The sequence below is a fragment of the Eptesicus fuscus genome, chromosome 9 (genome assembly GCF_027574615.1).
Source record: "Eptesicus fuscus isolate TK198812 chromosome 9, DD_ASM_mEF_20220401, whole genome shotgun sequence".
In the NCBI taxonomy this organism is placed as follows: Eukaryota; Metazoa; Chordata; class Mammalia; order Chiroptera; family Vespertilionidae; genus Eptesicus; species Eptesicus fuscus.
Window position 1 is genome coordinate 2,587,318 of NC_072481.1, and position 134,747 is coordinate 2,722,064.

General features: G+C 64.3%; 8 protein-coding genes across 14 annotated transcripts in view; 3 read left to right on the forward strand and 5 right to left on the reverse strand.

Moving 5' to 3' along the window:
* Positions 1-3,512: 3,512 nt before the first annotated feature.
* Positions 3,513-55,519, reverse strand: CHD5 (chromodomain helicase DNA binding protein 5). Of its 3 annotated transcripts, none has more exons than XM_054721628.1 (42): positions 55,384-55,519; positions 45,738-45,862; positions 40,177-40,356; positions 37,895-38,013; positions 37,196-37,434; positions 35,625-35,749; positions 33,554-33,677; positions 32,815-32,981; positions 32,443-32,655; positions 31,223-31,429; positions 30,844-31,055; positions 29,879-30,010; positions 29,680-29,788; positions 28,569-28,760; positions 28,254-28,454; positions 26,630-26,767; positions 26,432-26,553; positions 25,060-25,233; positions 24,553-24,694; positions 23,451-23,582; positions 22,776-22,893; positions 21,667-21,791; positions 19,673-19,904; positions 19,425-19,535; positions 18,966-19,138; positions 18,188-18,362; positions 17,639-17,731; positions 17,363-17,451; positions 13,865-13,998; positions 13,433-13,577; positions 12,940-13,099; positions 11,120-11,199; positions 10,795-10,927; positions 9,832-9,918; positions 9,132-9,269; positions 8,760-8,883; positions 6,222-6,354; positions 5,670-5,865; positions 4,837-5,000; positions 4,610-4,724; positions 4,476-4,528; positions 3,513-3,815 (listed from the first exon to the last, which is right to left on the reverse strand). In XM_054721628.1, the coding sequence occupies exons 1-41, from the start codon at positions 55,460-55,462 to the stop codon at positions 4,521-4,523; spliced, it is 5,865 nt and encodes a 1,954-aa protein (XP_054577603.1). In that variant the 5' UTR covers positions 55,463-55,519; the 3' UTR covers positions 3,513-3,815; positions 4,476-4,520. The 3 variants fall into 3 exon arrangements, with proteins under 3 accessions (XP_054577603.1, XP_054577602.1, XP_054577604.1); XM_054721627.1 differs by having other exon boundaries at positions 45,738-45,865; XM_054721629.1 differs by lacking the exon at positions 55,384-55,519 and adding an exon at positions 52,502-52,554 and having other exon boundaries at positions 45,738-45,865.
* Positions 55,520-61,376: 5,857 nt separating this feature from the next.
* Positions 61,377-69,038, reverse strand: RPL22 (ribosomal protein L22). The gene is made up of 4 exons (XM_054721630.1): positions 68,957-69,038; positions 66,876-66,980; positions 64,021-64,145; positions 61,377-61,577 (listed from the first exon to the last, which is right to left on the reverse strand). The coding sequence occupies exons 1-4, from the start codon at positions 68,966-68,968 to the stop codon at positions 61,433-61,435; spliced, it is 387 nt and encodes a 128-aa protein (XP_054577605.1). The 5' UTR covers positions 68,969-69,038; the 3' UTR covers positions 61,377-61,432.
* LOC103295289 (60S ribosomal protein L37a-like) lies at positions 63,314-63,634 on the forward strand (the record flags this gene model as incomplete). Its single annotated transcript, XM_008151725.3, has 1 exon — positions 63,314-63,634. A coding segment is annotated over one exon (321 nt), but the record flags the coding sequence as incomplete, so codon positions are not given.
* Positions 69,039-72,758: 3,720 nt separating the features above from the next.
* On the forward strand, positions 72,759-84,163 carry RNF207 (ring finger protein 207). The gene is made up of 17 exons (XM_054721631.1): positions 72,759-73,132; positions 73,980-74,112; positions 75,667-75,811; positions 75,908-75,989; positions 76,064-76,139; positions 76,227-76,352; positions 76,785-76,831; positions 77,075-77,147; positions 77,232-77,300; positions 79,803-79,871; positions 79,952-80,052; positions 80,541-80,724; positions 80,893-81,078; positions 81,344-81,395; positions 81,722-81,839; positions 82,722-82,802; positions 83,626-84,163. The coding sequence occupies exons 1-17, from the start codon at positions 72,942-72,944 to the stop codon at positions 83,795-83,797; spliced, it is 1,905 nt and encodes a 634-aa protein (XP_054577606.1). The 5' UTR covers positions 72,759-72,941; the 3' UTR covers positions 83,798-84,163.
* A 3,957-nt stretch (positions 84,164-88,120) lies between these two features.
* Positions 88,121-92,814, reverse strand: ICMT (isoprenylcysteine carboxyl methyltransferase). Its single transcript, XM_054720687.1, has 5 exons — positions 92,539-92,814; positions 91,736-91,824; positions 90,404-90,573; positions 89,216-89,433; positions 88,121-88,726 (listed from the first exon to the last, which is right to left on the reverse strand). The coding sequence occupies exons 1-5, from the start codon at positions 92,731-92,733 to the stop codon at positions 88,544-88,546; spliced, it is 855 nt and encodes a 284-aa protein (XP_054576662.1). The 5' UTR covers positions 92,734-92,814; the 3' UTR covers positions 88,121-88,543.
* A 5,187-nt stretch (positions 92,815-98,001) lies between these two features.
* HES3 (hes family bHLH transcription factor 3) lies at positions 98,002-101,036 on the forward strand. The gene is made up of 4 exons (XM_054721254.1): positions 98,002-98,037; positions 99,980-100,075; positions 100,168-100,249; positions 100,595-101,036. The coding sequence occupies exons 2-4, from the start codon at positions 99,995-99,997 to the stop codon at positions 100,969-100,971; spliced, it is 540 nt and encodes a 179-aa protein (XP_054577229.1). The 5' UTR covers positions 98,002-98,037; positions 99,980-99,994; the 3' UTR covers positions 100,972-101,036.
* Positions 101,037-104,264: 3,228 nt separating this feature from the next.
* On the reverse strand, positions 104,265-112,771 carry GPR153 (G protein-coupled receptor 153). The gene is made up of 6 exons (XM_054721253.1): positions 112,609-112,771; positions 108,329-108,796; positions 107,816-108,233; positions 106,065-106,257; positions 105,328-105,509; positions 104,265-104,972 (listed from the first exon to the last, which is right to left on the reverse strand). The coding sequence occupies exons 2-6, from the start codon at positions 108,682-108,684 to the stop codon at positions 104,331-104,333; spliced, it is 1,791 nt and encodes a 596-aa protein (XP_054577228.1). The 5' UTR covers positions 108,685-108,796; positions 112,609-112,771; the 3' UTR covers positions 104,265-104,330.
* A 2,558-nt stretch (positions 112,772-115,329) lies between these two features.
* Positions 115,330-134,747, reverse strand: part of ACOT7 (acyl-CoA thioesterase 7) — a 60,347-nt gene continuing 40,929 nt past the window's right edge. For all 5 annotated transcript variants that reach the window (XM_054721118.1, XM_054721119.1, XM_054721120.1 and 2 more), the window contains 3 exons: positions 131,851-131,967; positions 127,293-127,477; positions 115,330-115,706 (listed from right to left, as the gene is read on the reverse strand). In XM_054721118.1, coding sequence (XP_054577093.1) covers positions 115,608-115,706; positions 127,293-127,477; positions 131,851-131,967 — 401 coding nt within the window. In that variant the 3' untranslated portion in view covers positions 115,330-115,607. The remainder of the gene's footprint in view (positions 115,707-127,292; positions 127,478-131,850; positions 131,968-134,747) is intronic.

Genomic DNA, 134,747 nt, shown 5'->3' on the forward strand with positions numbered 1-134,747 from the left:
CCCCGCCCCTGGGAGTGCCCTGCGAGGGACCCGGGCCCAGGACAGGCCGGGTGGGTTTTGCTGGTGGATGCCGCGCGGAGCCCCGCCTTCTCAGCCCCTCTGGTCCGGCAGCGGGGGGCTCGCTGTCTGCTGGTCTGTAAATACCGCGCTCCTTCTCCCCGGTTTTTTTAACGACTGTGGCTCCCCGGCTAACGCGCTCCCCCCGCAGGCGACACCGCCATCCACCGCGCTTCCCAGTGACACGTATTTATGGAATGACCAATAAAACTCCAGCCGTGCTCCGCGTCCCGCCTGCTGTCCCCTCCTTTCCGGGCTTGGGGGGCTAGGGCTGGGCAGTGGGAGGGGGAGGGGCCGCCATTCAGCACGGGTCCCGAAGCCTGTGGCCAAGCGCGGGCTGGGAGAACCGGGCCTGGAGGAGAGGCAGAGATTGGGGACCAAGACCCCCCATCTCTCCCGAGTGATTCAGGAATGGGGGTGCCCCCACCACCATTACATGCTCTCTGGTTGCTGGGGGGCTCTGTGCCCTCTGAGGACACAGGTTGGGTCCAGGGAGTCAGTGTTTCTCTGGTGCAATGGGGGCTGTGTTTAGGGGTGCAGGTGGGAGGGCTAGGCACCACCCATGCACACCCTTCTTGGGGTGCCCCTCTCTCCCAGCCCTTCAGCCCTGTGGGGCCAGGTCTTCTCAGGCAACACCCCATCCCCCCACACCCTCTGCTCCCCATGCTCCCCAGCCCCCACCCCTCCGAGGTCGTGAGAATGGAGGGAAAACAGACTCTTCCTTTCCCAAAGGGTTTATTAAAACGCAGAAAACCAAGACACACGGAGTACAAGGCGAAGGGGCGGTCGGCGGCGGTCTCTGTCCAGCGTCCCTCCTGTCCTCCCAGGGCGGGACAGGTCACCACTTACGGGGGCTCCGCTCCCAAAGCTCCAGCCCCCACCCAGCTGGGACCCCCCACCCAGCTGGGACCCCCCCCCCGGGACCCTCCCTGCTGGGACCCAGGGCCGGCGGGCAAGGGGCCTGGCCCCTCAGCTGGGCCGGGGACCACCGGGTGGGAGTCCCCCTCATCTCCAGGCTGGGGCTCAGGCTCCCACCTCGAGGCCAGGGGTTGAGGACACACACACACCTGACGGGCCCTTTCCGGGTTATTGTACTTAAAAAAATACTTTGTTTAAAAAAAATCTGGAAACTAAGAAAAAAATCTAAAACACGACGCCAATGACTTTGGGCTGATAAACCACAACCTGTAAACTTCCGGGGAGTGCACACGGGCTGGGCGGCTCCCTCGAGGGGGACGGTGGTGGGCACGGGGCAGCCGCAGGGACGGGGGAGACCCCAGGCAGTGGCCAGGCCAAAACCACGCTCCCCGGGCCCCTGACCCTCCCTCACCACGAGCCTCAGACCCACAAGAGCCCTGGTCCCCGGACCCTGGGAACAAGGGCAGAGGTGTCACCAGTCTCAGCTTCCAGCCGGGGCCGGGGACCCCCGGTGGGGGTGGCGCCCGGCCACCTGTGGGCATCAGCACGACCTTGGTCACAATTGGCAGAAAACAAAGGAGCTTCTGAAGGTGGCAGGCAGGTCGGGCCTCCTGACGGGGTCCCCCCAACACCGTTGGTCCAACCCTAACCCCCCTCCTCGGCTGGGAGTCCGGCGGGAGATGCTTGCGGGGACCGTGGCCCAAAGGTGACCCGACAGAAGCCTACTCAGCACGGGTTCAAATAATAACAAAACCGCAGCCTGGCACCTGGGGTTCCACCGGCCCACGACGACCCCGTTCTGCCAGCAGCAAAACCAAAGCCGCCCCAAGATGCCAACGCAGCAGGCTTCCGCCCCACGGCGCTGGGCGGGAGATAACTGATAACCAAGAGAAAACAGCCTCACGATCCTTTTGCTCTCCCAAAGCCGTCAGCAGAAACTCCCCCCCCCCAACCCCAGTGCCCGCGGCCCTCGTCCTGCGCCCCCGGGCACCGGGCGTGGGGGCCACAGCCTTTCCCAGCCAGCAGTGCCGGGGGCCGGGCCGACGGTGGGCACCTGGCTCTGGCCCGGTGAGAAGGACCCAGGGGCGCTGGGAAGGGCGTGGAGACAGGGGGCAGAGGGAGGCTCCCCGGGGCGGAAGGGCGGAAGGAAGGGGCCACAGGCCTGGGGCGATGGACGCAGACCCTCTCCCGCGGCCAGGTGCCTCGCGGCCTGACGCCCGGACGGTCCACGTGGCCGGGGGAGCTGGCACTGTGCCCCCGAGGCCGCCCGCAGGAAGGGGACAGCTCAGGGCCTGGGTGGAGGGGCCGTGGCAGTCACCTCGCTGTGGTCTGAGTCAGGGGCCCCTGCGGGGAGCACTAACCGGGTAGACCCATGCAGGTGAGTGAGCCCCAGTGAGCTGGGACGCCCCCCCCCCCGCCCCCGTCCCCAGAGCGGGCCGGCCGCGGCTGTGTGCGTGTCCTGGAACCTGCAGGTGCTTCCAGACCCTCCCCACCCCCCCACCCCGATGCCAGGCTGGCCCTGCCCTGGAGGGTCTGCTCAGGATGGAGAGTGGGGCTGCCATGATGGAAGGGGCTCGGGGGCTCAGCCCGCCAGGGTTCGGAGGGAGCCTGGAGCCCTGTGAGGGCCGGCCGGTCACCCAGCCCTCCCCAAGGTGAGCCTCCAGATCCTGGCCCCAGTCCTGGCCCCGGGAGCTGAGCCCAAGCCCCTCGGGGCATCCCACCCCAGGCCCAGCCTGCCTGCCTCTCCAACGGGATTCTCCCCCAGAGCGTCTCCCCAGGAAGCCCCAGGCTGGGAAACCCCTCCAGGCTGAGCGTCAGACTGACAGGCCCAGGCTTGGCCCACCCCCTGCCCACACCCGGGCCGGTACAGGTGCCACCGGCTGGTGGAGGGGCAGGACCATGTTCCTGGCAGGAATGAGCCTCTGGGGGCACATCTCGGGCACCTAGTCCTCTCCACAGACAAAACCAGGGACAAGTCCATGCTCTGGGGGCTGTTTCCCTGGTTCCTTTGCATCTGCAGACCATGAGCTGCGGGGGGGCGGGGGGGGGGGGGCCTCGAGGTGGTGTGACGGCCTCCCAGGGCAGGGCCCAGGGCTCCCGGGCCACCTTCAGAGCTGCTGTGACCTCCCTGTAAAAGCTACCACACCTGTCCACGGCACACCTGGCAGGGCAGCGGCCACGGGCTCCGAGGGTGCTGACAGAGCCTGGACGGACCCCTCTGGCAGCCCCACCCCGCAGGAGGCCGCTCCTCCCCGGTGGGCCCCAGCCCTGGCAGGAGGGGAGAGTCCAGGCCCGCCCGAACCCGGCAGCAGCCGGTCTCCAGCGTGGGGCCAGGCCGCTGCCTCCGTCCTGACCCGCCTGGCACCGGGGGCCGCACGGGGGCGGGGGCGGAAGGCAGTGCAGACGGGACGGCGGGTGGGGCACACGGGAGCTCCGGGCAGACGCTGCAGGGCCGGGGCAGCGGCAGGGTTCCGGGAGCTTCCGTCCGTCCGTCCGTCTGGAGCCCGTTGACTGACAGACAGACAGACGTATGCTGGTTAGTCTCCTCCCTACGCCACTCAGCCTTTATCAAGACAAACCTGTTCAAGTCTTCAATAGGAAAGTGCAAACGATGTACAAATGAACGAGCCTGCGCTAAGACGGCGCCGGCAGGCGGCCGGGCGCGGCGTGTGGGTGACGCGTGTGGAACGCTCAGTGTGATGAGGTGGCACTTCTGGGCCCCGCCCCACGCGATGGCATCCCTCGGGCTCCCTCCTGCCCCCGGTGGCGGTGGCGACGCGGCCCATAAAGGCAGGAGCTCTCCTCTCCTGTGGGGGCGGGCAGGCGGCCCGGCAGGCTGGCTGCAAGAGGCAGGTCACAGGTTACAGAGGTCGGGGGTCGGGTCTGCATTGGGCACAGCACCCCACACTCTGTCACTGCCCCCCCCACTGCCCATCACAAGCAGCTGTAATCAGAGGGGGTCAGCAGCCCCCGAGGCAACCAGGCTGACCCCCCAACACTCCTACCCCCACCCTAAAGCCACGTTCTTCCAGGACAGACGGGCTTGGGGGCAGGTGAACTGGATAAGCTCCCTCTCCTGCCCCCCAGCCACCCTCCTAGCCCGGGGCAGGGAGCAGGGCGAGATGAGAGGGGAGTCCGGGCGGCGCCCTCAGCCGGGCAGTGGAGAGGAGGCGGCGGGTTCCGGCCGCGGTGGCCCCTGACGCCCGCAGGGACACACACGTGCACACAGGATCAGTCCCCTTTGTGCCCTGCCTTCCCAGCCTCCAGGGAAGTGTCCGGAAGCCTGGGCAGACACACTGGCCCGGAGACGGACCCCAGGGCAGAGGGGGCCGGGGCAGGGGGCTCCGGGCACGTGGGCGAGACCCCGGGAGCCCCAGAGGCCACGAGGACCGCATGGCTCCGGGTGAGAATCAGCACACGGACAGGGCTGATTCCGGCCAGGCCTGAGCTGCCGGCTGAGCTGGGGACGGACAGGGACGGGGAGCCGGGAGCGGCCTTACCTCAGCTGGGAACGAGCGTTGCCAGAGAGGGAAGTCGCGGGCCGGCTAGATATCTGTCGGGAAGAGAAAGCCTCGGCTCGCCCAGGCGGCCCCGCGGGCACCGTGCACGCAGCCCGGGGCAGACGGGCACCTACCGGTCACGTAAGGCCCCAGGGGCATCTGGTTGTAGTTGACGATCCCTCCCGGTCCAGGGCCCCGGAAGTTGGGCCCGAAGCTGCTGTTGTACATCTGGGAGGAGCCGAACGCGCCCTGGAGGCAAGGACTCGGGCTCAGCGATCCCCGTCCTGCACGCTGACCCCAGCCCACGCCCGGCGCACGCTGGGGGCGCCCCGCGTGCATGAGGGGCTCGCCCGGACCCGACCTGCTGGGTGGTGGGGTCGCCGGCTCGGTTGGTCAGGCGGCTCAGGATGCTGCGCTCCGACATCTGCAGGCGGGCGGCCACCGGGGGGATGCGGGACAGCATGGAGGGCAGGCGGGTCACGTCCGCCTTCATGTCACTCAGCAGCTCCTCCAGCTGGTTCAAGACTGGGGGGGAGGGGGGAGGCGCGGGCTGGGGCGCTGGGCCGTGCTCACTCACAGGCTGTCACTGCGCTCCCAGGGCAGCGGGCACCAGGGGGCGCTCCTCGCCCAGCCCTCCCAGGCCTGCAAAGCAGGGTCACGCCACCAGGGAGGAGACAGGGGTTCCCCAAAGAGCATCTCTCAGGGGCCCCCGGCTGTAGAGAGGGAGGCCAGAAACTCTGAGCCAACACGGGGTTCCCCGCAGGCCCTCAGCCCGCCTCCTGGCTCCCAGGGGACAGGGTGGGGGGCCCCCAGACAGAGGCCTCCCTCCCACACAGAGCAGGCCAGGGAGCCCCGCCGCCCACGAGTCTGGAGCTTCCTGAAGATCTGGAGAAGGGGGGTCAAAGGTCTGAACCCGGGAACTCTTGGGCCATGACCTGAGTGTCAATGGCCCCATCTTTAAAATGGGGTGCTAACCCTCACCACCCAGGATGTGACGAGGACCACAGCACGTATTTCAGGCACATCGGCAGGGCTTGAGGGACTGGGCGATGGACTCCCCCATCCTGGCCAAGAGGCTCCGCCCTCCAGGCTGACGCTCTGTCCGGGCCCCAGGTCCCCATCAGCGCCCGCATCGCTGGCCGCCAGGCCCCGGGCAGGAGGAAGGAGGGCTCGGCCTGGGGGAGCGGCCCTCACCCTTGTGCAGGACCGCGTTGGCAGGCTTGTTCCCGGCGAGGGACTCCTTGGACAGGTGCTGGTGGCTCTCGGCAAGGCACTCCACCTCGGCCAGGCGGGCGTTCAGGGCCATGGCGGGGTGGTTGGGGTCCTGGGTCATGTTGAGGTACGCGGCCCTCCGGAGCTGCTCCTCGATGACCAGCGCCTGCTCCAGCAGCTGGGGGGGGCGGGGAGAGGGGGGCACTGAGCGTGGGCCTGGCCCCTTCTCCCCCGCACCACCCCCGCCCGGACTCAGCAGAAAGGAGGGAGGAAGGACACCCTCGCACTCAGCAGTCCACCCTCACCTTACCACGGTCACCGCGGAGCCCTCACCAAGCGGCACCCATCACCCAGAGCCGGGCCACGCGCCCAGGGGCCTGACCCAGGGCAAGGACCCAGCACCCTGTGAGTTGACGACTAAATGACTCCCCTCTGTGGACGGCCTGGTCCACATCGGATATGTGGGGGAGGGGGTTGCTGCTTGCTAACCCCTTAACCTGCCCTCTTGCAGCCCCGCCCCCCATGACCTCTGACCTTGAACCTGCGGGCCAGGAACTTGTTCTTCATCTCCAGGTAGTTGCCCTTGTGGATCTCAGACTTGAAGGGCTCGTTGAGGATCATGTACCTCGGGTCGTTCTGGATGTCCTGCCAGCGGGCGTAGCCGTGCCTGTGGCACCGTTAAGGACAAACCTGGCCACGGCACGGGGCAGGGTGGGGGTGGGGGCGGGGTCGGAGTCCTGACCGCATTCTCGGGCAAGTCATGACCTGGGCTGCAGGATGAGCGTGGTGACGACGACGACAGGACAGTCAGCGGACGCGGACAGGTGCCCGCCGGGCACAGACACGAAGGCTCTGAGGGCTGCATCCCGACTACCCGGGTGGGGGCGGGGGAGACACGTTCAAGTTCTCACCCAGCACCCGTGACTGCCCTCATTTGGAAACAGGGTCTTTGCAGATGAACTCAAGTTAAGAAGGGGTTCATACTGCCTGGCCGGCATGGCTCAGTGGTTGAATGTCAATCTATGACCCAGGAGGTCACGGTTCGATTCCCGGTCAGGGCACATGCAACCCGGCACATGTCCAGGTTGCAGTTTCGATCCCCAGTAGGGGGCGTGCAGGAGGAAGCTAATCAATAATTCTCATCATGGATGTTTCTCTCTCTCTCTCTCCTCTCCCTTCCTCTCTGAAATCAATAAAAATATTTTTTAAAAAAGAAGGGGTCATACTGGGTTAGGGGGAGCACGTGTCCTTATAGAAGGAGATTTGCACACAGACACAGACACCAGGGAAGATTGGGGGGTGTAGTTTCAAACTGGGGGTGGGGGCCAGGGATGGTGGCTGCCCCCGAACTGGGGAGGAGCAGGAGGCGCCGCCCCTGAGGTGTCCTGCGGGAACAGGGGACAGTGATTGTGCCCAAGGTCCCAGCTGTGAGGGGCAGAGTCAGGATCTGAACTCGGCAGCCTGGCTCCGACACCTCAGCCTCCATGGCAGGGATCAGTAGGCGATGGCCTACAGCCTCGTTTTATAAATAAAGTTTTATTGGAACATGGCCACGCTCGCTGGTGACGTGCTGTCTGTGGCTACTTCCGCTACCAGGGTAGAGTCCGTGATGTTCTCTCTCCACTCCCTGCAGGGCCCGGCGGCGGCTCCTGTCCACACACCCTCCTCTCGCCACAGCTGCCAGCCCCGCGCGAGGCTGTCACGCAGGCCAGCTGTGCTGGGGGCTCTTCTGGCCTCCGGGAGGTCTGTGCTCAAATGTCACCTTCTCCAATCACCCAATGGAAATGCAACCCCACCCCAAAAGCCCCCTGTGCCCCTCCCTGCTCTGTCAGGTTCCATGGCCCCCACTTCACTAGCTCCTGGTGTTCACCATCTCCCCTCAGTACGATGCCAGGTCCAGGTAGGCGGGGGTTGGGGGCTGCATCCTCCGTGCCTGGCACATGGTCGGTGAGCGACAGAGATGGGACTAAGAGTGAAGCAGCCTTCAGGGGTCATTACTGGGAGGAGGTGAGGGCTGTGACCATAGGAATTAGGACCATTTGCTATGGAGTCAGATGGATGGGCTGTGACTTCTTAGCTGTGGATCTCTGGGAAAGTCACTTGGCCTCTCTGAGCATCCGTTTCCTCCTCTGTATAAGGAGGATCATGTAGGGCCCCTCATGGAAAGTTGCTGTGAGGATGGAGTGAGTATTGAGGGTAAAGGGATGAGCTGCTGCTATTAGGGTCACCATCATCATCACCATCATCACCATCACCACCATCATCATCATCATCACCACCATCACCATCACACCATCACCACCATCATCATCATCATCACCACCACCGCCATCACCATCACCATCACCATCACCATCACCATCATCATCATCACCACCATCATCATCATCACCATCATCATCACCATCATCACCACCATTACCATCATCATCATCACCATCATCACCACCACCACCACCACCACCATCACCATCACCATCACCATCACCATCATCACCATCACCATCACCATCATCACCATCACCACCATCATCATCATCACCATCATCATCACCATCATCACCATCATCATCATCATCACCATCACCACCACCGCCATCACCACCACCATCACCATCACCACCACCATCACCATCACCATCACCATCACCATCATCACCATCACCACCATCATCATCACCACCATCATCATCACCATCATCACCATCATCATCATCACCATCATCATCACACCATCATCACCACCATTACCATCATCATCATCACCACCATCACCATCATCATCACCATCATCATCATCACCATCACCATCATCATCATCACCACCATCAACATCATCATCATCATCACCACCATCATCACCATCACCATCATCACCATCACCACCATCATCATCATCATCACCATCATCATCACCACCATCATCACCATCACCATCATCACCATCACCACTATCATCATTAGGAAAGGGGCCCTGGCTCCTAACTCCTCACCCCACACACCTCGTGTCCCTCCCCGAGGTCCACAGCAGAGTAGGCCAGAGTCCTGGGCAGCCTGGCTTGGCAAGGATACGTCACGATGCCTGCCAGCAGCCAGTAGTCATGGCGTCGGTGCCAGATGTCATAGACGTTCCCCGAGGACACGGCAGCCGAGGACACAGCGGCGCGCTCTTCGTTCTGCCACAGTGTGTGGAGCTCTAGGAAGCCAGTGAAGGGGGACAGAATGGGCACCCCCGTCCCTCACAGAGGTGGACCCAGGAAAGCCTCTCCTCGCTGCCTACCATCTTCCCAACCCAAGAGGCTCAGTGTTCCTAGGAAATGCACTCTCATCAGCCATTCACACTTTAGTATAAAATACCCATCTTCCCAGACTCCCAGGACCCACGCAGTCAGGAAGACTGGGACACCGACCACCCCAGCTCTGCCCACCACCCCACCCTAATACCTGTGAAGCCTCCATCTGCAATGTTGAACATGAACTTGAACTTCCCGTTCTTATCTTCCTTCTTCCCCTCTTCATCCTCCTCTTTGTCGCCATTTTGCTGGGTTTCCATGGGCTCCTTCTCCTCGACTTTGGTGTCATCTATGGGAGGACAGACCACACTCATTTATCCCAGAAGGCACTGCCCAGGGGCTTCTCTGCTGAGTGCTGGGACCCAAAGGCTAGGGGGACCCATCTCCCGTCCTCCAGGGGCTCAGACGGGTTTTACACACACAAGCACGCGGGGCTGGCTCCCGCCCAGGCGCCCCTTCCCCACCAAGTCAGGACCACCTGGGAACGGGGTAGGGCATGTGAGAAGTGCAGCTTATGTTCAAGGAAGGCAGCGCGGCCTTAGGACACCTGTTCTGGAACATTCCAGCACCCAGAGGTACACAGGCTTCTGGCTGAGCCCCAAATGCTCCAGGCCAAACTCATGGCCAGCTCTCCTTCCTCCTGATGGTGCTGGGGCCACAGGAGGGGTCAGGAGAGAGCGGGGGACCTGTCCCCTGTGGGGCGGGCAGGTCAGTTCCCACCCATCAACCCCCACCAGCGCCTAGAGCCACGGGGATGGTGCCCAGGAGGCTGTGAAGTCCCAACAGGGTCCAGACTGCGCCCTCGAGAGACCACAGGACACAGGACAGCACACGTGTGCAGGAGCCCGCACCTGGCCTCAAATCGCTGCCGTCCCCTCTGCTGTGAATCAGGCTCAGCTCCAGCTTGTCCAGAACTTTCTCTTTCTCGGGAAGCACTTCTGCAAGACAAACGGTGCTCACGGGTGAGGGGCCGGAAGGGGCAGCTCCACGTTAACCGTGCACAGAGCCCTGTGCCTCCAGGAAAACTCCTCCGGGGGGAGAGGGGGTGGGGCGTGGACACCCCCCATCAGCATATCTCTTCCCTCGCACCCCATCCCAGCAGCACCCCCCCAAACATCTAAAGGCACTGGAAATCCTCCTACCACAACCACAACCACAGCGCTCCAAGCTCTGATCAAAGCAGACCAACAATGAGGAAGGATATTAACACGTTGAAAACATGGCAAGCCTATTGAACTAGAGCCTCACACCCCGCGATCACACATCTGTAGAACAGGTGTTCCTTCCAAGCACACGTGAGCGCTGACCAAATCTGGCCCCCTCAGGGCAGAAAGCAGGTTTCCACGATATCAGACAGAAGCAACGCCATGCAGACGCAGGTTTTCACGCCGCCATGCAAACTGAGTTTGAAATCATCACGAACCCCAAACTCTGAGAAGTGCCAGCCCGGAGGAGAGACTGAGTCCTGGCTCCCCCTGGGGTCCAGGTGCTGGGACAGAGAGAGCACAGCCCACCTCGTGGCCAGGGGGAGGGGGAGGGAAGCCAGCAGCCGCCCTCTCTCACCGGGCGGGGGAGGCGGGAGATGGCGCTAGGGGGTGCCTGGCTGGGGGGGTGCCTGGCTGGGGGGGTGCCTGGCTGGGGGGGTGCTAGCTAGGGGGGTGCCTGGCTGGGGGGGTGCTGGCTGGGGGGGGGGGTGCGTGGCTGGGTGGGTGCTGGCTGGATGGGTGCCTGGTTGGGTGGGTGCTGGCTGGGGGTGGGGGTGCTTGGCTGGGGGGTGCTGGCTGGGGGGGTGCCTGGGGAAGCCCACACCTCACCTTTTGACAGCTGCTCCGGGGAGGGCTGGGCCTTCTCCGCCTCCTCCGGCCGCTCCTCCCTGGCCCTCTCCTTGCCGTCTGAGCTCTCCTGCCTGTCCTCCCCCTCCGCTCTGTCCAGGGCCGTGGGCAGGGCCTAGGGAGGCAGGGGAGGCTCGGCAGGAGGGCAAGGCAAGGAACGGGCTCCGGGCTTGGACCCACTCTCTTGGCTCCCGGCCTGCTCCTCCAAACCCAGAGGCCCAAAGGGGAGCCCCGAGGAGTTCTGGGCCTGAGCGGCCCCCGGACCCGCCCCGCCCCTGCCCGGGCCCAGACACCGCGTCGCCCACACCTGGACTTCCGGAGGCTTCTTCGGCTTCTGCACCCCCAGCTCCTTCTCATCCAGGTAGCCCAGCGGGGCTTCCACTTTGTCTGCAAGATGAAGGGGGAAGGGGTGAGACAGGTGGGCTCGGGCGGGGGCAGGGCGGCCAGACCAGAGGCAGGGCCTGGCCGTCAGGAGGCGCCCCCTGGACCAGGTGCGTCCAGGAGGACAGGACCCCGGGTGGCCAAGAGCCCAGGCCAGGCCTGCAGCGCAGGGACCCTCCAAGGACCTTGGGCCCCGTGAGGCCAAAGCCCGGCTGAGGCAGGCTGTAATCCCGGGGTTGGGGGGGCGCCCACCTAGAAGCAGGGAAGGGAGGGTGTGGAGGCCGGGACTGGGAGCCAGCGTCCGAGGCGGCCCGACTCGCAGGCTGGCCACTGGCCGTGGGCCTCCTCCACGCCATCTTCCCAACACGCCGCCGAGTGGCGGGGACTCGTGGGAAGTGGCACGTCCGCCAGCCCACAGCTCAGGCGAGTGAGCGACTTGCCTAAGGGCACCCAGAGCCAGGACCACACCCAGGAGTGGCCGCCTCCAGGGGCACACGGCGCCCAGAAGCAGGGTGTCCTCCGGGCACCCACCCTCTCGGAGCCTCGCCTGCCACCTGGGGCGACACCTGAGGGCTGCCCGGCCGGAGAGTCCAAGTGAGAGAAGGCGTTTTGCCCAAATGAATCCCGGACCACCAGAAAGGCAGGCAGAGAGAAAGGACCCTCGGAGACGAAGACCTTTGCCCAAGAGTCCACATCAAAGCCCCCGCACCGAGACGCTGTCTCCGGGCAGGGCAAGGCCACACCACTTCCCACCACCAGCCGGGAACGGCGGCACCAACGCTGGCGAGACGGCAGGGACTGGCCCTCAAACGCTGCTGGCGAGACGGCCTTGAGCAGTGGGCAGTTCCTCAAAGGTTCCCCCAGGCCCCGCGCTCCCAGGCCCCGCTGCACCCGCGGGAAATGGACCCCCGCCCACGGAAGACTGAGCACAGGGTCACGGGCGCCATTCACGGCAGCCAGAGAGCACAGCCCAAACCCACCGGCAGGCGAAGGGAACGTGATTCGGCCACAAGGACTGCCCGGCCGGCGGGGCTCAGGGGCTGAGCATCCACCTATGAACCAGGAGGTCAGGGTTCCATTCCCGGTCAGGGCACAGGCCCGGGTAGTGGGCTCCATCCCCAGTAGTGGGGCGTGCAGGAGGCAGCCGGTCCATGATTCTCCCTCATCGTGGACGTTTCTCTCTCTCTCTCTCTCTCTCTCCCTTCCTCTCTGAAATCAATTAAAATATATAAATATATATATTTTTTTTTTAAAAAGGAATGAGGTACGGACACGCCCCCACATGGATGGGCCTTGGAAACCTGAGGGCAGCCAGGCTTACAGGCCACAAATGCACGATTCACATACAAGGAACGTCCGGAACAGACAAAGCCACGGGCACAGAGAGTAGAGTAGTGGCTGCCGGGGCTGGGACACTGGGGAGGAATGGGGGGGACTGCCCATGGGCACGTGCTGTTCCGGGGTGACAAGATGTTCAAGAATCGGATAGAGGTGACGGCGCGCGTCCCTGAGAAGATACGGGAAACCACCGCCTAGCGCGCTTTTGAGGAATCAATGTTGTGACGTGAGTCACACCTCCACGCCGCCGCCGTTAACAAGGAAACTCTCGGGGGAGCAATTCTCCTGCAGACAGAAGCTTCAGGGGAGGGCGGCGCCCTTTGTGGGTGAGCGGAGGACTCGGGGTCTCGCGGGGCCCTGCCCCCTCCCGGGACCCAGGTGCCCGCCCCCACTCGCCCGGGCTCAGACCTGGCAGGCCCAGCGGGGCGGGCAGCAGGTGAGCGGGGCTGGCCGGCACGGGCGTGTTGGGATCCGAGGAGACGGCCTCGCCCAGCTTCTTGCCCTCGGAGCCCTCGGGGACCAGGTCGGGGGTGCTGTACCTCCCGTTGACGAGCTCAAACTCCTGGACCTGGGTCGGGGGGAGCGGGGCGGAGGGGGGCGGTGGTCACAGCTCAGACGTAAGGGCTGCGGAGCTGCCAGTGCGACTGGGGGTGCCCCAGGCTCAGGGAAGATGCCACCTCTGCCCAAGGTTGGCCAAGCCCCAGGCCAACCCCAATCTCCCTGGTTCTCTGCCCTTTGACCTGCCATCCTGGCCTCCAGCACCCCCAAACCACCCCCCAGAGCGGCATTCTGGGCCTGGCTCAGACCCTGGGCAGCGGTGTGAGCCAGGCACGTGCCCTCTGCCCACGGAGCATGCCAGGGCCAGGGGCAGCCCAGAAGGGCCTGAGGCTGACTCACCCACCTTCTTCCTCACCAGCGACATGACGCCGATGCGCGTGAGCACGTGCTGCCTCGAGAGGCCCTCGCGGGGCACGCCGTCCGCGAAGGTCTCGGCGCCGTCAGCCCCCGGCTCACACAGGTGCCGCATGAAGAGGGACACATAGGCTCTGGGGTGGGGGGGACTAGGGCTCAGGGAGTGGGGGGCCAGCAAGGACCCTCTGCGAGGGCCAGCAGGACCCCCGGGGAGCCCGCCTGGCCGGAATCATCGTCCCTCCCCCACCTCCCAACCAGGCCCCGGCCCAGGGCCAGGGAAGGGCAAGGGGGTCCCTGCAGGGGAACCTCCAGGCCGGCCCCCCACAGGCCAGAGGGCAGTGAATCCCGGCCAGAGCCTGGCGGGAGCAGAACCTGCGGGTGTGCTGGCTGCCGGCGGGCGCCTGGGCCCTCAGCCCTTTACCTAAACTCCTTCTCGCTCTTGCCCCGCAGGTCCCGCACCAGCCAGTGCGAGTTGAAGGCGTCCTGGGGCGGCATGCCCCAGCGCATGATGGCGTTCAGGAAGGCCTTCCGCTGGCGGGCGTTGAAGCCCAGCACCTGCAGGGCGGGAGCGGAGAACGCGGGATGGGGGCAGGGAGGCGGCAGGGAGAGGGGCAGGGAAGGGGGACGGGGGAGAGGGGGAGAAGCGAGATGGGGAGAGGGGCAGGGGGAGGGGAGGGAAAAGAGGAGGGGAGCGGGAGGAAACAGAGAGGGCAGGCCTAGACCCAGGGTCCATCCCAGCCCCACCTCCACTTGCTGGGACCCTGCACAGACCCTCAGACCCCCCACCTCCCGCCTGGACTCCACACCCCTGGGGGGGGGGCGCGGGCAGCAGGGGTGAGCTCTTTGTTCCAAGAGGGGACAAGATAAATGGGGTGAGGGGAGCTGGGCATGGGGGAGCTGGGCATGGGGGGAGCTGGGCATGGGGAGCTGGGCATGGGGAGCTGGGCATGGGGAGCTGGGCATGGGGGGGAGCTGGGCATGGGGGGGAGCTGGGCATGGGGGAGCTGGGCATGGGGGGAGCTGGGCATGGGGGGAACTGGGCATGGGGGGAACTGGGCATGGGGGAGCTGGGCATGAGGGGGAGCAGGGCATGGGGGAGCTGGGCATGGGGAGCTGGGCATGGGGGGGAGCTGGGCATGGGGGGGAGCTGGGCATGGGGGAGCTGGGCATGGGGGAGCTGGACATGGGGGGAACTGGGCATGGGGGAGCTGGGCATGGGGGAACTGGGCATGGGGGAGCTGGGCATGAGGGGGAGCTGGGCATGGGGGAGCTGGGCATGGGGGAGCTGGGCATGGGGGAACTGGGCATGGGGGGAACTGGGCATGGGGGAGCTGGGCATGAGGGGGAGCTGGGCATGAGGGGGAGCTGGGCATGGGGGAGCTGGGCATGGGGGAACTGGGCATGGGGGAGCTGGGCATGGGGAGCTGGGCATGGGGGGAGCTGGGCATGGGGGGGAGCTGGGCATGGGGGAGCTGGGCATGGGGGAACTGGGCATGGGGGAGCTGGGCATGGGGAGCTGGGCATGGGGGGAGCTGGGCATGGGGGGGAGCTGGGCAGGGGGAGCTGGGCATGGGGGAGCTGGGCATGGGGGGAGCTGGGCATGGGGGAGCTGGGCATGGGGGAGCTGGGCATGGGGAGCTGGGCATGGGGGGGAGCTGGGCATGGGGGGGAGCTGGGCATGGGGGAGCTGGGCATGGGGGAACTGGGCATGGGGGAGCTGGGCATGGGGAGCTGGGCATGGGGGGGAGCTGGGCATGGGGGGAGCTGGGCATGGGGGGAACTGGGCATGGGGGAGCTGGGCATGAGGGGGAGCTGGGCATGGGGGAGCTGGGCATGGGGGAGCTGGGCATGGGGGAGCTGGGCATGGGGGGGAGCTGGGCATGGGGGGGAGCTGGGCATGGGGGAGCTGGGCATGGGGGAGCTGGGCATGGGGGGAACTGGGCATGGGGGAGCTGGGCATGGGGGAACTGGGCATGGGGGAGCTGGGCATGGGGGAGCTGGGCATGGGGGAGCTGGGCATGAGGGGGAGCTGGGCATGGGGGAGCTGGGCATGGGGGAGCTGGGCATGGAGGGAGCTGGGCATGGGGGGAGCTGGGCATGGGGGGGCTGGGCATGAGGGGGAGCTGGGCATGGGGGGAGCTGGGCATGGGGAGCTGGGCATGGGGAGCTGGGCATGGGGGAACTGGGCATGGGGAGCTGGGCATGGAGGGAGCTGGGCATGGAGGAGCTGGGCATGGGGGAGCTGGGCATGGAGGGAGCTGGGCATGGGGGGAGCTGGGCATGGAGGAGCTGGGCATGGGGGGAGCTGGGCATGGGGGGAGCTGGGCATGGAGGGAGCTGGGCATGGGGGAGCTGGGCATGGAGGAGCTGGGCATGGGGGGAGCTGGGCATGGGGGGAGCTGGGCATGGGGGAGCTGGGCATGGGGGAGCTGGGCATGGGGAGCTGGGCATGGAGGGAGCTGGGCATGGAGGAGCTGGGCATGGGGGAGCTGGGCATGGAGGGAGCTGGGCATGGGGGGAGCTGGGCATGGAGGAGCTGGGCATGGGGGGAGCTGGGCATGGGGGGAGCTGGGCATGGAGGGAGCTGGGCATGGGGGAGCTGGGCATGGAGGGAGCTGGGCATGGAGGAGCTGGGCATGGGGGGAGCTGGGCATGGGGGAGCTGGGCATGGAGGGAGCTGGGCATGGGGGAGCTGGGCATGGAGGGAGCTGGGCATGGGGGGAGCTGGGCATGGAGGGAGCTGGGCATGGGGGAGCTGGGCATGGGGAGCTGGGCATGGGGGGGAACTGGGCATGGGGGAGCTGGGCATGGGGGGAACTGGGCATGGGGGGAACTGGGCATGGGGGAGCTGGGCATGGGGGAGCTGGGCATGGGGGGAGCTGGGCATGAGGGGGAACTGGGCATGGGGGGGAGCTGGGCATGGGGGGAGCTGGGCATGGGGGAGCTGGGCATGGAGGGAGCTGGGCATGGGGGAGCTGGGCATGGAGGGAGCTGGGCATGGGGGGAGCTGGGCATGGAGGGAGCTGGGCATGGGGGAGCTGGGCATGGGGAGCTGGGCATGGGGGGAACTGGGCATGGGGGAGCTGGGCATGGGGGGAACTGGGCATGGGGGGAACTGGGCATGGGGGAGCTGGGCATGGGGGAGCTGGGCATGGGGGGAGCAGGGCATGAGGGGGAACTGGGCATGGGGGGAGCTGGGCATGGGGGAGCTGGGCATGGGGGAGCTGGGCATGGGGAGCTGGGCATGGGGGGAACTGGGCATGGGGGGAGCTGAGCATGGGGGGAACTGGGCATGGGGGAGCTGGGCATGGGGGGAGCTGGGCATGAGGGGGAACTGGGCATGGGGGAGCTGGGCATGGGGGAGCTGGGCATGGGGGGAACTGGGCATGGGGGAGCTGGGCATGGGGGAGCTGGGCATGGGTGGAGCTGGGCATGGGGGAGATGGGCATGGGGGGGAGCTGGGCATGGGGGAGCTGGGCATGGGGGAGCTGGGCATGGGGAGCTGGGCATGGGGGGAACTGGGCATGGGGGGAGCTGAGCATGGGGGGAACTGGGCATGGGGGAGCTGGGCATGGGGGGAGCTGGGCATGAGGGGGAACTGGGCATGGGGGGAGCTGGGCATGGGGGGAGCTGGGCATGGGGGAGCTGGGCATGGGGGAGCTGGGCATGGGGGAGCTGGGCATGGGGGAGCTGGGCATGGGGGAGCTGGGCATGGGGGGGAGCTGGGCATGGGGGGAGCTGGGCATGGGGGAGCTGGGCATGGGGGAGCTGGGCATGGGGGAGCAGGGCATGGGGGGGAGCTGGGCATGGGGGGAGCTGGGCATGGGGGGAGCTGGGCATGGGGGGAGCTGGGCATGGGGGAGCTGGGCATGGGGGAGCTGGGCATGGGGGAGCTGGGCATGGGGGAGCTGGGCCCCACCTCAATGTTGCCTCCCACGCGGGCGAGGAGAGGCGGCAGGGGCTTGTCCCGGTCACTCTTCAGCTGCCTCCGGGACTGTCGCCGGCCACCTGGGGAGCAGCCCCCCCACACCTGTCAGCGGGCCCAGAGCAATGGGACACCACCCTCTCCGCCAACTCGCCCAGAACGGGGACCCCTCGGGACGACCCCCGAAGCTGCTGTCGAGCCTGTCCCGACGCCCCAGAGCGCCCCAGGCTGGCCGCCAGCTCCCACCGCAGCCCCAGCCCCAAGACTCACTCTGCCCTTCCGGCCTTTCCTCAAAGTCCTCGTCCTCGTCCTCGGAGCCGATGGAGTACTCAGACTGGTTGTCCGAGAGCTCGTCCTGCCACTCTGGGGCCGGCAGGGGGCACAGGGTGAGCGGGGCCAGCAGCCCCCAGGCCCCCCCCTCTGGGCCCTAAACCCCAGCCCAGTGAGTGGCCAGGAAAACCGCTTCCTGGGAGCTCGCTTCCTCCTATCAACACCAACACTGTTTCCCAGGGTCAGCCCACCCTCCACCCCATTTCACAGATGGGGAAGCTGAGGCTCGCCCAGGTCACACCGCGGGCAGAGAAGTCACTGGATCACCACACACCTGTTCCCCCAAACACCCAGCAGCCCACACTTGCCCCCAATCCCCCTTCTCCAGGGAGCCCTCCCCACAGCCTCCCACTCAGGCGGCTCCCACACAGCGCCCGCTCCCCGGCCCCGGGGGCTCCTGCCACGGGAGCCCTCTCTGACCTGCCCCCGAGGCCCTCTGCCCCCGAGGCCCTCTGCCCCCGGGCACGACGACCCTCCGCCCACACGCACCCTGGTCCTCCTGGGACGTGTCGTTGTAGTTGACCTGCTTGCGGACGCGCTTGCCCTTGCCCAGGTTGCGGGCCAGGTCCTCCTGCTGCTGCTCGTAGTGGTGCCGCAGCAGCTTCTCCCAGTAGTCGGGGTCCACGTTCTCCTCCTGCTTGATGATCTCCCGCTCCACCTCCTCCTGAGACAGGGGGCGTGAGGCGGCCGCAGACACAGCCGGAGGGGGGGGGGGGGGGCAGGGTCGGGGAGGGCGGGGCCGCAGACACAGCCGGAGGGGGGTGGATGGGGTCAGGGAGGGCGGAGCCGCAGACACAGCTGCGGGGGGGGGGGGGCCGGGAGGGGCCCCCACCACACCTCTCGTTTGGGCTCAGGAATGAGTTGAAAAGCCTGCCTCCTCCAGGAAGCCTTCCCTGATCAGCCCAGCTTCCTGCCCCGTCAGTCACCGCCCTCCCTCCGTCCATCCATCCACTCACTCCCCGAGGGCTTCCGGGCCTTGTGCCGAGTGGAATGAGCCCCAGCCTGCCCTCAAGGGGCTCCCAGCTTCTAAGGGAAAGTGGCTGTGGAGGACGATCAGCACCACAGTCTGGGTGGAGGGTGCTGGGGCCGAGGAGGGGAGACCCGGGAGCTGGCCTTTGGGGTAACAGGGGTTTGCTGGGAGGACAGGTGTGGCCCGGGGGGGGGCCGGATGCTGGCCCTGAGGGGGAGCGGGAGGGGGTGTGGAGGAGGCAGGGCGGCGGGCAGGCTGGGAAGGCCGTGGACAGCGGACCCGGGGCCTCGGACCTACCGCGCCGTCCTCCTCGCGCACCACGTACTGCGCCACCTTGAAGGAGCTCAGGTACTCGTTCATGTTCTGCAGCTCCGTGTCGTCCGTGGCGTCCTGGTTGCGGTCCAGCAGCTTGGAGATGGCCGCGTCGTCGTAGTGGATCACACTGCTGTCCTCCACGTCCTTGTTGTCACCTGCGGGAGGCAGGGAGCGGCGTCGGGGGACAGACGGGGTGCCCAGGTCCCGCCGCAGGGCCCCCGAGTCCCGGTCATGGCTCTTCCCAGCCCCCGCGGGGGCTGCAGCGGAAAATGGGGACCAGAGAGCGAACCCCCCGGCCACGGCCCCACTGCCCGCCACTGGCAGTCGCGGGCACGCGAGGGGGGACAGGGACCCGGCAAACGCCACGGGGAGGCCGGGTGCCGGGAAGGCCTTCTGCAGGCGCAGGAGCAGCTGGGGCGGGCGGGGCGGGCGGGGGGCTACCTGGCGGGGTGCTGCCATGCTTCTTCTTGGCGCCGGCGGCCAGGGCGCCCCCCTTGGAGGACTGGACGTCGGGGATGGGGGTGACGGGCCTCTGGCCCTGAGACATCATGCCTGTGGGCAGAGGCGGCGGGCTGCAGGCCTGGGGACAGTGCCCAGAGACCCCGCCCGGGCCCTCGGCTGGCCAGGAGACAGGAGGGGGGGGCAGGGGAGAGAGGCTGGGGCTGGCACCCCCAGGGCCCGGCACCCACCCTCCACGTCGTCCTTGAAGAGCTCCTCGGTGCCGAACTTGAGGATGTCGTCCAGCTCCTGCTTGGTCATGGAGCCCGACTTGGAGCCCAGGCCGGGCCGCACCACCAGGTGCGTGAGCATCATCTTGCGCTTGGCCACCTGCGTGATGCGCTCCTCCACCGAGGCCCGCGTCACGAAGCGGTAGATCATCACCTTCCTGTTCTGCCCGATGCGGTGGGCGCGGCTGAAGGCCTGGGGGCGACCTGCCGCTCAGTGCCCGGGCTCCCCCGAGGGCTGGGGCCGCGGCCGGGCGCCACGAGGGGCGGGGCATGCCGGCGTGCACCCTGCGCGGGGCGGGCCGGGGGGCTTTGCGTGGAGACGTGCATGCGCCAGGGTCGCTGTGCGCACTCCCCGTGTCTAGCCTCGCCGGTCCCGGGGCCCGTGCGGGTGAACTGGCGTGAGTGTGGGTGTGCAGGGGTGCGTGTGAGGGGCGGCGTGGCCAGTGTGCTGGACGCAAAGGAGCCACAAGGGGCTGATGGGGCTCAGGGGAGGTGGGGGCTGCGCCCCCCCGGGAGGGAGCCAGTGGGGACTGCTGGAGACGCACGGCCACCCCGTGAGGGCAGCGAGGCCGGAACTGCCCAGCGATCTGAGCCGAGGCTCTGTGCACCCGCCCGGCACCAGGTGACCCAGGGTAACTGCCTCTTCCTGGTGACTGCGTAGGTGCCCACACCTGTGCGTGAGACACAAGCCTGTGTGTGTGCCCCTAGAGCAGTGATGGCGAACCTATGACACGCGTGTCAGCACTGACACACGTAGCCATTTCTGATGACACGCGGCCGCTAAGGCGGCCGCATGCCGACGATGAAACATTTGCGAAATAATGTTTTTTCCTCAAAGTGACACACTACCAGAGTTATGCTCAGTTTTTTGGTGAAGTTTGACACACTGAGCTCAAAAGGTTGCCCATCACTGCCCTAGAGCACAGTGTCCTGTGTGTGTGTGTGTGTGTGTGCGCGCGCGCGCGTGCGCATGTGTGTGTGCATGTGTGTGCATGTGTGTGCGTGCCCCTAGAGCATAGTGTCCAGTGTATGTGTGTGCGTGTGTGTGTGCGTGTGCGTGCACGCGTGTGTGCGTGCACGCGTGTGTGCGTGTGCATGTGTGTGCGTGCCCCTAGAACAGTGGTCGGCAAACTCATTAGCCAACAGAGCCAAATATCAACAGGACAACGATTGAAATTTCTTTTGAGAGCCAAATTTTTTAAACTTAAACATCTTCTAATGCCACTTCTTCAACATAGACTCGCCCGGGCCGTGGTGTTTTGTGGAAGAGCCACACGCAAGGGGCCAAAGAGCCGCATGTGGCTCGGAGCCTCGGTTTGCCGACCACGGCCCTGGAGCATAGTGTTCAGTGTGCGTGAGTCCCTCTGCCCCACATGGAGGGACCAGGGCTCCTACCTCCCAACCTCCCCGTTCTTTCCCACCTGCTTCACTTGCCCCTTTCCATCTCTTCGTCCCCCCAGCCTCCAGCAGGCCTTCCCGCGCCCCCCGCCCCCTCCGTGCTCCTGTCCCTCCCAAACTGGCCCCTTTGGGTCTCAGGACTGACTGCCCCTCCTGCCTCCTCTGTGGCCTTGGTCCTGGGGTGATGACAGACTGCTGTGTGTCCTTGGGCATGCCCCTGCCCTCTCTGGGCCTGTTTCTTCCTGTGCACAGTGAGGAGCTGGGGGGTGGGCAGAGCCTCCACTCCCCTCTCCAGGCCCCTCTTGGGGCTGAGATTCCCGGGGCCTGCCCAGGGGGAAGGGAGGGCCTGAGACATGGAGGGGGAGGAAGGGAGGGCCTGAGACATGGAGGGGGAGGGAGGGAGGGCCTGAGACACGGAGGGGAGGGAAGGGAGGGCCTGAGACATGGAGGCGGAGGGAGGGAGGGCCTGAGACACGGAGGGGGGGGAGGGAGGGCCTGAGACACGGAGGGGGAGGGAGGCCCACAAAACCAGGCGGTCCGGCGTCAGGGCCACCGACCTGGATGTCATTGTGCGGGTTCCAGTCCGAGTCGTAGATGATGACCGTGTCCGCGGTGGCCAGGTTGATGCCCAGGCCGCCCGCCCGGGTGGAGAGGAGGAAGCAGAACTGCTGGGCGCCCGGGGCTGAGGAGAGGCGGGTGCCGGGCCGGTGAGTGCGGGTGGGGACAGGGTGGGGACAGAGCAGCCCCCCTGAGCCCCCTGAGCTGAGCCCTCGCCGACAGGAGGGGCCAGACGAGGAGGGCGTCGGCTTTCTTGCCCAGACGAGCGAAGACCAAGCGCAGGCAGTGCCCGGACGAGGCCGGAGAGCTCGGCGCCTGGGCCCCGGGGCTCCCAGCCCATGACGGGTGAGGGCCCCGGAGCCGCTCAGGGTCACGGCCCCAGAGCCTGGGCTGCCCGTTCTGACAGGCGCTCAGGCCCATCAGGACCTGCGTTCGTGCCCAGGACTGACCGAGCGCCCACAGGAGCGGCAAACAGGTCCCCGAACTGCCCGATGCCTCCCCACCCCACCGCCTCGGGGGCCAGGGCCACGTCTACATGTTCTGTGTTCGCCCCCGTCTGACATGATGGGCGCGGGTGTGGCTGCTTGGGGTGTTGGGGCAGCGGGGCCCAGCCCTGCTCTGAGCAAACAGCCACGGGCCCAGGGCTACCCGCCGCAGACCTGCCACTGGACGGCCCGGCTCAGCGGGCACGTCCCACGCCACGACCCTCACTCCGAGCGCGCTCCGGCCCCCGCCCTCCCCGCTCCTCCCCGGGCCGGGGGCCCCGCCCTCGGTCCCCTGGGGAGCAGCCCATGGGCAGCACGCGCTCGGCCTGCCCTGCTCGGCTGGTCACGACGGGCGGCCTAGTGCGGTGGTAGCGCCCAGGGCGGGCAGCCCCGGGCACCGGCTCCACCTCGTAACCAAGGTGCTACTTCCCCCTCCGCCTTCCCCCTGTCTGCTCAGTGCTGAGCAGGGGTTACCGACCGGGCACCCCCACACCTGGCAGGCCCCAGGAGCGCCCATGGCTGAACTCCTTTTAGCATGAAACTAAGGGGCGGCGGTGAGGACTCCTGTTAAGGAGTGGTCTGCTTCCCGGGTCCCCACCAAGAACCCCGCGGGAGGCGGGTACCGTTGAATCTGTCGATCGCCTCCTGCCGGAGGCCCCCGGTGATGCCACCATCGATGCGCTCGTACTTGTAGCCCTCGTACTCCAAGAAGTCCTCCAGGAGGTCCAGCATCTTGGTCATCTGCGGGGACAGGTTTGGGACAAACCCGATTGTCTGAGGACAGGGACCCCCCGCCCCCCAATGCCTAGCACAGAGCCGGAGGTATGACAGGTGCCACGGAGGACGAAGCCCTGAGTGCGGAGACGCACAAGCCCGAGGCTCGCAGCCCTGCCTCCGCGCCCACAGTGCCTCCACAGGTGGAACTGCAGGATGGAGGGGGGGGGGGGGGGGGGGGGCCTGGAGCACCACTGCCTGGGGCTCCTCCCGACCCCCCCACCCCCACCCCCGGGGCCCGTGTTCCTGAGAAGCCAGGCGGCAGGGATGAGGGCGGGGCTATGGCACCAGCCTGGACAGGAAGGCCGGCCCGCCAGGGGGGCAGGCGGTCTTGACCGCCAGTGTGCCCCGCGCCTTGAGCTTGGCCCCAGCCGGCTCTCCCCGCTGCCTGCGGCATGCAGGGCACCGAGGAGCCACCGGCTCACAGCCCCACGGGAGCAGCAGCGGCCCTGACCCTGGCGGGCTGCCAGCGGGCCGCGCCCTGGGGAGGCGGGGGGGGGCCAGGCAGACACCCGGGCGCTCACCTGGGAGAAGATGAGCACGCGATGCCCTTCGTCCCGCAGCTTCCGGAGCATCTTCTGCAGCAGCATGAGCTTCCCCGAAGACCTGACCAGGGAGCTGCCGTCGTAGGAGCCATTGGGCAGGACGGGGGCCTCCTGCGGACACAGCGGAAGGTGGGCACGGGGCGCCCCCTCCTCTCTGGCTCTGCACCGAAGGGCCGAGCCCAAGCCGGGGTCAGGCGGGGCTCAGCAGGAGCGGATGCGCCTGGGTCACCTGGGCCCGGCCCGCCCCGCGGCCCAGGCCGGGCTCAGACCTGCCCCGCCCTCCGTCTCCCTCCAGGACCAGCAGGAGCGGGCCTGGGCTCCGGGTCACCGTAGGGCGGGTCCCAGCAAGGCCAGCCCTGAGCCCCAGCGGGCAGAACGTCAGCCAGAGGCCTCTGCCCTGACGGAGTGGTGAGAGCAGCCTGGGGCCGCCCACAGCTCGCCTGCCACCCTAACTCTGCGCTGGCCTTTCCTCGGGGGCGGGGTCACCTGGGGGGGGGGGGTAAAGTAGAACCAGAACAGCAGCAGCAGCGGGGACAAAGGCTACTGTTTCTGAGAACGGACGTGCCAGGCTCTCCGTGAGGGCACTTTGTGGGCACCGTCTCGTCTGGCCCTCACCCTCCGGGGAGATGCTATTGTCCCATTTTACAGAGGAAGAACTGAGGCTCCGAGAGGACCGGTCACTTGTGAGACCACAGGGCTGGACCAGGGTCCCGTGTCTCCCGCAGGGTTGCACATCAGAGTCAGCGGGGGCCCCTCCCCGGCCTTCCCGCCTCCCTTGGTGACTGAGTGCGGCCAGGTCAGCCCTCAGAACCGTGGCCTGGGGGACCTTGGGGGAACCCAATGCTCCCCATGACTTTATGGGTCACAGGAGGGACTGAGGGAAGGAGAGGGCCTGCCCAGGCAGTAGACGGAGGCAGGTTTTCAGAAACTCCTGGCACAATGAGGACCCGCATCACCGCCAGGTCCTCAAGGTCAAGAAGCACCACAGCAGCCACGGGCACCTACCACCAGCCACAGGGCTCCTCCCACCAGCCATGGGCACCTACCACGGGCACCTACCACGGCAGCCACGGGCACCTACCACGGCAGCCACGGGGAAGAGGTAGGGGTGGTTGCAGCACTTCTTCAGGTCCATCATGATGTTGAGCAGCGACACCTGGTTCCCGCCCCCCTTGGAGTTCAGCGCCTCGAAGTTCCGCGTGAGGATGAACTTGTAGTACTTCCTGCGGCAGAGCAGGGGCACGGAGGAGGCGGGCTGACCCCGGCCACACAGCCTCCCAGAGGGCTCTCTGCAGGGGGCCGGGGGCCAGGGGCCATGCACCCACTTACAGAGGCAGGGGGAGCCCTGAGAGGTGAAGCCACAGGCCTAGAGTCACCCAGCAAGCTGCTGGGGGACACAGAGAACTCAGGCAGCCCCAGACCCCGGGGGCTGAAATCGGAGGAGCACCTCAGGGCGGAAGCGTGCGGGAGGTGAGCCCAGGCCTCGGAGCCCTCCCAGCCGCCCGGGAAGCGGCCCAGGAAGGCCAGGGGGGCCCAGGAAGCGGGGCGGGGCCCCAGGGCAGGCCCCCGCAGGCCGGGCCCCACTCACTTCTGCATCTGACTCAGCTCCACGCGGACGATCAGCTCGGTCTTGGCCGGCATGTTCTTGAACACGTCAGCCTTGAGCCGCCTCAGCATGTGCGGCCCCAGCAGGTCGTGCAGCTTCTTGATCTGGTCTTCTTTGGAGATGTCCGCAAACTCCTCCAAGAAGCCCTCCAGGTTGCTGCAGGAAGGAGCTGGGGTGAGAGCCAGAAGCCGGGACCGGAGCAGGCCAACGCCCCTCTGCAGAGGGGGTGGGGAGTGGGGGAGGGAGTGGGCCAGCCAGGCCCTGCCGCCTGCCAGGGGGTCACAGGGTGGCCGGCTGGCTGGTGGGCCGGGGGAGCCGGGGAGCCCTGGCCCTGCCCAAAGGCCCTTTCAGTGTCCGCCTATGCCTGTGTCACCCGCACATGACAGCTCTCACCACACAGGATACCTTCCTCCACCCTGAACCCCAGTCTGGGCAAGAAAATGGGGGCCAGGTGAAGACAAGGAGGCAGGGAAGGAGGTTCCACTGACCGCACTCAGCCTTCATCCTCCTCTCCATCACCACCCGGCCTCCTCCCTCCCATCTGCCACCTGTGTGGTCACTTCCGGTCTTTGTGGAGGGAAAGCAATGAGCCTGGGGTGTGGGGGCAGGGACAGGACCCCTAGAGGACTCGGGGGCATCTGGGGAGGATTCGAGGAAAAACAGGACTTTTCCCAAGTGCTCGGCTCGTGGCCCCTCCATGCAGGTCATTGGAGGTGGGCACCGCTAACGCTCCCATCCTATATAATAAAAGCCTAACATGCTAAGTGTCCAGTCAACCAGTCAGCTGTTCAACCAATCAAAGCGTAATATGCTAATGATATGCTAAGGCCACTCAACCGCTTGCTATGACGTGTGCTGACCACCAGTGGGCAGACTGTCAACAGCCAGCCAGTCCCTATGATGTGCACTGACCACCATGGGGCAGACACTCCGACTGGTAGGTTAGCTTGTCACTGGGGTCTGGCCGATGGGGACTGAGCAAGACGGTCTAGACACTCTCTGGAGCCCTCCTGCAGTCCCTCTCCAGCCCTGATCATGCACCGGTGGGATCCCTCAGCCTGGCCTGTGGCCTCTTGTAATCCAGGACCTCTCGGGGGATGTCAGAGAGCCAGTTTCGGCCCGATCCCACAGGCCAGGCCTAGGGACCCCACTGGTGCATGAATTTGTGCACCAGGCCTCTCGTTTTAGTGATAAGAGAGCCTAGCCCAGTGAGTGGCCTGGAGCAGGACACGGATACTTCTTCCCACTGCCCCGCTGGCCCCACCCGCTGCCCCGCCCACCCCACCCGCTTCACCCACCCCACCTGCTGCCCCGCCCACCCCGCCTGCTGCCCCACCCACCCCGCCCCGCTCACTTGAACCGCTCTGGAGTCAGGAAGTTGAGCAGGTGGAACAGCTCCTCCAGGTTGTTCTGAAGGGGGGTCCCCGTCAGCAGCAGCTTGTAATCAATCTTGTAGCTGTTCAGGACCCTGAAGAACTGAGGGGAGAGGCGGGTCAGGGCGCGGCGGCCGCCTGGCCAGCGCGGCCGGGGGTGGGGGGGCCGGCGCCGCTACCTTGGACTGGTTGTTCTTGAGCCGGTGGGCCTCGTCCACCACGAGGCAGGCCCACTCGATGGAGCCCAGGATGGCCTGGTCGATGGTGATGAGCTCGTAGGAGGTGAGCAGCACGTGGAACTTGATCTGCACCTCTCTCTGGAGGGAGAGCGGCGTTTGGGGGGGAGACAGAGGTGAGGAGGAGGAGCCGGAGCCCCCAGGGCGGCCCCGGGACCGAGGGAAGACCCCGGCCACCAGGCCGAGGCCCAGAGCACCGACCGCTCCGAGACGGCGGTGCTGAGAAAGGAGCCAGCTCACTCACCCCTCAGAACCGCCGCGTGGGCGGCCTGGTCCTCACGGACCCTCGTCTCGCCCCCACAAGCCATTCAGCCCCGTTGTCACTGTCCCCGTTTACAGCTCTGCGGGCCCAGGATGGACGTTTCCCGTGGCCAACGAAAGGCAGAGCCAGGACAGTGAAGGGGACCCGGCACGCGGGGCTTAATGCAGTGCAGCTGCCGACTTAAAACTCTTACAATTTTATTGCTGAGTTTGTTTCCTAAGACAAGGCCAGTGGGACGATGGAGCCAAGCTCACGCGAGACAGGTCTCAGCCCCCTGCTCCCTTCCCCGCCCAGCCCCCCGCACTGCAGCTGAGGGGTTCCTGCCGCGGGCCAGACACTGGCCGGAGTGCTTCTCGGAGTGCGGTCCGGGCACCACGCGCGTCTGCATCGCTGGGACCCGGTCAGAAACGCAGCTCAGGCCCCCCCAGAGCGGCTGGACCACCCTGGTGACCCCTGCCTGCCCCGTGCTGGCTCACTCGGCCGGCCCTCCACCGCTCTCTGCCCGTCACCTCCAGTTCACTGAGACGACGCCCAGGCACGGGTGGCTTGCCAGAGGTCACACAGGGGTGAGTCGTGTCACCCCAAAATTCACCCAGAACCTCAGCAGGGGGCCTTTTTTGGGAGCTCGGGCCTTTGCAGGTGTAATTAGTTAAGATGAGGTCAAGCCCACAACCCGGCCCGGGTTGGTCAGTGACTGAGCATCGACCTATGAACCAGGAGGTCACAGTTCGATTCCCACTCAAGGCACATGCCGGGGTTGTGGGCTCCATCCCCAGTAGTGGGGCGTGCAGGAGGCAGCCGATCCACAATGTTTCTCATCAGTTTTTCTACCTCTCTATTCCTCTCCCTTCCCCGCTTTAAAAAGCAATGAAAACATTTTTAAAAAAGACTTGGTCACCGCCTTAAAAAAAAATAAAAGGATGAGGAGGGTGGGCCCTAAGGCCAATGAATGGTGCCTCTATGAGACACAGACACAAAGGGGATGGCACGTGACAGGGCAGGGACCGCATCGAGGCGTCTGCCAGCCAGAGCCCGCCTGCAGCCGAAGCTGGAGGAGGCGGGAGGGTCCGCCCCAGAGGGTCTCCCACGGGGAGGGCGTGTCCAGCCGGCACTGCCCTGACTCCGGCCTCGGGGACTGGGGAGACCAAGTTCCTGCTCCGTGGCCCGCCTCAGGACACGGTGCAGCAGTAACTGCCTCGAGAGAAGCCTCCGTGTGCGGAGACCCCGAGGGGAGGGACCCCGACGGACCGCAGAGCCCTGGGGCCTCAAGGCAGACAGTGGCCTCCCGGGGACGAGGGCGCTCACCTTCATGCGGAACACCTTCTTCCCACTCCGAATGGCGTTGTCCTCGAAGGAGAACTCGTTCTCCCGGATCACGGAGCGGCTCTCCTTGTCTCCCGTGTAGGTGACCACGTAGAAGTCGGGGGCCCACATCTCGAACTCGCGTTCCCAGTTGATGATGGTGGACAGGGGCGCGCTGACCAGGTACGGCCCCTTGGAGTGCCCCTGGCGAGAGACGAGCGCGGTGAGGCTGCCTGCCCACAGCGGGCGCTGCCCCCCCACTCCCCCCGCCCCCGCCGCCCATGGCCTCCCACCCGCCCCCCACGGCCCCCGCCCCACCTCCTTGTACAGGGAGTAGAGGAAGACGATGGTCTGCACCGTCTTGCCCAGGCCCATCTCGTCGGCCAGGATGGTGTCGGTGCCCTGGGCCCAGGAGAAGCGCAGCCAGTTGAGGCCCTCCAGCTGGTAGGGGTGCAGCGTGCCCCCCGTGGAATCGATGTACCACGGCTGCTTGTCGAACTTGACCGTGGGCTGCGGGGGAGTTCAGACACCCTGAATCCCGGGCCCCCAGAGCCCACCCCCCATGGGCACACAGCTCCCACGCCTCTCACTGCTGCTACCTCCGTCACCCCTCAGGCCTCAGCCGAAACGCCGCCTCCTCCGGAGCCCTCTCCCCCCGCTGTCCCACCGCGGCAGCCCCGCACCTCCCGACGGCTAGATTCTCCGACACTGAGCGCTCAGGACTGCTCCTCCCTGCCCCACGCGGGCCTGGGACACAGCGGGCGTTCAGGCAGCACCCGCTCGGTGCCCGCCTAGACTCTTCATGGCCAGACGCCACCCTCCTGCTCCCTTCACCCTGCAGCTCAAGGCCTCCCCCCATGGGGTCCTCCCGATGTGCCAGGCCCAGTCACCTTCCCTGGCACCCCACAGGCCCAGGTGTACAACCCAGTGGCCCCTGGGGGATGGGCAGGGCCCTGTCCCCCCAGGGCTAGGTGCTGGCAGACACCCCAGAGAGGTTTGCCAAACGAACACAAGACCGCCATCCGCTTCCTGGTGAGCGCAATTCCCCCCGGGGGGTCAGGGGGTTCCCTCCCCCCGCCCCCCGTGAACAGGTGAGACTGGTGTGTAATTGGCTGTGATGCCCCTGAAGCAGACACGCTTTCTTATTTGAACGCGTGGAATTAGCTCATCTAAAGTAATGAACCTCCATGAGCCATTTGACCCCCCGTTTGTGCACAGGGAACCCACATTTCAACTTGCACAGGAAGCCAAGGCCCAGTCCCCTGCACAGCTGCCCCTCTGCACGAGGTGGGGGCCCCAGACACAGGGTGTGAGCCCTCCCCCCAGGGGATGCCTGGCATGAGTGGCCTGAACTGCAGGCCGTGGCATTCCCCTACTGCGTGGGCGAGGCCCTGGTGCCCCCCCCCCCCCCGCTGCCGTCCCCGCTCACATCCACGATGGGCGTGTCCGGCGGCCTCTCCTGCTTGTCGTCCTTCAGCTTCTTGCCCTTCTTGACCAGCCTCTTGGGCAGCCGGGCGTCCTCCCCCAGCATCAGCTCCCTGGGAAGAGGGCGGGGCAGGTGAGCACGGCTCAGGCGGCAGGAGGGGGAGCCCGGGGCGGGGCGGGGGGCGGGGGCGGGGGCGGCCCACCTGTGGCCCCAGTAGGCTTGCTTCAAGCTGTCGTAGCAGGGGATGTCGATGTCATCGATCTCCCAGGTGCACTGGTCGTAGGACAGGTCCTTCCACTTGATCAGGTAGTGCACGTCCCCCTTCTTGTCGAAGCTGCAACACAGCGGCCGGACATGGAGGGCGGGCACCCAGGACGCCCCTTCCCCAGCCACAAGGCCAGTGGGAGGGAGGGAGGGAGCGGCAGAGGCCGCCATAGCAGAGGAGCAAAGAGCCAGCGTCCTTTGTCCTTTCCTCCGTCTGGTGCAGCTGGGAGTCGCAACGTCGTGGGGTGTGGACACAGAAACCTGAGGCTCCACATGCGACCTTCCCCCCACTGACCAGACGGCCCTTCCCCCCACTGACCAGAGACCACCCTTCCCCCCACTGACCAGAGACCACCCTTCCCCCCACTGACCAGACCACCCTTCCCCCCACTGACCAGACCACCCTTCCCCCCACTGACCAGAGGTGGCTCTTTTCTAACTGGAAGTGGATGACCTGGAGCCATGCCCACAGGACTCCATTCCTACAGGTGCAGCGCCCTCTTCTGGAGGCCCCGGGACACAGGGGCCGAAGGATCAAGCCAGCAGCTGGGTGCCCCCCCACCACCACCACCACCGCACTTCTGCGGGGTGCCCGTCACAGGCGGCTGTCAGTGTCACGGTGCCCTCTGTGTGTGACTGGAGCTGTCCTCCCCCGCAGTGTGACAACCCCTCCCCCGGCCAGTCAGGTCCCCGACGGCGGGGCCTCGGCCTCTTCCTCCTGCCCCCCCACACACACACACACATCGGGGCCCTGCGCGGGCCGCCCCCCCCACCCCGCACACATCGGGGCCCTGCGCGGGGCTGCCCCCCCCACACACACACACATCTGGGCCCTGCACAGGGCCGCCCACCCCACCCCGCACACATCGGGGCCCTGCGCGGGCCGCCCCCGCCCGCACACACCTGTGGTTCAGGATGCGGTGGATCATCATCCACTCGGGCTTGATGCCGTAGCGGTAGAAGCGCTCCTCCATCTTGGCGTGGAGCGGGTCCTTGCTCTTCCTCTTCTCGCTCTTGCCATCCTCGTCGCCAGAGCCGTAGTCGAAGGGCGGGGGCTCGTCCATGTCGTTCTTTCTTTGGTAGTTGCGGTACATCACCGTGTGGTACAGCTCCAGCTGCTCCCCGACGGGCAGAGGTTACCAGGGAGATGGGCTGTGGCCCCCGTGGCCCCCTGACCCAGCCCCCCAGCCCTCAGCCCGGGTCGCAGGCAGGACAAGCCTCCCCTTCACCCCGCCCCCCCAGCAGGGGAAGCTGAGCCTTCGCCCTCGGCCCGGTGGCTCACCTGCAGCTCCTTCACCCAGGAGCAGTGCCAGTACGAGAGGCCGGCCCACTTGACGAAGAACTCCCGCTCCGGGATGCCCTCCAGAGGCTTGGGTGGGGGGACGCTGGGCTCCATGTCGGGCCCGGGCAGTCCCCCCATGAAGGGGGTGGGGGGCTCCGTCCATCTCCAGTGCAGGATCCGCTGAACTTTGCCCTTCAGGGGCGGACACTGTGGAGAGAGCAAGGTCGCCCAGGTCAGGGCTTGGCTGCAGGGCCCTGCCCGGAGGATCCTGTGACAGCAGGCAGGGGAGCTGCACTGCTCCCCGAGTCAGAAAGCACCCCCGTGACCCCACAGCACGGACCTGCCCTCAGGAGCTGTGTGCTGTGCACAGATGGGCATGTGGGTCTGCATGCATCCCACACACAGACAGACAGGAGCCCAGGTGCACACGGGAGGGCTGGCCACAGCACCGCCCAGGACCCAGGGGTGGCCCGGGGGCCAGCTCAGAGCAGCGGGCATTTGGTGACTGCGGGGCACCAGTGGGGGGTGTCCGCAGAAACAGGGGGGTGTGCGCCAGCCCCGGGGGCCTCCTACCCTCTCACCACCCCAGCTCTGGGACAGAGCCAGGCCCTGCGTGGGTCTGATGGACAGTTCTGTGGCCGCGTGGCCTTAGGCAAGTCACTTTACCTTCCTGAGCCCCGTCTGCTCAGCTAGAAATGGGGATACGCCCAGCGGCTGGCTCACTGGGTGAAAGCAAAGGCCCAGTACTTGGAGACGCAGTGAGCCTTAAAGGGATGCCCAATACACTGCCTGCGGCGGGAGGGTGGGATTGTCACCGCCACCTGTCTCTTTAACGGCCGTTTTCAGGCTCCGGTGAGAGAACTGCAGCTGAGTCTTAAGGGGTCTGAGCAGCAGACCCGCTAGGCGAGGCGGTGGGCAGGCTCCGGGCGCTGGGGATCTGCGGTGGGCGGGGCTCGGGCTTAAGCTAGAGGCCTTGGGGGCGGGGCGAGAAGGGCGTGGCCTTGGTGGGTGGGGCTTGGAACGCCGTGGGTGTGGCCTCAGCGGGTGGAGTGGTACTGCTGGGGGCGTGGCTTGGCCTTATGGGCGTGGCTTTTTGTGGGGGCGTGGCCTGCGCCGGCCTCTAAGCGCTGGGTCTTGCGGGCGAAGGCAAGGCCGGGCGCGGTGGGCGGGGCCTGGCCGGCGGGGCGGGGCGTTCGCGCGCGGCGGGCGGTAACACTCACAGTACAGCGCGGGCAGAGCCATTCACCGTTTGGGATCTCGGGCAGCGGCGGGTTGAGGCAGTGCAGGTGGTAGGAGGAGGGGCAGGCGTCGCAGCAGAGCAGCTCGCCGCCGTCCTTGCACACGCGGCAGAACTCCATGTGGTCGTCCTCCTCCTCGCCGCCCTCCTCCTCGTCGTCGTCGTCCTTCGGCTCCCACTGGATCCCCTCCTTCTCCTGGAGGGACAAGGCCCGGTGGAGGCGCCCTGGGCCCAGACCCCCTCCACCTGCGTGGGACCCCCCCACACTCGGCACCCCCCCCCCCCGCCCACGTTCTGTCCCCAGATGACCAGCGCGGGGTCTGGGAGCCAGGGCGGGCCGCAGCGCGGGGCTTACACAGTGCGGGCAGCTCCACTTGCCCTCGGGGGCCTTCTCCAGCTCCGGGTCCAGGCAGACCAGGTGGTAGGCCCGCGGGCAGGTGTCGCACAGGATGATCTCGCCGCCCTGCTGGCACACCTCGCAGTAGTCCTGGTGGTCCGTCTCGTAGCCGTCACCGTCGTCGACTGGGGAGGGCGGAGGTGGCCATGCGGGCGGCGTCCCCTGCCCAAGGCCCGCCCAGTCTCCACCCGGGTCCTTAATAGATGTTGGATGAGTGGATGGTGGGTGGACAGACAGGGTGAATGAATGTTGGGGTAATGGTTGAGGAAATAAAGGGGTAAAGAGATGGAGAGAAGACGGATAGAGGAAAGGAAGGAAGGAAGGGTGGGAGGAGGGAGGAGGGAGGAGGGAGGGAGGGAGGGAGGGATGACAGGTAGGACAGGCAGGGGAGGGGGGAGGGGACAGGTGGGAGAGGAGTGGATGACTGAATGGGTGGGTGATGGGTGATGGATGGGCACTTCTCCGGTGCCCTCTCTGCTCGTGCAAATGCCTGGCCCTCCTCCTGCCACCTGCCCTGCCTCACGGGGACAGGGCCCCTCTCCGACCGTGGGCCCCAGGGCGGCTGAGGGAGCACAGGGAGCTGCCTAGCTGAGGCCGGAGGAGCCTGGGCACGTGGACACCTCCCCTGCTTCCCCGAGGGACCTCTGCACCCCCACATCCCCAGGGCGGCCAGGGAGCCTGCGGCGGGAAAGCCTACTCCTCTTCTTCTTGCGCCGCCTCTTGCTCTTCTTGCCCAGCGCTGCGGAGCACTCGGAGCGCACGGAGGAGCTGTGGATGCTGGCGCTGTCCAGGTCCGACTCCTCCCGCTCATCCTCCTCGCTCTGCAGGGGCGGGAGGACCCTGTGAGCCCCGAACCCGCCCTGGGGGCTCATCCCGAGGGCTCCCTGGCCTGGGCAGAGGGGCCGGGGGCACAGGGCTCTGCGGTTCATCTAGTCTCCGCCCCCAGCCGGAACCCCCTCCGGAAGCCATGCTCTGAGCCCCCAGAGAAGCCCCATGTCCCACCTCAGGGCCGCCCCCAGGCCATGCCCTCCCCCCTGCCAACTCCTCCAGGTCCGTCCCTCAAGGACACCTCCCCAGATCTCCCCTAACGGGACCTGTTGCACGGCCTGTGTGCCAGTCTGGCCTGCGCCATCTGCCTGTCGCTGGCTGTCTCCCAGTGTGATGCCCAAAGCCCTGCCAGACGGAGCCTCTGGAGCCGGGCCACGCGGCTCAGCAGACACCGCACGTCAGCCCGTGCTCAACCAGCGTCTGCTGAGCCGGGCGGCCGCCCAGCTCCACGCGGGGCCACGCCCGCCGCTCACGCTCCCTCCGGAGCAGCTAAACCCAAGCCCGGTCCGTTGCCTCTCCCCAGGGACGGAGCAATGGCTTCCATGTCCGCGCCTCTGCGGGCTGGGGCGAGGCGAGGGGAGCAGGTGCCCGGTGCGGGAGGGGGTGAAGGGGGGCCAGGGCGCCCCCTACAGAGAGGTGACCAAGTGCTCCGGTGGCTCCCTCGGGGTCAGTCTGACCTGGTGCGGAGCTGGCCCTGGAGGACCCGGGGCCCCGCCTGGCCCTGCCCCCATGCCGCCCTCCCGGGGCCCCGCCTGGCCCTGCCCCCATGCCGCCCTCCCGGGGCCCCGCCTGGCCCTGCCCCCATGCCGCCCTCCCGGGGCCCCGCCTGGCCCTGCCCCCATGCCGCCCTCCCGGGGCCCAGCCTCGCAGACCTGGGCACCAGGCCCCATCAGGACGCCCAGGGGGCAGCTGACCCTCCCACCTGCTGCCCAGATGGGGTGGCAGCTGAGGGCAGCGAGCGCCAGGACTGAGCCCCAGTTCAGCAGGGGGGCCCCATGCCCAGTCCAAGCTGCAGGCCTTGGGAAGGATCTAGTCTGAGCCCTCACCAGTCAGGTTGGGAAACTGAGGCCCAGCAGGCCTGTGGGTAGAATGGGAGAGCGGGAAAGAGGAGGACCTGCCCCCCAGGCCGCTTCAGGAGAATGAACCCACAGCCCAGCCCTGCTTTCCACAGCACCCCAACCTTGGCACACCCACGCCAACGCACCTCAGGGCTGCTCACATGCACACACCCACAGACACTCCTGAGCAACGTGGGCTTGCGGTCTCACACCCACACCGACACCTTCCAGTCCCCGTGTCTCTCACACACCCTCACACACACGTGCTCACACAAACACATGCTCACTCACTCATGCTCACACACATGCTCACTCTCTCACACACTCACACACTCATTCTCACTCTCTCACACGCTCACACACTCATTCTCACACACTCACACACTCATGCTCACACACACACATGCTCACTCACTCTCACACACTCACTCAAACATTCACACACACGCTCACACACACAAAAACATGCTCAGTCACTCTCACATGCTCACTCACACACACTCACACACATATGCTCACTCACTCTCACACCCTCACTCACACACACGCTCACACACACAAAGAAATGCTCAGTCACTCTCACATGTTCACACTCACACACATATGCTCACTCACTCACCCCCTCACTCACACACATGCTCACACACACATGCTCTCACACCCTCACACACACAGACATGCTCACTCTCACATGCTCACTCACACATATGCTCACTCTCACACACATGCTCACACACTCATGCTCACACACACACATGCTCACTCACTCTCACACGCTCACTCACACACTCACTCACAGGCTCACACTCATGCTCACTCACACGCTCACACACACACATGCTCTCACACGCTCACTCACACGCTCACACACGCCACGCTCACCGAGGAGCCTTTCTTCCTCTTGCCGCCCATCCCTCCGAGGCGGAACTTGAGCCCCGCCACCTTCTTGCCCTTGCCCTTCTTCTTGGCGTCCTTGGAGCCTTTGATCTTCTTCCGCACGCCGGGCCCTGGAGTCACGAGGAGGAAGCACGCGGTTCGCTCAGCCGCACAGCAGCGCGACGAGGGGAGGGTCGTGTTCGTTGTGGCCCTTTCCCATGAGCACCTGGGGCTCAGAGAGGTCAGGCCCTGCCTCAGCTGCACAGCATGGCGGGGGGGTGGGGGAAGCCAGAGAATAACCCGGCCTAGCTCTGCCCCGGGCACCAGGATGCCCTCTTCTCGGACAGCAGACACCCCGCCATCTCGGGAATAGCCCTGTCCTGTCCCCTTCCCCCAGAAAGGAGCTGTCCGCAGTGGAGCCACGGCCAGCAGGACCCCCGAGGCCCCTCCCCTCTGGACCACACCTGGGCCCTGGAGGGATGATCTGGGGCAGGAAGCTGCCAGCCTCGGTCAGCCCCACGCCTGGGCAACGCTGGCATCTCAAGACCACCCTGACCTCTGCCATCCCCCCAAATGCTGGCTCCTGGGGGCCAGCAGGGCGGAGGCGGTTTTGTGGAGTTGGCCCCAGAACAGGCAGCCACCTGGGGAGTAAGGGCCCGAGCACCCCTCCCGCGGGGCGGACCAGGGGCGATGGGCCTGGGCGCAGTGACCTCTAGCCGCGTCGCGTGCAGGGAGATGGGGCTGGGGGCCCAGCAGCACCCTCAGCGGCGCCGTGGAAAATCCATTTCAATCTCTCAGGCTCTGAATACGCAGCCCAGGGAATCAATAGCTCAGCGTGGAGCCCGAGAGGAAATGAGAAAGCAGGGCCGTGTGCAGGCCAGAGGCCAGCGAGGGGGCAAGCAGGAGCCGGCTCGAACCCATGTCACTCTGCCACCGGGCCCTGCAGGGACCTGGCCAAGGGGCACATCGTCCCAGAAGGCAAAGCCCCTCGGGGTTGAAACAAGGAGTCCCCGAGCCCCGAGTGCCCCCTCAGAGCCCAGTCAGGGCATCGGAAGGCGGATCTGCCGTGGCCCCACCACTGGGAGCCCTGAGAGATCAGCGCGCCCACCTGCCACGGGCCAGACACCCCACCCAGGGAGGTCCCCGGGGAAGCCAAGTCACAGAGAGCCTCTGCTGTCCCTGGCATCCCCACCGGACACCCCACTGAGGCCAACTTGTATCGGGACCTCCTTCCAGGGCTCCCCGGAAGCCGGCCCTGACCACAGGGCAAGAGGGGTCACGGGCTCACCTTGGGAACGGCACAGCCTCACGCGTGAGACCCCTGACACTCAGCAGCCTGGGCCTCCCCGGCCCTTCCTCACACCCAAGTCACAGGGGCCAGGGCAAAACTCCCCAAGCTCTGAGCACCCCCCGCCCCCCGACTTCTCCCCAGCCCCTGAGGAGCTCCAGTGCCCCTGCAATACAGCCGAGAAGGGCCACGTGGGTCAAGGTCAACCAAGGCACTGGGTCCTTGACAGAGACCGGCCTGGAAGGGCTCCTGCCAGCAGGCTGGGTGCCACCCCCACCCGCAGCCTTACCCTTGCCCTCTTTGGTCTTGGCCTTGCGGATGGGCACAGGCTGGGGCGCCTGCTGGGGGCTGACCGCCAGCGGAGGGGCGATGGTGACCGTCTCCACGGCCGCAGCCACTGCCGCCGCCGCCGCCGCCGCCGAGCTGCCCTTGAAGGGGTTGTTGGCGCTGAACTCCCGCCACTTGGCGCCCAGGACGGTCATCATTTTGGACATGGGGATCTTTGGGTTCTTCTTGGCAATGAGAGGCCTATGGGGGGAGGGGGGGCAGGAAGGTGAGGGCAGGGCCATGGAGGGGGTGACCCCACGTGACCCGGCAGAGCCCCCATCTCCCACACCTGGGACAGGCAGCGCCAGCCCCAGGCTGCAGGCTGGGAAACGGGGCAGAAAGGGGGGCAGGAAGAAGACAAAGCTTGAGACAGCAGTGCCCCCCAAAATGCTCGAGTCCCCGTTTGTGTGGTCGGCAACTTCCTAGTTGGTTGGGTTTCTGGAACCTGCGAGGCCTGAGGCTGGAGAGGGGGCCTCCCGAGCAGAGCGGGGAGCGGGCAGGAGGGCACAGGCCCCGGACTGACTGCCCCCCCCCCCCAGGTGCAGGGCCAGCGAGGGAGGCAGGGCCACCTGCCAAAATGGAAGGGGCCCCGCCAGCTCAGCCAGGTCAGTGTCGGCCTGACCGCCGCCCCCCAGGAGCCGGGCTCTGCCCCCGCCCCCACCTGAGGAACTGGCTGAAGGCCTTGTAGTTGGTCAGCGTGTGGTAGTCGGCCTCCGAGAACAGATAGTCCACGTCGTCCAGGCCCCACTCGGCCATGAGCTGCCCCGAGGACTTGGGCTCCTGCGGACACGGGCCGGAGATGCACTCAGAGGTGGGTCCTAACCCGCACCCCACCCCAGGGTCCCGCCCAGGAGGCCTCGGGCAGGCGGGAGGGGAGGGTCGGCCCGCACCCAACCGGAGCAGGTCTCAGTCAGCACTGAAAACACCCGACAACTTCCAGCCCCAAGCCCTTGATGGGGACCGGCTCGGACAGCAGTGTATGAGGGGGTGCAGGGCAACGCGCCTGGGGGTTAACATGGGGCTTGGGGTGAGACCATGTGTGCCCAGGGCAGGAATAATGGGGCTCACTCTCTGGAGCAATCTATTCGGGGAGTCTGGGCCTGAAGATGGGTGTTAGGGAGCAGATGGCCCTGGGGAGGCAGCAGGCTTGGGGAGAAATGAGGCCACCCTGGATGTCCCCCCTACAGTCATGCATGGACCCCACAGAAGGACAGGCCGCTGCCGGTTCCAGAGCCAGCAAGGTGTGCCCGGCCAGGGTAGGAGCAGGGCAGCCCCAGAGGCCCCTCAGGCTCCGCTTCCCTTTCCAGGTGGGCACGAGGCCCGGGGAGGAGTGTGGCTTCCCAAGGGCACACGGCAAGCTCATGAGACTGCCCCCAGGTGCCAAGTCACCAGGCCACCCTCGGCTGCCTGGGGGGGCTGGGGGGTTGGGGGGGCTGGGCTAGAGGGCGCTGGGCTGGCTGGGGGGCCTGGGCTGGCTGGGAGGGCTGGGTGTGCTGGGCTGGCTAGGGGGATTAAGGGGGGCTGGGCTGGCTGGGGGTCTGGGGGGGCCTGGGGGGGCTGGGGGGTTGCTGGCTATGACCTTAGACTCTGGAGCCAGTCAGTCACTGCTCTGATCCTGGCTCTGCCACATATTGGCAGTGAGAGGTGGACAGCTACCTCCCCTCTCTGTACCTCAGTTTCCCCATCTGTGACACAGGGATGACAGCACCCACCTCACAGCAGGGAGCGAGTCAGCACAGGTGCATGGAACGGGCCTGATTTCCACCCTGTTCGAGGGAGCCCTGCCCCAGCCCCACCCACTAACCCACTCAGCCAATCAGCACGCAGGGTCTCCAGTGTGGCCACCCGGGACACAGGCAGTGAGTGGCCAAGAAGCCCCGAGCTGTCACTGCTGCAATCCTCCTCCGTGCCTAGAGCATCCAGGCCCCCTGTTCTCCGTGACACTTCACAGTGGACCCCTCTCCCACGCCCACCCTGACCCTCCACCCCCCACCCACACAGCCCCTCCTGGAGGCACACAGCCCGTGGTTCCCACCGGAACACAGAGCGATCCGACGACACTGTTACGGGACAACCCGAGTCGCCCCCATAAGTTCCCTGTCCACAGTCGTCAGGCCCTCGGCTGTTACCTGTCACAGACGACTCACAGCACACCTGCCCACGAGGGCCGTCCCCTGGGGGCCGGGACCCCGCCGAGCTTCCTGACGCCAGGCAATGACAGCCACCATTTCTGCCTCACCCCACAGCCACTGCACTAATATTTACGGAGCACTTACCTTTAAGCCCAAACGGAGCCCGGGAGCCTGGTCCTGGGTGGTCCCGGGGGTTCTGGGCGACTTGAGGTCCTCTGGCCTTACCCTCAGCCCCTCCCGCCCAAGGAGCCCCAGGGTGTGGCCTCGGAGGCTCCCACACTTCTGAGCTTTGCCCAGGGGGGGCTCTAGGCCCCTCCTCCAGCTCCTGGACTGGCCCGGGGACAGGATCCCAGACCTGAGCTCCCTAACCCGTTCCCCTTCTACTCTAAGCGGAGCTGTCCAGCCGCTTCCTGCTGCAAACACTCTATTTGCTGGTTTATTTTCCCAAATCGCTCCAAGCAAGAGGCTCCTGACATGAAACTTGAGCTCAAACCAGCCCTCTCTCCAGGAAGAGCTAGCCGCTCCACCAGGCAGGACCTCCAAGAGGCTGAATGGCCTCCTCCCAGACTCCACCCCTCACCCAGTTACTTCAAACGCGTCCGACCTGCGGCTGCAGCGTTCCTCACAGGCAGGTGTCCAACCTCCATACGCGTGCACACGCGCACACAGACCCGTCAGCCAGGACCGCGCCCACCCACCCCCACCCCCCGGCTCCCGGGCAGGGAGGCACAGAGGTGACAGCAGGAGGCTCCGCCCTCCGAGCAGGCATGCCTGTGGGAGCCGGGTCCCGCCCGCCGGCCTCAGGGGTTACCTTCAGGCACCCCTCGTCGTTGGCCTCCTCATCGTCCCCCTTCTTTTTTCGTTTGGCTTTTTTCTCCTTCTTGTCCTTGAGTTTCTTCTTCTTCTTCTTGTTAGGGGAGTAGTCGCTCCCCTCACTCTCCGACTTCTCTTCCAGATCCTCTTCATTGTCCGACAGCTCGTCATGGCTCCCCTGCAAGGCAAGGGGGAGCGTGAGGGCCCGGGGCCCCGAGGCGGCCTGGAGCCCTGGGCGGCCGCCCGCCCCGAGAGCAGCCTCCTGGCCGTCAGCCCTGCCTTCCAGATCGCTCGGCATCTGCTGCTCACCGCTCAGCCCGAAGCCCAGCCGGAGGGGCTGCCCCAGCCCGCAGCCAAGGGTCTCACCCCGGGGTGGGGCGGTGGAGGAGCGCGCCGGGTCAGGCTTCCCCCCTGGGCTGGCTCTGCGCCTGGGCGGAGGCTCGGGCCCAGCTCCAATCAGAACCAGGCGTCCAAGGACTTTGGGATTTTAACGAGTCTTGTGTGATGGTGCTGGGACCCAAGAACCCGGAGCAGAGCCGCGATGTGGGGGCCAAAGAGCCAAGTGCACCAGGAAAGGCACGGAGCCGCTGGCTGCACCGAGTCTGGTCCGAGCACCACCCCCCCTGCTCTGGGTGCAGCCGTGGAACTGCGTGTGGCGAGTGCAGCCCGTGGAACTGCGTGTGGCGAGTGCAGCCCGTGGAACTGCGTGTGGCGAGTGCAGCCCGGGGAACTGCGTGTGGCGAGTGCAGCCCGGGGAACTGCGTGTGATGAGTGCAGCCCGGGGAACTGCGTGTGATGAGTGCAGCCCGTGGAACTGCGTGTGGCGAGTGCAGCCCGTGGAACTGCGTGTGGCGAATGCAGCCTGTGACTGACGTCGAGCACACGGCCCAGCTTTGCCTCCCGTGGCCCCAGAAGCTGCTGTGAGGAGCCCAGCTTCCCACACCCACACCTGCACCCCGGCCGCTGCGTCCAGTATGAGACAAGGTCACTGAGGCGGTTCTTAAGCGTGGCTCCTTTGATTTAGTTTCCCGCTCTACACAGGCCTAACATGGCCCGTTTATAGGGAGATACGGTGTTTACAGCCACAGCACCCGGGAAGGCACTGCCCTCGAGCAAGCTGCTCACTCTCAGCCTTCCCAGGCAGATGCAAATGGATGGCAAAGCCCTCGGCCCCTCCCGGCCAGGCCTGCGGGGGGCGGGGTGGGGGGGAGGCTGGGCTGCTGCTCGGGCCTGTCACCCTCCTGCTGGCTGTTACTGTGGACAAGGCGAGCAAACGAGGCGTGGGAGAGAGAGAGAAGAACCAGGCCGGACGGGAGCTCCAAACACCGATGGGGAGGGAGGCCTAAGAGAAGGTGAGGAGGGAGGGGGAGGGAGGGAGGAGGGAAGGGAAGGGAGGAGGGAGGAGAGGAGGTGCCAAGGAGAGCGGGGTCTTCTGGGGAATCCTGGGAGGCCCCCAGCCCAGTCTCTGCCCGTTGGGACCACACTAAGGAGTTGAGAGTCTTTTCCCAGGAGGGAGCTCTCCCTGAGGTTCGGCTGGGAAAGGGGCCGCCCACAGGCTCCCACACTTTCCGCTCTCCTGGGCGCTCAGCTCCGTCTCCCGCTCCCAAACCTTCGGTGCCGCTCAGAGCAGAGTCAGTGTGCTGGCTGGCGGCCTCCACACCTCTCCTGTGTCCTGGTGCTTCCAGAATACTGAGTGGCCCTGCGGGACCCTGGGACAGGGCAGGTCCCGTGCTGGAGCCCGCCCGGGCAGGACAGCGCCCAGGCCTGGTGGCCACAATGGCCAGCTGGGCCTCAGTCCTTTGGGGAGGAGGGGGGTCAGACAGGGGCACCCATTTCTCCCTAGGGTGCAGAGCTCGGCCAGCTTAGAGGTTACCCTTGGAGAGACCTGACAGACAGGCTCCACCCCAGTCCTCCCCCCAGCAAATCTAAGGGTGGGCGGAGGAGGCCACACACTTCAGCACCATGGACAGCGGCTGTGGGTCCACGGAGGCTGGGACTCTGGCTTGGCCCTCAGCTGCCCTGGGACAGACCCCACCATGCAGACCAGGGGTGAAACGGGAGGGCCCCGCGGTGGGCCCTGGGGCTCCCTGGGGAGGCCACACCACAGAGTGCCTCGGAGCGCTGACCCCCTGACCTCAGCTCCCTCATGGTGATGGGATGCCACCGGGTGGCCGTGGAAGAGAAGGCCTGAAACGCTCCGAAACGGGAGCGTCCCCACGACCACCCCCACTCTGCTCGGAAGCCAACGATGCGGCCAGGACGGCACACGGGAGGGCACGCCAGCCTCGGGCACTGGTCTCAGCAGATCAGGATGGCGTCTGCGGCCAGGCGACAACCACAGTACATGTGGCGTGGTGCTGAGGGGCTGCTGTGGCCACCCTGAGGGGGCGTGGCCCTGAGCATGGGTGGGAAGCAGGCACTGCCATAGCCCAAGAGCAGGAGAGGCAAGGAGTGACCAGCACAGCTCCTGCAGAGCACAGAGGGAGGGAGGGAGGGAGGGAGGGAGGGAGGGCGGAAGGGAGTGAGGGAGGGCGGGGGAGGGAAGGAGGAAGGGAGGAAGGGAGAAAGGGAGGGAGGGGAGGGGGAGGGGCAGCAGGCCTGGCAGAAGCCCCAAGCTGGGCACCTCCAGGAGGCTGGCCCAGCGTCCGCTCCGGGCTCCCTGGGAGAGCAGGCGGGCAGACCCCCTGGGGGAATGAGCTGGAGCTTTGACAGGACCTCTCGTTTCAGGGAGGGGAAGACAGCTCCCTCTGCGTCACCCAAACCCCTGCCTGTGCCCTCGCCCTCTCTGTGCCCTGCCTTCTCCCTCAACTAGCAAAGCTGCACCTCCCAGGCCACCCCCACCTGTTCCAGGCTCTCATTCAAGGGCTGGGGGAGGGGGAGGGGCAGGAGAGGGCCGTGGACATCTCTGCACCCAGCTGTCAGGACCCTCTAGAGCTGAGCCTCCTTTCTCTTCCCAAGCCCTGTCCTGGCAGAGAAGGGGCGAGGGAAGGGCAGTGGCCAGAGGGGAAGGATGATGGGGAACCCGGATCGGTTCTGATCTTGAAACTGACGGAGGGGGAGCTGCAGGCCGAGCCAAGGTCAGGGAGGAGCAGCAGCGCGGAGGGAGCGACAAAGCCCTGACCAGCCTCGGCCTGAGCTACAGGCCCTCAAAGTCAGGCCGGCAGCAGGGCTGTGACCTTGAGGCTCCCCGTGGGGCTGTGAGGCCTGCGGGACGTGCGGGGCGTGCGCTTGGTGTAGAACCTCAGTGACTTGGAGTCCCCCACGGAAGCCACTGCAAAGCTACCTTAGCCGCACGCCCAGGGCGTGGGTGCCAGCAGCTGGGGGCCGGCAGGAGGGGTCTCTGCCCTGAGCCCCAGGCCCACGGCGGACGGGGCGTGCCCCCAGAGCAGGCCCGGGGACCCCGAGTGAGCAGTCCCTTCCTCCCCCCAGCTCTGCAGATGTTTCTGGATCCAGGCCTCCCGTCTCTCCCCTCTCCCTTCCCCCATCTGCCCAGCGCTCAGCACACGGCACATCCCGAAAAACGAGGCGTTTAAACCCAAAAGGAAGGACCTGGAGAGCTGGTCATTCTCAATTTGGGGTCCTTCACGATGGAGAGGGAAAAGGAATCAGATATGAGCCTCCCCATTCACGACTGTTATAAACAGTTATAATTTAGCACTGAATAATTGGTTGCTATGGCAACGCTGCAGTACAGGTGGAAATCATCTCTCCCTCCTGCGCTGGGTCTGACAAGGAGCTTCATCTACATGTGCTCAGGCTCTGGCCCCAGTCCGGTTCCTTTATGTAAATCAGAGTCCCGGACTCGCTGCCCGCCTCCTCTCCCCCCTCCCCCCACCCCCGCCACACACACAGGAAAACAAGACTGCCGCCCCCACCCCCCTCCTGCCTCCACCACCGCCCGCCTGTCGTGGGGCCACCTGGTTGGAGGTGGAGGGGAGCAAAGGGTGCAATTCCCTTCCCCACGCCCCGAGGACCCAGGTCTGGGGAGGGGGGGCGGGGTCCTGTCCTCTGCACACAGCATGTTCCAGACCCCTAGAGGGCCCGCTGGCCAAGCCAGGCGCTCCGGAATGCAGGGGCGGGGCAGCACCAGCCAGGGGTCGCTGTGGGGGCCTGCCGGGCACTGCCTCGTCATCTGCAGACCTCCAGCCCCCCCCCGCCCCCCGCTGCACCCCTTTTGAGAACCTGAACTGCATCTCAGTAGAGAGAGGAAGGAGAGTGTGAGGAAGAGAGGAGAGGGAGAGTGGAGAGAATGGGAGAGAGAAGGAGAGGGGGGGAGAGAGGGGGGAGAGAGAGGAGAAGAAAAGGACAGGGAGGGGGAGGGGAGGGAGTGGGGGAGGGGTGGAAAGAAGCGAGAAAAGAGGGAGGGAGACAGGAGAGAGCAAGAGATGGGTACGGAGAGGCCCAGCGGAGACGGACTGAAGACACAGACAGACAGACAGACCAGAGCCAGAGAGACAGACGCGTGCTTATGTGGGTCCAGAAGAAGGGGGAGGCCTGAGTAATGGGGCGCTGGACATGGGGAGGCAAGCACCAGCCCCCCCACCTGCATCCCTCCACCCAGCTGTCAGTCCACCATGTCCAGACACTGCCCACCTCCACCCTCCTCCTGGCCAGGGCAGTGGGGAGGGTCCTGCTGTACCTGGGCCCTGCCTGGGGCAGGGAGAGGAGGAAGGGGGTGCCCACAGGCCTGTGGTACCCCTCGTGGTCCCTTGTTTGCGTTTGGGAATTGGGGAGGCCCAGCCTGAGGCCGAGGACCCGCAGGTGGCCTCCGTGCTGACCCAGCCCCTGCCCAGGCCCATAAAGCGGCCGTGAGAGAGAACGCTCAGGAGGCGCTGGGAGGGCCCGGATGGCACAGCACAACGACGCTCCCGTCCCACCCCGTGGGCGCCCGCCTCTTTGGAGCATCCTCCCTGGCCCTCCAGGCGGCCCCGAGGGGACGTGGTGGCGTGCACCCCAATCTACAAACAGGGAAGTGGGTGTGGCGGCTCGGAGATGAGCTTGCCCGTCACACAGTGACACAGCTGAGATCCGCCCGGGGCTGTCAGCGTGTCCAGCCCTGGCCCCTGGCCCAGGTCTCCCCAGGACGGCCCCTGAACATCCGCTCAGTCAGGACACTTCCGGGGCGTCCTGGAAAGGTGTCTGTTCACACCGCTCAGCGCTGTGCTTCCGGCTCAGTCAGTCTCACAGCCCCTGCAGGCCCGGCCCGGCCCGGTCTCCCCCTGCAGGCCCGGCCCGGCCCAGTCTCCCCCTGCAGGCCCGGCCCGGCCCAGTCTCCCCCTGCAGGCCCAGTCTCCCCCTGCAGGCCCGGCCCGGTCTCCCCCTGCAGGCCCGGCCCGGTCTCCCCCTGCAGGCCCGGCCCGGTCTCCCCCTGCAGGCCCGGCCCAGTCTCCCCCTGCAGGCCCAGTCTCCCCTGCAGGCCCGGCCCGGTCTCCCCCTGCAGGCCCGGCCCAGTCTCCCCCTGCAGGCCCGGCCCAGTCTCCCCCTGCAGACCCGGCCCGGTCTCCCCCTGCAGGCCCAGGGGTGCCGCCAAGGCCGCCACAGGCCCCCAGCCCCACGCACCTCCTTCTTCTTCCGCTTCCCTTTGGACCTGCCCTCCTTGAGCTTCTTGGCTTTCTTCTTCTTGGGGAGGCTCACGGGCTCCTCGGGGAAGAAGTCCTCGAAGCCCTCAAGGCCGCCGTCGTCGTCTTCTGGGGGAACAGGAGGGGGTTACCCCGCACTCCCCTCGGGGAGGCCCCACTGGGTCAGCAGCTCCTCCCCACCGCACCCTCACCCCCTGCCCGGACAGGCCCCGCCCAGCCCTCGCCCCCTCGTGGGCACAGACCCGTGAGGAAGCCCAGCTCCGCTGGGCCAGCTCCCTCACCTGGGACCTCTCCTTCCCACAGGAACCCGGATGCTACCAGCACGCGCCCCGCCCCGCCCGCCCCTGGAGGACGGCGCTCAGGAAACACCCTGCCGAGCTAGGAGAGGCCTCGCGGACATGGCTCTCCGGGAGAGCACAGCCCCACCATCACCAAGCCATCTCCCGGGGCCAGGCCGTCTCCGCCCTCGAGGCCCAGGTGTGGCTGGGAGAAGGCTGGGGGGAGGGGGCATCACCCAGGACCAGGGAGCTGAACAGCAAGTACCTGGGGTTTGGAGGAGGGTACTGGGGCCCCTTAATGGGAAATCGAAGACCACACTGCCTCTCCCCCGACATGCATCCACACAGGTACACACACCCACACAGGTACACCCATCCACACAGGTACACACACCCACACAGGGACACACACCCACACAGGGACACCCATCCACACAGGTACACACACCTACACAGGGACACCCCCATCACACCCACATAGGTACACACACCCACACAGGGACACACACCCACACAGGGACACCCCCAACACAGGTACACACACCCACACAGGGACACCCCCATCACACCCACACAGGTACACACACCCACACAGGGACACACACCCACACAGGGACACCCCCAATACACCCACACAGGTACACCCATCCACACAGGTACACACACCCATCCACACAGGTACACACACCCACACAGGGACACCCCCATCACACCCACATAGGTACACACACCCACACAGGGACACACACCCACACAGGGACACACACCCACACAGGGACACCCCCATCACACCCACATAGGTACACACACCCACACAGGGACACACACCCACACAGGGACACACACCCACACAGGGACACCCCCAACACACCCACACAGGTACACACACACAGGGTATACATACCCTCACAGGTATACCCTCATCACACCCATACAGGCACCCACACACACACAGCTATACCCTCACCACACCACCCACACAGGTACACACATGCACACAGGTACACACCCCTGTCACACCCACACAGGTGCACACACCCACACAGGTGCACACCCCTGTCACGCCCACAGAGGCAGTGAGCCCTGAGCTTCTGGGAACCAAACCTGGGTCACCGAGGGGAGAAGGGGGAGGGTCCCTTTGGGGGCAAACACAGCAAGAAGACACTGCAACACAAACCACCCAAACCAGAGACACATCTGTCCCCCCAGACCAAGGAAGCTTCCAGAAAGAGCCCCCAGGAGTCCAGAAAAGGGGCCCGTGATAGAGTGAGCGCTCCATGCCAGCCGGGGCCCCATGTGCCAAAGCCAGCCTGCCCCACGTCCCTCAGTGCCCACAGGCGCCGGTTCAGGGGGCGAGAGCCGCCCCGGTGGGCGCACCGCAGGGAGCCTCAGCCTGAGGACTGCTCCCCAGGGGACCCCGAGGAGGGTGGAGTCCAGGGCCACCAGAGGCTTTCTCTGGGAAAGGGGGAGCGCTAGGGAAACACGTCAAAGGGACAAGACCCCCCACCCCCCAGGAACCTTCTATGCTGGTGACTGGCCATGTCAGACCCGCACGCCACAGACACAAGTGCACCCAGGACACACCAGCACCCAGCCACCTGTCCTCCACCTGGGCACCCCCACGCCCGCCTGGGACGCCCTGCCCCCCCCCCCGTCCCCAAGGCGGAGGGGAAAGGCCCCACCCTGGCCTCGGGGCTCCCGCTGCCGCCCGCTGGGAGCAGCCAGGGGCGCTGGTGACTCTGGGGCCAGCGGGTGGCCCTCCCACAGCCACGGCCACGGCCTGGTTCCCACACATCCCACGCTGACCCGCAAGAGGTGGGACTGCCCCAGCCTGGGCACCCCTCTGCTCTGGGGCCCTCCTCCAGGGTGGCCAGGGACCTGGGACCTCCCCACCCCGGCACAAGGGCCCCCTGCCTTGTACGCGCCCCCATCCTGCGGGCAAAGAGGCGGCGGCCCGAGCGTGGCCCGAGTGCCCTGACCAGCAGCGAGGGCACCGCTGAGCACCGGGCCACGCGGAAGGCACCGCTGCTGTGGCCCAGGCCTGGGCTGCGGGCACAGGGCGGGCTGAGGCTAGACGAGGGATCTGTCCCTGAGCCCTGATCGGGGAGGGGCGGGCATTGTTGGGGCCAGTTGAAAAGGGCCACGGGGACCCCCAGAGTCGTCCCAGGGGGCAGTGACGGGCTGGCTGGGAGCCAGGCTGGCGATCGGATGCCTGTCCACGCCGGCCCACCCGCCTCCCCTCCCCACGCCGCAGGGAGCCGCCAGGGCAGAGCCGCCCCCGCGCCCAGACAATGCCCAGCGCTTATGTAACAGGCTCGGCTGACGTCACCGGGAGGGGGCCTCCCCCGCCGCCTCCCGCCGCCTCCCTCGGCGGGGCAGTCCCCAGGCGGGAAAGGCCACTGAGTGACCAGCGAACAGACAAGGAGACCACAGGCGGCTGCAGGGGGTTCTAGAAGGAAGCCTGGGCGGAGGGGGCACACGCAGCCCTCGCCCACGCCCAGAACACGCCTCCGAGGGTAAGGCCGCCCCCTCTGCCCAGGGCCCAGCACCACCCGCGGACGGAACCCTCCTCGGAACGCTCCAGGCTGGCACGGGGAGGGGACCCCACTGCTCACGCCCTCTCCCTCCCGCTTCGGTGGCCCTGAGGACACCAGGCTGACCTTCTGTGGCCCTGCCCCACCCTCACCATTCCCTCCCCGCCCCCGAAGTCCCCCAGCCCCGCCTCCTCTCCCACAGGGGCCCCCAGCTGTCTCACACCAGACCTGGGGAGTCATCCAAGCAGCACTTCCCGCCATCACCCCTCCCGGCCCCGGCCTGGGCCCTCCTCCGGGAGCACAGCGGCGGGAAGGTGAGGCCGCTCACCCAGGGGGAGAAGAGGCCTCGGCCTCCCTGTCCTGCCCGTTCCTGGCGGCTCTCAGCCCTCGGCCGCCGGGCACTGCCCTCGGCACCAGCCTGCCCTCCAGCCAGGGCTCCATCGATCCAAGCAAGACTATACTCAGGACCCATCAGCCTGCTCTCTCTCCACCTGCCGGGCTCCCAGGCCAGAGCCGGCGGGGGAGGGGCGGGGGACCATGGGGACAGAGCGACCAGGCAGAGAGGTCCTGCGTTCCCTCAGTCCGCCCAGCCCCTCGCCAGCTCCCGGCACAGGCTCAGGCTCAGGCTCAGCCCCAGGCCCTGCGGGGTGCAGCCGTGAGCTGGGCGGGCCCTCCTCAGGGTAACACGTGAGAACAGTGAACGTTCCCACATCCCCCTGTGCCAGGCACAGCAGGTGGCACACGTGAACTTACATTCCTTAGACGGCACTGGGCGATGGCACTGTCACCCCCCCCCGCCCCGTGCGGTGGGGAAACCGAGGCTCCGAGGGTCTCCGCACTTGCCCGCATCTGTTTCGCAGCTGGCAGGTGACAGAGCCAGAATGGTCCCCACCCTGCCCCTCCCTCCCCTGCCCCTCCCTCCGGGCACAGGGCCCTCCCAGGCTCAGACCTTCCCCGAGGTTACTCAGGAAGCATTTAAGCTTAACCAGCATGGTCTGTGCCAAGCTTGTGGCCGTGCCCTGGGGACTCCGAGGGGACTCCGGCCACCCCTGGCCGGGAAGTTCATGCGGGGTCCCTCGGGGCGCAGGGCCCATCCACAGGCCCCGCCCAGCAGCCCAGCCCCAGGGAGCTTTGCAAACACAAGGTCGTCAGAGCCATAGACATGATGGCAGAGAGAAAGGTCAGGTCCTCTGCTGTGAGGTGCTCACAGGATTGGGGTTCCCAAGCCGGGAGCCGGGACAGGGGCTCCATCGCCGGGAGCTGGAAAGGCCAGCACAGCGGCCAGCGATGGGGCCCCAGCTCGGCCCCACCTCTCCGGCCTGGGCAGGGCTGCTTCCACTCCCCACCCAACCCGGCACCCCGGTGGCCAGAGGGAGGGGCAGGGGAGCACAGGCCTCACCCCCAGCCCTTCCCATGGGGGTCGCCCCACTGCGCCCATCTTTTCACCCTTCAAATGAGCTTGTCACTGGACCTCACAGCTGATGGAAATGTGACACTGGAACGAAAGTGCCAAGGCCATGCCCAGGGGGTGCCCGGCGGCGGCGGCAGAGTCAGGGAGGCCCCGCACGGTCAGGACAGCAGGAGCAAAGGGGGGGGGGGGCGGGGAGGGCCTCTGGTTCAGGCTCTGCTGGGCCGGGGTTCTCGGGGCTACCCCAGGGCTGGCCCAGACAAGGCTCCCATCAGTCCTTGGAGAGCCCCCCTCTGACCTCACGGGCCCTCTGCTGATAAGGGGGGGGGGGGAGATACTCCCGCCCAAGAGAGGATTAATAATTTATTTATGACATTTAACAAAACCCAGACACCACCTCAATGTCTCATCAAAGGAAGCCTCAGACCTGAGCACGCGGGGCAGGCAGGTGGGGGTGGGGCGGGGGTGGGTGAGGCTTTCTCCTAAGGGACTGGGGAGGGGGTGAAGGGGGGAGGGGGTGAAGGGGGGGAGGCAGAGCCCTGGCGGGAGGAGGAGGAGGGAGGGGCAAGGAGCGGGGAGATGGGTAACACACCAGCAGGGCCAGGAAAGAAGGGACGAGAGAGAGGGCCAGGCATGACTCAGGGAGACAGACCACAGATCCGGAGACAGGGCTGGAGGTGGGGGGAGGAAGGAGGGGGAGAGACGGGGGGTGGGGGGGAGAGAGAGAGAGAAAGAGAGAGAGAGAGAGAGAGAGAGAGAGAGAGCGCAGAGCCAAAGAGATAAGCTAGAAAGTCTCAAAAGTTTTACCTGCTAAAGCCCCAGAGAGTGAGACACTCCACACTGTATCCAGGAGCTCGCCAGAGAAGACAGTCGGGAAATGTATGCTGGGTCGATGGATGGATAGATGGATGGATGGGGAGGATGCAGGGGTGGGTGGATGGGAGTGGGGAGGGTGCAGGGGTGGGTGGATGGGAGTGGGGAGGGTGCAGGGATGGGTGGATGGAGAGCGGGGAGGGTGCAGGGGTGGGTGGATGGAGAGCGGGGAGGGTGCAGGGATGGGTGGATGGAGAGTGGAGAAGGTGCAGGGATGGGTGGATGGAGAGTGGGGAGGGTGCAGGGGGGGGTGGATGGAGAGTGGGGAGGGTGCAGGGGTGGGTGGATGGATGGGGAGGATGCAGGGGTGTGTGGATGGGAGTGGGGAGGGTGCAGGGGTGGGTGGATGGAGTGTGGGGAGGGTGCAGGGGGGATGGATGGAGAGTGGTGAGGGTGCAGGGGGGATGGATGGAGAGTGGGGAGGGTGCAGGGGGGATGGATGGAGAGTGGGGAGGGTGCAGGGGTAGGTGGATGGAGTGGGGAGGGTGCAGGGGGGGTGGATGGAGAGTGGGGAGGGTGCAGGGGTAGGTGGATGGAGTGGGGAGGGTGCAGGGGGGATGGATGGAGAGTGGGGAGGGTGCAGGGGGGATGGATGGAGAGTGGGGAGGGTGCAGGGGTGGGTGGATGGAGAGTGGGGAGGGTGCAGGGGGGATGGATGGAGAGTGGGGAGGGTGCAGGGGGGATGGATGGAGAGTAGGGAGAGTGCAGGGGGGATGGATGGATGAGAGGATGCAGGGGTGGGTGGGTGGATGGAGAGTGGGGAGGGTGCAGGGGGGATGGATGGAGAGTGGGGAGGGTGCAGGGGGGATGGATGGAGAGTGGGGAGGGTGCAGGGGGGATGGATGGATGAGAGGATGCAGGGGTGGGTGGTGGATGGAGAGTGGGGAGGTGCAGGGGATGGATGGAGAGTGGGGAGGGTGCAGGGGGGATGGATGGATGGGAGGATGCAGGGGTGGGTGGGTGGATGGAGAGTGGGGAGAGTGCAGGGGGGATGGATGGAGAGTGGGGAGGGTGCGGGGGGGATGGATGGAGAGTGGGGAGGGTGCGGGGGGGATGGATGGAGAGTGGGGAGGGTGCAGGGGGGATGGATGGAGAGTGGGGAGGGTGCAGGGGGATGGATAGGGGGATGGGTAGGAAGTAGGTGATGTGGGAGGTGGCTGGTGAGTGGATGGTTGGTTGGTCTTGGGGTGAGATGGTAGATGTTTGGTGGGAGGGTGGACACATGGGTGGGTGGGTGGGTCCATAACTGACGGGTGGGTGGGTGAGTGCGGTGATGAAGGGACAGACGGCTCTTAGTCTCTGATTAACAGCCTGAGGCACATACCCCACAGGCCAAGCCACTGGGCAAACTGTGCGGCCACTGTGCCTCCCTCCTCCCGATAAGGCGTGTTAAACACTATGGGGCCCCCGGGACACCCCACACCCACCTTCCCAGCGGGGGGAGGGGCAAGCTAGGACGGTGTGGCCCTGGGAGCATGCGGGCCTCACTCCCTCCTGGCCCCTGGGCTCCAGGAAGCCTAAGATGCCCACGTGACTGGGCCAGCCCCGCGGGCACGGGGCACAGAGGCCACTCCACGCCTCCCTCCCGCCAGCCCCGCCGTGGCCTCCCACTCCCACCCTCCTCCCGCCCACCCCCCCCACCCCCGCTTACGGGGTGAGAGCATCTCCGTGGGGAAGGCAGTCGGCTGCCCCCGGGGTGGTGCTCGTTCTAGCAGCCACAGAGTCCTGGGCGCCTCTGCCGGGCGGGCACTGTGACCTAAATGTTCCACCGGCCCGGCTCACCGGTCCTCACAATAACCCTCTGTGAGGTAGCCGGCCCAGTCCCCATTCCACAAGTGGGGACACTGAGGCAGAGGGGCTGGGAACTCGCCCCAAGCCAGGCAGCTGGCCAGCAGAGCCGGGACCGGCTGCTCTTGGGCGCTTGCTTTGCCTGCTTCCGTCCCCCTCACCGGCACCGGCACCGGCACCGGCACCGGCACCACCACGAGGGTGTGGCAGCTGCTGGTCCTGAGCGGAGAGGCCGGCACCCACCCAGCCGTGCCCCTGGAGCAGGCTTGCCCACCTGCCTCTCCGCCGGGGCTGGTTGGGCAAAGCGCCGCGTGGGAAACCAGAGGGGGCGGGGGGAGACGGGCGAGCGGAAAGAAAGTGGGTTTGACAAGTAACAAGTCCAACTGCTGCGGATCCAGACTCAGCGTGACAGCCCAGCCCGCCGGCTGCCGCTGCAAACAGGCGTGGGAACCCGCCGGCTCCGGGCCCACGCAGGGCACGGCCAGGGCTCCGGCCAGGGCCGCAGAGCTGCTGTGACGGAGGGCGCGGGGGCCGCTGGGCCTGGGCGGGGCTGTCACGGTGTCCAGGGGCCAGGGGTGACCTAGGGACTCTCGGCCCCCAGACCTCGAGGCCACAGCCATCTCTTGAGCATTCGCGGTGCCGGGAGCCGGGCACAGCTGGTGACCGAGGGGGTCACACTCCAAGGGAGCCGCCAGGAGCAGCAGTCCGGGGAGGAGGCAGCGCACCAAGTAACTAACGCAGGAGCAGGGTCAGGGGCAACGGGTGGGCTGCACCGGAGCTGGAGGTCAAGCCTCCAGGTGGTGACCTTGAGCTGGACCTGATGACGGGGAGGAGGCGAGGCGAGCAGGTGGAGGTCACGGCCAGGGCTCAAGGGCAGAGGGAGCTGGGGGCCCAGAAGCAGCACGGAGGCCAGCGTGCCTGCGGAGTGTGCACAGGGCAGGGGGGAGCCATCCACGCCGCGGGGTCGGGGCCTGATTGTGGGACGAAGGTGACCCGGCTGCTGGGTGGAGGGTGGGCAGCGAGGACTTGTTAGGAGGCTCCGGAGGGGACCAGCAGGAGCGGACAGTGGCTGGAACCAGGGACATGGAGAGAAGCGGGGGCTTGGGAGGCTCGGGTGGGGGGCACGTGAGGTCTTGCTGGTGGAGGGGGCTGCAGCCCTCAGGCCACAGGGGCCGAAGCAGGACCTCTCCTCTGCAGGGCCTGGGGTTCCTGGGGCCTCGGGGCCAGCCTCCCCCACCCTGGAGCCGTGGGCACAAGCAGCGGGAGAGGGAGACCGGGCGGTGGGCCGGTGACGCTGACCGGGCCCCGGGGCTCTGGCCCACGCACAGGGAGCTGGGTGTCCGCAGACGGAGGGCACTTCTGGGCCCTCCCCTGCCCACAGTGGGCACCGTGACACGACCAGGGAGAGGCAGAGTCTTCAGGAGAAGGGGACAGGGGCCCCACCAGGGGTCGGTGAAGTCCCCGGAATAAGCCTGTTGACGCGTGTTCAGTTGTCCACTGTCCCCCTAAGTGCCGCGTGGGGCCCCGCCCGGAGCACCCGGGGGAGCGGCTCACCGAGCAGCCCGCCCCGGGTAGGACACGGCCCTGTTCCCCTGCCTGTGCCGGCCTCTGCGTTCCTCCCAGGAAATGCGGCTAATTCCCTGGATCGGCCCCGCCCGTGTGGCCACCTCACCCCCATTCCTCTCGCCCCAGCAGGCGCTTCGCAAAGTTGGCCAGACTGTCTGAAAGGTGGGGTGAGGCTGGGCTCCAGCAGGGCCCGGTTCCCGTGTCAAAGCAGGCACACAGGCAGGGAGGGAGGAGGCCCTGTGGGCATGGCCCCCCCCCCCGAGGGGCCCCCTCACTGGGAAGACAGTGCGGCCTGGGCAGCTGCTGCCCGCTGGGCCCTCCTCACCGCCTGCACAGGACGTGGGGGACCAACCTGTGGCCTATTCTTTCCCCTGGCGACGCACACGACTGGGCCAGGGAGCCCCTGGGCGGCCCACAGGTCTCCCGGCACAGGAGGCCCAGGAGGGAGGGAGGCCCTGGCCAGCTGTGCCAGGCGGGGGCTGTCCCAGAGACACGGGGAGCGGTCAGCTGAAGGCTGGCACGCAGGCTCCCATGTTTATGCTGCTGAGAGGGAGGCGAGGAGGGCGGGCCGGGCGCAGGCCCACAGCAGGCAGGTGGGCAGGGAGGCACCTCTGCCCGGCGGTCACCGAGGCTGCGCCCGGCAAAGTGCTTGGGAGCGGCTCACAGCCCGGGCTGGGCACGGGGAGCAGGAGTCGGAGCCCACAGCCCCAGCCGCGGCCCTCGTGGGCCTGAAGGAAGCGGTTCCAGCCGGGGCTCTCACGGGGTCCCCACGCGCGGCCCGTCCGAGCCCCACGCCCGGCCCCACCCAGCCCGCCCTGCAGCCGAGATGGCCCAGCCCCCGGGCGGCCGGAGGCGCGCAGGGCGAGAGCGAGGGGTGAGCGGCTCCCGGAGCCGAGCGAGATTCCGCCCCCTTCAAGGGCACGCGGCTGACCCCGGGCGCCGCGCCCCTCCCCACCGGGCGCCCGGCGCAGCCCCCGCCCCCCGCACGGTCCTCCGAGTGGCGCCCGGTGGCCCCGATCGCGGCCGCCCGCGCCGCGCCCCTGCGCCCTTGGCGGTGCGGAGCCAGCGGGGCGGGAGCGCAGCCTGGAGCCGGGCACCCCGCCCGCGCCGCCCGCGCCGCCCGCGCCGCCCGCCGGTCCTCGAGCCCCGCGGCCCGGCCCCGGCCGGCGCCCCGCTCACCTGACATCTCGTCCTCGTTCTCCATCTGGTCCGCGAACAGCCGCGGCAGCGCCTCCTCGGTGCCCAGCGGGCCCCGCATGCCCGGCGCGGGGGGGAGGGGAGGTGGGCGCCCCCCCTCCCGCCGGGCGCGGTGCCAGCCTTAACCCGTACGCTGCCGGACTGGTGAGCGCGGCGGGCGAGGCGGCCTCGGCGAGAAGATGGCGGCCGCCAGCCCCCCCACCCCCCCAAACCTCCACCCTCCCGTCTCGACCCCCCTCCTCTAGGCCGCCTTCGCTCTGCGCCCGCAAAGCCCGGGCCGCTCCGCCCACCGCGCCCCGCAGCCGAGTCCGCAGCCGGCGAGGGTGGCGGTGGCAGCGCGGGCGGCACGGCGGCACGGCGGGGGGGCGCACACATGCCCGGATTGTGACGTCCAGTCTGGTTGCTGTGGCAACCCCATCCCATCGTTCCGGCAGCACGACTAGTTAACAGCAGAGAACAAGTTGGGGACTAGTCCGGAGCCTCCGGGTGCAGGGAGGGGGCCGAGCGCCCCGGGAGGAGGAGCCGTCGAGGTCCCCGCGCGCCAGGGGACCCGACGGCCGGTCGAGCGGGCAGCTGGCCTAGGGCGAGCGGCGGGGTGGGAGGCCGGGAACCGCCGCCCGCGCACCGGCCCGCCCCGCCCCGCCCCGCCCGCCGGGAACGCGCGGGCCCCGGGTTCCGAAGGGCGCGGGGCAGGGTCCCTGGGGCGGCGCGCGTTCCGCTCACACGCACGGGGACTGTCGCCTCTCGGCGCCCGGCGCAGCCCCGACTCGGTTCTAGCCCCGTTCGAACCTCCTTGGGAAAGAGGGTCAGAAGGGAAAGGTGTCCCGCACGCGGGGACGGGGCGCTCCGTTGGCTGGGGGTCGGATTCTTCCAGAAACATCCGTGCAGGCTGGCTCCTCCCCCACCCCGTCGCACCCGCTCCCACCGCCCACGTGCCCTCTTCCAAAAAGCCCTCCAGGCTGGACCCAGACCTGGGGCGGGTGGAAGGGGGTGCGGGTCGGCGTTCTCTGTGCCTGAAACTCCCTCAGAAGCGCCGGGCGCCGAGCGGGAAGGAAGCCGCCAGCCCCCGCTGTGCCAGGTGAAGATGGGCCGGGATTGGAAACGGGCGCAGCCAGGCCAGCCCACCTGCCGTCCTAAAGCTGCTCTAAGGCGCCAGTCTCAGTGGCCGGCAGGATGGCCAGCTCCCTCACTTAGAGGGGCAGTAAGGGGGGGCACCCTCACCTCACTGCCTCCGCCAGAAACGTTTGGGGGAGCCCACTGGAGCCATGTGGCTGCCAGGGACCTGCCTGACTTGGGAGTCCGCACTGGGAAGCTCTTTGGAGCACCAGCCCCGCAGGTCCTGGCTGACACCTGACCCCACCCCCCACACTGGCATCGCCAGGAGGGCTCGCCTTTGCTGGGGCCTTTGGGGAACCAGGAGAGTGTGCCTGTCCTGGGCAAGCCCTTTCGGAGAGGTGGCCACCGCCCCAGCCACAGTGAGTCTAAGCGGTGTCCAAGCTGTGACCAGGCAATGGATGGCCTGGGAAAATGTGGAGCCACTCTTTCCTCCCTCCCCATCCAAACTGGTAGCCAGCAAGCCCCAGGCACAGCTGCTTCCTTCATTCCTGGGTGAGGGCAAGGTGCCGGAAGCTCTTCTGCGGGGTCGCTTTTAAACCCACGAGACGAAGGGGCCCAAGCAGGCAGCGGCAGGGCAAGGCCCAGGGGGCAGGAGGCGGCTGAGAGCGTGGAGGACTGCTGGTGGTCTCGGGCTGTATTTCCCATCCGGGCATCTCGCCGAGCCCGAACACCGGCACCCCAGCACCCCGGCACCCGGCAGGCCTGCATTTCCCTGACAAAGTGCCTTGCTCTTCCAGGCCTGCTAACCACCCAGGAAAATCCCTAAGCGCCACCGAACATGCCACCCCTCAGCTACCAGCCCCGCCGCCCAGCGTGCAGGTGAGGCCAGGACGCTCCACAGGTTCCCTGTCCCACTTCAGAGAAACTGACCATCGTTCCCACCACCACAGCGACCCCCTGCACACACACACACACACACACACACACACACACACTCACACGCACACTCACACACACACATGCACACACACACGCACACGCACGCACACACACACACACACACTCGCACACACACACACACACACACACACACACACACCACACTCACACACACACACACACACACACACACACACACACACACCTTGGCTCAGCTAAGAAAGGGAAGGCGGGGAGAGCAGTTCCAGCTGCTTCACTGGGCACTACTGGAGTTGATGCTCGTCACTCCGGAGCCTCTCTCCATCCTGTCCTCGCCCCCCAAAAAGTGAAAATGCAACCAATTCTGCAATTCTGAGAACAAGGAATCGAGCCATTAAGGTTCGTTTCAGGAAGACCCTCCTGTTTGCTGTAGAGCTTGTAATTACACTTCAGTGAAAATTCAAAGTACATTTTTAAAAATTAACATACCGGTGAGCCCTGGCCAGATCGCTCAGTGGTTAGTGTTGGCCCTCGGGCTGAAGGGTTTCAGGTGCAATTCTGGTCAAGGGCAGGTACCTCAGTGGAGTTCCTCAGCTCTGGCAGGGTGGGTGGGAGGCAGCTAACCAACGTGTCTCTCTCACTTCCATGTTTCTCCCCCCTCCTCTCTCTCCCTTCCACTCTCTGGAAACCAATGGGGACATATCCGCAGGTGAGGATTAGACATACATATCAGCACCAAGGAAAAAACGTTCCCCGAGGCCGGAGCTGCACGCTGGTAACTCCGCACACACACCGCTGCCTCTGAGCTCCTCCTAAAGGCAGGTCCCCTCATCCTGTGAGGACAGTTCCCTTAGCAGCATGTCCCCTCACGGCCATCTGATGGCCCCCCGTTTTAGAGGCCGCTTTAGGGCAGTGAAGTGCTATCTCCCACACCCCCACCAGTCAGCAGGTCCCAGCTCTGACTGGGCCTCAAGAGCAGGTGCGGTCACTGGCAGGATGGCAGTCTCCCTTGAAATGAGGGGTGAGCACCCCGTGTACAAGGCCTCTCATTTGCACTTGAAGCCCTTCTCTGGGGGAGCCTCCTTCTGCCAGAATCCAAATCACTTGGGGGTGGGAGGGGCTCTCAGGCAGGCTCCGGGCCGTGGCCGTGAGAGAATGCTTGTATAAGCCTTAAAGCAGCCCCTGGACACGGCCTTACCTGCTCCCGCTCGGCCGAACAGCCTAGAAGAGAGGATGCGGATCCGCAAATCCCAGTGGTAGGAAAAGGTCTCGATGACAAGACCTTAGGGTACTTTCCGAGACGAGCACCCTCCTGGCACCATTTAAGGCAGACTCCCCCCCCCCCTCCCCCCCGTTTCCTCCGCACGGCCTCCTGGCTGGGATGGCACAGCCCCAGACCAGGCCTCTTACCTTCCAGAAAGAGGCGCCACCACAGCCGAGTACCCCAAAGCAGAGGCTGCTCACAACTCAGCCGCACCCCCAGTGGGAACCCAGCCAGCCTTGCTCTGTCCAGGGTCCCTTGGTACTGCCAAGTCTGTAACTGGCCCATCAGGGACCCACATCCTAGGTGTCCCCTCCTCCCACTTGATAAGCTTGGGGAGCGGGGTCACAGGAAGGACCGCAGCAGCAAGAGGAAGGAATGGAAGTGGGCCCCCAAAGCCAACGTCCAGGCTCCCTGAGGTTACCCTAGCCTCACGGGGGTCCTGCTCCCCTTCCAAGAAATCAAGGGTCCCCTAAAAGGCTGAGCTCTCAACACCCCAGCACATTGTGGGACTTGGACCAACTGTCTTTAATGTGTTGGATAGGATCGAACCCTCTGCCTGCCCCACGCTTCTGGCACATGGGGAGCTCAGGCCCTGGTCTCTGGGCCAAGGACGCCCCTCGGGGAAAAGCAGGGAGGGGTCGAGGAGGCTTTTGAAAGGAAAACAAATACCAAACCTCCAAGGGAGACGTGCCCAGGTAGAGGAGCTGGTGGTGACCAGTCAGCCGAGAACAAGGCTGTTCCAACTTCCTATTTCGCTTCTTCTATGATCTTACATCTCAGCTTGAAGCTCCCCGGGACCCAATCTGCTCCTGCGCCTTTCAGATCAGGCAGGTGACTCCGAGGCGGATACAAAGGACTGGTCTGCAGTGCTTCCGGCACCGCTGGTGAACGGGTGGAACGTAAGGAGGTTCCCACTGCATCGCCCCCTCAGAGAAAGAAGCACCGCTCACTGCAGAGCTCAGCTCTGTCACTGCGGCCTCACTGGGGCAGCGGCGCAGCGAAGGTGAAAAGGGGCGTAAGGAACTTCTTCTCAAGGTAATGAAGACCCAGATCACTGTCAACGGCAATGAGGACAAACTCAATTGCTTCTAAATAGATCAACATGACAATCCCTTAAAGAAAAAACCTTGCACAGTAACAGTAGCCACGTTAGCCACTTTAATATAAAATGTGATCAAAACTCAATTACAAGAGTTCAAAAAGGCATAGAAAAACCAATGTTCCAATTTTATTACAAGTTTTGAAACCTGGGAGTTTTTTTTAAGTATATGTTAATTTCAGCCCAGGGTTAATATTTGACAACCAGACAATTACTACAGGGCAACAGCAATGCAACGAACAAGTGAAACGTGCCAACCCGTCATTCACTTACTACAGAGACCGCATCGCGCCAGGGGAGCCAGAGCAACTGCAGCCCAGTTAAATGTGGAAGAACCCCTTCCGGGCGGGGAGACATGCAACAATTCTGCTCTGGGAAATTTGCATAGAAATAGAAAATGCTAGAGCCTTCATCATGGCAAATGAAACTGCAAAGCCTCAACATGTTCAAGGCAACCCGAGGAGGAGCAAATGCTAAGTAGGAGCCACGGTAGGACTCCAGCATCTAATTTCCGGCTACGCCGCCAGCAGAGCACAAGAATCTGGGGTGTGGCAGTTAGCGGAGGGCAAGCTCTGTAAAACAGGATTCTACACACCAGTCTTAAGACAATGCAGACACTGCTGCAGAATTGTTTTGGAAGGGCATAAGGCATCAGGGTCTCTTTCCAGTCACTTGAAAAACCTCCTGATTTTGTCAGCAACGATCACATCTGTGCAGCCTGAGGTCGCCTCCTGCAGATCTTGGCCTCTGCAACGGCAACAAGATCCCGAGATGAGCCCTCGTGTTCCTCTGCTGCCCCGTGTCACGCAGGAGCAGGCTGGGGTCCTGCTTAGTGCCCGTTTGCAGAATGACTGCTGCATGACTTCCAGCCACGGCCTACATGCATGGAGTGACTGTCCCCAGGCATCTCAACATTTCTTTCAGCCTGAACTCTCTCCCAATCACTTGTCGCTCGTGCCCATTCCCCCGCCCCCTCCACCTGTGAAGAGACTGGGGTCTGAGCAGCAGAGACTTCCCACCCAGGACCTGCACAGATGCTGACATCTGGAAGCTCTATTCTTCCTCATCTCCGGCTCCCCCTGCTGGAGTGACAGTGTGCTGCAGACTTGGAGAAACAAGGACTATTTACAAATTCATTTTGTGCACTTTCCATTTAAAACCTGGACTTTTAGAGTTGCCTCCAAACCCTTTCCTGGGGGCAGCGGAGTGCACAGCATCGCCCAAGGACCAGTTTATTTCTAGAGGAAGAAGACAGATTAACATACATAATAACTGTAATCAAAAACTAAAAGACAAATGCCCAGCACCCTGCATGTTCCCACCTGGAGGCGCTCAGACACAAGTCACTGGTTTGCTTCCACTGAAAAGGGAGCCCGCGTTTGCTGTACTCGGAATCACTTTTTAAAGCAAAACAGTGACTAACAGGGCTCACACCCCCACGCCCTTACACCGATCGATGTCAAACCCTTGTCAGTTCCCTCGGGAGCCTCACTCTCCTATTCTGGTGTGACTCCCATGAGAACTGACATTTTCAAGCAGAAAGAGTCTAATTACAAAGTGAGTGGCGTCCCAGTGAAGCCCTTTTACTGCGATTTCCGTTTTCTGCTCACACTGTAGAGATACAAGGAAAACCACCGATTTGGTTCCCAAGTTTTATTCAAGAACTCATACAAAATTTGCCAGATAAATGAGCTTTAATCCTCATCTTCCTCCTCCTCTTCATCCTGGTTTATCTGGAAGTAACGCAATTCGTAACTCTCTTTGCTGTTAGCAACTACGCGCAACCAGTCCCGTAGGTTATTCTTCTTCAGGTATTTTTTGGTGAGATATTTCAAATACCTGCAGAGAGAGGACATTTGAGAACTCCTCCAAACACCCAGCCTTCTTTACTCTCAAATATTGTAAATTTTATGAAACCCTTGCATTCAAAGTCATTACAATTCAAGGTGCTTCCCCGCCTTTAAAAAAACGGCCAAGAGAAGGCAAACAGACCAGGCCAGTGGTCTAACAAGAGAGCCACCTTTCATCTAAACGGCAATAAAAATGAGACAGACGAGATGTGAGAGTTGTCCATGAAACAACAGCAAATGCCTACGAAATGATTTTGCATGGCCCCTGGAGAAAGAGCTCATGGTCAACTGACAAGCACATAAGCTTAGTGCCCTGTTCTGAGGAAGCACGAGGCTTCCAGTGAGCGCCACATCACCCTCCCGGAGTCCGACCTCCGTGCGAGGCTGTTCAGGCTCTGGGGCTGCCTCAGGGCTGTGCTCTGTACGCTCACTTCTGCTCTGTGACACTCACATCCCAACGCCCGGGACAGGCTCCACCCGCCACCCCGGCCCCAGCGCTGCAGGGAGAGCACCCCCTCACTCTCCTGTCTGCTTAAGAGGCCCTGGGTTCTATCTACGCCAGACCTTCCCAGAGCCACAGAGAGAAGGGGGACTAGACGCCAAGCAAACCCACTGCTGGGCAAAGTACCCTCTCACACCAGTTTCTCCCTCTGTAACAGGAGCCATGCCACCTGACAGCTCAGACTGTCCGGAGACGAATGAGACGCACAGGCAAGCTGGCATGTTAACAAGGACCCACGTTAACGGGAACAGTCACACCGCCAAGAAATGAACACTGCCCAACAGCGTTAGGCCAACAGTCATCTTCCCGAAGATGTGAAGACCTCGGTTCAATTCTATCCACGTTTCCCGACATAAAAATAACCCACTCTGGCTGTCCCATCTAAAAAGAATTCTTCGTTCCTTTATTATTTCTACCGCGTGCCTTCAGGTGTGTGAGATTTTTCATATCAGCATGTGCGGAGGAGCTGGGGGAGAGCTGCAGAAGCTCGGAGACAGCGAGAGGAAGTGGAGGCGGGGCACCTGGGTGGTCGAAGGAAAGAACTCCGTTCACCAGACAGGAGCTTCCAGAGGGAGGCTCCTTCCCTCGCCAGGGGGCGAAGAGCAGGGAATGCGTGGAAAGCAGTAAGCCGTGCTGGGAGACATTCTCACGAGGTCGGGGAACGAAACAGGTCACAGGGAGATCCCAGCACCTTCCTCAGGGCTCCGGGAAGCCAGCAAGTTGGTGTGTACACCCTGGAGTCCCTCCCTAAGCTGCAACGACCCCTTTATCCAACCCGTCAGCCAGGCGAACAGGAGGCCTTCACTTACGCTCTTAAGTCACCTCTCAACTGATCTCATTAAAAATAAAAGCAAAGGCTTAACTATAACCAATTTGTCCTCACACACCTTTGAATTTCCCACTAACTGATACAGTTTGATAAAAAAAACTCCTAAGAATATGCCCAGCTCTGGGATGGGAGCTGCGTATAAACATGCCCAATTCTTTAGCAACTTGCAGTGCTTTCACTTCACCCTCAAAGCAATAACCAGACAGCCCTGGCCGAACAGCTGCTGGCTGGAGCATTGCCGTGCGCACCAAAAAGTCGAGGGTTTGATTCCTGGGCAGGGCACATGCCCAGGTTGGGGGTGCCATCCCCAATCGGGGTGCCTACAGGAGGCAACAGATGGATGTTTCTCACAATAATGTTTCTGTCTGTCTCTCTCTCACTTCCTGTCTAAAAAAACCTGAAGTTTCACCTCTCGGCGTCCAACCTAGTTCGCAGCGACAGGGCTAAACGCACCAAGAAGGTCGGAATTGTCGGGAAATACAGGACCCGTTATGGCGCCGCCCTCAGGAAAATGGTGAAGAAAACTGAAATCAGCCAGCACGCCAAGTACACTTGCTCCTTCTGTGGCAAAACCAAGATGAAGAGGCGAGCTGTGGGGATCTGGCACTGTGGTTCCTGCATGAAAACAGTCGCTGGTGGTGCCTGGACCTACAGCACCACTCCTGCCGCCACAGTAAAGTCAGCCAGCAGACTGAAGGAACTGAGAGACCAGTAGAAGCTCCACAGTTTGAAACTATAATAAATGGGTTAATTTATATAACAACAACAACAACAACAAAAACCTGAAGTTTCAGATTCCTCGTACAATGATCACATTTACAGGTAGAACATGGAATTAAAATGGACAGCTCTTCCCTGTGGCCTAGGGGCAGAGGAGCAACGCCATCCTGGAGAATGCAATCTGCGCAACCCGCCCCTTTCCTGCCTGAGACACTACCACCAAGCTGCACACGTGTAGCCATCACAGCAGCATTCCTTCACTCACTCACTGCCCTGCGCTGGCTCTGCTCCAGTTCAGATGCAACTCCAAATGCGACCACGCACTCCACCCGGGGCGGAGTCCCCCTGCGGGTGCAGGCCAGCGGCACTCAGCTCCCCTACCTTTTGGAAAAAGGCACCTCAGACGTTACAGTGATCTTACTCTTGCTTCTTTCAATGGTTACAACCCCGCCGCCGAGATTCCCAGCTTTTCCGTTCACTTTGATTCTCTCCTGAAGAAACTGCTCCTGTAAAAACCATCCAATTGACCCATTAGCAGTGACACCGTCACCTATCTCACCAGATTGTTATACTGCTTACACTGAAGTTTTTTAATGTTCAATCTTTGTAGAAATTATAGCAGTTCTTTAGCTATTAATAGATGATCTAAAATCTAATAGCAATTAGAAAATGGCACTATCGCCCTGGCCAGTGTGGCTCACTTGGTTGAAGCATTGTCCTGTACACTAAAAGGTGATGGGCTCGGCCGAAACCGGTTTGGCTCAGTGGATAGAGCGTCGGCCTGCGGACTGAAGGGTCCCGGGTTCGATTCCGGTCAAGGGCATGTACCTTGGTTGCGGGCACATTTCCAGTGGGAGGTGTGCAGGAGGCAGCTGATTGATGTTTCTCTCTCATCAATGTTTCTAACTCTCTATCCCTTTCAATTTCAATTCCTCTCTGTGAGAAATCAATAAAATATATTAAAAAAAAAAAAAAAAAGGTGGTGGGTTCGATTACCAGATAGGGCGTGTGTGGAGGCAACCAACTGATGTTTCTCTCTCTCTCTCTCTCAAATCTTTTTTTTTTATATATTTTATTGATTTTTTAGAGAGAGGAAGGGAGGATAGAGAGTTAGAAACATCGGTGAGAGAGAAACATCGATCAGCCACCTCCTGCACACCCCCTGCTGGGGATGTGCCCACAACCAAGGTACATGCCCTTGACTGGAATCGAACCTGGAACCCTTTAGTCTGCAGGCCAACGCTCTATCCACTGAGCCAAACCGGTTAGGGCGCAAATCTTTTTTTTTAAATAGCACTACTCAACTTTATTTACAAATCAAATATGAAAACAAAATCCTAGCATGAACATACTTGACTGGTTCCACACAAGATCAAATGTGTGTCTACATGGAAGACACTGACTCATGGGTCAAAGATCGAGCAGACAGGAAAGCCAGGGCCGAACTGCTCCAAGCTTGCTATAGGCAACCAAAGTTACAAGCAACTTCTGAACGTAAGGAGCATAAAGCATTGTCCTCAGCAACCTAGTACAAGGAGCAAACACACAGTGACGCCATGGCCGGTGGGCTCAGTGGTTAGAGCGTCCGCCCAAACCCAAAGGGCTAAGGTTCGATTCCGGTCAAGGGCACAGACCTCGGTCGCAGGTTCCCCGCCCCAGGTGGGATGCACTGGGGAGGCAACCAATTGATGTGGCTCTCTCACATGGATCTCTCTCCTCTCTCCCTTCCACTCTCTAAAATCAATGAAAAAAAGATCCTCGTGAGGGTTAACCAAAAAAAAAGTGACCAAAACAATCCCAGATCCGCTCCGGGCCACATGCCTGGTGCAGGAGGGGCAGTGGCCCAGGAGCCCGGAGACGGGCTCTCAGCAAGCCCCGTGGCCGCCGCGCTGGTCCTTGACCTCTGTGGGCTTCAGGGGTCTTTGTCCAAAAAGGAATATTCTTTCTGGTTCTCTTTCCCCCCGTTTGTTTTTATTTTCTTTCTATTGCAATGATAATGCAATTCCTACAATCCTCTGTTTAAACCTCCAACCCACAACAAACTGGTGGAGAGTAAAGTGATTAGGTCAGAACTCCACTTCTGCACCTTAGACTCATAAGTGACTCGTTTTCTATCCTAGGGAGACTTCCAGAAGGAAAGACAATCACAGACACAGACACAGAGGAGCGGAGGGAAGGGAGGAAATAACTCCTCCAGCGCAGTCACCGGGGAGGAGAGTAAAATGCCAACCGGAGCTGCGGAATCAGGGAGCGAGGCCGATTTATTTTCCTCATTTTCCTTCTCACATTCTCCGCTCAGTGGAGCTCATAAACATGGGTTTCAACAGAGTCCCCTCATTTTCAAGATCTGCCTTCACTTTGTCTTTACTTTCTTCCGTTTTGCTATCTGGTTCCTTATGGGAAATCTAAATTAGAACTCATTTCCTATGCACACTTACCTAGTATTAAAGTGATGTGTTTATTTTTTAAATGTTTTTATTCGTTTTTAGAGACGGGAGAGGGATAGAGATAAAAACATCAATGAGAGAAACATCCTGAATCAGCTGCCTCCTGCACGCCCCCTACTGGGGACTGAGTCCCAAACCTGGGCATGTGCCCTGACTGGGAATCATCCAGTGACCTCTGGATTCATGGGTCAACACTCAACCACTGAGCCACACTGGCAGGGCAAGGCTGACTTTTCTACATTTAAGTGAAAGAGAGGACCATTGGGGAACAGGCCAAACAGAGACAGATCTAAACACACCCAGGCTCCCGTTACAAGTCACATGCAGGACACTCCACAAGCGCGGAGCTCTGACCGGGACAGGGAAGTCAGGAGACGCTGCCGCCAGCCCACGCTCCGGTCCAGCAGGCAGGGCCAGGCCAGGGCCAGGCAGCCCCTTGTCCCTGAGGATCAGGGTCTGTCCCTTTATGCTCAGTCACACCGAGTGCAAAGGGGCTGTGGATCTGAGGACGTTCGCCCGTTTCCTGGTAACGTTTGAGTAAAATCGTTTTTGGACACCAAAGGAGGAAAACCAGCAGAGGAGGCAGTTCGCCAGCACAGGTGTGCTGCGGTCCCACCTGTCTATTCACCGCGGCTGTTACACACACAGACGTCAGGACTGAGATACCAGACCACGCTCCGTTCGAGCAGAGCCAGAACCTGGCGGCCCGGGAGCCGAAGCAGGAGCGTGCGCCCGCAGGTCTTCTCAGCCACCTCAAAGTCCATTACTGGCATCAAGGGCACAACTTACAAAGTTGGCAGCGTCCATGATTCCATCTTCTACGGGGTGGGTGCAGTCCAGCGTAAACTTCAGAACCTGCTTCTTTTTTTTGCCCCCCTTCGCCACGAGCTTTTTCTAAGAAAAGGACACAAACAGAGATGACGGCACAGGCTCCCATCCACACACAAAAAATGAAAAGAACCCAAACACCGACGGTGTAAAAGCCCATTCAAATGCAAACCCACAGCGTGGTGTTCCCTCCCGAGGGCGACCAGCGCCATCGTCCGCCCAAGAACGGAGGAGGGACAGGACACCAGGCAAGCCGAGGCCTTTCCCACGGGGAACCCTTCCTGAACTCTTGACCCATTTACACTTTCCAGCCTCCCCAATCTCGAAGGGCGTGAAGGTCTGTTAGCTCAGTGGTCGGCAAACTCATTAGTCAGCAGAGCCAAACATCAACAGGACAACGACTGAAATTTCTTTGGAGAGCCAAATTTTTTTAACTTAAACTTCTTCTAACGCCACTTCTTCAAAATAGACTCACCCAGGCCGTGGTATTTTGTGGAAGAGCCACACTCAAGGAGCCAAAGAGCCGCATGTGGCTCGCGAGCCGCGGTTTGCCGACCGCTGTGTTAGCTTATGAGCCACAATAAAATACTTTCCCCTCTCTGACATGAAATTCCCGTAAGTACTTATCTCATTCCTGAATTCAGGCACAGGCATACAAATAAATGCTTGCACACCTAAAACAATTCTCATCTAAAATCAACACCTGTCCTGACTCTCCAGACCAGGGTCCTGGCCCAGAGTAGCCGGTTCTCCCTTAAAACCTTCTCACCTCGCTCCTCAGAGCAGCAAGGTCACTGTGCATCCTAGAATCCCACACACCCACCCGAGGGGAGGGTAAGGGGAACCTCGGTCTAGTTACAACTCTACCGTCAACCATTTCTGGCATTTTCAAACCATCAGCTGGCACAGATCCTACACGGTTCTAGCTCCTTTAGCCTCACAAAGGAGCTTACGTCAACCTTCTCCCTGTACAAACGCCAACACCATTAAAAAAGCATTTGTACAATCTACTTACCTGTAACTCCACTCTAAAAAGCTTTTGCAGAATCTAAAAATACCTTCACAAGCACACACCCAAAAGCCCCCTTTAGGCTTCAAGGAACTTCATCTAAAACTTGCAATAATTGGGCCAACTTTTCAAACATGCGGCTACTGCAAAAACCACTGCCTTTTTAAGGCCTCTCCTCCTAGTTACAATCCAGAGGGCTGCTTTCAGGTCTACCCCCGGAAATACACAACCAGCAAGTAAAAAAAAAACAAAACCCTGCCATCACCGTTTTAAACCAAAAACACACAAATGCCCAGACGCACCAAAAGCCCACTCGAGAGGAGTAAATGATCCGAAAATGTTAACAGGGGTGGCCCACCATGAGGGGAGGGGAGGGGAGGAAGCCAACTTTCTTCCAGCGACCAGCTTAGAGCGCGATCCGCAGGCAGCGACACGCGGTCGCCGCGCCACGCCGCCCCGTCCCTGCCCGGCGCCGGGAACCCAGCCCGAACCGAAAGGGTCTGGCCGGCTGCGCCCTGAAGTGACTTCCTCTGGGGACGCCACAGGGGTCCTCGAAGTCGGGGCTCTCCCTGAAATCAGACCACCTTCCGCGGGCACTGCCACTCGTCCCCGAGTCCGGGCCGTAGGCTCCCCGGATGCGCGGCTCCCAGGGGTGGCAGGTCCCCTTCTCCTTCCCGCCCTCCGCCCAGGTAACGAGGCCCCGACCCCGGCTGCCTCCCGCCGGCCGGGCTCCAGGCGCCGCTGGCCGGCCCAGGCCGCAGCCTCGGCACCCCAGCTTCCCGCTGGCCGCCAGCGAGGGCCCGAGCCGCGGCCTCCGGGCGCTGCGGACCTGCCTCCCGGGCCCCAGGCCGCGGCCTCCTCCGCCCACGGCGTGCCGAGCCGGGCGGCGGCCCCGACCCTAGCCGGCCCGCCTGCCAGCCCAGCCCCGGGCGGACGCTGCCGAACGCCGTCCCACGCGAGCCGCGTAGGAGCCGGGCCCGCGAGGCCCACGTGCCCGCCCCGGAGCCGAGGCCTCACGCGGAGCCATACTAACCACGGGAGCCATGGCGGCCGCGGAGGCAGAAAGGGAGCCGAGCGCACTGCGCAGACGCGAAGAGCCCGCAGCGCGCAGAGCACGCAGGGCCCAGGCCGTACCAATCGCTCCGCCACGCCCCTCGGTCATCACTGCGCCCGGTTCAGTACGATCGGGGAGCGATTGCTTTCGCCTGTTTGCAAAGCCGGTCCTGTGGAAGGCCTGGACTCAGGATGGGACAGGGGCTGGGTGGACCGTCTCACTGCGAAGGGTGGGAGTGGGGGAGCCCGGGCAGATCGAGCCCAGAGAGAAATAAAGGGGTACGCTCTACGTTTCAGAGGCTTGGAAAGAAAAAGAAATTCACCAGAGCATGAATTACCAGCTAATAGGATGGGAGTGGGACCCATCAACCTGGGAGGAGAGGCCAGGCCCTTGTGGCCCTGGGGTCCCCATATCGAGGGCCCTCTGGCTTCTTCCTACCTGGTACTCAGTTGGAAGCTGGGGCTGTATCTCCCAGCGCTGGCCAGGTCAGGTATGCTCTCCTGTGCGACCCCTTCACAATCTCAGATGCAAGCCGCCCGCCCACTGACCTCCTCCTGGTTTCCAGTTCTGCCAGTGCTTCTCAAACTGGCCTGGCGCCAGGAGTCTCCTGGGGGCCCGGTTAACATGCAGAGTCCTATCCCAGCCGGTGTGGTTCAGTGGTTGATCTTCGACCCACGAACCCGGTCCTGGTCAGGGCACATGCCCGGCTTGCAGGCTCCATCCCCAGTAGGGGGCGTGCAGGAGGCAGCCAATCAATGATTCTCTCTCATCATTGATGTTTCTCTCTCTCTCCCCCTTTCCCTTCCTCTCTGAAATCAATAAAAATATTTTTTTAATAAAGTTGCCTAGAGAGTTCCCAGCTTTATGTTTGGGGGAACATCTTTTCATATAGCCTTAGTTATAAAGTGTCTATATAAAAATCTTTTTTGTTGTTTAAATTTCTTTATTGATTGAGGTATCATATATTTGTCCTCATCCCCCCATTCCCATCCCCCACCCCTCCCCACGCATGCCCCCACCCCCCTGTTGTCCTTAACCACTGGTTAGGCTCATATGCATGCACATAAGTCCTTTGGTTGATCTCTCCCCTTTATCCCCACCCTCCCCTACCTTCCCTCTGAGGCCCGACAGTCCGATCGATGCCTCCTTGTTTCTGGGTCTATTCTTGTTCATCAGTCTATGTTGTTCATCATTTCCCCTAGATGAGTGAGATCATGTGCTACTAGAAATACACTTATAAGAACCAAAAATGAGACAAGCAATAATGGTTATGCTGAAAGGCAAATGAATCAGTCTGTAGTGAGTTTCTTTCTGGGCCTAAAAATCTTTTTAAAATAAAATAAAATGCAGAGTCCTCGTCATTGGCCCATGTGCTTGAGACGGTGCATTTCTCACAAACTCCCAGGAGCTGCTGCTGCTGCTGGTTCATGGACCACAAGTTGAATAGCAAGGGTCTTCTTCCCAGGCCTACAGTCGATTGGCTGTGACAAGAAGGAAAACAATTCAGGATGTTCTAAATTAAAATCACAGCGGCTGGGAGTGAGAGCAAGAGAACAGTTACCCTGCTAATAGCTGTGGGCCAGCTCTGACAGAGAAAGGACTCCTCACATTCCCTTCTATCTGTTCAAATTTAGGGCTAATTTCCAGGTGGCTATTTCTGGGATTATTGACCCCTAGGGCCCTCTGCTTCTTTACACACGAACTTTCCCATCTGCTGCCAGGAGAGCGTACCCGACCGGGCCAGCGCTGGGAGATACAGCTAATCCACAGGAGCGGACACTTCTCCCTTGCGGACTCTGCCGAACTGGCCCCACTTCTTTCCTGTAAATTTATTCCAGCTCCTGGGAACTTGTACTTGCTGCTCCCTCTGCTTTGAACTCTTCCTGGCGTGTCCGGTGTCTGATTTCTCTTCGTCCGCCAGGGTGTCGCCCTCTCTGCCCATGGATGTCTAGTGTACCCTCAGCTCCACCCCCTCCCAGCCGCCCTCCATCATATCATTCTGATTATTTTCCTCGGAGCATGTAACACAGGGGTCTGCCATTATTGTACTTGTTTATTTGTGTACTGGTGTGTTCCCTCCTGTGTGTCTGACCCATGACAGATGCTGAGTAAATACTGTCCGAATAGATGACGACAGGAATGGACAGATTAAATAAGCCTGTATCGGGAACAAACACCACCTCCTGCTGCCCCTCCAGGGGGAAGCTACTGCACCATCCATTCAGGAAGGACTCAGCTGGCTTTGTACAGTAGCTCTCCACTTACTAGGGTAACATTTTCTACCTCCCTAGGGTTGTTGTCAGGATTAACAAGTAAAAGGACTTTGACTAGTACGTTGTCCCATAAACATTAGCCATTGTTACTATTTTTTAAGTATATTTTTATTGATTTCAGAGAGGAAGGGAGAGGGAGAGAGAGAGAGATAGAAACTTCAATGATGAGAGAGAATCATGGATAGGCTGCCTCCTGCACGTCACCACTAGAAGAATTGAGTCCCATGGGAATCGAACCATGACCTCCTGGTTCATAGGTCATGCCTAACCACTGAACCACACCAGCTGGGTTAGCCATTATTATTATTATTATTATTATTGTCATCATGACTTGGGGCAAAAATGAAACCAGGGCTAGGGATGACCCTTAAAAGAGCAGGTAAGCCCTAGCTGGTTTGGCTTACTGGATAGAGCATTGGCCTGGGGACTGAAGGGTCCCAAGTTCGATTCCGGTCAAGGGCATGTACCTTGGTTGCGGGCACATCCCCAGTGGGGAGTGTGCAGGAGGCAGCTGAATCGATGTTTCTCTCTCATCGATGTTTCTAACTCTCTATCCCTCTCCCTTCCTCTCTGTAAAAAATCAATAAAATATATTTTTAAAAAAAAGAGCAGGTAGTCTCTGCCTAGACTCCACTTCCTTTCTTTCCTCCCTGGCAAACTCCTACACATCCTTCAAAACCCAGCTGGGATATTATCTCCTAGTCTTTTCTGATTAGTAAGAGTTTATTGAGCACCTTATGTGGGACAAGCTCTGGGCTTGACTCTTTGATTCCAAGAAGGGCAGGGGCTGTTTTCCCAGAGCTCAGTGTGCGAAGAAAGCAGACAATGACCTAGGGATGAAGGGCATTCTGGAGAAAATCATCCTGGGATGAACGAGCGCTCCCCGGCCTAGATAGGCAGAGGGGACCTTGCGGAAAAGGCGGGCCTGCTTCCTTGGAAGCCTAGTATTTGCATTTCACTTCCCGAAAGTCTCACCCCCTCACTGGGAGGCCGCCCCCTTTTCCCAAACCCCCAAACCCGGAGGTTCTGAGAGGTCGATACCTTGGCCAGGAGCCGGAGACCAGCCAGAGAGAGGCCACGCCCTCCCCGCCCCCTCGCCGGTACTGGGCTGTCTGTGGAGGGGCGTCACTGCTCTCTGTCGCCCCCAAAGGGCCGCGTTGGAACTGGGGCCACGGGGACCCACGCCTGCCCCGGCTCAGGTCCGGTGGATACAGCCCCCCGGGCTCCGGCGGCTGCGAACTCAGGGTCCTGCCTTCCCAGTGGGGCCTCGGACCCTCGCGTGGCGCGTCCTTCGAAGCCGCGGTGTCCCCGCCTCTCCTCCGCCCAGACTGGGGAGGGCGTGGCCGTGGCCCTGGCCGTGGCCGGACCCCGCGGGCCGGGCGGGTAGGTGGGCGGGGGCACCGCGCGGAGCCGCGCGGGAGGGGCGTCGCCGGCAGGTCACTCGGAGGACGGGGCGGGAATTCCTGGGGTGGGAGTGAGGGTGGAGAGGTGGAGGCAGGGGAGGGAGCCCGGCCGGTCCGGCCGTCTGACCTTCCAGGGCCACCGCGGGGGTGCGGGCGCGGCCGGAGCGCGGGCCCCGGACCGACCCTCCGCAGCCTCCCTGCCCATTCCCCCTGCGCCCTGCGCCCTGCTGCTCCCCGCTCCGTGACCGCCGCCGCCCCGCCGCGGCCCGGCACCGCCCCGGCCGGCGGATGTCGGGGGCTATCTTCGCGCCCCTGGAGGGTCCGGGCATCCTGGACGCGGCGAGCGGACACCCGCTCGTGTGCCCGCTGTGCCACGCGCAGTACGAGCGCCCGTGCCTGCTGGACTGCTTCCACCACTTCTGCGCCGGCTGCCTGCGCGGCCGCGCCGCCGACGGCCGCCTGGCCTGTCCGCTGTGCCGGTGAGTGCCCGGGGCCCAGAGCCTCCCTCCGGGGGACGGGCTCCGCCTGGCCTGTCCGCTGTGCCGGTGAGTGCCCGGGGCCCAGAGCCTCCCTCCGGGGGGACGGGCTCCGCCTGGCCTGTCCGCTGTGCCGGTGAGTGCCCGGGGCCCAGAGCCTCCCTCCGGGGGGACGGGCTCCGCCTGGCCTGTCCGCTGTGCCGGTGAGTGCCCGGGGCCCAGAGCCTCCCTCCGGGGGACCCAGGTGCGGGGAGGGCCAGGCTCTGACGCCCAGCAGAGACCCCGGGAACGGCCGCTCCCAGCCCCTCCCCGCGGGAGAATGCACGGGCTCCCGCCCATTTTGCAGGTCAGATTCGCTGAGGTTGGGGTTCCTGGCCCAGGGCTCCCACAGAAAGTCAGGGGCCAGGGCGGAGCTAGAGCGCATGTCACCTCCGGACTTAGTGCTACTGGGGCACCCCAACTGAGCACCGCGCCAAGACCTCACTTAGGGGTCCCGGAAATCTCCCAGGACCTCACTTAGGGTCCCGGAAATCTTAGGTCAATAGAAGCAGGGGACGCCGGCTCAGCTTACGGGGCGTGGCCGTGAACTCCCCGAGGCCCTGAGACGGGCTGGAGGGCAGGCTCCCGCCTGGTCATCCCAGGTCCCAGCCCCTCACCTCCCAGGATTCGCCCAGGACTGGGTCAGAGTGGGCAGTGACTGAGATATTTATAGCAGATGCCAGCCTGCTGGACGGGCACCCACCCACCCCCACCCCCACCCTATTTTTAGTTCCCGGCTGGAAGGTGGGGTGGGGGCGGGTAGGGAGCCCTGGGGAAGGGGCCTCTGATCCTGGCTGCACCGGCTCTGCAGACACCAGACGGTGGTGAAAGGCCCCAGCGGGCTCCCCCCGGTGGACCGGCTGCTGCAGTTCCTCGTGGACAGCTCCGGGGACGGCCTGGAGGTGGTGCGCTGTGCCAACTGCGACCTGGAGTGCGGCCAGCAGGCAGGGCCTGAGGGGAGGCGGGGCCTGGGGGAGGCGGGGCGCCTGGGAGGGGAGGGGCGTGGGGGCAGGCAAGGGGGGAGCGGAGGCAGGGCTCCCGTGGGGGGGCAGGCAGGGGGTGGGGAGGCAGGGCGCCTGGGGGACAGCAGGGGCCCCTAGGAGGAGGCAAAGGCGCCAGGTCGCAGGGTCCTGATGCTGGCGGAGTGTACCCATCAGGGGGTCCTCCAGCACCTCCTTAAGTCACCCCGGATTCCAAATGTAGGCCCCCCTTTACAGGTGGGGAGACTTAAGATGCAGAACGAGTGACCAGCCGATAGGCAGGCAGTGGCGGAGGTTAAGGCCATTCACTTTGGGGAGAGCTTCCTGATCCCCAACTCAGAGTGGAGTTGAGGGCCGGCCGGGGAAGGGGGGTCCAGTGCACAGGGCTGGGCAGCCACCCTCAGCCCTAAGGGAGGTGAGGACTCTGCTGCGGGGAGGGGTGCCCCTGCCCCTGAGTCTAAGGAAAAAACACAAGGAGCGGAGGGCACAGGGACTCTGGCCTGTGGGGTGGGGGGAGGGTATTCCCAATTCCGGGAGGACAGCCCTACAGCTGGGAGGAGGGGGTGCAGGGCCAGCGCTAGGACAGGTGTGACGACCCCTGGAGGTAAGGAGAGCAGGGGAGGAAACGCCCTTGAATGCCAACGTAAGAACTTGTGCTTCTACAGCCATTGTTTTGGTCAATGCCATGGCTGCTGTCTATGCCCCAGACCCGTGGTCGGCAAACTGCGGCTCGCGAGCCACATGCGGCTTTTGGCCCCTTGAGTGTGGCTCTTCCACAAAATACTACGGCCTGGGCGAGTCTATTTTGAAGAAGTGGCGTTAGAAGAAGTTTAAGTTTAAAAAATGTGGCTCTCAAAAGAAATTTCAATGGTTGTACTGTTGATATTTGGCTCTGTGGACTGATGAGTTTGCCCACCACTGGCCCAGACTCAGCCCTGGGTCTGGCCTGGGAAAGGGAACCAGCAAACCCTCACCCCTTTCCCCTCCCAGCCAACTCTGGCCTCCACTTGGCCAGGGTGGGCACCGCCATTTGGCTACTAATGAGGGTGACAAGGCGGGGCTTGAGAGGTCTATGCGCGCGCACACACTGACACACACACACACAGACACACACACACAGGCACACACATACACACACAGAGACACATACACAGAGACACACACAGAGACACACAGGCACACACACACACACACACACTTTTGTTGTAGGTGAGATGTTTTGCAAATGCATTTCTGCCCTCTCTCCAACTCCATGTAACCGCCTCCCCTAGCCCATCCCGGGTACCTGTCCCATACGGAGCCTCGCACAGACTCTCTGAGCCTCGGGGTTCTCACCTGTAAAGTGGGTACATTAGAGCGTCGCATTACATGTAAGCACCGCACTGAGCCGCGGGCCGCCCAGGCTGGGACTGGCAGGCTCCGGACACGCAGGGTCAGCCGTCCTGCAGGGGCGGGGGCGGGGGCGGGCTGAGGCTCCGGGCGGCGGAGGGGGGGGCTGAGCCTGCGCTGGGCCCGCAGGACGCCGAGACCACGTACTTCTGCAACACGTGCGGGCAGCCGCTGTGTGCGCGCTGCCGCGAGGAGACGCACCGGGCCCGCATGTTCGCGCGCCACGACATCGTGGCCCTGGGCCAGCGCAGCCGCGACGTGCTCCAGAAGTGCGGTGAGTGCGGCGTGCGGGGGGGGGGGGCGGGGGAGGGGGGGGCACGGGGGCGGCGCCGCCCCAGCCCTCCCCCCCTCACCGCCGCCCCCTCCCCAGCGCTGCACGCGGAGCCCTACATCATGTTCTCCACCGACAAGAAGTCGCTGCTGTGCATCCGCTGCTTCCGGGACCTGCAGGGGTGGGTAGGGGGAGCGGGGGGCGAGGGGGGCGGAGGAGCGAGGCTCTGAGCCGGGCTTACCGGGAGTCCCGCAGGGAGAGCCGAGCCCACTGTGTGGACCTGGAGTCGGCCTACGTGCAGGGCTGCGAGCGGCTGGAGCAGGCGGTGCTGGTGAGCGCGGGGTGCCCTGCGCGCCCCCCGGGACCGGGGTGGGGACGCGTGCGCGCGCCCACGAGGCTGAGGCCGCCTCGTCCCCAGGCCGTGAAGGCCCTGCAGACGGCCACGCGGGAGGCCATCGCGCTGCTGCAGGCGATGCTGGAGGAGGTGCGGCGCAGCGCGGCGGAGGAGGAGGCCTCCATCCACTCCCTGTTCGGCAGCTTGCAGGTGAGGGAGGGGGGTCGGCCAGCCACAGGCTGGGCATCCTCCTCAGCGGTGACCCCGGTGCCCATGACAGAGGGCGCCCCCAGAGCCCTTGCGGAGTTTCCAGCCCCGGCAGGGCAGCCGGCCTTGAACTCCCAGGCGTTGGCCACAGTTGCCAGGAGAGTTCAGAGGGAAGCCAGGGCCTGCCCAGCGGTGCGGAGGTGGGTGGGTGGGTGGGTGGGTGGGGAAGGTAGGGAAGGTAGGGGAGACTTTCCCCAGGAAGTGACATTTATGGGGAGGGCCCTGGGCTCTCAGGCAGGGGCGCTGCAGGTGGTGGGGCTGGCTGTTGGAGAGGGCACCTGCCTACCCAGTGTGGCTGGGCCCAGGGAGGGGGGGGGGAGGGGGAAGGGAAGGGGGCAGGGCTGGGGACGTGGTCAGCGCAGCCTGTCCCTCCAGGACAAACTGGCGGAGAGGAAGGCGCTGCTGCTGCAGGCTGTGCAGAGGTGAGTGCCCTGGGCTTCCGCCCTGCCCCTCGGCGCCACACCCCTGGCTCACAGCCTGGACCCATCCCAGGGAGCAAAACATCAGGTGCCCTCCATGAAGCGGGCAGGGGGTTCAGGGCACGGCGAGGGGAGGGTGGCAGGGAAGGATGCACACAGCTGGGGGGGTGATAGAACCACTGGATCCGGCCCCCTGGGGGTGAGAAACCCTCCCCCTAGAAGCTGAGGCTGCCGCCCCTCCCGCAGCCAGTATGAGGAGAAGGACAAGGCCTTCAAGGTGCAGCTCTCCCACCTGGCCACTCTGCTGCCCACCCTGCAGGTAAGGGGGCCGGGGTGCGGGGCTGGGCACTCTGGCACAGAGGGCTCCTCCCAGGCCGGGCACCGAGCAGTGTCCCTCACGCAGGTTCACCTGGTCATCTGCTCCTCCTTCCTCAGCCTGGCCAGCAAGGCCGAGTTCCTGGACCTGGGCTATGTGAGTCCCCAGCTCCTGCCGGGCCTTCCCCTCCCACACGGGGTCTCCCAGTCCACCACCGAGGGCTGGCAGCCTGTCACCTGGAGGCTGGGCCAGGGTCTCTGGGCTCACCTTCCCCTCTTCCACACCATCACCTACAAACTGGTTAGGGAACAGCTGAGCCCATTTCTAGGGGGAGGGTTTCCCACCCCCCCAGGGGGCTGGACCTAGTGGGTCCATCACCCTCACCAGCTCTGGTTTGGCTCAGTGGATAGAGCGTCTACCTGCGGACTGAAGGGTCCCAGGTTTGATTCTGGTCAAGGGCACATGCCTGGGTTTTTTTTTGTTTTGTTTTTAATATATTTTATTGATTTTTACAGAGAGGAAGGGAGAGGGATAGAGAGTTAGAAACATTGATGAGAGAGAAACATCAGTCAGCTGCCTCTTGCACACCCCCACTGGGGATATGCCCACAACCAAGGTACATGCCGTTGACTGGAATCAAACCTGGGACTCTTCAGTCCACAGGCCAATGCTTTATCCACTGAGCCAAACCGGTTAGGGCAGTGGTTCTCAACCTTTCTAATGCCGCGACCCTTTGATACAGTTCCTCATGTTGTGGTGACCCCCAACCATAACATTATTTTCGTTGCTACTTCATAACTGTAATTTTGCTACTGTTATGAATCGTAATGTAAATATCTGTGTTTTCCGATGGTCGCGACCCACAGGTTGAGAACCGCTAGCAGAGTGGCCTAAGACCATCGGAAAACACAGATATTTACATGACGATTCATAACAGTCGCAAAATTACAGTTATGAAGTAGCAACGAAAATAATGTTATGGTTGGGGGTCACCACAATATGAGGAACTGTATTAAAGGGTCGCGGCATTAGGAAGGTTGAGAACCACTGGGTTAGGGCAAGGGCACATGCCTGTTTTGCAGGCTACCCAGTGTGGGGCGTGCAGGAGGCAGCCGGTTAATGATTCTCATCACTGATGTTTCTATCTCTCTCTCCCTCTCCCTTACTCTCTGAAATCAATAAAAATATATTTAAAATAAGCCCTAACTGGTTTGGCACAGTGGCTAGAGCATCGGCCTGCTGACCAAAGGGTCCCGGGTTCAATTCTGGTCAAGGGCACATACCTTGGTTGCAGGCTCCTCCCCAGCCTGGGTCCTGGTAGAAGGTTCATGTGGGAGGCAACCAATCGGTGTGTTTTTCTCACATGGATGTTTCTCTCTGTCTTTCCCTCTCTTCTACTTTTGTAATAAAAAATATACTCTATATAATAAAACCCTAATATGCAAATCCACAACCGAAGGAACGACCTGTGGAACAACCGATCGCTATGATGCACACTGACCACTAGGGGGCAGACGCTCAATGCAAGAGCTGCCCCTGGTGGTCAGTGTCCTCACTCAGGGGGAGCGCCGCTCAGCCAGAAGCCGGGCTCAAGGCTGGCGAGTGCAGGCGGGCAGTAAGGAGCGAGGGGTCCCAGACTGTGAGAACCTGGGACTGTGAGAGGGATGTCTGACTGCCAGCTTAAGATGGGGGGAAATTGGGCCTACGCCAGCAGGTGGACATCCCCCGAGGGGTCCCGGACTGTGAGAGGGCACAGGCCAGGCTGAGGGACCTCCCCCCACACACACACACACAAGTGCATGGATTTCGTGACCCGGGCCTCTAGTATTTAAAATAAAAAATAAAAGGACAGCACTGCCTGGAAGGCAGTATAAGCCTCTTCTCTCCCAAAGTGCAGCGTCTAGGGGCGTCCAGCCACCCAACCTTCCCTGTGGATTCGGGGCCAGGTGGTGGTGGGGTTCCAGGGAAGGGTTGGAGCCTCCAGCAGACACCCAGGTAAAGTGCAGAAGACAGACTTGCCCTTGAGGCCTTCCCCTCCCGTCATCCCCCTCACCGCGCATGCGCACTCACACACACACACATACACACACACACACTCACTCTCACACACACACTCACACACTCACACACTCACACACACACTCTCACACACACACTCTCACACACTCACACACACACTCACACACACACACACTCTCACACACACACTCACACACACACTCTCACACACACACTCACACACACACACACACACACTCACACACACACACTCTCACACACACACTCTCACACACACACTCACACACACACACACTCTCACACACACACTCACACACACACTCTCACACACACACTCACACACACACACACACACACACACTCACACACACACACACTCTCACACACACTCACACACTCACACACACACTCACACACACTCACACACACACTCTCACACACACACACTCACACACACTCACACACACTCACACACACACACACTCTCACACACACACACTCACACACTCACACACACACTCACACACACACACACTCTCACACACACACTCACACACACACACACACACACACACTCACACACACACACACACACACACACACACACAGCCTGAGCGCCTCCCCTCCCCCGCCTCGCAGGAGCTGATGGAGAGGCTGCAGGGCATCGCCACGCGGCCGCACCGCCTCCGGCCGGCGCAGAGCAGCAAGGTGCCCGGGCGCCGGGTGAGCGGGGAGAGCGGGCCGCCCCCCCTGGGTCCTGGGGCTCACGACCGTGTCTCCCCGCCCAGATCGTCAGCGACCACCGCGCCGAGTTCGCTCGCTGCCTGGAGCCGCTGCTGCTGCCGCCGGGGCCGCGCCGCGCTGCGGGTGCCGGGGGCGGCCCCAGCCCGTGAGCGACAAGGCCCCCAGGGCAGGGCACCCCAGGGGCCAGCACTGGCTGAGCTGCTCTCCGGCTGGAGCCCGGTCAGGGCAGGACCGGGAGGACGGCACGCTCCCTGCCCGCAGCCTGGGCCGGAAGGGAAGGGGAGGCTCGGGTGGGCCTGACCCCCCAGGGCCGGAGACCTGGGAGGAGTTAGGGGAGACGCATGTGCCAGGGGCAGCCGGGGAGGGCTCACAGCGTTCCCTGGGGACCAGCCCTGACATCCTCCGTGCGGACTCCTCCACATTGACATCACCCCGGAGGGTTTAACATTCCCTGCGGATGTCATTGGTCTGGGGTGCGGATTTGCATCCGCTTTTCTGGACTCCCGCGGTGGTTCTGGGTGCAGTCTGGGGTGAGGGGGCTGGGAGGCACCGGGAGGCTGGGGGAGGGGAGGGGAGGGCCGCCCTCCCTTCCCCCCCCACCCCCCATCTGCATCCGCACTGGTTCTCTCCCAGGCTGGCAGGGGTCTCAGGCCCCAAGGTGCTGGTGCCCAGCTGCCCCTCCCCGGTGGGGAAGATGTTGGGGTCCCCGGTCCAGAAGCCCACGCTGCACCGGTCCATCGGCACCAAGGTGCTGCTGGCGGAGGGCGAGGACACGCCCTTCCTGGAGCACTGCCGCCACTATGAGGACTCGTACCGGGTGAGCGGGCCTCGGGTGAGCGGGCCTGGGGGCCTGTGGGCGGGAAAGCCCCACCCCTTCCTCACGGAGGCGGAGGCGCGGGGCCACCAGGAAGCCAGCTCTCCTCTGAGCCCCAGGAGGCAGGGCCTGCAGGAGCCCCAGGCGCTCACGGGACGGCCCCGCCCGCAGCGCCTGCAGGCGGAGATGCAGAGCCTGAAGGACCAGGTCCAGGAGCTGCACCGGGACCTCACCAAGCACCACTCGCTCATCAAGGCCGAGATCATGGGAGACATCCTCCGCAAGGCCCTGCAGGTGGACGCGCAGATCGCCTCGGAGTACGCCTCCGTGGAAGGGATGAGAGCAGCCTTCCAGGAGGTACCCCTTCCGAGGACCTAGCTCCCGGCAGCTCACCCCTCAGCATGCACATGGGCGACCCCCAGACAGGAAGGGGGAGAAAGAGGGCATTGGCGGGTGCCCCGCGAGGCCTGGTGTGGCAGGCTCTGGATCCCGGGTCTTTGCTGCCTGGAACCCCATGACTGGCTGGGGGTGCCTATGGCTCTGAGTAGCTAGGGGACAGAAATGCCACCAATGGAAATTCCAACTCGCACCACACGCGTGTCCGCCTTACTTTCTCTTTCAGATGTGGGAGGAGTCCTACCAGCGGGTGGCTAACGAGCAGGAGATTTACGAAGGTCCCAGGCAGCCGCTGCTGGGTGCACCCTGTCCCGGAGCTAACCCATGTGCCGTAGGGGCAGGAAGGCAGTAACCCACTAACCAGACACAGAATCCCCATGCTCTTCCCTTAGCCCTTGACTTTGCCTCACAGCTGCTAACTGGCCCCAACACGATGCCTCTGGGGCCAGAATCCAGTGAGTAGAAGGCCCTCCCTCTCAAGTCTTACTCCACGCTTTAAAGAACGAAGTAGCGATGGGAGTAGTGGGGATATTGCGATGGTGTGAAGCTGGGGAGTAAGAATCTGAAGCCAATAAGACCCAACACTCTGGCCTTGGCCCCACAGCCCAGCTCTATGACCTCCTCCAGCTGAAGCAGGAGAATGCCTACCTGACCACCATCACCAAGCAGATCACACCCTACATCCGCTCGATTGCCAAGGTGAAGGAGCGGCTGGAGCCCAGGTGAGACCGGGGGGCGGGGAGGGGGGTGCTCAGGGGAGCCCAGACACTTCAGAATGGGTGCCACATACTGGGAAGAGCCCTTTCATGAGGGCCGCGTCATGAGGTTTAAGCGGGGCACCTGGGTGGACCAGGTGCTGGACATCTGCCAGAACCCAGAATGAGTGGGTTGCCCTGAGTTTCTGCTTCTAGGCACACGATCTTCCGCCCTCTCTGGCTCTCGCGAGTAGGTCAAAGCAGAACACACTTCATGGGAGTGTGGTGAGGGCCCTCAGCGGACCCAGGCAGAACACAGAGAGAGCAGACCTTCCTCTGTGCGTGGTCAAGTCTAGACAAGGAGCCACACCAGGCTCTCGGCACCATGCATGAGCTGCGAAAGGTGTTTCCGTGGCAGAGGGATCCTGGTTGCAGGTCCTCAGTGTGCCCACCTCTTAAATCGCTCAGCCTCCAGGTGGCTGGTTGTTCTTTACATCGGGTGCCCAGGAGTCAGCCTGAGCTCTCCCCCATCACCCTCCTGGGGATCCACTTGCCTCATTCCTATCGGATCTCCTGTCCTACATCCCATTTGCCTCTTTCATATTTTTTAAAAATATATTTTATTGATTTTAGAGAGGAAGGGAGAGGGAGAGAGAGAGAAACATTAATGAGAGAATCATTGATTGGCTGCCTCCTGCATGCCCCCCACTGGGGATTAAGCCTGCAACCCGGGCATGTGCCCTTGACCTGGAATCGAACCCGGGACCCTTCAGTCCACAGGCCGATGCTCTGTCCATTGAGCCACACCAGCCAGGGCCCTGGAGTGTTTCTTGAGTTTGGTTCTCGTGCAGAGTGAGCTTCCGCACAGGCTCTGCCTCCCGACTGATTCCTGGGCTGTTTCCTCGGCAGGTTCCAGGCGCCCGTGGACGAGGAGTCAGAGCAGCTCCAAGACCTGGGCGACGACAGCGCGAGCGACGAGGCCCAGGCCAGGTAAAGCTCATCTGCCCGCCCGGGCGGCGAACAGCTCATTCCAGACATTCCCGCCGGCCCCCTCTACGGCCTTAGTGGGGCCTCAATTTGTAAAACACGGGTCAGAGAGGTGTGTCATCTGGACAGTGACTCGTAGAGGACAGATGTGACTTTGATAGACGTGACCCACGTTTTCTAACCATCGATGCATGGTGGCTGCCGGGCCCCGACACCACCGAGAGCCGCCAGCACTTGGACTGGCTCCTGGGCACTCGCACGTGGCTCACGCCCACTGGGCGAGGAGCAGTGACTGAGGACCACGCTGGGAGCACTGCTGTCACTGGAGCCACGGTGTTTACAAAACACTGCCAGAGGGAGGAGAGTGCAGTCAGACAGCCCCGGTCACAGCGGGCTCTCCGCCTTCCCCTCTGGGTGAGAGTGCCAGTCGGGGTGGGGGCAGAGAGCGGAGGTGGAGGGTCAGAGCTGTGAGAGCCCAGAGCCCTGGCAGGTCTGCTGCCGTGGCTGGAGACAAGGCGCGCACACACGTGCGCACACACACACATACACTCACACACCAGGCGCCACAGTTCGCTCCGATGCTTCGGGGAGTGAACTGAGCTCCTGCTGAGAGAGCTGAGCTGCTGATGTCTAGGCAACTACCTCTCATCAGAAGTGAACTAGCCCTGAAGGAGGCCGTCGCTCTGGCTCTGATGGCGCGGTCACCGTGCCTTCCGGAAAGGCCTCCTGTTCCGAAAGCCTGGGCCGGTGGACGGCAGCGCTGGGCAGGGTGAGGCGGGGCGGCGGGCGGCGCCACAGGCTAGAGCTCGCGTCCATGATCCTCCAGGAGTGACCCAGTGTGTGGGGCGGACAAGAGGGAGAAGACCTCGGAGCCGAGAGGAAACAGCCGGACCCCGCACAGCCTCACGGAAGAGCCTCCCCTGCAGAACAAAGATCCTCATAGACCCAAAGCGAGAAACGGGGGTGACGTCCCCCCACGGAGGGAGCGCCCCACCTAGCAGATGGGGCTGGTCCCAGGGGCGTGGGCCTGTAAGAAAAGCGCGCTCCCACCATGATGTTTCACAGGGTGAAGGGGGATCGCTTATCGGCAGTAAAACCCAGAAACTCACGGGTCCTCATTTCAGTCCCGTGTTCACGTGGCACAAAGTCTTGGCTCTCATCACGGTGACAGGGGACGAGTCCTAGGCCACATGGTTGTTCAATGAAGAGACACCCAGCTCAGCCGGTGTGGCTCCGTGGTTGAGCATCAATCTATGAACCAGGTCACAGTTTGATTCCGGATCAGGGCACATGCCCAGGTTGTAGGCTCTGTCCCCAGTAGGGGGCGTGCAGGAGGCAGCCGATCCATGATTCTCATCATTGCTGTTTCTCTCTCCCTCTCCCTTCCTCTCTGAATCAATAATAAATATTTTAAATAAAGGAACATCCAGCCTCAAGCCTCTCCCCAGCCCAGCCCCTCCCCAGCGCCTGTACTACCCCGTGCCAGGATTACCTGCGTGCCCAGAGGGGCGGACCACTCTGAACATAGGTAACGAGACTTCAGAGGAAGCCAGTTTCTCCCGAGTCACAGCTCCACGGTTAACCGGGTGCCACTGGGAGGTTCCACCCAGCAACCTGAGCGCTGCTCAGCAGAGGGAAAGAAACCCCGTGCCCGGCTTCCTCCCAGGCGAGGGCCGAGCTCCAGAGCAGGTGCGAGGCGGGACGGCCCCCCACAGCTCCTCGGCTCCTCCCCAGGCTGCTGCCCACACCTGTGCTTGCCTTCTGTTGATTATTAAAGCAGATGCGGCAGCAACTTCTCTAGCTTCCCGTTCCTACACAGCGCCCTCTCTGCAAGAGGAACTGAATGTTCCTGAAAACGGAAAATTGCCCTGGCTGGTGCTGCTCAGTGGTTAGAGCATTGGCTTGTGCACTGAAGGGTCCAGGGTTCAATTCCTGGTCAAGGGCACATACCTGAATTGCAGGTTCGATCCCCCAGCCCGGGTCGGGGTGTGTGTGGGAAGCAACCAATTGATGCGTCTCTCTCACATCGATGTTTCTCCTCTCACACTCTCTTCATTCTCTAAAAACAAAACAAATCAATGGGGAAAATGTCCTCGTGTGAGGATTAACGTACATAAAAAAGGAACATTAGCCCTAGCCGGTTTGGCTGTGGGTGGAGCATCGGCCTGCGGACTGAAGGGTCCTGGGTTTGATTCCGGCCAAGGGCACCTGCCTGGGTTGCTGGCTCGATCCCCAGTGGGGGGCGTGCAGGAGGCAGCCAATCAATGATTCTCTCTCATCACTGATGTTTCTATCTGTCTATCCTTCTCCCTTCCTCTATGAAATCAATAAAAATACTTTTTAAAAAGGAACATTAACCTACAGGACCTAAAATTTAAAGTTTTGAGGCAAAGTGATGCCCGGAGAGTCACATTTTAAGCAAATGTCCATCGTGAGTCCGGGGTTCACACAGCGAACGGCTTTTCTGCACCAGCTGGGCTTGCACATCCAAACGTCGGTGTCACACGGGAACTGCCAACCCCCTGGACCTGCCGTTTCAGGGCCTGCCGTCCCCGTGCCAGAGCGGCAAGACCTCGGCAGCCTGCGGGTGGGAGCGCCTGGCATCACCGACTGCCTGGAGGCAGGACTGCAGAGCTGAGTGGAGAAGACCCCTGGCTGATGCTGACCTGGAGCGGCCACACCCCACACCATCACACTGCTCTTCGTAGTGAAACCGAGTATAGTTTTATTTCAGATTTGGAAAGAATATCAGTATCTGTGAGAGAAAATCCAACTAAAGTGTTTAAACAAACGTGTCTGCACGTAGAAAGAGTAGAATAATTACTCCATTAAGTTATTCTCCTCGCTGGCCGGCTTCCCCAGAGCGGCCGCCGGTGGCCGGAAGCCCTCAGAGCAGGGCACGGGGAGCAGGTCCCACCACGCGGCAATGCCGAGGTCGCCTACCCTCGCCAAGTCTCTACAGAAGCCAAACGGAGGGAGATGGCAGCTGTCTAAGGCAGCAGGCAGGAAGTGCAGAGAAGGGACAGTGGTCGGTTAGTGCGCCGTTACGGAGCGACCGTCACCAAAGGTGAGCTGTGGCCCAGGCCTCACTGATGTGACGTGTCAGTTTAGGAACACCCCCTATCGGTCGTCACCGGGATGGCAGGGGCTGGTAACATTCCCTTAGGCTCCAGAAGCAGCTCACCCCAGGAGGGGCTGCGGGGTCTCTGCCCGGCCCGCTCCCTCCCGGCTGTAAGCTGCCACGCGCAGCCCCACCCATCCTGTGTCAGGGGCCCTTCCAGGGCTTCAAGGCAGCGTAGTTCTGCGCAATGCCCGTGTCCCCTTAAGGAGCCGCAGTGGGACGAGACATCTCCTGGCGGTTTCATTCAAGGGCACGGAGCGGCGCCTCGGCCCAGGAAGCGTGGGGGAGCACCCAGAGAGCCTGCACCTCATTAACCTGATTCCCTGCCCTGCAGGCCATCGCTGCTAAATTTGAACGGTTAAAAATAACCTGGCGATCCAGGCCCAGATGAAAGCCAGCCACCTGCCAAACCCTGTCCCTCACCAGTTCACCTTCTATCCCGAGGTAACCGCGGGCCTCTGCCCTGGACTGCAAAGGAGGGCGCCGTGTTCTCCCGCCCCTCCCCCCCGCTCTGGAAAAGCCCAGCAGAGTGCCAGCCCCCGGGCCCAGGCATGAGCTCCTGCAGCTGCAAGATGGGCTCGAACTCGGCGGGGAGAGAAGAGATCATCACAGGGGCACCTCACAAAGCCGGGCCCTCAGAGCTGCCTCGGCTGCTAAGTAGACAGATCCATGGCCCAGGAAGTGTCATCAGATCTGGCTCCACGCGGCAGGAAGTTTCCCTCAAAGAGCTGGGGGTGGCTGCCCACCCCCTTTATCCTGCAGTCCTACTAAGTGGAGCTGACCTCACCAAGCCGGTCGGGGGAACAAGGCTGGCCCAGGCCCGTGGCCAGTCTGACTGCACCCCCTGCGGCGGCCCAGGGCGGGGTCCCTGGTTCTCACACCAGCAGACAGCGAACCCGCACACCTCTTTGGTACGTATGATGACGAAAGGATTAATTAGGCTGTGAAATCTAGAAATTAATACTATTTTGAGTTGGTAAAATGCTCTTTTGCACACACATTTCCGGCATCTGGCACAGTTAACCGAATGTCCTTTTTTGCGCAACTCTCACACAGTCCAGATCCCACAGGTCCTGTCACAACACCCCTGTGAGGTAGGCGGTATTGACCCCATTCCACAGATGGGGAGGTCTAGGCACGGAAAGGTAGTGGCTCCTCGGAGGCCGCGGGTCTGCGCTCCGCCGCGGCTCCGCCTCCACGTTCGCGGCCACACAGACCCCGCTCCTGTCTGGTCCGGAGTTAAGCGAGGGCCTTCACAGTTCATGTTTGACCCCTAAAGCCAGCCACTCGCCCTGAACTGGAAAGACAGAAATGTGACTAACCCTCGGTCGGGCTGTTTGCTCCATGTAAGACTTTCCCGCGTCGCCTTGCATGCGAGCGCTCCGACCCCTTTGGAAGACAGTTTGAAGTGGCATCAGGGATGATGAAATTTTGAGAATGGAACATAGAAATCAATAGTTAATAGATTTGAATCAAAACATAAAACTACACGCTATGGCAAAGTAAGAATGAACCCCAAACCGACGGAGAGCAGTACCTCCCAGCGTCTGACCAGGCCTCGCACAGAGCAGGCGGCCAGGAAGCGTTTCCTGGACGGAGGACACATCTCGGACACGCCTGCCGCTGAGGGCAGCCCCCTGGGGAGAAGGGCAGGGGCAGGGGCAGGAGCCGGAGGGGCAGGGGCAGGAGCCGGAGGCCCAGGGGCCCGGGGCGCCCTGGTAACACAAAGCCGCTCGGCCACTCCTCTGGGTGTGGATGCTGCCTTTCTGCCAAATAAGAGTTGGGGCTGTCAACACGGAGCCCCCCTGACCTTCCACTGCCAATCACACAGACAGGGGTGTAAACAGGATAAATACATGGAGAGCCTCATCAGGGAGTGTCTTTAAACCCGGGTAGATGCTCATGCGCCCACGGAGGATGGGAATGAGGAGGTTAGGGCTGTGCTGCTCGTGTTTCGGTTAAAAAGTATCTCTAGCCCTAACCGGTTTGGCTCGGTGGATGGAGCGTCGGCCTGCGGACTGAAGGGTCCCGGGTTCGGTTCCGGTCAAGGGCATGTACCTTGGTTGCGGGCGCATCCCCAGTGGGGGCTTTGCAGGAGGCGGCCGATCGATGTCTCTCTCTCATCGATGTTTCTAACTCTCTATCCCTCTCCCTTCCTCTCTGTAAAAAATCAATAAAAAAAAAAAAAAAAAAAAAAAAGTATCTCTAACGCTAGAAGGCCCTGGTGCCCACGCCCCTCCGGCGGAAGAAACCTGACTCTGAGTAAGGAGTCCACCTCCCCCGGGGCGGGGGCTTGGTTACAGCCCAAAGGCAGCGAGGCCTCACAGGACCGCTGGGCTCCTGCGGCCTGGCTCGCCCAGCGCACTGCTGATATTGCTGTTATCTGCTCCGTGTTCATCTCTCATCCTCGTCCATCTCTTGATTCGGCCCAAGAACAGACTGCTCCGGGAAGTTGGGGGAGGGGTCCTTTGGTCCTAAGGCCTCTGACCTTTGGTCTTGAGGGATGTCCCGAAGAGGAAATGGTGAGTATAAAGTGATTAAGAAAATCCATCCTGCACAGAGGCCGACCGGAGGCCGTTTTGTCCCGGGCTGCACAGAGTGGGAGGCGCCGTGGACCCGGGGGTCATAGCTCCACCTTGACCCCTTTTATGAAAGGCAGGCCCGTGGGCACCCGCTTCTTATACTCGAGGTACTCCTCGCCGAAGAAGTGAATCAGGGAGATCTCCTCCTCTTCCGTCCGGTCGCGGAAGAACCGCCACACCGTCAGTGCGTAGCCCACGCCGCAGATGGGGTTGCAGAGCATCACCTGGTGGGGACACAGGCTGGTCAGGGTCCGAGGGACCCACACTGTGGACATCGGCTTCTGTTAGACCCACAGGACTCCCCGCCAAGGGCCCGAGAGACTCTCGAAATAAATTAGATTAGGTGTCCAGCCGGCATGGCTCAGGAGTGGAGCATCGACCTATGAACCAGGAGGTCATGATGGGATTCCTGGTCAAGGGCGGGCACACGTCAGGGTTGCGGGCTCATCCCCAGTAGGGGGCATGCAGGAGGCAGCGGATCCATGATTCTCTCTCATCATTGATGTTTCTTTCTCTCCCTCCCTCTAAAATCAATAAAAATATCTAGTTTTTATATAAATAAATAAAGAGGACCAACAACCTTGCGAATACACCGAAACCCACTGAATAGTACACTTTGAACTGGTGGATTTTATGGGACGTGAATTATATGTCAAATAAAAAAATATTTGAAGTAAACCTAAAGGAGGCCAGGGTCACCTCTGGTACTTTACCTGGGTTCCGATACTCCAGTAAAACCACCCCACGTAAGAAGGGTGCCGGAACCAGGCGTACACCCCGCTCGTCACCAGAGTGTGGGTTTCTGATTTTTCATTCTGCACCACGTGGTTGAAGTTGGAACCAGCCGTAAACATCGCCGCTTTCCTCAGGCACTCTCCGAAGACCACCATCAGCAGGCCCGTGGCGCTGAGCCAGGTGACCTGCTTCAGTTCTGCAGGGGACACGTGACAAACGGACCGCTGAGTCCTCCCTGTGGATGCTTAAAACGAATCTATTTTTCCAAGACAGGAACTGAGGACCGCGCTGGCTGGGCAATCAGCATGTGTCATCAGGTTCAAGTTTAAGTATAAGCAAAGTTGTGCTATTCATCCATTTAAAGTGCCAGCAACCAGCCCAGCTGGTGTGGCTCAGTGGTTGAGTGCTGGTCCAGGAACTGAGGTAGCTGGTTCGATTCTCAGTCGGGGCACATGCCTGGGTTATGGCTTGATCCCCAGTAGGAGGCATGCAGGAGGCAGGCAGGAGGCAGCCGATCGATGATGTTCCTCTCTCATCGATGTTTCTATCTCTCGATCCCTCTCCCTCCCTCCCTCTCTCTCTAAAAATCAATAAAAATATATTTAAAGGGCCAGCAACCCAGTTAGAGCATCATAGCAAAGACCTGCTGAGCTCTTGTCCACGTCCCCTGCCACACGCTCCTGTCCTTCCCTGGGGACAAGGACAACCAAGTGAAGCCCAGCAGGACCCGGCGCGCCCGCTCCGGGCACTTACTGGCTCCTGGAACTACACACGTGTGGTTAATTTGCTGTGGGAAGTTCACCCTGGGAGCAGGCTCCGGGGGCCGTGGCTTTTGCTAATAAAACCCCTGTGTGGAATGTCTCAAGCCACAGAAAAGCCATGGATCCCAGTCTCCTCCGACTGAGATTAGGACTGCAGCGATCCGAGGGAGGCCCGTCTCGGAGGGCGCACTACGCTCCGCAAGCCTTAACGCAGCGGTCACCGTGCCCTCGACCTGAAAATCCAGAAGCGGGTGCACAGTCCCGTCCGCTATAAAGAGCTTAGTGAGGACTGAGGCCTGCGGAATCACTCGGGGAGATTAGACCTGAGAGGAGAGCCCCCGGACGTCACTGCCGTGACGCCCGCTGGAAGCCGCCCGGCCCGAGGGGCGGGCAGGGCACACTGACCTGGCCAGAGCAGGTTCTCCAGGGTGAACTCGATCCACGAGGAAAGGGCGGCCACGGTGTACTCCAGGCTGTGGTTCAGGAGGAAGGAGTCCAGGGACAGGCTCTTGGGGTTGTTGACGGCCGTGACCAGGTACTCGGAATAGTGGAACAGGGACAGCGAGCACATGTACCTGTTTACAACGAGGGGAAGAGAGGCTCAACTTGAGCTTTTTGGGGAAGAGATTTAAAAAAGATAGAGGTGAGCTGGGGCAAAGGAATCGCCACCATTCACAGTACAGATTCGGGGCTGTGAGACCCTCCCCGGGCCTGTGAGGAGGTCCCGCCCCCTGTCTGAGGTGGACCTCAGGCACCCACATTACTCCCTCAGGTCTGCAGACACTGACTGGGTTTTATGGTTTTTTAAGATTCTTTATCGCATTTATTTACTTATTTATTAGAGGAGAGGGGAAGAGAGAGAAACATCCATGTGGGTTGGCTGCCTCCTGCACACCCCCTGCAGGCATGTGCCCTGCCGGCATTCCATCCAGCAACCCTTCAGCGCACAGGAGGCCGCCCAACCAACTGAGCCACACCGGAGGGGGCAGAGAGGGGGGTTTTGAAGGGACTATACTTTTGAATGTCATAGGCAAAACAAACAAATGAACAAATGAACAGGAAGGCATGATGGGTCCTTCAGCCTTTTTAAAATCGCACCACACACAGTAAAACATGATAGTGGGAACTAGCAAAATATAGTAATGTATGTCAAACACAAAAACAAAACAAAAAAAGAACTGAAATGAAACAGTTCCAGCAACAAAGAATGAGACGGATCCGTGTTGATAACAGGAGACAGCGCCTTTTACCTGGAAGCCCGGGTTCATATCTAGGTCAGGGGCCAGAAGGCTCAAGGGACTGAAATAGCGTAGGGAAAAGTCCCAGCCTGGCCGTGGGGATGCACTAAATGTGACCTAATACAAATAGGAGATGCAGGAGGCCGGTGAAGGCCAGCCAGAGCCCCCCTGCCCCTCCCCCAGGATGCAGCAGCAGCTGCCGCTGCAGGTGGGGCACCTGTGGGGAGGGTGCCAGGGAGACCTGCTTCTGCCTGCAACAGACGTGACCAATGGGCACGGGTTCTCAAGGTCCGAGATGCAGGACTCCAGGTGGAAGGCAGATACCTCGCTTCCACAGAACCCTACCAAGCAGGTCACCCTCGCCGCCGGCACGCTGGGGCATGTGGCCCTGCACAGCTTCCCGCCAGCCAAGATGAGACACGGGGACGATGAAATGCCACGACTGTCCTCTGCTCTGCCACCCTCGCCTCAAACCCACTGTCCCCAAGGGCCTTCTTACCAGCCGAAGTGATCCCAAGAAGACTGGCTGAAACTCAGCAGCACCCCGCAGCCGAACACGAAGCCCAGGAAGCAGGCTCGGACGGCGATCTGAAAGAGACCAGGAGCCCTCACCGGCTGCTCTGGAGCACACACTGGCTCCTGGTTAAAAGCCCGAGCCCAGCACTTGCTGCCTGTGTGGCCTTGGGCAAGTCACTTAACCTCTCTGGACCCGTTTCCCCATCTATAATAATACCTACCTGTTAGCATAGCCTGGAGGATCACCCGTGAGAAGCACTTAAGAGTAAATGCTACCTAAGTTTTTGCCGCCATTACTAATGATTGCTGCTGTTATTACTCAGGGCTGTGGGTAAACTGTGACCCTAATTTATTGGGAGGGTTCTCCCAGGCCCCCACAGCGAGTCTGGTCCGAGCACCCGGGACTGCGCCGGCCCCCTGCACGTAACTGCGGGGCCTCTGACCTCAGACTTGCCGGCAGGTAGGTAGGTCTCCACCTTAAATTATGTAAAAGGACTCGGGAGCTCGCTCACTGCTCTCCCCACGCGCATCTGCCGCAGCTGCTGAACCGCACCAACTGCAATTCTGCACCCGCCCCGCCGGGTGGAGGGCCCGGCCCCACGCCCCTGAGCCCGGCGAGGCGCGGTCCCCGCTGCCACCGGGTGACTCCGGCCACGCAGCGCTCCGGGGAAGGAGCCCCTCTCCTGGGCCCGCTCCCGGCCCCCTCGGCCCCCCCGGCCCGGCCCCCGGAGGGTGCCGCGCGTCCCGCCCGCCGGACCCCGGCCCGGCCCCGGCCCCGGCCCGCACCTGGTAGCGCGGCGGCCGGTAGAGCAGCAGCAGCAGCGCGTTGAGCCCGGCCACGAAGAGCACTAGCGCCGTGCGGCCCTGCAGGCCGGCGCGCGTGAGCAGCGGCAGCGCCAGCACCGAGGCGCCCAGCAGGAAGGCGGCCAGGCTGAGCCGCGCCTCGGAGCCCGGCGGAGCCCGCGCCGCGCAGCCCGCCATGGCGCAGGCGGCGGACGGCGGGCGCGGCGCCGGCTGTAGCCCCGGGAAACCCGCCCGCCGCGCCTGCGCGCCGCGCCGCCGACGCCGGACAGGAGGAGCCGCGGGAGCCGCGCGCCGCCCGGGAGCTCTCGCGATACCGCCGCGCTGCCGGGCTGGGGCCGAAATTTGGAGGGAGCACCCCGCCCCGCAGCCACGCCCTCGGCCACGCCCCTCCCGGGTCCGCCGCGGCCCCGCCCCCTCTCGCGGCCCCGCCCCGCCGGCCTCCCGGAGACTTGCTGACACGGGCTGAGCCGGGGCCTGCGCGGCGGCCAAGTCTCCACCGAACTCCGGAATCCCGGGAAATATGAAGCGACCCCACCCTCGGCGGCCCCGCGCACGCCTCCCCCAAATTCTCACCCGCGGCCGCTAGCGGGGCCGATCCCATTCTCCACGTCTAGGGGTCCGCACGCGGGCACCCGGCGCGGTGGTCCCCACCTGCCCTCAGCGGGGCCCCGTGCGCCCCCTGGAGCCCACGCAGCGCCGCCTCGGGGATACTGCCCTTGGGCACCCTAAGCGCGGGATGGCCGCCCACTTGGTCGAGGGCGGGACTATCGGGATGATGTTACGTTTTCTAAAAGGCAGAAATCAGAACTTGACAGTGTGATCTTGATTTCACTTGGGAAAAACAGAATCGTTTTTGTGAGCCTGGGAAAATGATGGAAATAGAAGCCCACATTACTTAACAGCGGTTATCTGCAGGTGGTAAAACTCCGGGCGACTTCGATTTTCTTCTTTATAGGTTTTTGTATTTTCCATATCGCCCACAATCAACTTATAGTACTTTAAAATATATATATATATTTTATTGATTTCAGAGAGAGACAGAGAGAGATCAATGATGAGAATCATCCATCCGCTGCCTCCTGCTCACCCCACACTGGGGATCGAGCCCGCAACTCCGGCATGTGCCCTGGCCGGTAATCGAACCCTGACATCCTGGTTCACAGGTTGACGCTCAACCACTGAGCCACGTCGGCTGGGCACCTTATATTACTTTTATAATCAGAAATTGTCTTTTACATTTTAAAGGGTTAATAGTGCCCCCGTCCCCCGGGAGCTAAGAAGCAAGGGTGCAGGAGAAAGGCCTGCCAACAAAGGACTAGAAAGCCTGTGGCGGGTGGGAGCGGGGCAGCAGCTAGTAAGGACGGAGAGAGGGACCCCAGGGAGGGATTATGGAGGGAGGGCCGCGGTGAAGAGTGCGTGGAGGAGGTGCTGCACTAGGTCTTGAGGCCCCTGGGAACCGGCAGCCTGCCTGCCTCTGGAAAGGAGAACAAGGGCGTCGAAGGGTAGGACGGGGGGAGGGTGGCACAGACACAGGAGGAAGCGAGCATGCGGCGGGATAGGGGCCAGGCCCCAGGGGAGCTGGAGCCCTGAGTCGTGGGCCAGACGTCGCTGAGGCCGGGCGGGCTGTGAGCTGCCATCATCCGGGTCCTGCTCTCCTCTGTCCCCCCAGGACCTGGCAGGCCGCCTGGCGTGTGGGCAGCGGGGTTCAGGGAAGCATGGAGCCTGCGCTGGAATCCGGGCCCAGGGCTGCTGCGGTCCAGCGTTGTGACCTCGGGCAAATCAACTCTCACAGTTTCTGTAAAATGTAAAATGTTTCTGTAAAAACCAGGGATCCTGATTTCACAGGCAGGCATCGCTACCGTTCCGTAAGCCTAATGCCATGTTCATGTGGTGCTCTGAAGGCAGGTGCTGGACTCGGTTGGTCAGAATTAAACGGATTTTTAAATGTTTTTAAAATCCAAAGTCGGCTGGCGCCGTGCGGGAAGGAGGCCTGGGCTTTAAGTTGAACCCCTCTCCTGCCTCTGCCCCAGTCTATCAAGGTCTCCCCCAGACTCAGGACTTCTCCCTCTGTGCCGGGAAGCCTTGAGGCCACTAGGGGGCGCTCATTTCATCTTCGGTCCTGGGAGTGAGTCTGGCCCTGGGGCAGAGAGCTGCTCTCAGGAACCTCCATCTCTGGCCATTGATTCTGCTTTTCCCGCTGACTTATCGCCCTGGTTCCCCCCAGGGACCATCCCCATTCTAGGGGCACAGAGTAATGTAACTCAAATTGGAGGGCCTCCCCTCTCTGCCCATCACTGCCCCTTAAACCCTTCCAGCCCCATCTTGGAGAAGTTGAAAAGAAAGGGGGAGCAGTCCCCTCCTGCCTCCGGTTGAGAGGGACGGATGGGGAATTTTTAAAAGTCACTGGAGTGGCTGAATTTATCAGGGCCCACAGGCCAGTGACGGAGGAGAAAGCAAAGCCAATGTATTCACACTGACACTGGCATCGGCCCAGAGAAACGAAGGGACACAAAGAGATACACACAGACACACGGAGAAGCAGACAGGAACACACACAGACCTGCTTCCCTCCGGGGAGGAGAGTGACCTAACACACCCACTCTGCACCCAGCGCTCAGGGTCACCCCCAGGCCCGGGGAACAAGCCCACAGAAAATATAAGAAAATACAGGAAGACTGCTCAGCCCTGGGACGCCTCGCTGGCCTTTTCTTGTAAATAAGCATTTGAATGTGTTTTGTTCTAAACTGCAGGGCCAGCACAGAGGGAGCTCTTTCTCATGCAGGAAGGTCCTTGGCAGGGCCCTCCCTCCGCCCTCTCCTCCAGCGGCCCGCCCGCCAGCTGGGCGGCTCCATCCTCAGCCCGGGTCGGGGTCCCTCCTGTTCAAAAGAGTCCTAAGAACACCTTGACTTCTCCCAGTTACACTGCAGGCTGACAGAAAAGTAGGCTTCCCCTTCTTCAACGGATTACTTAATTGAGCAAGAGAGAGTGGGGTGGAGCAGGGAGCTGCAAGGCTAGGCCTTACCCAAGCACCTCAACCCACATCAGGCTTGGCACCAAGAAGGAAAAAGTCAGGGAACCGGGCCTCTCCCCCACCTCTGTGTGTGGGTCCCCAGTCAGTGGCTGTTAGAGGGGCCTCCTGAGCCCCTGTCACTCACAGGCCTCCTCCAATTCCCACGTGAAGGTGGGAGTGAGGCTGTCCCGTGTGGATGCAGCCCTGCAGGGGGTGGGGGTGGGGTGGAACCCCTGGTTCTCGGAAAGTTTTCTTTTCCCTCCCTGGGCCATTCTGGGCTCCCGGCATTAAAGCCTCCCCTCTCTCTCGTCTGGAAATGGGTAAGTGACGCGTAATTTACGAGCACACCAGCCCAAAGTGCAGAAGTCAGACGTGCACAAAGCAGCGGGTAAATATTTAAAGATTGGAGCCAGCTGGGGAGAGGCACAAAGGCGGGGACAATGGGGCCTCCGGAATTCCCTCTCCCAGGGCCGGGCGGCGGGGCGCAGAGTCGATGCACTCGCCGCGGTCCCAGCCTTTGTGCCCTGGAGGACCCTTGGCGGGAGCTATTCGGAGCCCCAAGCAGCTAAAGAGAGTTAAACAATCGCGGCCTCTCCAGCCCCATCCGGAGACAATTGGCTGAGTCATTCCAGCGCTTTCGCTGTGTCCCCGGAGTTAATTACACGGCGCAAGCCCTCCATCCGCTTTGAAATGCATCTGCGCGGGGCGGGGCCTTCCCCCCAAAGTGGCCTTTGCGGCACTCACCCGTGAGCCCGGGAAGCGGGCCTGGGCTGCAGGGAGGACGGGGCTCCCGCCAGGAGGAGGTGCCCAGGGCCAACGGGGCTCTGGTCCCGAGGCCTGCAAACCCCTCCCCACCTCGTGTCCACACCTGACTCGGTCTGCCATTTTTATTTATTATTATTTATTTATTTACTTATCTATTTATTTATTTATTTATCTATTTGTTTGTTTATTTATTTTTGTTGTTGTTGACGAAGTCAAGAAAGCCAGCCCAGCTGGCATGGATCAGTGGTTGAGTGTTGACCTCTGAACCAAGAGGTCACAGTTCGATTCCTGCTCAGGGCATGTGCCGGGTTTGCGGGCTCCGTTCCCAGTGGGGGGCATGCAGGAGGCAGCTCATGGATGATTCTCTGTCCTCATTGATGTTTCTCTCTCTCCCTCTCCCTTCCTCTCTGGAATCAATAAAAAAATATATTTTTGAAAGTCAAGAAAGCCAGCCCTAACCGGTTTGGCTCAGTGGCTAGAGTGTCAGCCTTCGGACTGAAGGGTCCCAGGTTCGATTCCGGTCAAGGGCATGTACCTTGGTTGCGGGCACATCCCCAGTAGGAGGTGTGCAGGAGGCAGCTGATCGATGTTTCTCTCTCATCGATGTTTCTAACTCTCTATTCCTCTCCCTTCTTCCCTGTAAAAAATCAATAAAATATTTTTTTAAAAAGTCAAGAAAGCCAAAGGGGAGAAGGGAGGGCAGAGACCCAGGTGCTCTCGCCTTACACGCCCAGCGTGAGGAAGCAGGGCCCCGAGTGGCGCCTCCCGAGCGACAGAAGGACTGTGCTCCCTGAATGAGCAGCCTCGTCTCCCCCGCGCTCGGCCTGGACCCCAGATCCTAAAGACGAAGGGGCTGGGGCCTACATCCCCGCTTGCAGAAGCCCGGCCTAAGGTGGCCCATGCCCTTCGCTTTGTCCTGAGTGCAGTCTGAGAGGACTTGGGGTGAACCCTTGCGCACCCCCACTTCGGAAAACGCCTCCCCCGCCCCTGCGCGCCTCGGGGGCCAGGCCTGCCCGGGTGTGCGTAGGACTGGCCAACCGCCAGGGAGACGGGCGGAATGGAGTCCCCAGCCTGGCGTCGGGAGGGATCTCGGTGGAGACCCGTTTACGAGCCTCTCCCAGGACGTCGCCTTTAACTTAGAGGGGGGAGTGGCTGCCCAGAAGGAGCCCGAATTGGGGTCAAGTGGGGAAGGGGTGGGGGTCGCTGTCTGTGAGCGCGGGCAGGGAGCGGGGACCCTTTCAGCCCTGAGTCTAGGGGAGGGGAAGCGGGGAAAGTAGACGGGGGATCAGCCCAGGTGGCAGGACCCCGGCGAGAGGACGTGCGGAGGTGGGGGTACGGGGGCTCGGCGAGCGCGCCGGGGTGGGGGTGGGACCGCCGAGGCTCGGAAGGGGCGGAGGCGGGTCTCGAGGCGGAGACTCCCTCCCGCCGGCCTCGCCCCGGCAGCCCGAGCAGAACATTGCGAATTGGAGCATTTTGCGGTCAATTTTCCACCGCTTAGGCAACACCGAGCCACCCACGTGAGCGGCCCCACCCTGCGCGGCCGGGTGCCCGCGCAGCAGCTGGAGAGGAGGGCCGGCCGGGGGCCGGGCGCGGGCGGGGGCCGGCGGCCCCTTTACGGCGGCCCTAACTCTGGAGAGGGGCGGCCCCGCGCTCCCGCTGCGGCCGGAGGGCCCGCCGAGGGCCATTGGGTTGCTAATGCGCCGGAGGTGAAAGGCGCGGGCGGCGGTGCCTGGGGAGGGGCCGTAATTAGAGGACAAATTGCCGCGCGGCCCGAGAGCGCGGCGGGCGGGGGTGCCGGGGGCGGGGGTGCCGGGGAAGGGGCGCCAGGGCGAGGCGCGCGCCCCGTGCCGGTGCAGATGTGCAGCAGCTGGAAGCCTGCGCGCGGCGGGGCGCCCGGAGTTTGGCCCCGAGGGGGCGCGGCTTCGTGGGGCCGGCACAAAGCCCTGAACACTCGGCTGCCCCCTTTGTGCCCGCTGCGCCGCCCGCCCGCCCGCCGGGGGCGCCTCGGAGCGCGCCGTCCCCGCCCCACCGGAGCGCACGCGGGAGGGGCTCGGGCCCGGCGAGTCCGGCGCTTCAAAGCCGCCCGGCGCGTGCCAGCGCCCTCCGTCTGGCCTGCCCCGCCGCGCGCCCGGGCCCGGCCCGGATCTGGCCCGTGGTCCCTGCGGTCCGGGCGGAGGAGAACCCTGGAGCCGCAGGAGCCGCAGCTTCAGCCTGAAAGGAAGGCGGGGCGCCTGGGAACGGGGCTGCCCCGGCCGGGCCTTCAATATCTCCCGGGCGGGGCGGGTGGGGAGAGAGGCCCCGCTGGAGGGAGCTGGGGGGCCCACCCAGAACCTAGCCACCCCCCTCTCCACCCCGGCGGAGCTCTGCACAGGCCAATTTGTTCATTCCTCTGCCGCGGGCTCCACTGCGGAACCCCATTGCACAGACACTGAAACTGAGGCGATGGGTCCAGGAAAGGGAGCTGCGTGAGTTCGAACCCAGTGTCTCCCCCAGACCTCAGCCTTCCGGTCAGCCTCAGCCCCTGCGGCCCTGCTCCTGGGGCCACGCCCAGGCCTGCACCCGAGTCCTCCTTCCCTGAGCTCCGTGGTGTCCAGCTCCAGCCGGAATAGTGAGAAGAGGTTGGGGTCCCAGACCTGCAAAAGCCGCAGTGACGCTCCCCCAGGGGGTCGGTGGTCTTCCCACCCCCACCGACCCTCTGGGAGGCGGTGGCGGTGGGAATAAGCCCCCAGGCCTTCCCATGCGGGAGAGGTTCTCAGAGCCTGAGTCCCGCCTGTGGCCCACAAACCCAGCCGGCTGGGAGGCTGCGGCCCTGCGGGCGGGCTGCACGCTTTAATGGGACACATGTCCCTGTGTGGCCCCCGCGGGCCCGGCCTGCGCCCGGCTTTGAGTGGCCACAGGCAGAAAATTGCTGCATTGTCCGGACATTAGGGCCACTAATGCGCGTGGCCAGCGCGGCCGGAGCGTGAAGCCCGCTGGAGGCCTGGCGGGCGGGTGCTCCCGCCTCCGCATCTTCATCAGGCCCGAGCCCGGGCTCTGTCACAGTCGCTGGCAGGGCTCAGAGCTGGCTGGGCCCGCGCACCCCCAGTGGGACCCCAAGAACACTCAGAGGCAAGAGCAGCAAGAACGAGGCAGGTGGGCCTGGTGGTGGGGCCCAGAGCTTCGGGACACTGGGACGGGACAGTCATGGGGGGGGGGGGGAGGAATAGGCCTGGAGGGGATCCCAGACGTGCGAAGTGGTGGGGTGAGAGGAATAGGGAAAGACTGGGGCAGGGGAAGGGGGTTGCTGGGGAGGGAGGAGAGGCCCTGGGGCAGAGCTGAAGCCTGGGCAGCAGGAGGGGTGGGGCAGAGGGAGGTGGGGAATTCACTCTGTGTCCCCCTCTCCTCCCCTCCCCTTCAGGGGTCCTGGAGCCCAGGATCCCTCATTGACATGTAAACGAGGGGCCCCTATAAAGGCTCGGCCGCCGCCCGCGGGCACGTACACGACAACATGGGCACTGAGCCCGGGACCCAGGGCAGCTCTGGGGGCCCTGCGGGCAGATTCCGAAAGGTCCGGGGTGCTGAAGAGCTCGGGGTGGGGGCCCTGCCCGCCGGCAGGGGCAAAGGGCGAGAGGGCCGTGACCCCGCCCTCTGACAGCCTCTCTCGGACAGATCTCCAAGCCACTGATGGAGAAGCAGCGCCGGGCGCGCATCAACGTGTCGCTGGAGCAGCTCCGGCTGCTGCTGGAGAAGCACTATTCGCACCAGGTGAGCCCGGACACAGCGGTGGGTGGTGCGGTCCATCCCTCGCCTCTCCCCACCGCGGGCTCCCCGCTGAGAGCCCTTCCCACCCACCGCAGATCCGGAAACGCAAGTTGGAGAAGGCAGACATCCTGGAGCTGAGCGTCAAGTACATGAAAAGCCTCCAGAGCTCCGTGCAAGGTAGAGGGGGCCCTGGGAGGGTTGGGGGGGAGGAGCCCTGCGTGATACAGGGCCAGATAACAGAGGGATGCGTGGAGAAAAAGGCACAGGGAGTGGGCAGCCGGGTGAGGCGGGGCCCAGGCCACTGGAGGCGGGAGGCGGCTAAGGCGGGCGAGCTGCGGAGTTGTAATCCGAGTGGAAGGAGGTCTGGACGTTCAGGTGGCCTCGCCTCCCCGCCCCTCCCCTCCCCGCTCTACCTTTCCCTCCACGCTTCTCCCCTCCCTTTCTTCCTCTTCTCTACAACTACCCCTTTCGCTCCTCCTCTTCCCCTCTCCCCTGTCCTCCCGTCCGCTCCCCTCTCCCCAGGGCTCTGGCCCGGCCGCAGCGGCGCCGAGTACCCGTCGGGCTCCCGCGGCTGTCTGGCGGGCGCTAGCCAGCTTCGGCGGCGCGGGGAGGACGGCGCCGGCGGCGGGCTGCGCGGCCCGCAGGGGCCCGAGCGCACGGCGGGCAGCACCACGGACAGCGCCAGTCCCCGCCCGGAGGCGCCCACGCGCTGCGGCCCTTGCGCCCCCGCCATGTGGGCCCCTAATCCGGGCGCCGGCGGCTCGCGGTGCCCGCCATCCAGGCTCCTCCTCCCTGGCGGTCTCCCCTGCCCGTCCACCAACGTCCCGGCACCGCAGGCGGCGTCTCGTCACTGCGCCGAGAGCCCGGGGTCGGGGTTGCGCCTGTGGCGGCCCTGGTAAGGCCCAGGCGTGGCCTCGGACTCAAGGGGTCCCCCGTCTGGTCTGCCGGCGCAGACACAGTTTGGAGCGCGCCCGTGTGACGACCCGGACCTCAAACGTCCGTCCCGGTCCCGTGGGGAGGGTGGCCGGGAGGGTGCCGCGTGCCCGAGAACGCAATGAAACACACGGAGCCTCGGTGGACCCGGGTCTGCGCTTCTAGGCAGAATCTAACCCCGACCCCAGCCTCACCTGCTCAGGCAGGACCCGCCCTCTCCTTCTCCCACCCAAAGGGGCTGGGAGCGGTGTCCTGGGCGCGCCCCTTGCCCAGGGCCCCGGCGGCAGCCCGCCCTCGCCTCGCCCCCGCCCTCGCCCCGCGGCCGCGCCGCGGTGGGAAGGTCGCAGCCGGCTGCGGCGCAGAGCAGGACCCCTCGCAGCGAGGAGAATCGCTGCCCCGCCCCGGCCCATTCAGCCTGCTGGGGACGCCCGGTTCCCACCGGCGCAAAGCACGCCGGGCCCGCCCCGAGGGCGAGGGGCCCCAGCACCCCCCTCCCTGAGCCTTCTCTGCTTCCACGGGTCCCCACCCCCTCGGCACGCAGCGCGGCAACCGAGCCGCCCCGCAGCCCACTCCGAGCGCTGCCTCGCGCCGCCAGATGCTCCTCCCACCGCCCCGCCCACCCGACGCCCTGCCCGCGCGGCTCCAGGGGGACCCAGCGCACGGTCGCGCCTGTTTGAGGGGGGCTGGAAGGAAGCCGAGCTCCTCTCGTGCGAGTGTCCCCGTTCCCACTCGGCAAAGACCCGGCCCCGGCCCCGGCCCCGGCCCCGCAGAGCCCCGCCCCCGGGCTTCTGGGCCGTCTGGAAGCCTGCGTCCTTCCTCAGCCCTCGGAGGGCTGGGCACCTGTTCCGGGGGTCCCACACGCGAGGGGTGCCTGGGGGTGGGGGACGGGGTTCTCGGGCTGTGCCCAGGAGGAGATTTTGACACCTCCATACACCAGTTTGAAATTCAGAATAAAGACAGTGCGAACCTGAGAAATGGGTTCTCCTTTACCCCACGCGGCCCACGTAAGTGCATCTTTTTGAATTACAAATATCAACTTTGTATAAACTTTTCTCATTTTAGGCTGCCCCCGTCCTGCTCGTGTGCTAAAAACCCATACAGGTCAGAGCGCGGGGAGAGCGCGGCCGGGTCCCCCACCCCACCCAGCCGGGTTTCCGGAGCGAAGGTGGGGGCGGGGTTCTGGGCTGTAGCGATTTTGGGGCGGCCTGTCGGGTCTCGGCTTCCCACCGTCCTACAGGTGGCTGGTGACCCTAATACCTCTTCCGGACACCAGGTGGCGATCTCTCACCGCAGACCCAGGAAGCGGCTTCCAAACCCCAACCCGGGCCAGGGGTGTGGTCTCATGGGGCACAACAGGTCCCGCGGGCCTGGCTCCAAACTGCCCTGCCCTTGTCGCCCTCCTGGCCAACCTTACAAAGGCTTCCGGCCCCGGGGCAGGGACTGCTCCTGCCAGCAGGGCCTTGGTGCCCACCCCGCTGCTCCAGGCCCCTGACCCTGTGCCATAGCACGTGCCAGTAAGAAGGGGCAAGCCCAACCCCCGAGAATGCCGCACTAGTAGAGGAATTCGAGAGACACATGTGGGGGCAGGTGGCCAGGTGGGTGCTGTTAGATCCTAGAAAGGTGTATCCGTGAAACCAGCATAGAAATGCGAGGTGCAAATCACAGGAGGTTTTATTGGGTCTGTACAGAGAGAAATGCTTAGTTGTCAAAAAACAAAAAAAAACACAAACGGATCCCTGGCTTTGGGCTGGGGGTGGGGGGGGGGTTTGAAGACAGAACCCTCCCCGCTAAGCCCAGGGTCAGGCTGCTATCAACGCAGCAAAGGGGCCTGGGGCCGCACAAAGTGTGAGCGGGACCCTGCCCCCAGGGCCCTCCGCTTGGGGTCCTCCCTCTTCTTATTTTTGTAAAAACCAGGAGCAGAGAGACTCTGGGGTGCCATGTCCCCCTGTAAGTATTGCTGCTGGATAGGAAAGTAAAAGCCCCAAGGTGACCAATGGGCCGGCCTGAGGGGGGAGTGGCTAGCCGACGACCTCACAACGGGTCAGTCCTAGAAGGCACAGCAGTACTGGCCGGGCTGGACAGCAGTCCCCTGCCTTGCTCGCCCGTGGCCAGCTCATCCCCAAAGGTTACCCACAGCCAGGGGCTGCAGGGGCCTCGAGGCAGAGATGGAGCCAGGCAGTCCCTCCTCCCCCCTCCCAGTGGCCTCTCCTGGGGCTGGGACCAGTCTGGGGTGTGCAGAGGGAGGCCTGGCCACAGGAGGGGCAGGGGCAGAGCGGGAGGGAACGTGAGCAGGCAGGCTCCGCGCTGGCTTCCTGTGTCGGGGCCACTGCATGAAGGCCGGGGCCAGGACGAGACAGCCTCTGCACTTGCCCTTGTCTGCCACTCAAGGTCACAGCTGCTCCTGGGCCTCTCCTTAGCCTGTGCCTAGGGGCTTCCCCAGGGCCCATGCCGAAGCCCAGGCCTGCAAGGGGTCCGCCAGGAGGGAGAGCAAAGAGCCCTGTTCACAGGGGTGGGGGGACCCCTGTCAGAAACCAGGTCTTCACCCCAGAACCTGGGAGGCTGTGGGCCACACCTGTAGGGCGGGGGACCGGCAGAGTAAGGAAGCCCACTCCTTCGATTCAGTCCTTCCCACCAGGTACCCACGCCTCCGTGTGGTAGTCAGAGGTGGCCACCGTGTGGGGACAGGCAGTGAGGACATAACAGTGGCAAAGGGGGGGAGGGAGGGTGCCAATGGCGAGGATGTGAGTTGTGCTTTAGTTGGGGTGTGGGGGTGAGTTCCCAAGGGGCCAGGGGCAGAGAGCAGGATGCCTCAGGCCTGGGGCCGCGGAGGGCCCGAGACTACCTCTCCCGCCCTGTGCGCTCCGTGGTCCGAGCACTGGGACCAGCACGTCTTCATCCTGAGTGACCTGGTCACCTGTCCCACAGCGGGGGACGCAGAGGCGGGACGGCAGGGGCGCTGCTCTGAGCTGGCTTGGGCTCCGAAGACCCTGTGCTTAGACCTCCGCGCCCACCGCAGAGGCGGGACGGGTTAGTGCCGGGTGGAGAGCGGCGGTCCGTGGCTCCCCTTCCTGCAGGGCCGGGCTCTGTTCCCTCTGGGGGTGGCCTGTCCTGGGGCTCCCCGCCTGGAAGCGCTGGGCACGTGCAGAGCCTCCTTTACCCAAGCCCAGAGACCAAGTGCCCAGCACAGTGTCCCGGGCAGCTGGCGCCCTCCAGGCAACGACCGCATCATCCCGGGACAAGGCTTCGCCCCTTCGCCCGAGGGCCGGCCCTGCCCTGAGCCTGGGGGGCAGCCGGCATCTTTGGTGCTTTGGCCCCGGGGGCGGCCCTAGGTCGCGGAGCCCAGCGAGTCCGAGTGCAGCGTGACGTAGCCCGAGGACTCGGACGGCGAGCTCAGGAAGCTGCTGGTGCTGCCGCCGCCCGCCACGTGCAGGCCCGCGGGCTCGCCCCACGACGCGCTCAGGACCCTCTGCAGGGGCCGGACGTGCGCATGCGCGGCCGGGGGCGGCCCGGGACTCCGCTGCGCGCCGGGGCCGCCAGGGGGCGCCGCGTCCTCGCCGAGCGGGGCGGGGTCCGGGGCGTCGGGGGCCAGCGGGGCGGGTGGGCGGCGCAGGGCCTGCGGCTCCCGCTCGAAGGCGGTCAGCGCGAAGGCTTCGGGCAGCCGCGAGGTCGAGGCCGAGCGGGCGCCGGGCCCGGGGCGGCGGCGCGGGCTGCCGGGGGGCGAGCTGCGGGCGCGGCGGGGGCCGCCGTCCAGCCCCGGGGGGCGCAGCGGCAGCAGGCTCTCGGCGGAGCGGCGGCGCGGGCGGGACGGGGGCGCGTCCTCCGCGGGGGCCCGCGGGCTGTCGCGGCGCCGGTGGGGCCCCAGGGCGGCCAGGTTCTCGCCGGAGCCCCAGCGCGGCAGGAAGGCGGGCAGCGGCAGCACCGCCCAGAGGCCCGCGTCTTCGTGCGAGAAGCGTCGCGTGGGCGGGACCTGCGGGACCCGCGGGTTAGCAGGGGGCCGCTGGCCAATAGGGACCCACGCGGGGCAGGGCGCCGACCCACACCGGACCGCCTCAGGGCAGCTGTCAGTCCCTCCGAGGCCCCGTGTCATCTACCTGGGGTGGCGAGGAGACCCCTGGATTGAGGCGCTGAGCCCCAAGGGAATAACAGGCGCCAGGCGGACACTCCCGGCGCACAGGGGACAGAGCAGGGCCCAGGGTGCGGTGCCCACCCTCACCGTCTGGAGGTGCAGCCACCCGGAGCTGGCAGGCAGGAGATGCGCTCAGAGGGGAGAGGCCCGGGACCAGGGACAGGACGCCCCCCCCCCCCCCACCCCGCGCCCCTACCTGCAGGTACTGCATCTTGTCCTCCTGGAACGGCCCCAGCGGGTAGAAATGGGGCAGGCCCCGCTCCAGGGGCAGCTCATAGTTGGCCATCCTGTCCAGGGCCACAAAGTCGCCCCCACAGCTGTAGTCCAGGGAGCGCTCGAGCACTAGGTCCTGGGGCAGGCCCCCCTCCAGGCTGGTGTCTGCAGGGCGGGGCAGAGGCTTAGGGTCAGGTTCAGAGAAACCTGAGGGCACTCACAGGGCAGAGGGCTGGTTAGTGGGGAAGAGGAGGGGCAGGGTCCTGGGTACAGATCCTGACTCCCCACCTTCCAGCTGTGGGGCTGGGGAGCCAGTTTCCTTGTCAGTGGGGGGTGCGACCTCAGGAGCTAAGTACACACGAGGGGCTGACAGTGCCTGGCACGTAGCAAGGTCTGGCTGAGATAACATTCCCATTGCTGGGGAGACAGGCCCTGGGTCTGCGGGAGCCGGTGGGGACCCCTGAGGTTGGAAGCTCAGAGCACATACAGTCTGGGGCACAGCCCTGCCTGGGGCAGGCAAGCGGGACACAGAATGCCCCGTGGGAGGGACACTGAGGTCCCTTAGGGGTTCGAGTGCATTCGGGAGTAATCCAGGGGGTGTTTGGGGTTGACAGGGGGACCTCAGTGCCAGGGGGTGGCCACCTTACAGTTGTTATCCAATGACTCCAGGGACCGCCCCCAGACGCCCCCTCCTCAGGGGCCCCTCTCGGGGTTCCTCACCCTCGTCCGAATCCGCGTCGTTGGCCATGAGGGCCGCGCACTTCTCCCACACGGCCCTGAGGTCGGCGCGGTAGCGGTCGCAGGCCCAGAGGAATACGGGCAGCAGCAGGGCCTGGGCCACCGAGCACCACAGCACGCACAGCACCATCCAGGGCGCCGAGGCGTCTGCCCGCAGGCTGCTGAAGCTCACCACCTGTGGGCACAGCGCTCGCCTGGCACCCGGCAAGACCCTCCACCGCTTCCCCTCCCAGACTGTCCTGCCGTCTGCGCCCACCTGCCCGAGGAAGGCGTGGCGGAGACAGAGGGCTAGACTCCGGGCAGGAGAGAGGCAGAGAGTGAGGGCGAAGTCCCTGCCCCTGAGAGCTGCTGGCTGCCAAGGTACAGGCACAGCCCAGTGTGCCTGGCCCCTCACCGCGTGCCAGCAGCCCTGGGCATGCCCGAGGACAGAGGGGGGGCAGGGGTTCCCACCCCCTTTCTGGGAAGAGGAAACGGGCTTGGAGAACTAGGTTTCCAGCGGCCCAGCTCGGGGACCGTTCTGTCCTGTTCACTTCTGCCATGGCCCCCTCAGCCCGGCCCTGCTCTGGGGGGCTAGGCCTCAGGCCCCAGAGGATGAGAATCAGAGCAGTTCCTGAGGCTCAGAGGGTTGGGATGCAGGGACAAGGACCAGCCAGGTGGCCTCTGGGTCACTGCCCAGGGTGCCTCATTCCTCCGTTCCCATCCCCCACCCAGAGTGACTGTTCCCCACCGGAGAGGGAGAGGCACTTGCAGACATCACCCTGGTTCTGCCACGCGAGCTGCGTGCCCCTCAGAAAGGCACTGGACCTCACTGGGACTCAGTTTCTTCATCTGTGAAATGGGCCAAGAACACCCTACAGGGTGAGGCAGATTCCAGGCACTGTGCCAGGCCTGCAGCATGGAGTGGGCTCCATAAATGGCACCCCCTTTCCTGCCCTGAAGAGAAGCTGGGGGTGCAATTTCACACACACTCCTTCCCTCCCTCAGCATAGGGACAGGGACCCCCAGGCTCCGCTGAACACAGGACCCCATACCTGGGGGGTGCTGGGCCCACCGAAGGCTGGAGACTGCACCCGTCACCTCCTTGAGCTGTGTCTGCAGGGCGCAGCCCTATCCAGCGGCTTGGACGAGCCCTCTGGCTGGTCCTTGTCCTGCTCCAGCCCCTTCAGGGGGTGGGCTAGAGGCCCAGGGTGGGGCGGCCCAGCTATTGGCTGTAGACTTCATTCTTGGCCAGGGCTAGGCCCAGCCCGGCCTCACGGGCAGCACCCCAGTTGGCTTCCATGGAACTTGGACCCTGGTGGCAGAGCCTTCCTCGGGCCAGACCTCACCGTGACCTTCCTCAGCCCCTGGGGTGAAGTCCGACTCCCCAGCAGATATCCCAAGCCTGCCCGGCCCCCCAGTGCAGGACCAAAGCCTCACTCACACATCCCAGGGCCTGGAGCCGTGACCCCACGTTCATGCCTGCTGCACTGACTGGGCCCCACTCAGGTGGGAAAGTCCCCTGCGATGTGGCAGGAAGACTCTGGGCTGAGAAGGCCCCTGAGGTGGTTCGAGTCCCACCACGGCCGTCCTGACTTTGGCTCCGTCATGTCCCTCTCTGAACCTCGTTTTCCAAGCCTTTGAAGTGAGGATGGGGATAATGCCCCCCCCCCCTTAGAGGATCGGGTATGAGGACCCAAGCACCCAAACCCACCGTGCACCTGCCCCACGCCCCCCACAGCCACCGGCGCACCCACCAGCACGGGGAAGCCCATGAGGCAGTCGTAGATGAAGACAATGGTGGCCACCAGGCCCGTGATCTGCAGCGAGGTCTTGGCGGGCTCGGAGCCATCGATGGAGGAGCGGCGCTTGCCCTGCGCGTCCTCCACCACGATGGCGGGCACCGTGAAGGCCCGGCGGCCCGCCCGCGCGGCCAGCGTCTGGAAGAGGGCGATGGCCGTGCACACGGCGCCCGTGGCCACGCTGCCCCCCACCAGCAGCAGGAAGCAGACGCCGAAGCCCAGGCCGATCTCGGCCACGATGAAGCGGCAGCCGTGGGCGTAGAAGCGCTCGCTCGTGTCGTGCCAGCCGACGGCAGGCAGGGCCGACAGGATGAAGGACACCATCCAGATGCCCATGACCGTGTGCACCGCCTGCTTCTTGGCGTTGCTCAGCCTGCCACGGGAGGGGCGGGGCAGAGGGACGCCGTGTGGGTCACAGGGCCTCCGGGCGCCACAGACCCCCCGCGCCCGCGCCCACGCGGGGCTCACCTGTAGTTCACGGGCCAGCGCACCATCCACATGCGGTGGTAGGACAGGGAGGTGACGGAGAAGCAGGTGGCCAGGGTGAGGGTGTAGAAGGTGGACACGAAGACCTTGCAGAGGCCCTCGTTCCACTCGTAGCCGGGCCGCTGCCGCCGCAGCTGCACCACGGCGTAGGTGGCGATGGGCACCGCCACGTTGAGCATGTGCGTGGCCGCCAGCGCGCACAGCAGGAACTCCAGCGGCTTCCACTTCTTCTGCTTGGCGCCCACGCTCAGGATGCCCCAGGCGTTGGCCAGCAGGGAGAGGCCCCCGCACGCCAGCCAGCCCACGGCGCTGCCAGGCGGCCGCTGCTCCTCACTCATGGTGCCGGCGGGAGCTGGCGGGCGGCTGGGGCATCCTCCTCGCAGCCAGGCCTCGGCTCGGAGCGGCGGCCCTCACACCCTGCGGCCCGGGGACACCAGGGACCAGGAGCATCTGCAGGGAGCGGGGCGGGGGGGTGGGGGAAGGGCAGTGAGGCTCAGCGGCTCTCCCTGTGGCTGTGGCGTTGGGGTCCTGGGGAGGAGATGGGAGGCGCCCCAGGTGCCATCACCTGTTGGCCCCGGCTTGGGCTGCTCTCCTGGCGCTGTGGCCTCCTGCCCGTCCCCGGCCCCAGGGGCTGCGCGGAGCTGCCTGGTAAGTGCGGGGTTCCTCCCAGCCGCTCCCGGTGAAGGGAGGAATCCGCGCTTCCTTCCAACCACCTGTGCCCTCAGGGAGCCCGCAGGCTGGCTCAGACGGGCATTCTTGCCCATGTGTGCCCTGGCCCTGGCTGGCGACAAGCCCTCTCGCCAGCAAACACCCCAGATCCCAGGGCAGCCCTGGCAAGGCTTCCCAGCACACACCGGGGCCGCGCCTTCACTTGTGCCTGGGAGGCCGAGTCCCCTCGACCCCCGTGCGAGGGAGGGGCGACCTGGTGACACGTCCACGGCCACCCCGGGGAAGGGCCGCCTGCGCTGCCCAGGTCGGCCCCCAGCCGGCCCAGAGGCCCCGCACGGCGCAGGCTCCGTGTTCCAGCTGTTGGTTCCAGCGAGGTCCCGGCACCACGCCCTACACCGCCACGGGACAAGACCTCCTCCGGGGGGGCTCGGGGTGGCGGTCAGTGTCCCGTCACAGACGCCTTGGGCGCAGCCAGGGATAGGCCTGGACCCAAGAGGAACCGCCGACGGCCTGGACATGAGCCAGGACAAAGGACGGCGGGCAGGAGGCATGTGTCTGCTGGAGGGCTGGGCAGAGGTCCCTCCCGCCCCCTCGCCAGCCCACAGCCCTCAGCGGCCTCCCGTCGGGAGTGCTGGCCCGACAGGCCCCTCTGGCCACAGCCTGGAGCAGGCAGCGCGGGGAGAGGCAGCCGCTGCGTGAAGGCCCACTGTGCGCTCCGCCTGCACTCGGCCCTTCTCACCGGAGAGCCTGTTGAATCTCATTGGCCCCACACCTGTGGGTGCCCACTGTACCCGACACATCACGTGACCCCAGGGACTGGTTCCAGCTTGGGAGGGACAGGCCACTGCAGGACCCCAGGACGGGCTGGGGCAGAGGACACGCCTCCCGGCCGCCAGGCCCCAGGCTTGTCTAGTCCCAGGCTCTTCTGGTCGGTCTGTGGCCTGAGCCCGGGCCCCGAGGGCCCTGAGGGGTGTGTCCCATTCATCGCGGTGTCTCTGTGGGCCTGCCCAGAGCCCCGGCCCAGGGGGGCGTCCACTGGAACACACCCTGGGGGGCTCGGGGACCTCTGGGGCCGGGACTTTCTTCTCCACACGAGGCGTCTGCGTGCAGAATGGCCTTCCCTTCCCCATCCCAGACCCAGTGTGGGAGGCGGTGGCCTGTCGGCCCCTCCACCCCGCTACCCCCGTGTCCAGCAAACCTCCCTGACCTCAGCACGCAGAGGCCACCGTGTGAGGGACGGGCTCCCAGACTCCAGCACCAGCTCCCCACCAGTTCCTGCTCTCCGCTGGGCCTCTGTGTTCGTATCTGTAAGCTGGGCGTGACAGTCCCTGCCTGAAAAGCCTTGTGGGTGGTCAGTAAGCTCTGCCAGGGACGTGCTCAGCGTGGAGCCGGACACAGGAAGTGCTCAGTAGACGCTGGCCATGCAGACGCCTGCACCAAAGCCCCCAGCTTGCCGCGCTGCCTCTTAGGGGCTAAGACGCTGAGTGTGGCGGTGTGGGTGACCCTCAGACCTGCAGGCGGACACGCTGACTCCCCAACAGCACTTGGGACAGCCCAGCTTTGGGGGTGAGGTAGCCACAGGCCGCCCCCAGCCCCATGGGGTGCCTGGCAGCTTGCTGGGGGCCCAGAGCAGGCAGAGTGTGGGTGCTCCCGTGGTCCAGAGGCTGCAGTCACCAGTGATTCTCGTCATCAGATAGGAAACTGGATCCAGCATGCACTGGTGGACCAGCATCCTTTCCCATCTGCACGGGCTGCGCCAGCGGGCCAATGGGAGGCCTTCCCTGGGGTGTCCACACAGCTGTCTGACCCTGGGACCCTGGTGAGGGGGCGGGGAAGGAGCCACAGGCTCCCACTGGCACAGCCCTTCACGTGCCAGGTGATCCCCTGGCAGGTGATCCATCTGGCGTAACAGTGGCTCCCTGCAGGGCACGGCTCTGTCTGCAGGCCGGGGAAGGTGCCCTGGGGTGGAGGAGGCGTTATCTTCCCGGGAACAGGCACACTCCACCCTCTGAGCAGCTCCAGTGATTTTGTGCACTGACCATGTCATCACCCCCATTTTACAGATGGTCAAACAGAGGCAGGGAAAGGTAAAACCATTTGCCCAAGTTATTATGTGCCTGAGCGAGGACCCAAACTCGGTTTGCCTGACATAAAAATCCTGCTTCTCAGACCTGGCCGGGTAGCTCAGCTGGGTAGAGCCTCGTCCGGATACACCAAGGTTGCAGGTTCTACCTCCAGTCAGGGCGCATGCAAGAAGCAACAGTGAAAGTATAAATAAGTGGAACAACAAATCCACGTTTTTTTCTCTCTCCCTGCCTCTCTCTCTAAAATAAAATAAAAAATAAGATCCTGACCTCTCAAACCCCAAAATGCTCAAGAACAAATTATTATTATTATTATTATTATTATTATTATTATTAATTTTGTTCCTCAAGTTAAGATGGCTTTTCCGAGCCTCCTACTTCTGCAGGGTGGGCCCTACTGTGCCCATACTGCAGAGGGGAACACTGAGGCTTGCAGCCCAGTGCAAAACAGGGAGGGAAGTGTGAGGGCCGGTTTGGGGCCGGGACTCCTGGGCGTGGCGGCCCTGGGATGGGAGAGGAATGGCACTGGGGTGAGGGTGGGGAGTGTGTACCAAGAACTCGGGATTCAGAGTGACAGGGGGCTGGCTCTGTGGAGAGAGGGAGTCCCCCTTCCTCCAGGGGGTGACCCACAGATCACACACCTTCTTCACAAACAGGGGACATTGGGGCCCCCTCCATGGGGGTTCGCACCCAGGGCGGGGAAGTTTCTCCTGCGTCACCCCCAACGCAGCCCCACAGCATTTCAGGCTGGAGCTCCCGGCTGCGCCCCCATATCACAGGGCAGGCTGCAGACGCCGCAGGCCTGGGACCCACAGCCCCGAGGGGTCTGCGGGGCGGGCCGGCGTGACGTCACGCCCACCGGCCAATGAGGCTGCCCGGCCCCAGGGCTGGATTGCGCAACAAAGAAGACCTAGAACTTGAAAGGATTCCCCGGGCTGGCCGGCCGCCTCGGCTGCTCTCCCTCCGCCTGCGCCGCCGCGAGCAGCCGCAGGGCCCGCGGGCCGCCGCCCAGGGCGGGGCTCGAGGCGGCTCCGGCACCTCCACCCGCGGGGCGCCTCCACCGCGCTCAGGTCCCCCTCCCCGCCCGGCCCAGCGCGACCCCGCCTGCCGGTCCAGCCCCAGCGGGGCCCCCAGCCCTGCCCACCTCCGAGGGTGTGTCCCAGCGACGGCCGGAGCCGGGCGCAGGCGGGACTGCGGTCCCCGGACGCACCCCCCCCCCCGCCCCCTGACTACGCTGGGCAGGACGGGGGCTCCCGGCACGGCCATCCTCGGCCCGCGCAGCCAGACCCCGGGCGGCGCTGCTAATCCGGGAGGCTGGGGCCGGGAAGGGACCGGCCTCTGGCAAGTTAACTCCTAGGCTCCCCAAGTTGGGGGGTGCGCAGCCCTAAGCGGTGCCTGGGCCCCTCGGGCAGACGCCGCGACCGAAAAACCGCGGACAGCCTCTCCCCGCCCAGAGTCCTCCCACCCGGGTCCCTGCCCGGTCCTCCCGCCCCAGGCGGCTGCGCTCACCGTGCGTTCCCGCGTCCAGGGCGCCCGCCCGCCGCTCCCGCCTCCGGCTCCGGCCGTGCCTCCCGCGCCCCCGGGCCGAGCGCGGGCCGCCGGGGACGGCGGGGGTGGCTGGCGGCAGGGCGGCCCGAGGGCCGGAGCATCCCGGCGGTGGCCGCCCGTGGCCGGGGCGTTCTGCTCGGCTCTGCTGCCTCGGCCGCGCGGCCCCTCCCACCTTCCCTCCTCCCCGCGCCGTCACCGCGGCGCTGCGCTCCCGCCGCTCGCCGCTCCGCTGGCTGCGCCGGAGGCCGGGGGCGGGGGGCGGAGCAGGGCGCATGTCTCCGCGGGCGCCTCCGCGCCGCCCCTCGGCCCGCCTCGCCCCCAACTCCCGGAGGCGCGGCCCGCAGTCGCGTCAGTCCTGGGGAGAGAGTGCCCCCCAAAGCGCCGGGGCCACGCCGGGCCCATCGCTGCCTCTTGGGTGGGTCCACACTCCGGGCCCTGACTCTGAACCCCCTGGGCCGGGCCCTGACTCTGAACCCCCTGGGCCGGAGCCAAGAGGGCCTGCGCCTGGAGTGGATAGTGAGAACCGAGGCCCGGGGATGGGAGGCTCACGGAGGCCTCCCTGGAGGAGGCGGCATCACAGGTGAACAATGGTATGGAGAAGAGCAGGTGCAACTTCTAGGAACTGGGGAGTCGTTCAGGGCCAGGACCGCGGCGGGATAGGCTGGGTTGGGCCAGCTGAGGGTCCCACACCCTCAGACATGGGGTCCACCCCAGAATCAAGCGAACGGACCAGGGGCTGCTGGGTGCTGTCCCCTCCTGGCTCCGGCTCAGAAGGGCTCTCAAACTGGGACTACTGACTGCGCAGCTAGGGGAGGCCAGGACCCCGCAATCAGCACCCCTGACCCCCTCCCTCCCCTCCTCCCCAGAGCTCCCCCATTAGTGCTCCTGAGGGGGATACAGCTGCCACCCACAGGCTGGGGGACATCTGGGGTAACCCAGTTAGTCCCCTTGATAGGGGCCTCTGGAGACTCTTGAGTCCCGAGTGGCCACTGGCCTCCTGTCCAGGCAGAGGACCCGGCCTGCCTCTCAGGCCGCCTGTGACCACCACACCCTGTGACCACCACACCCTGTGACCACCACACCCCGGGCAAAAGCCTCGGAGCCACTGGCACCGCCTGGCTCCGCACGGCCTTGCCCAGTAGCTGGGACGTACCCGTGAGTGGCAGCCCTGTGTCTGGAGGAAGGCGGGCACCTGCCCAGGACACTGCTCCACAGCCTGGCTCCTGCCCGTGCCACACCAGCCAGGTCCACACCCCTCAAGCATCCAGGGAGCCAGTCCTCGGAGGCAGAATGAGGGTGTGTGTATAGGGGCTCCACAATGAGGTGGGACCGGGCAGGGGGAGCCATGTGCTCCGTGTGTGTGGCTTCGGGGTGGGCAGGGGGGTGGCCCCGGTCCAATAGGCCACCAGCAGAGGAGGCTGGCAGGGGAGGCTGGCAGGGAGCGTGGCATTTCTAAGGCAAACAGGCGACCCAGTCCTCCTTGGGTCCCACGGCTGCCCCAGGCCTGTGGCCGCAAGAGCCCATCCACTGGCCCTGCTCCCCCGCTGCGGCCTAAGAGTGCCCCTGCCCGGGGCGCCCCTGCTGGGGGCTCCGCAGGCTCGGGGGCAGGTGGGAGTGAGCCCCCCACGGCTGCCCTGGGGCCTCGGGCCGAGTGCTTTGCTAGCCTGGGCTCTTCCCATCTGCCTTGGGGAGGCCTCCTTGCTCCTAGCCCAGGGCACTGCCAGTCTTCAGGAGGTTGGCACAGGGCGTGGGTGGGGACGGGGAGGCCCTCCAGGGGCTGAGCAGGGGTGGGTTGCTGTGGCCCTGTGGGGAGCACGTTCCCTCCCCCTGCTCCCAGGCAGGAAATAACCCGTCAGCGGGACTGGGGCCCGAGACAGATTCCGAAGCTCTTGGCCCGGGTTCTGCACATCTGGAGCCCAGTTCCTCTCGGGTCCGAGGGAGCCGTGCGCGGCCCTGCTGGCGGGGTCTCCCTGTCCAGGCTTCAGGGACCAGCTGAGGGGAACATCCTCCCGGGCTCGTCTCCAGGTTGCTGGTGGAGGGGCCTTTCTCAGCTGGCGGGGACGGGCGGCCCCCGCAGTGGCCTGGGCAGTCCATCTGCCCCGAGGCTGCTGGCCCGGATGCAGACACAGATGCACACAGGTGTGCACACGGGGCTGTGCACGCACACAAGCGCACACCCTCACACTGGTACCACTAACACACCGGCCTCCAGACCCTCACCCCACAGCCAGGACCCCCCACCCCCAATGGCTGGGGCGTTTCCACATGGGCCACGGGCCTGGCACCACAGGAGGCTCCTTCCCGGAGTCCCTGGCTCTTGCTCTTGAGGATCCCAGAGGCCACCGCTGGCTGAGCCCAGCTGTCCCTGCTCATGGTCTCCCCGCCGCCTCACAACCCCGCCCCAGCCAGGGGAGGCCACACAGGCTCAGGGCGTCACCCTGCAGGAGGAGCCAGACAGACCTCGGGGCCAGGACAGGGGACCAGGGCCGGGGGAAGGGGCGCTCTCCAGCCAGCAAGTCCTCAGGCGAACGTGAGTGCATTGCTGTGCCTCAGTCTGGGGCGCCGCAGGCACTGGCGGCCACGGGGCCGGGGGCCGGGGTGCTGGCAGGCAGGAGGCAAGCTCAGGAAGGCAGGCGGGCGAGCCCAAGGAGCCCCGAGACAAAAGACCACCCAGGACCGAGGTCCAGCTGAACAGCAGCTTTATTAGTGAGGCTGGAGTCCTGACAGACCGCACTGCGCGGAGTGCTCCCCAGCGCTCAGGGGATGTGGGGCGGGGCGACGCTGTGAGCACGGACAACGGGATATATAAATAAAGCTTTGGTGTATATCAGGAAGGCAGGTAACACTGCGAGACACACTGCACGCCACACCAGCTCAGTGGGAAGTGGGTTTTGGCCAGGGGGTAACTTCTAAGTGACGGGGTGCTGGGCTGCTCCGAGCCCAGCAGAGGGAGGAGGCGTCTAGGGCTGAGGCTCCGCCTGGCCCTGCCGCTTCGCCTTCATCTGCAGGTACCGCCCTTTGCCTTCCTCAAAGCGCTTCTTCTCGTCCTCGGTCTCGGGCTGTGGATCACACACAGAAACAGGCAGGTGAGACGCGGAGCCCGGGGCCGAGGGCCTGCCCAGCTCCGCTGGCCGCCTGGGACCTCCCGGGCACCCGGGCGGGGGTGCCTCCAGAGCAGAGGTCTGCAGAGGGGGCTCCAGGAGAGAAGACAACTGGGAACGGCCTAGCCGTGGGCACCCCCACATCACCATTCCCACAGCCAATCCCACACCTGGCGCCTCTCGGTAATGAACTTCAGCTGGCGATGCCGCTGATCTGAGCCGTGGAGGGAGGCCCAGAGCAGAGCCGAGCGAGAGGAAGGGAAAGAGGGGCCTACGTTTGCTCCACCCCGAGGATGCCAGCTGCTGGCAGTCTCGGCCCCAAAGGACAGTGGGACAAACGTGGCCTGGAGAAGGCCATTTCGTTGCACTGGAGCAGCCCCGACGGCTGTGTGGGCACGGACGCCCAGGAGGGGGCACCGAGGTCTGCGTCACCCTTTGTCTTTCCTTCCTCTGAGCAACTTGAGAAGCAGGTCCCCATACTGAGGGGCGGAGCCAACTGCCCAGCCGGGTTTGCAGGGGACCGTGCTGGCTCATGCCTGCTGACCTGGGAGGATGACCGGCGCCCCCTTTCATTCAGGAGCGGCCCAGCTGCTCACTGGTGTGGCCCCGAGGCCCACCTCCTGCGGCTCAGTGCTCTCCTCTCCGCCTGGCTGGGATTTAGGATTAAAGAGCCGCGTGGTTCCCCTGGGAAGACACTTCCTGGCGACACTCGGTGCTGAAAGCCGCCCTTCACCACAATGACACGCCGGCGGCTATTTTCAGGCCCGAGGTTCTAAGACAGGGCGTGTTGGGAAGAGAGCAATCCCCGAGGACAGGAGCAATGTCAGGACCAAGCACCCCGTCTCCTCAGAAACAGGCTCCCCAGGTCACCAGGTGGGAACCTTCGGAGCTGGCGGCCTGGAGCCAATGCGCCCTGACAGTTAACGGATGAGGGGCGAGCGCCCGCAGCGCTGGGCCGTGCCGTCTCGGGAGCGCGTGGAAATGGTGGCTCCCCCAGGCCCGTTCCTGAAGGTCCTCCCGCTGCTCTGGCCTCACCTCTGGCTGACGGTTACAGATACATATGTTTTTATTGATTTCAGGGAGAAGGGAGAGGAGGGGAGAGAAACATCAGTGATGAGAGAGAATCGTCACACCAGGGATCGAGCCCGAAACCCGGGCAGGTGCCCTGACCGGGAACTGAACTGTGACCTCCTGGTTCATAGGTCGACGCTCAGCCACTGAGCCCCGCCGGCCGGGCTGGCTCTTTTAAGATGAAATTGGAGGCTCTGCAGTTTGATGTGAAACCACCCAGGGAAACCGTTCTCAGCTCGAGCAGGCGTGCGAGGGGGCAGGACCCCGGGCTGCCCGGGCCGGACTCGGAGCCCAGCCCCTGCGGGACACGCGGCGGCTCCAGGCCAGAGCAGGGCTCCTCCAGCCTCGGGCCTGTCCATGCAGATCCTGGCCCAGACTCTGCGGCTCAGACACAATTATTTTTAAAAATATGTTTTTATTGATTTCAGAGAGGGAGAGAGAGAAACATCAATGATGAGAGAGAATCATGGACCGGCTGCCTCCTGCACCCCCACACTGGGGATCTAGCCCACAGCCTGGGCAGGTGCCCTGACCGGGAATTGAACTGTGACCTCCTGGCTCAACCACTGAGCCACACGGTTGGGCTCAGACTCAATTCTAAGGAGCATCCAGGTAATGCGCTGCTGCTGGCCTGTGGAGTAACAGGGCCCTGTCCCCCTCATCCACCCTGTCCCAAATGGGAACAGCTGATGTGGCCGAGAATGCAAGGTCAAGGCCACTAGGCGAGGAGGGAAGGGTCCTCCCCGTCCCCTGTGGCACTTGTGTGTGTGGCTGAGGAAATGTGGCTCCCACCCACCCACAGCAGCCAGAGGCACGGCTCACAGAGCGGCGTGGCTCACAGAGCGCGTGGCTGGCCCTTCCTCGGGGGAGAAGGGGCTGCAGCGAAAGCTCCTGCCTGCGGCGCAGAGGACCCCACTGTGGGCCGTGCACGTGGGGTCCCGGGCCGGGAGCTGGGGCGGGTGCGTGGGTTCTGGCGCAGGCCGGGTCCGCGGGTGAGTCCCGCCCCCGGGGCCGGGAAAGAGCGCAGGAGGCTTGGGAAGAAGAGCCCTTCTCCACAGCAAGCGCGTGTGGCCGGCCCCTGGGCAAGGCGGTGGGCGGGGACACGGTGCCGACTTCCGCCCAGCCCGGCAGCCGGGGCCTGTCTGACGTGAGGGGCTCCGTTTCCCCGGCCCACGCGTGTTCCTGGGAGCTGGCAGGCGTGGCTTTCCAGCAAGGACCTTGATCCCCAGGTCCCCGGGTCACCAGCCAAGGGCTCGTGTGGCTCCAGGGAGCTGGGAGGGGTTCAGGGAGGGTGGCGAATGGCGCTGTCACCAGGGGTGCCCTGGACGGCGGCAGGAATCACCCATCGGAGGCGGCTCCTCGGGGGCAGGCAGCTGGCACTGGGGCTGAGGGAGGGCTGCTGGGCCAGGAGAACCCAGGGTCACACCACTCTCTGCAGCCATCCCTCTGTCCACCTGTCCTCCGTCCGTCTGTCCACGCCATCCACTTTGGTTCTTGCCCTTGGGGACGTGTCACTCTTGCACGTGTGTCCCCGACTCTGGACGGGACATGGGGCCTTCCTGAGGGTCAGTGGGCACCTGCACGCTGATGGCCCCTCACAATAAACACGGCCTCTGGGTAAAGGCTCTGAAAATCTTGAAGATAAACCTGCTGAACTTTGTGTAATCCGCTTTCCCAAACTGACCTGGCAGGGACCCCTTCCTAAGGAACCCTTCTTGGGAAGGGCTACCCACACGCTCCGCCATCAGCTGGCCAAGCGGGCCCTCAGAGTTGGCCTCGCCCGCCCTGGGAGGTGCCTGGACGGGCAGTGCAGGCTCTGCCAGCCTCCAGAATCGGGTCACTTCAAACATAGGCCAGCAGGGCAAGGCCAGGGCATGAGCTGGGACCCCACACACCACAGACCTTCCTGGGGTGGCCTCTTCATTCTGCCCCAGCCCAGCCCAGCCCAGCCTCCCCGCAGGGCCAGCACGGGGGGACCACCAGCCTCCCCTACTTTTCTCTTCTGTAAAATGGGCCGGTGTCCACCCCACAGGGTGCTGTGGGGACCAAAGTCCTCCTAGCTGTCCCCATTTGACACCAAGAGTTAAAACTCAATGCAGCCCTGGCTGGTGTGGCTCAGTGGATAGAGCGTTGGCCTGCAGACTGAAGGGTCCCAGGTTCGATTCCTGTCAAGGGCACATGCCCAGGTTGTGGGCTAGATCCCCAGTGTGGGGCATGCAGGAGGCAGCCGATGCATGATTCTCTCTCATCATTGATGTTTCTATCTCTCTCCTCTCCCTTCCTCTCTGAAATCAATAAAAAACAAAAAGACACACCTCAATGCAAATGGCAGACTGTACGTGCGCGAGTCTCAGGAAAGCTGTTCTGAACCACGGCCACCTCGGAGGCCAGAGCATGCTCCGCAGTTACAGACGGCAGAGGGAAGGTTCGGGGGCGGTGCCCTCCCCGCCTCCAGCAGAGGGGCCGCAGGGGGAGGGAATGCTCACCGTCTGCCCTCGGCCGAGCCTTCACTGCCTCCCTTCCCATGTCCCCGCAGGCACGCACCATCCCCGCATGTCCCCGCAGGCACGCGCCTCCCCTGTGTGCCGGCAGCAGTCTGCCTCCGAGAGCAGACCTAACCGGGCAGGTTATGCACCGCAGGGAGGGGCAGCCACATGGCCCCAGGACGAAGCACAGCAGTGAGGGAGCGAGGGGCCAGGTGCTGGGGTTCCCGGGAAGGCCCTGACCCAGGGTCCCCAGGGTCCCCTGTCAACAGCAAAGGGCGGAGCCAGGGCCCACCAGGAAACAAGCCACGGGGCAGCGTGTCGAGCGCTCAGGGCAGGCCTCGGCGCTGTTCCCTGTCTGTCAGGTGAGAGAGGGCCCCTCCCTGGCCGTGTGGTCCCAGGACCAGGGAGAGCGCCCACGCGGCCCCCACGGAGGCTTCAGCACGCGGTGCCCCCGGCAGCGGCCGGTGATCTGCCACGGGGTGACCTCCGGAGGCCCGGGGTCCTGGGGGCTCCTGCACACGAGGAAGGCTGGCCCTGCAGCCGCCGCGAGCAGGAGGCCCACGCCCAGGCCGCGGCCACAGCCCAGTCCACCAGGGAGGCTCAGCCAATGACAAGAGCCCTTCTGCCTGAGAGACACCCCGACAGTCACCGTGTTCGGCGCCAGCCGCACAGCCAGGACCGCCTGCCCTGGACGATGTGCTCTGAGATTTGCTTCCAATGAGCCCGGGTGGGGAGGCGGGCCAGGGGACCCCGTGTTGATGGTGACACAGTTCTCTTTACTTTTGCACATACGTGAATTCCTACCGTGAGCAGGAAAGGAAAACTGACTAGACCACGAGGGCAGCTGCGGCCCTAGAAAGCATGGCCCTCCCCGTCCCCGGCAGGGGACATAGACCGGGTGAGGGGTGGGCTGGGGGCGTTCCCAAGGGAACTCGTGTGTAAGCGGGGGCGGCACAGTGTGGGTCTGGGGGTGAGCGAGGGCCCATCGGGGTCATGCACCCGCAGGGGGGGCCCCTCGCTCGTCTCCCCTTGTCCCACCTGCTCCTGAAGCCCGCTCCCCACCAGACCACCCAGCCGACCGGCCACTCCCCCTCAGCGCACAGGCCACCCAGGGTGCCAGGTCGTGCGCCCCAAGGCTCTGGGTGCGTCTCTCACTGGAGGAGGGGCAGGCAATTTCTGTCTGTGCTGCTGGCGCCAAACACGCGAGTCCTGTGTCCGCCCTGTGGAAGGAGACGCGCCCCAGCGCCAGGCCCACAGCTGCTCGGACACGTCCCAACGCCCCGTGCCGTGCAGCCCGCCCGTCAGCCAGGATCCAGCCTCAGACAGAACCTACGCCGCCAGCGATGGGCGTGGAGGCAGCTGGCTGCACCGGACACGCAGGGCCTGGAGGAGGGGCCGCTGGGCTGGATGTGGCCGGCCCAAGGCACCAAGCCCACCCCAGGGCGCTGCCGCCTCCAGGTGCTGACAGCTGCCCATGGGAGGTGTCTGGCCAGGGCAGGTCATGAAGATGGCCGAGGGCAGTCCAACCCCAGGGAACCAGAAGCAAGCACAGGGGCGGCACTCAGCCTCCCGGGGTAAACAGCCGCCTGCCAAGTGACTGGGAGGGGCCCCCCACTCCCCACTGGGTGTGGAGCTGACAGTGGCACATGGCTCCCCGCACACGCACACGCACACGCACACGCCCCGACCCACGGCCCAGCTGCCACCTCATCGCAACCACAGTGAATAAACACCCAGTTGCTGGTTGTTAATGTTTTTAAGGGAGGGGAAGGGGGAAGGGGTGAGGGAGGGGGAGGGGGAGGGGGAGCGGGAGGGAGGAAAGGCTCCTCGTGGGAAAGGAAATCACTGTTTCCAGGGCCTGAAGCTGGGCAGCGGGAGGGCGGGGGCCACCCGCAGTCACCCCACCAGTCTGAGCAGGTCCACAGCCGGGGGTCCCCGCGCACATGCCAGGGAGAAGAGGGGACAGCAAAGGGGCACAGGCAGCTCAGGGCGGGGTGACCCATTCACCCGGCACGGGCCCGAGAAGTGCCTGCTGCTGGAGGGCAGAGAGGGGTGGCGAGGACACAGGGCTGGTCCCAGGGCAGCTGCTCCCACCGTGAAGTGGGGACTCGAGGTGCTTTCTCCCACGCATGGGGGTGCTCCTGGCTCCGCCACAGCTCAGCCCTGGGAGGAGGGCGGCTCCGAGGTCATCTCAAGGGGGCAGGGCCTTCGGTGCCTCACACCCCGCCACAGGGGCAGGAGGGGGGACCCCAGGGCAGCAGGAGAAAGCGCCCTTGCCTGGCTCAGGGACCCCCACGGCCGCAGGGGCCTGGGTCTGCTTCTCCCCTTCCCTCCCACTCCTCCTGCAGCTTCTCCCACGGGCGGGGTGGGCGAGGCCTGTGGCTTCCAGAGCCGAACCGTGCAGACCAGATGTTTCCCACTCCCGTCCTCTGTGCTGAGCACACACGTCGGAACTCGGCGCCGAGGGCGAGTGGCTGGTTCCGCCCTTGGCAAATGCGATAGCTCGTCCGTTAGTAACTCGTGGGTGTCTGGTGCAAAGGGGGTCCCAGCGGTGACACAGCAACTCCCCGAGAGCCGGACGCAGACCTTGCTGATCAGACAGCCACGCGGTGCACCCTCCCTGGTCCTCATGATGGAGACACGCGGGATCATGGGACAGTCACGCAGGCAATTAAGATGTCCTCAGCCTGGTGAGGGCACGGTGCGTGGCCAGGCGGGATGAGCTCGGCCCCAGGACCCACAGGCTCACAGCGGCCGTGGCCCCAAAGGGCCCGCCTCCTGGACCCTGGGCTCCTTTGCGAGCGCTTCCACGGGCGGCGGCGGCGGCCCCGTGCGCTCACCGCCTCATCGGCCTTTCTTGCCGCTGTCCGAGGCCAGCACGTCTGGGACACGGAGTGGGGGTGTGGGGGAGCAGCTGCTGAAGGAATAAATGGTCAAAGAATGAAGACCAAGCAAGAAAGCTCTCACTCAAACCCAAACCCGTGTGGTGTCTGTGTCAACGACTCAAACCCGGCGGCCGTGCTCAGTGGCCACCCATCCAGGCTTCACCGGCCCCGCTCCCAGAGGCGGCACGGCTGGCGCTGGGCCACCGAGTGCTATTCTCCGTGTGGGCAGCCCTGCCCTCCCCCCGGGACACACCCGCACGCGCTGGCGCTGCTGAGAAACCCTCTCTCGGCCCAGGGACCCCCACAGGCCTCTCCCGACCCCTAATTCACCTTCCAGGGCAGCCACCGAGGAACATGGATGCCCCGACGCCAGGGAGGACCCCTCTCTCTGCTGCGCCCTCTGCAGGTCCCACCCCTGCTCCCCTCGTGCAGCCGCCTGCGGCACCACACGGGGTCTGGCCTAACGGTGCCCCAGAGAGCCGGCCTCCGGGTTTTCACGTTCTGGAGAAATCAGAATAGCGAGGCGTGTTGCGGACCTGAAGGCGCGGGAGCAGCAAGCCACCACGGCGTGCGCAGGGCCTCCCAGCGGTTGAGCGGCTGGTGGGGGTGCAGCTCTCCCCCGGCGCCAGGGGAGGCGGGATGCGGCCACTGGAAGTGTCGAGCACCAACCATCCCGCTGACGGAGCAGCTGCAGGGTTCCAGCATTTCCCACCACAAGGCGGATTTGTGCTGGGCATCCACACCCAGGAAGGCACGGCGGTCAAGGAGCGTCAGGACCCTTCCGGTCCGGCTCCCCGAGCACTGAGCAGGTGGCGCGGGGCGCAGCTTCCCTCGCTAACAGGGCTCCCCATGCCCAGGAACAGACCCATCCATCCTCCGTCAGTCCTGCCGGCCCAGCCCGTGTGTCCGAGCTTATTCAGTGAGGGAGCAATCACACATCACTCGGCCACACGGGAGTCCAGGACGCTGCGGCGTGGAGCCACTGGCCCAGCCCACGAGCCCCGTGTGGCACCGGCTCGCCCACATCCTGGGGGTGGCGTGTCGGTGTGGAGCCGGCCCCGCTGTGGCCTGGAGAGGGGGTGGCCGCCTCGGCTGCTGATGCTTCTTCGTCAAGGAATGGGGCCCGCGGGAGGACCCCAGGGTCAGGCCGGGCCTGGCGAACGGGGCGCTGACCACGGCCGCAAGCCTTGCCCTCGCTTCCTCTCCAGTGCCCAGGGGCAGAGCCTTCCCGGAGCATCACCCTGACAGCGTGAGGGCGGCCCGCAGAGCAGCCGCAGCCGTGGAGGCTCCAGCGGGGAAACCGAGGCTCGGAGACATGGAGGGCCAGCCGTGGCCGGGCACAGAGGCCCGCGGGAGGCTCCTTGGCCCGAGGTGGCCGTTCAGTGACTGTGGGCAGGCCGCTCCTTCTCGTGTCCCAGTCGCGTCCTCGCTCGGCAGCGGAGAAGCGGCCGGCGCTCCAACACCCAGCGCTCCGTGGCCACTGTCGTCAGGACACCAGGACCCCCGCCCGCAGCCGGGCTCGGAGGGCGCTCGGCGCAGGAACCCGCGGTACAAAGCACACGTGACGGTTCCTGGTGGCCGCTGACCTGGTGGCCGTCCGCCCAGCGGCCTGTCGTGGCGGACTGAGGCGAGGGGCTGGCCCGGCTGGCCCGGCTCACATGTGGCAAAGCCAACCTCTGCACGCCTGCCCCGAGGCTGCTGAGCCATCAGGCCCCGCTCACGGCGGCATCTGATTCCATCGTGATCCACGAAGCTGCTGTTTTCCAAAACCACATCCTCCACGAGCTTGAGAAGGGTTCTGGGCTCCTCGATGCCAAGGGCGGGAGCAAACCCTCCTCTGTCCACGCTTCCTCCTCGCACCAGGCCCTTGCACGTCTCCCGGGACCCTCAGCGCAGCAGCCACGGCTGGACCAGGACTTGCTGTGGCTTCAACACAGACGCCACTGGGCTCTCACGCTCCTGGGGGGACACAGCCCCCGCCCCCCTCGCCCCGGGCTGACAGAAGGTCACCCACCGGAGGTGCCCGGCTCCCAGGGAGCCACTGGGTGGCTTCCCGTGTCCCTGTGCACAGCCACTTCAGCCCGGACCAGAGGTCTGGGGCTTGACCCCACCCAAGGTCAGAGGGCACGGCCACAGGGAAGCCTGTACAGGGAGGCAGGGCGGCGGGCCCGGCCTGGGTCAGAGGGAGCCCGGCTCCTCGCTCTGCGTCCGCCTCTCCTAATAAGTAGCCTGGGAAGTGCCGGCAGCTGCAGGGAGCGGCGCCCGCCCTCGCCCGCCCGGCATGAAATATTCACCAGGAACCTCCAAACAGCACCGCTGCGCCTCCGTGTCAGCGGCCCTGGGGATGGAGCTAAAAATAGGCAGGAGCTTGAAGAACTGCTGACAGGGGGGAGGCGGGGGGAGGGGGAGGCTGGCACGCACAGGCCCACGGAGCACACGTGTGCTGAGACAGACCACACTCGCGTCAGCCCCCGGAGGCCGGCTGGGCTGAAACCCCTCTGGGAGGGGACCCCTCCTCCCCACAGAAGCTATTTTTATCAGCGCCAGTGCGCCCCAGCCCCTCAGTGAGGAAGCAAAGATGGCCTCTCACTGGTGAGGAGCCACGGCCTGGATGGACACCGCCGGGGGCAGGAGGGTGTGGCCACCGCCACGCTGGCCCCTGGAACATGAGGCTTCGGTCACCTTCCTTCAAGCAGGTGTCGCTCCCCATCCCCTTCCGCCTCCCCACCGTGCCCAGCACCTCCTCCTCCACCCACAGGCCCGGGGAGCCCCGTCCAGGTCGTCCACAGGTGGCCCAGGCCCAGGACGGCTCCTTCCACCCGGACGGCTCCGTCCCCCCACTCCAGGCCCGACTGAATGCACTCTTCTCCCTCCTTGTTGAGGTTGCAAGTGCTCCCCCCAAAACACCGGGCCCCCACCTCCGCTTTCCCTTTGCCCCCTCTCTCACGCTCCTCTCCCGACGTGCTGACTGCCTCTTCCCCGTAGGGCGTACGCTCTAGTGAGGAGGGTCTGAGGAAAGACAGTTAGGAGGCGCTGATATACATCAGCTCGTGGGACCCTCCCCCGCCCTGCGCGTGGCCCACAGGCCTGACAGCAGGGCAGGTCCACTGAGGGGAGGAGGCTGGGGACGGAGGGACCTGCGGCTGCTGCTCCGACTGTCCGCGAGGGAGCAAGCCTGTGATGCTCCCAGATGTTTCCTGGCCCCGCTCTGCCAGAGTCCTGCCGTCATGCCGGGGCCAGGCCGGGTACTGAACTGCCGCGCACGCACTAGTCCACGACGGGAAGGAGCCCCGGGTGCGGGAAGGCTGCACCCAGAGCGGCGAGGGAAGGCCCTCCAAGGAGGGAACATCGAGAAAGAGTGGAAGGAGCTGGCTCCGTGCCCACCTGCTCGAGGGTGTGCAGGCAGAAGAAGAGCACGTGCAAAGGCCCTGGGGCCGGAGGAGTTTGGGGCTGAGGAGCAGACGGGGGCGGCCAGGCTGGACCAGGCCAGGCCCAGGGCAGCTCAGGTGGCAGAGGGGACGAATCTGATTTGTTTTAACAAACTCGACGGCTGCAGTGTGGAGCCGGATGGAGGGCCGCAGGAGGGAGGACGGCTCAGGGCTGAGCAGGACCCAGCAGCGGGCACAGGGCCTGCGGACACTGGGTGTGGGCTGAGTAGGAGAGAGGAGCCAGCCAGGTTCCCAGCACACGAGGGGCGGACACACGAGGAGTGGGGTTTTTCTCGGGAAGTAAGACCTCAGTGGGGGTAAGCCGGTGTGAGACGCCTGCAGAGGCCCCGTGGAGAGACGCAGAGCTGGCAAAGCCGAGGTGGGAAGGGCACAGGGCGGGGCCTGTGGGAGCCTCATGCTTGGGGGGACTGTGGGGTGGCCCAGTGAGTCATTCCAAAGGCAGGGAGAGGCCAGCGAGATAAAGACGGGGAGCGTCCTTGGATGTGGCCACCCAGCTGGAGCCAGAGGCCGGGATCTGGGAGGAAAGAGGCCAAGGGTCCGTGCGTGGCGGGACTTGAGCACACAGGACAGATGCTGGGGCAGCCTTGCTCACAGTAGGACGCTGCATTTTCCAGAGCGCTCCCACTAAGTGCCAAGACTGTTCCAGGCCTAGTGACCCATCAGGAGCAAACCCTTCCCAGGCCTCAGGAAGTTCAGTCGAGGGGAGACGAACCACCAGCTAAGGACCGGCTACCCCAAGTCCTGCGGTGGTCGGGCTCCAGAGGACGCAGGGCAGGTATGAGAGCAGAGGGCGACGGCATGCTGGACGGGGTGTCCTCTGAGGAGGGGACAGTGGGGGCTCTGGGTGGGCGGCAGGAACTTGGATTTTAGGCTACATGCACCAGGACCCAGCGGCTCTCAGCAGGGCAGGGACCCGATGACACAGCTGAGAGCCGTCCCCTGTGCTGAGGCAGGGAGGGCGTGGGGAGGAGGCGTGAGGGGTGGAGCCTGGAAGTCTCTGGGACTGTGGGCACAGGGACCTCAGGTGTCCACAGCGGCCGGGGCCGGGAGTGTCGGGGGCGAAGTCAGTAAGGGCTCAGGAGCCCAACCTTCTGTTCACAGATAAACAAGCCCCAGTGAGTGCCTGCCCTCCCCTCAGCACCCAACATATCCCCATCGGGGCTCATCTGAAGCCCCAGGCGAGTGACCCTGCTGGGGGCGATGACCCTCCAGGGCCGGCCAGAGACCGTTTATCAGCGCCAGTGTGCCCCACGCCCCTCGGTGAAGAACCAAAATGGCCTAGAATTGGTGAGAAACCACAGCCTGATGGACACGCTCAGCTCTGCCCCGTCTCTCCTGCGCTCCCAGGCAGAGCCCAGCCAGGCGCCGAGGCAGCGCAGGGTCGGGGGGTCCCCTGAGCCGCCTGGGGAGGGTCCCCCCTCCAGCACCTGCGCAGGGCAGGCGCCCTTGGCCGGAGCCGACCCCTGAGAAGAGCCCATGCCGAGGGGCCCGGGAAGGGGTCTCCCTCGTGCTGTCTGCTCGCCCCGCCCTCTGACCTGCACCACAGCCAAGGCCGCTGGCTCAGGGTGTGGCGAGGAGGGCCCCGCTGCCCAGAATGGGCTCACGTGACTCAGTTTCCCCTGGGAGCCCAGGGAGCGACGAGGGGGCACTCACCACGAGCTGGGGCACCGGCAGCGACCGGCCGTCCTGGCTCAGGGACACGTAGGTGAAGAAGGCACTGGCGGCCCGGTAGCGCCGCTGCGTGTTGTCCACCACGGGGTCGGCGTCCACCAGGACCTCGATCTCCATGGACTTATTGCTCGTGAAGGTCATGCGCCCCGAGATGGTGATGACACAGCCTGCGGAGGGGGACAGGGTGAGGAGGCGAGGGCCGGGCTGGGGGGGGGGGCGTGGGGGCGCAGGATCAGCGGGACTGAGGACGCCGAGACACCTGGTTAGGCAGCACAGGCCACTGTCATCACTAGGACGTTCACACGGCCAACAGTTAGCACCACGCACGCTCGTCTTCCAGCCAGGCACGCTGGTCTCATTCCGGGAGAAGTGAGAGTGGCATCCTGGGCCGGCCCGGCCCCCCGCGCCGCCGGGAGTGGCAGTGTGTGCGGGGGGGGGGGGGGGGGGGGGGGGGGAATGCCTCCTCACTCCTGCCCCTCAGGGCAAGCCCCACCCTCCTGTGGGCAGCCCTGGGGAGCGGGCTCCGTCCCCGAAGGCTAAGGCCAAGTCTGCACCCTGCACTGTCCACGCTGTGGCCCTGTGTGCCCACTGGAGCCACAGAGCTGCTCCCCACGCGGCTCTGAGCACCCCCCACCCCAGCTCCCTGGCCGCCCCGTCCCGGTGCCGTCTGAAGGGCTCGTGCAAGGGGCCGGGCCAAGCTGCCACACGGACCGGGGTCCTGCCTCCCTGAGCTCCTGCCTGCGCTTCAGCCCAGCACACGGCCACCCGCGTCCAGGCAGGACCTGCGGCCCCTCCCGAGAGGGACACCTGCCTCCTGAGCACACCGCACCTTGTCCTGTCAGAGGCCCGGGCGCTCACGCCTCCCCGCGGTCTCCCTTGTAGAGTGTGACTAAGTCTAAGTCACGTGGCCCCATAACCGTCCCGGTGCCCTCTCCCCCTCAACCCCACCCGACGCCTCCACACTTCCCAGGCCTGGCTCACAGCATCCGCCCTGGCAGTCGCTTCGGGACCCAGCGCCTCTCTCTGCCCCTCAGCCCCCGGGTCACGAGCTCTTCCCTCCACCTAATCCCCGCACCTCACGGAGCGGCCACCGTGGGGCCGGCATGAGCGGGCCAGGTGCCGGGCCTCGGGCCGGCGTGGGAGGCGGGAGGTGCTGGCATAGCCACGACCACCCCGATGGGCTGCTCAGGACCACGCGGCCGCACTGACCCTCGGGCCGACATCTGGCCGTGTCTCCCCCACATGTGGCCGGACCTGCCCCGCCCCCATGGCCTCCCTCTGGCCCGGCTCAAGGAAATGCCTGCGAGCCTGGCTGCACTGCGGGACCTGCTCCCCGAAAGCAGTGCTGGCTGTGGGGACCCTCAGGGTCCCGGCTGCAGACATGTTTAGAGACCCCACAAGACAGACAGGCCGGGCAGCATGGCGACTGTTAGGGGAGTGAGCAGGCTACAAGCGGAGCAGTTATTCCAGGTTATAACGTTCCAGAACGTTCCATGCCACATTAACTGCATACTTACAGGGAGCTCTGCGGGTCGGGCACAGCCATTTCTGGGGGAAGGAAGGCCACGTGGTCAACGACGGTGGCATTATGTGGGTGACAAGGGGACAGTCACTCACAAGCACGCAGGGCACACCGGGTCGCTCCTGGTGACGGCCAGACTGGGACTGGTCAGCCAGGCCCCGGCCCCCGAGGACCCGCCCAGTTCCCCGCCTCCCGCAGCCAGACCCGTGCCAGAGTCTGGGCTTCTGGAGGGACGGGGCCCCGTCTCCCTCGGAAGGGCAAGCGGCTGAGGCTGGCGCTGAATGTTCTCTGACTTTCAGGAGGGAATCCATTCTGTCCCGTAAGTGGCACCTTCGGCAGCCACGGGTCTCGTGACAGCCGCGTGGGGACGCTGACACTCGGCGCCCAGCACAGGCATGGAGGGTGGACCCGGGAGGCCGTGCTCATCGCCCGCCAGGGCTGACACCCAGGCGGATGCCGGATGCCGGATGCCAGCCATGTTCACGCCTGTGGTGAGAGGCCCCGGAGCGCGGCCAGCTCCCCCCGGGCCCAGATCAGAATGGGCACCGCCCCCCCCCCCCCCCCGGTCTCACTGGGCTGGGTGAGGGCACATCTCACCAAGCACCTAGCACGCCCGGCGCCCGGCGGTGAGGGGGTGAGGGTGAGAGCCAGGCAGGGGGTGGCTGCACCTGAACCCTCGCCAGTGTCTGTCTCTCAATCACTGCTGAGCTGCCCGCAGCGCACGGCCCGGCGGCTGGCAGTGCCCACCCGCTCCCCCAGCAGGATGCCAGGGTTCGGAAAAGCAAACAGAATAAAAAACTGCTCTTGCCAGGACTGAGAAGTTGCCAAATATTTCAAACTTTAGGAGCAGCTCAGCGTTTAAGCTCCAAACAGCCGTGGCTGTGCCCTTTCCTAAAAGGCACGGAAACAGAGCGGTAACTGTGTTTCTTACATAACACTCCCAACGCCCTCTCTAGAAGGCTCCTCGCTCCCCAGTCTGCAGAGCTCATTCTCCACAGAACACGTGGGCTTTAGGGTCCCGCACCCGAGGCTTCCGAACACCACGTCACGGGACCCGTTTCCTCCTTCACCGTTCTCCACGCTGCCTGGCACGTTAACGTCTCCGTGAAAAGAATCCAGAAACGGAGCAGGTGACCTGTAGGGGCGCAGGACGTGGGGGGGGGGGGGGGGGGGCGGGCAGTGCCTGTGGAGGCCTCCGCCCGTGGAATTGGACATAAATGCACAATCTGTGTCTGAGGCGGCGCGGCCGGGGCGCTGCCAGCGCTGAGCCTCCACCTGGACGTGACCGTGGACAGAGCCGCGGCGCAGAGCAGAGCCCACGCCTCTGGGCCATCCCTCGGGGAAACAACAAACACGGCGTGACAGTGTCCAACGGCCCCGGACGACTCGCCCAGAGACAGGCAGGTCCGCGCTGCCATGTTAGCTTGGCCCCAATTCCTTCCTACACAGAACACGCCGTGGCCCGAGAAAACAGACGGTCCCTGCTCCCCGAGGACCCCGGCCGGCCAGCACGAAGGGGCGCCGGCGCCAGCCCCACCTCCCCCTCCGCGCCTGGAGGGAGCCCCCCGCGGGGGGACGTCTGCCAGCCATCTGGCTGCTTTTGGAAAAGACCCCTCCTCTGCGTTTGGACAAGAGGAGGCTTTGAGAAATGGGGAGTCTTTATACGCAGACCCCACGCCAGCGGTACGCCCAGGTCGCCAAACTGATCCCCAGACAAGGCTTCTCCTCCGACTGGAGTCCCCGTTCTCCCCGCGCAGCCACGCCCCCTGCGCCCCCTGCCCCCCTCCCCCCGCCGTGCCCTCCCCGGGGTTAATCCTGGGCAGGCGGGCGGGCGCGGAGCGGGCTCCTTAGGTGGTTCCCTTGTGACCAAGCAGCCTTCGCCTTTGGAGCGGCCCCAGCCGCAAAGCGCAGCTGCTGACGGGCGGGCGGTTCTCGGTCGCAGCTCCCAGGGCACCCACTGGCGGCACCCGCAGGGCAGGCTCCACGGAACGTCGTGGTCCCCCTGTGGAGCCTGAAGCCCGACCACGTACTTGCCCCGGGGAGTCGTTCTGGAGAGAGTGGCGTGGCATCCTTCCCGAGTTCACCGCGCCCCCGTGGCCACGGAGGACGAGCCAAGGACAAGGCTCACTCGTTTGGGGCAGATCCCTTTCCGGAAGCCCCGAGTCCAACGGAAGCAGCCTAACTTGCTCTCGATGCCGCCAGGGAGGGGAGGAGACCCTCTGCCCTCCCCGTCGCCGCCGCTAGTGCCCCCCCAGGCTCAGGTGCCAGGTGCGTGCAGGGGCGAGCACCCCAGGGCCGGGGAGGCCTCCGCGGCTCGGACGCGGCCCACGGGCTGCTTTCGCGGCGAGGCTCTTTCAGAATCAACGCAGCCTGACCCCACTGAACCCCAGTGAACCCCACTGAACCCCACTGAACCCCAGTGAGGCTCCTCCTCAGGGCGCAGGGCCTCGCCCCAGAAGACACACAGGACAGAACGGCCACATGTCGGGAGGGGACACTCGCTGCTCATCTTCACGCAGCACGTGAGCCGGGCCAGGGAACTGCGCCCGCTCAGGCCACAGGCAGAGGCCCGAGACGCAACGCGGCTTCCAGGCGGGGTCACCGGGCCGCACTGCCCCGGGGGCGGCCGGCGGCCGAGGCTGCGGGGTTCCTCCGCACCGACCCTGCCGCTCACCCCAGACCACCCGCTCCTCCGGAGAGCGAGCGATGGCCAGGCTGAGGGCCAGGCCACAGTGAGCGCGGCACCTCCCCGGCCGCCCACTCCGCGGCGGCGCTTTAGAGGCCGGGGTCCTGCCGCTCCAGCGGGACGAGGGCTCCCGCCCATCGGAGGGGCGGCTTCACCGGACTGAGAGTCGTTTCGGGGGACCCTGGGCTCAGAGCTGCCTCCCAGGACAGAGCGTGAGGCTGGCCTCCTGCCTCCCGTGCGAATGGGCAGACGCCCGGGCCGGGCCCCTCTGGGTGAACCAGAAGCAAACGGCGCGGGGACGCAGGCCCGCAGGCACCCGTGGGCAGCGTTACCTTTCCTGATCTTGTCGTGGAAGTTAATGGCGTCCACAGAAGCGGTGACGATGTTGGTCTTGCAGTGCCGCGCGGCCACGATGCCGGCCACCTCGTCCATGAGCTTCATGGTGACACCTGCGCGGGAGAGAGGCGCGTGGAGGTGAGCCGGGCAGGGAGCTGCTTCCCCCCAGGGACGCGGTGTGAACACGAAGCCCTCCCGCTCCCCCGGCGGGGGCTGCACGGCGCTGGGGCGGGCGGGGTGGGGGCAGGAGCTTTTAAAATTGCTTGTAAATGTTTTTATTGATTTTAGAGAGAGAGGAAGGGAGAGGGAGAGCAAGACAGAAACACTGATGAGAGAGGAACATCGACGGGCTGCCTCCTGCATGCCCCCTACTGGAGATCCAGTCTGCAACCCGGGCATGTGCCCCTGACTGGGAATGGAACTGGGGACCTCCTGATACTTGGGACGATGCTCAACCACTGAGCCACACCGGCTGGGCCTTCAGGAGCCTCTGAAGACGACCCAGCTGAAGTTCTAGGTCAACACCAAAACGCAGTCCCTCTTCCTGCCCTCTCCGAGACTTCCCCTGCCAGGAGGGTTTCCTCCCGGGTGCCTGCACCAAGGTCAGGGCCAAGCGTTGGGAGACGTGGTGGAGTCGAACCCTCGGAGCTGCCGGGGGATGGGAAGTGGTGCGGCTGCAGCCCTGGGAGGTGACGGGGAGTTTCCAAAGGCTAGTTCCCGCCCCACGAGGCAGCATTCCACGCCCAGGCGCCCGAGAGCGGAAAGCATGTCCCACTGTGTGCAGATCGCATGACGGCGTCTCACACAGCCAGACAGCGATGTCCCCCACTGATGCGGGGACAAAGGACTGAGCCATCACGCAATCAAAACAGACCAAGAACCGACACGCTACAACACAGATGAACCTGAAAACACGACTCTGCGTGAGAGAAGCCAGGCACAAAGGCCAGACGCTGCGTGATTCCATGTCTGCGAAGTGCCCGGGACAGGCAGGCCCAGACAGGAAGCAGATGGTGGTTGTCAGGGGCTGGGGGACAGGGGGTGGTGGGGAGGGCCTGCTCATGGTATGAGCGTCTCTGTGGGGTTATGACGATGTTCTAAGCGGCTTGTGCTGGTGGCAGCGTAGCTGACTGCACTAAAAATCAGTGACTTGTAGTGTGAATTGTAAGGCCTGTGAATTCTACCTCAACAAAGCTCTTCTGGAAAACACAGCCAGAAAGGCAGGCTGCACGCGTGCTTTTGCCCCACCCTTGTTTGACGGAATCCCGACCCCGATCTTGCACCCCAGCACAGCACAGCACAGCACAGCACAGCACAGCATTACGCTCGTTGCATATTCATAACTTCAACTGCCCTTCGGTTGAGCTGAGACTGTTGCCCTAGGAAAGCAGCAAAGGGTGCTGGTCAGCCTCACAGCCCCACCCAGGACCCAGAGGCTCCAGGTCCGAGAGGCAGAGCCATCCCCCCCCCCCCCCCCCGGGAAAGCGGGCTCCCAGGGAGCCTGCAGGGAGGGCCTGGCAGACAAATGCCCACTGCCCACCCACCCCGGAATGAGGCCCGAGCCCCCAGCCTGGGCTCGGCAAGCTTTGAGGAAGCTGCCAGTTTTAGACATCGGATTCGGGACACCTCTTCCCGGTGTGGGAAACAAGAGACCACGTAACGGAAGACTGGAGCTCGCGCTGCCCCGGTGCCGGCGGCCGACCGCAGAGCCTCACCGGTATTGGGAGACGCCGCTCCCAGGAACGAGGAGGCGGCAGCTGCTCTCCTCGCCGCGTCTGCATATTTGAGCGTTTCCAGATAAAAGGGGGTTTTTAACGAGTGTCCTTGACTTTAAAAAAGTAGGCTTCCACTACCCGACTCTCACGAAGGTGCCGCTGAGGACCACGCGCTCGGCCGGGCGGGATGGTGACGGGTCAGCATCCCCACTCTTCCCACTAACAGCCAGGCTCAGGCCCGAGGGGCGCTCTGCAGGGAGCTGCCGGAGGGGAGAGTGCTGGCCCTGCCTCCCGCCAGGGCCTGCGGTTCCCCCGCGGCCCCTTCCTCAGGTCCTGGTGAAGCTGTGCGGGGCCCGGCCTGGGGACCCCTGGGCAGCCACGTGTGCGCGTCCCCAGCCCCGGCACACGCACAGGCCGCCCAGCCTGCCTCTGCGGGCCCGTCTCACACGGCGTCTCCACTCTCCCAGCCCCTCATCCCACACGCGGCACGTCTGCTCAGAGCCGGCCCGGTGCCCAGTGCTGGGGAGCAGCCGAGAGAAAGACAAAGTCCCCGTCCGTGAGCCTGCAGGCGGAGGGTGGGGGAGGGGACAGCCGACAGGAGACGCCGCCAAGGAGTGGCCGGCGCGCTGGAACAGGTGCGCAGGGTCAGGGGGTCCACGCTCATGCTCACGGTGCCATGGGGTCATTCGCTGCCCGGGGGCCATGGGGTGGGATGAAGGCTGATCCACACTCATCAGGCCGGTCTGATTCTAGAGGCAGAAGCGTTCCAGTTTAGGGGTCCCTAACCCCTCACGCCACAGAGCGGTCTGGGTTCCCTGCAGGAACGTGGCCACCGCACACGCCACGGTGCCGGGGCACAGCCCGTCCTCTGGGTGGGAAGAGCCCCCGGCAGCGCGAGGAAGGACAGCGGAGCCACATGCCTATGACTCTAACAGAGCAGCTGCCAACGGCCCGGGCGCAGCCACCCGGCAGCACCCCAGCACCGGGCAGCACCCCAGCACCGGGCAGCACCCCAGCACCCGGTAGCACCCCAGCACCCGGCAGCACCCCAGCACCGGGCAGCACCCCAGCACCCGGCAGCACCCCAGCACCGGGCAGCACCCCAGCACCGGGCAGCACCCCAGCACCCGGTAGCACCCCAGCACCCGGCAGCACCACCACCAGCCTCTTTCCGCGAA

What these genes read in the sequence shown, in the direction of transcription:
- HES3 (XM_054721254.1), top strand. Translation starts at nt 99,995, where the DNA reads ATGGAGAAGCAGCGCCGGGCGCGCATCAACGTGTCGCTGGAGCAGCTC. An exon ending in AGAAGCACTATTCGCACCAG is followed by an intron (nt 100,076 to 100,167) that starts GTGAGCCCGGAC and finishes CACCCACCGCAG; the next exon opens with ATCCGGAAACGCAAGTTGGA. An exon ending in CCTCCAGAGCTCCGTGCAAG is followed by an intron (nt 100,250 to 100,594) that starts GTAGAGGGGGCC and finishes CCCTCTCCCCAG; the next exon opens with GGCTCTGGCCCGGCCGCAGC.
- RNF207 (XM_054721631.1), top strand. Translation starts at nt 72,942, where the DNA reads ATGTCGGGGGCTATCTTCGCGCCCCTGGAGGGTCCGGGCATCCTGGAC. An exon ending in CTCTGCTGCCCACCCTGCAG is followed by an intron (nt 77,148 to 77,231) that starts GTAAGGGGGCCG and finishes TCCCTCACGCAG; the next exon opens with GTTCACCTGGTCATCTGCTC. An exon ending in CGAGCAGGAGATTTACGAAG is followed by an intron (nt 81,396 to 81,721) that starts GTCCCAGGCAGC and finishes TTGGCCCCACAG; the next exon opens with CCCAGCTCTATGACCTCCTC.
- ICMT (XM_054720687.1), bottom strand. Translation starts at nt 92,733, where the DNA reads ATGGCGGGCTGCGCGGCGCGGGCTCCGCCGGGCTCCGAGGCGCGGCTC. An exon ending in GGAGAACCTGCTCTGGCCAG is followed by an intron (nt 89,434 to 90,403) that starts GTCAGTGTGCCC and finishes TGTCCCCTGCAG; the next exon opens with AACTGAAGCAGGTCACCTGG. An exon ending in ACTGGAGTATCGGAACCCAG is followed by an intron (nt 88,727 to 89,215) that starts GTAAAGTACCAG and finishes TGTCCCCACCAG; the next exon opens with GTGATGCTCTGCAACCCCAT.
- CHD5 (XM_054721627.1), bottom strand. Translation starts at nt 55,462, where the DNA reads ATGCGGGGCCCGCTGGGCACCGAGGAGGCGCTGCCGCGGCTGTTCGCG. An exon ending in GGCTCTGCCCGCGCTGTACT is followed by an intron (nt 31,430 to 32,442) that starts GTGAGTGTTACC and finishes CTCTCTCCACAG; the next exon opens with TGTCCGCCCCTGAAGGGCAA. An exon ending in AGAAGGTGTTCCGCATGAAG is followed by an intron (nt 26,768 to 28,253) that starts GTGAGCGCCCTC and finishes CTCTCCCTCCAG; the next exon opens with AGAGAGGTGCAGATCAAGTT.
- GPR153 (XM_054721253.1), bottom strand. Translation starts at nt 108,684, where the DNA reads ATGAGTGAGGAGCAGCGGCCGCCTGGCAGCGCCGTGGGCTGGCTGGCG. An exon ending in CGCTGGCCCGTGAACTACAG is followed by an intron (nt 108,234 to 108,328) that starts GTGAGCCCCGCG and finishes CTCCCGTGGCAG; the next exon opens with GCTGAGCAACGCCAAGAAGC. An exon ending in ACAAGATGCAGTACCTGCAG is followed by an intron (nt 104,973 to 105,327) that starts GTAGGGGCGCGG and finishes CGGGTCCCGCAG; the next exon opens with GTCCCGCCCACGCGACGCTT.
- RPL22 (XM_054721630.1), bottom strand. An exon ending in TCATGGACGCTGCCAACTTT is followed by an intron (nt 64,146 to 66,875) that starts GTAAGTTGTGCC and finishes TGGTTTTTACAG; the next exon opens with GAGCAGTTTCTTCAGGAGAG. An exon ending in GAGGTGCCTTTTTCCAAAAG is followed by an intron (nt 61,578 to 64,020) that starts GTAGGGGAGCTG and finishes CTCTCTCTGCAG; the next exon opens with GTATTTGAAATATCTCACCA.